At 46.2% G+C, this 144179-nt stretch overlaps 1 protein-coding gene and 1 pseudogene across 1 annotated transcript; both read right to left on the bottom strand.

The window, feature by feature from the left end:
• Nucleotides 1–11494: 11494 nt before the first annotated feature.
• On the bottom strand, nt 11495–19876 carry LOC116987201 (annotated as a pseudogene).
• A 40643-nt stretch (nt 19877–60519) lies between these two features.
• scarf2 (scavenger receptor class F member 2) lies at nt 60520–126722 on the bottom strand. Its single transcript, XM_033043371.1, has 11 exons — nt 125452–126722; nt 124652–124710; nt 124456–124557; nt 119892–120408; nt 101540–101758; nt 99572–99700; nt 84868–84971; nt 80926–81043; nt 72084–72208; nt 63534–63686; nt 60520–62264 (listed from the first exon to the last, which is right to left on the bottom strand). Exons 1-11 carry the CDS (start codon nt 125592–125594, stop codon nt 61009–61011), a joined length of 2925 nt encoding a protein of 974 aa, XP_032899262.1. The 5' UTR covers nt 125595–126722; the 3' UTR covers nt 60520–61008.
• Nucleotides 126723–144179: the final 17457 nt, after the last annotated feature.

Raw genomic sequence — 144179 nt, 5'->3', positions numbered from 1 at the left:
TGAGTGCTCGTATTTTAGCCCTCTGTAATTTTTGATAATGGAAAGGTCCGATTTGTGTGGCTGGAAACACAGCCACTATTATGCCAATTATTCTTGCTACCAGTCTGATGGATGGTTTTGTGATGTCAATGATTTTGCTGCAAGCCTCCATTAAGGCTGTAACCTTTTCTTTCGGCAAAGTCACTGACATGTGAACTGAGTTAAGGGTGTACCCCAGATGATCCATTGTGTTAAATAACATCCGTGGTCACCTCTAATGGGTACTGTATGGTAAGCATCTTTTAAATCGATGCTTGCCATGTAATAAGCTTAGGAAATCAATTGCATAGCAGTAACAAAGGTTTCCATCTAGGAATGAATATATAGTACGAAAGAATTCAAATTAGTCAAATCTATGATGATGCGGCAACCACCATCTTGTTTATGATAAAGATTTTGGACACGAATTCCTGTGATTCGTGTTGGGTTTCCTCCATTACTCCTTTTTATAAGGCCACTGTAGTTCAGCATGCGCTTTTGATTTTTCTTTGCCTGTAAGCACGAACATTCGGTTCGGTACATGCTGAACTGGAGGATTATGTTTTTGTATAAATTCTATGGTATAACCCTATACTTCTGAAAATATAATTGTCGGTAGTTAATTTATTCCATTGTAATTGTAATCTCCCACCAACCTCGTAAGGAACCAGACCCACCTACCTCCATGGTTACTATTGGTAGATTTGTTACTTTTTCGGCATCCTCCGTGGACATTGAGGCGCCGGTGTCTGGATCTGTAGTTGGGTCAATGTTGAGGGTTAGCTCATTCCCCAGGAAGGCCGGTCTGGGCCATGGCCTAAAATGACCGATGTTGAGTGTTCCTGGCCTTTGTGCTTTCACCAGTTTGTCTTGGCCGACTGGTGGTGCATAGGGGTGCCTTTTCTGGCCGAAGTAGTTTTTAGACGTTGCTTTAATGAGCCCCAGGGTTTTACCCTCTTCGTCAAGTTAAAAAAAAAAAATGTTTTGATAAGTTGCCTCCAAATAGTAATATTGGTGGCTTGGAGGTTCCAGGTTTGCATAGGCCTGCAAATTAGGGTCTAAAGCCGGTTGGATGGCACTTTTTCCTAATACTGTTTACTCGTATTGGTAGTTGCAAAATAAAGCCAGTGCATCCTGGTGGTCTTGTGTCATGTCTTTTTTGTTTATTGTGCGGGCGAAAACCGTAATTCCCGCTGTTAGGACTTTCAGAACTTTCTGTAGTTTCAAGTCCCTGGCTCTGATTGAGGCTCCGACATGTTTTCAAATACACTGGTTGACACTGGGAACATTCAGTGTTTTGCAGTACCCTGGTGGTAAGTGTCTTGCTGTGGTGTCCAATAATGCCTGTCCTTATAGTTGGTTGAATGACAAGTAGTCGATACTTGCTGCTATTTTAGGTTCCAGGTTTTGGCCAGTTTGGTCGGGTTGAATAAACTGGGACACCATATCCAATAGGTTTTCTTGCACCCCATGTGCACTAGGGGTATGTTCTGCACCCCTCTTCAGGGTCAGCCCAGAATTGACCCCCTGTACTCCCCTCTGATGAGGGAGAAACACTGTGCAGCCCTACAAGAGGTACTGCTGTAGGACTTACTAGCTGCCCACTGTGACTAGTCTCCATCTCCCGGAGCCTGTCACTTTGGAGTACTTGCTCCAACAGCCGCTCCAACTGGCTCCAATGCTCTCGGGCACTGGCCACTCGCGGCTGCTCCAGTTCCTGCAGCCGCTCCAACCGGCTCCAATGCTCACGTGCACTGGCCGTCGCGGCTGCTCCTGAAGCCGCTCCTGCTCCAGTTCCTGCAGCCGCTCCAACCGGCTCCAATGCTCACGGGCACTGGCCGTCGCGGCTGCTCTTGTTCCCCGCTCCCAGCCGCTCCAACCGGCTCCAATGCTCACGGGCACTGGCCGCTTGCGGCTGCTCCTGAAGCCACTCCAACCGGCCCCAATGCTCACGGGCACTGGCCGCTCGCGGCTATTCAGAGTCGGACTCATCGGAGTCAACGACTCTGTTAGTTTTTTGCTTCGCTCTACCGCCCGGCCGTGGCCGGTGCGGGAGCGAAGTCGAGCACAGCTGTTCCCATTACGGGAGATTGGCGTGCCGTTGGCTGCTGCTGCTGGCTGCCCGCAACTCCGCGGTTCTCCCCCGCCAGCTTTTCGCAGCCTTCGTGGATCTGGTCCATGTCTCCACCTGTAAGGTAAGTGGAAGGAACGCAGAGTCTCCTTACCTGCTGTTCCCGCCTTTCAAATTCTGTCGTTCCCCCTGCTGTGACTCGTTGCAATGCGTGTAGCGATATGACACGCATGCGTCCTGGCGGGGTTCTTCACGTAGTCACTCACGTGACTCCGAAGTAAAATTCCAGAGATTCACCACTCTGTGTGTAAAAAATGTTTTTCTCATCTCAGTCCTAAAAGATTTCCTCTTTATCCTTAAACTGTGACCCCTTGTTCTGGACTTCCCCAACATCGGGAACAATCTTCCTGCATCTAGCCTGTCCAACCCCTTAAGAATTTTGTAAGTTTCTATAAGATCCCCCCTCAATCTTCTAAATTCTAGCGAGTACAAGCCGAGTCTATCCAGTCTTTCTTCATATGAAAGTCCTGACACCCCAGGAATCAGTCTGGTGAACCTTCTCTGTACTCCCTCTATGGCAAGAATGTCCTTCCTCAGATTAGGAAACATGGAAGCCATCTCGAAGTTCGGATACATCTCTGGTCAGATCTTGGTGGGCAGAGGTGGAGGGGGTATGTGACATGTATGTTGTGAGATGTGGAGAGTAACTCCAAACTACACCAGTTGTTAATAAAGGTTCCATGCAATACAGGATGTCTCTGGTCCTGATCAGAGACCAGTACAATTCACACTAATGTACCAACAGGTAAAGTTTAATTTGATGTAAACCTCTGCAAGCCCGCACCTTTAAAAAGTGTAGATTCATTGAATCAAAGAACCATACAGCAGGGAAACAGTCCCTTCGGCCCAACCTGTCAATGTCAACGGAGATGACCCAACTAAGTTAATCCCATTTGCCCGTGCTTGGCTCAAATCCCATTAATGATCTGCTTTTAGCAAGAAGGGCATTGCATGGATTGACCAGGGAACATTATTCCATCTTTACGCTCTCTTCCACGAAGGACCTTCACAAGGCTCCAATGACACAAAGCCAGCTGGAGCCAATGTCCCTGTTCTTGGAGTTGGAAAACTTGTATCATACGGAAATGCTGCACAGTCGAGAATAATGTGGTGTGTTCACATCCCAGTAGAGTCCAACGGACTTCATGAAAATGAATTTAAATGGTTGGCTCATTTATGATACAAAGCCCGCACTGACAATTTTCTGTACACAGTGCATCAAGCGGTTTAACAGTAATGCATCTCCAGACTGATACTGAACATCTGACTCTTACATTATCTTTGATGATACATACTTGTGGTCAGCACAATGCACCTGGCAGTACAGAGTGTCCACATGGAACAGTAAGAGGAGATGATATAAACAATACAGCGATACATCATCCCTGGGTAGTTCACTTTTTCCATGTGTTATGATAGTCCGCATGTTAATGGAGAGGTAAGGAGGGAGTAGTTTATGGTCAACGAGTCATAGACTGTACTACATGGAAACAGGCCCTTCGGCCCTACTTGTCCATGCCGACCAAGCTGGTATTCAGCTAGTTTAGTTTAGTTTAGTTTAGTTTAGTTTAGTTTAGTTTAGTTTAGTTTAGTTTAGTTTAGTTTAGTTTAGTTTAGTTTAGTTTAGTTTAGTTTAGTGACACAAAGTGCTGGAGTAACTTAGCGGGTCAGGCAGCATCTCTGGAGAAAAAGGATGGGTGACTTTTCAGGACAGGACCCTTCTTCAGACTGAATGTGTTTAGTTTAGTTTAGTTTAGTTTACATACGTTTAGAGATACAGCATGGAAACAGGCCCTTCAGCCCACCGAGATCACGCTGACCATCGATCACCAGTTCACACCAGTTCCGTGTTATCCCTCGTTCTCATCCACTCCCTACACACCAGGGGCAATTTACTGGGCCAATTAACCTGCAAACCCGCACGACATTGGGATGTGGGAGGAGACCAGTACACCCGGAAGAAACTCATGCGGTCATAGGGAGAACGTGCAAACTCCACACAATGACACACAGGCAGCAGCCATGGTCAGGATCGAACCTGGATGTCTGGCGATGTGAGGCAGCGGCTCTACCCACTACGCCACTGTCGCCCCAAACTATCTGTCAGGGTATTGAATGGCCTGTTTACCCAGCAACACAGGAGACATTTACCTGAAAGCTTTCTTTCACCCCAAGCCATTCATTACAGCTAATCAACTCCACTGGGGGACAAAAGAAACAATGCTGTGTTCTCTCTCCAGGGACCTGCTTTATTTATTGCAAATATTTAGTCCTATTCACATATTAAATTCTTCTCTGAAATCGCCACGATCAAGCTGGCCACGAGTGCAGAGAGATGCGTATTTAGAAGGCCACAGTGCTCCTTGTATATACGAGGGGTTAACTGATTTCTCACGGCATTCAAGCCAGGGAATCGAAACTGAATTAATGCTGTGTGCCCTCCTCCCACCCCGCTCCTGCAATCTCGCATTGCTCCAAACTTATTGCAATGCCTGCACAGACTAAACCCGGCAAGATTATCAGGTGGCAATTCAGAAGAGTTGCAAGTTGTTAATGGGAATGGGTGTAAAATAAATAGGTTATTGATTGGCACCAAGGTGGAGGCAGCCCCTGTGTTTTCTGCAGTGACCTTGGCTTCCTCGATGTCCCTGCACGAAACACTGCAGTTAACAAACCTATTAGTAGTACAGGAGGCAATGTTCCCTCCAGCTACGTAATACCTGCTGCTGTTGGGGACAATTAGTCTAAGATATTTCCAAGAGTGTATGCGAGTGAGTGATGACTTGTTACAGTGTCAAGGATGAACCGATTTACAAACACACCAGGTTCCTCATGGTGACAAATATATCTAGAATCTCCTCGGCAATGTGCTGCATTGGTGCTGACTGTTTTGCCCATTTCCTTTACACTCCTCTTCAGTAACCTCACTCAATATTTCAGCTGATCAGATTTATCGAAGGTCGCATCATGGAAACAGGCTCCTCGGACGCCCGAGTCAACGCTGACCATCGATCACCCTTTAGACATCAGAGATACAGCGTGGAAACAGGCCATTCGGCCCAGCGAGTCCGTGTCAACCAGCGATCACCCTTTAGTGTTTTAGAAGAGAGATACAGCATGGAAACAACCGTTTCGGCCCACCGATTTCACGCCGTCCAGCGATCATCCCATACACTAGCACTATCCTACACACACTAGTGCCAATTTTACAATTTTTCCCAAAGCCAATTAACCTACAAACCTGTGTTTCTTTGGAGTGTGGTTGGTGAGTGGGCAGAAGCAAGGCAGATGCAGTATAATGTGGATAAATGTGAGGTTATCCACTTTGGTGGCAAGGACAGGAAGGCAGATTATTATCTGAATGGTGTCAGATTAGGAGAAGGGAAGGTGCAACAAGATCAGAGAGTGCTTGTACATCAGTCACTGAAATTAAGCATGCAGGTACAGCAGGCAGTGAAGAAAGCTAATGGCATGTTGGCCTTCATTATGAGAGGATTTGAGTTTAGGAGCAAGGAGGTCCTACTGCAGTTGTACTGGGCCCTGGTGAGACCGCACCTGGAGTATTGTGTGCAATTTTGGTCTCCTAATTTGAGGAAGGACATTATTGCCATTGAGGGTGTGCAGTGTAGGTTCATTAGCTTAATTCCCGGGATGGCGAGACTGACATATGATGAAAGAATTGGTCGACTGGCCTTGTATTCGCTGGAATTTAGAATGAAAGGGGATCTTATAGAAACATATAAAATTGAGGGAGTCCAGAACCAGGGGTTACAATTTAAGAATAAGGGGTAGGCCATTTAGGACTGAGATGAGGAAAAGGTTTTTCACCCAGAGAGTTGTGAATCTGTGGAATTCTGTCATGTGGAATGGCCTACTCCTGCACCTATTTTCTATGTTTCGATGTTTCTTCCCCTTTCTATGGAACCGTAGCACTCAGAGAAAAACCTAGGCTGTCACAGGGAGAATGTAAAGAACAACACCAGTATTGAATGACACTGCTCATTGAAAGAGTTTATTAAAAGACACGTCATGGAAACAGGTCCATCGGCCCACCGACCATCACTAGTGCTATGTTATCCCACTTTCGCTTCCACTCCCTACACGCTCGAAGCAATTTACACAGAGGCCAATTAACCTACAAACCCGCACATCTTCGCGACGTGGGATGAAACCCACGCGATCACAGGTAGAACGTGCAAACTGAGTTGATATTTCAGTCTTACCCTGTGACATTAGCACGTTGTTCTGATCTCACAGACTGTTTTCTGAGAGTTTTTTATTACTGACCTCACACCATCAAGAAACACATCAGCACTTTATTGCTGAGGCAATTGTTCTCCTCTTCTCCAGTTTATTTCTCATTTTCTAACTAACGTGGCAAAGTTTAAAGATGTGCGAAGCAGGTATCTTACACAGCGGGGGTGGTGTGTGCCTGGAACGCGCTGCCAGGAGTGGTGGTGGAGGAAGATACGATAGTGGCATTTAAGAGGCTTTTAGATGGGCACATGCATATGCAGGGAATGGAGGGATATGGATCATGTGTAGGCAGAGGAGATTAGTTTAGCATGGCATCATGTTTGGCACGAACATTGTGGGCTGAAGGGCCTGTTCCTGTGCTGTACTGCTCTACGTTCTATATTCTGCACTCACCCCTCCACCATTCCCGCTATCTTTCCTTTATTAAAATCTGGCCAAGTTGTTCCATCACATTCCCAATACCCCTAACTCGCATTCCCCGTCCCACACCTTCCGTCATGCCCCCTGCTGTATTTTGTACCACAGAGTTAAGTCATTTTCTTCACTGCATCAAGAAAAACACCCTGATGAAGATAGAGGGGACACTGCCGAAGCTGGAATCTTGCACAGAACACAATATGCAGGAGTAACTCAGCATGTCAGACAGCATCTCTGGAGGACAGGGAAAGGCAACGTTTCGAGCCGGTCCTATTCTTTAGACTTTCAGAGCCCCATCTCTCTGCTTCATTGGAGATCCTCAAACTATCTTTAATCGGACTTTACTGGAATTTATCTCGAACTACTGTCAATGTTATTCCCTTTATCCTGTATCTGTAAACAGTGGATGGCCTGATTGTAATCATGTATAGTCTTTCTGCCGACTGGATAGCACGCAACAAAAAAGCTTCTCATTAACCCTTGGTACACGAGACAATACACTAAACTAAACTAAACTAAAGGCGCTATATAAATCCCATCCATTATTATTATTACTCATGATAGACACAAAATGCTGGAGTAACTCAACGGGACAGGCAGCATTTCTGGAGAGATGGAGTGGGTGACGTTTTGGGTCGAGACCTGAAGAAGGGTCTCGACCCGAAACGTCACCCATTCCTTCTCTCCTGAGATGCTGCCTGTCCCGCTGAGTTACTCCAGCATTTTGTGTCTGTCTTCGATTTAAACCAGCATCTGCAGTTCCTTCCTAAACTGAGCTCATGCCCTTCTAAGGTTTTATATATCAGATATTAATTAATTTTACTCTTTTTTTAACACTGTCTTTACTGGAATTAATTAGCCTGTACATAAGGGCTTACAACTGAGGTTCTGGTTGTTGAACAAGGATTAAGTTTGGGGACTGGACCATTAGTAACTAAATTAATTGAATACAAGAGGGGTCATCTTCAGCTGGTCAACCATGGAACAAATTGCCTGCCTGTTGCAGAACCTGATCGATTTCCATTTTCATTTTACACCCATGATCTCCCTCAGACAGACAAGGGGTAATTCGGCGCAGTTCTTTACACGCTGTTTGCGTGTGGCCATCGCAGCTTCTCTTCGAGAAAGTCGAGGAGAATGGGGTTAAGTCAGCTGTGTGACAAAGGCAGGAAGTAACTGGGGAAATCTGGCAGGCATGACGATGGACAGCGAAGGAAATATATCAGGACCTCAAGCAGCACAAACTAAAAATGTTCTGGAGAATTAAAATCCAATACATTCCTGTCTTATGCTGTGGAAAGCAGATGGCAATGAGACAAATTCAATAAAGTAACTGAAAGCATTTGTAAAAGTTATTTACAACCCATAAACTGGCAAAATAACATGGATAGGTTGGAACCACAATCCCTGAAGAGGGGTCTCGATCCAAAACGTCACCCATTCATTCTCTACGGAGATGCTGCCCATCCCCCTGAGTCGCTCCAGCATTTTGTGTCTATCTTCGATGTAAACCAGCATCTGCAGTTCCTTCCTTCACATCCCAATCCTATACTTTAGTTTAGTTTATTGTCATGTGTGCTGAGGTACAGTGAAAAGCATTTTTGTTGCTTGCTATCCAGTCAGCGGAAAGACTACACATGATTACAAAATGTGTGGGAGGGAACTGCAGAAGCTGGTTTACACCGAAGATAGACACAAAATGCTGGCGTAACTCAGCAGGGGAGGCGGCATCTCAGGAGAAAAGGAATGGGTGAAGGAAGATGTCACCTATTCCTTTTCTCCAGAGAAGCTGCCTGACCCGTGGAGTTACTCCAGTATTTTTGTGCCTATACATGGTGACAATCAAGCCGTCAACAATGTACAGATACAGGATAAAGGGAATAACGTTTAGTGCAAGATTGGGAAATATATAGAAAGATTGGGAAAGATGTGATCGGCATTGCCTCACCTAGCGTAGAAAGATCGATCATCTTATAACAAGATTGAAATTATTCACAGTTTTCCTGCCCCTGGGCGGTGTAAATAGAGGCAATCCATGGAAATGTGAATGCATTAAGCTCCTGAAACATCATGGTGAGGGAATCAGCATCACGGCCTTCCTGTCTCACAAATTAGAGTGCCTTAGAGCTGGCGTAGGGCTCCAGGAGATGAGTATCTGAAGGACAATCTTAAGAAAATGTTAATACAGGCACCGAAAGCAACCCAACAGACCCAAGTCTGGAGAAGTCAGTCAACAAATGTTGCGTCGCTGAGAGTAGGGTTAGTCTGCCATCTGGTGTTCAAAGTGTCAACTTTAGTTTAGTTTAGTTCTGAGATACAGCACGGAATCAGGCCCTTCGGCCCATCGAGTCCCTACACACACTAGGGACAATTTACATTTATACCAAGCCATTAACCTACAAACCTCAACGTCTTTGGAGCGTGGGAGGAAACCGAAGATCTCGGAGAAAACCCACGCTGTCACGAGAAGAACGTACAAACTCCCTACAGACAGCACCCATAGTCGGGATCAAAGATATCTTTGGTCGGGATTGAACACGGGTCTCTGGCGCTGTAAGTGCTGTAAGGCATCATCTCTACCGCTGTGCCACCGTGCCGCCCTAATCCCATCTTATTCACTGAACGCAACATAACGTTAGGGGCACTTGGATGGGCACAAGGCGCTGCCAGGGCTGATTGTGGTGCCAGATACAATAGTGGTGTTTAAGAGGCTTTTAGGTAGGAACATGGTTGTGCGGGGAATGAAGGAATATGGATCACTTGCTGGCAGAGGAGATTTGTTTAACTTGACATCGTGTACAGCACGGCGATTGTGGGCCGAAGGGCCTGTTCCTGTACTGTACTATTCCACAGAGTTCAGACGCAAGGAACTGCAGATGCTGGAATCTTGCGTGGAAACAAAGTGCTGGAGTAATCAGTGAGTCAGGCGGTGTCTCTGGAGGACACGGACAGGCGATGCTCCGCGTCAAAGCCCTTCTTCAGAGTCTGAAGATGGGTCCTGACCTTCCATGTCACCTCTCCATGTCCACTAGTATGCTGCCTAGCCTGCTGGGTTACTGCAGTATTTTGTGTTCGGCGCTGTTCTGTTTTATGTTCTAAGATTCACAACTAATTCTAACCTGCGGGGAAATGACATCTTCCACTGCTTGTCTCAGAGAAACATCACTTCTATTGCAAGCCCACGCATTCCCTTTTCTACCAAATTCCTTGCGCTGTACTTTGAAATAAAAGTCAACTTCTGGTGATGAATATTACAGCCCCCAGCTGATGCAAAAGGACATTGTGATGGTGGCATTTAGGAGACATTCGGATCAGCGTTTCCACTTTGAAGGAAATTACCCGAAATTCTGGAAATTCTGGTTGTCTTCGGGTAATGTTAGGGAACTGAATTATTTTCCCAACTGCGCATGTGCGACTGCCGCCACAACTGTGCACACGCGGATACCGGGCCCACTGCGCACGCACGGGGAGACGCAAAGGGGTCCAATGTACTTGTATATTTACGACCATCTGCACCTGTGCAGTTGGGGGAAGTCCGTCAGCCGCGTCACAATTGAAAAGGAGCAGTGGGCCCAATATCCACTCGTGCACAGTTAGGTGCGGCAGTCGCACGTGCGTAGTTGGGGAATGTTTACCGGGACGGGAAATACCATCAAACTCCAGGTAATTTGGAATACTATTTCAGGAAAAAAAAATGGAAGCACTGATTCGGATCGGCATATAGACATGGAAGGATATGGATTATATGCAGGCAGATAAGAGTTGATCTTGGCATCATGAACGCACAGACATTACGGGCCGAAAGGCCTGTTCCTGTGCTGTACTGTTCTCTGTTCTATGTTTTAGTCCTATGTTCAACTCCCACGATGAATGTTTTGGAAAAGAGAAGGTATCGCTTCGCTTTCTCAAACAAAGAGTGGAAAAGTTTTCAGCTTCTCTGGCCAGTTTTGGGAGCAGATTGCTGGTTCATTAGAGCTCTCCTAGACTTCCACACCAGGATTAGGGATGCATGAGTGTCCATTGATAATGAGCTCCATTCATACAAAGGGTGGTGGGCATGTGGAACGTGCAGCCAGAGGAGGTAGTAGTTGAGGCAGGTACTATAGCAGCATTTGGAAAACACTTGGACAGGTATGTGGATAGGAAATGTTTGGAAGGATATGTTCCAAATGCGGGCAGGTGTGACTAGTGCAGATGAGTTGGCATGGGACAAGTTCATAACCTCATAAGTTATTGGAGCAGAAATTGGCCATTCGGCCCATCAAGTCTACGCCGCCTTTCAATCATGGCTGATCTATCTTTTGCTCTCAATCCCATTCTCTTGCCTTCCCCCCCATAACCCCAGACACCTTTACTAATCAAGAATGTGTCAATCTCAATCTTCAAAATATTCAGACAAGGAGAAGACTTCCCCTGTGGATTATTTCCAGCGAATTGTTAAAACCTTTCAGGAGAAGATTGATACACCATTTCCTTTCCAAGGATGGGGAGGATGAATTCGACCACTGACGGGGCAGCGTATTGTAGGACAGTGCCTTGTAGCCTCACCCCTGAGCTGTATCATCTGGATGTACTTTAGCGTCGACCTCTTGGCTATGAATTGATCGATTCACCACACGCAGCCAAAAACTGAGCACCCTCCCTAGACCGAAGTTAAACACATGGATTTTTAATACTGAACAAAGAGCATCAGTGTTGATCCCTCCAAGAAGCAGACACTCTGCTGGAGTCCCGGCAGCCGACTGCTTTTTGGACCCTGACGTCATCCGTGCTTCTTGGACGTGATGTTCCTGGCTCAATTGGAGGACGCCACTAAGACACCAGTTGACCTACAGCTCCTCGCGTGCTGCTTTCAAGGGGAAGTTCCGGAACCTCTCTGGGACCTCTTCCCCCTTGGCTGGCTTCTTGTAGAACCCCAAGGATTCGAGAAGGCCGGAGATCTCATCGGCCGTCATACCCAGGACAGGCAAGCTCTGTGGGAGGAACATCCAGCAGTGGTTGAGGACACAAACTCTACCTGACAACATAGACACCGGGAACACTGCTGAGTTGGATTCACGGGAGGCAGTCTTGGAAGGGGCGATGCTCCTCAAACTGCGGAGCATCCTGGGCAATACAGCTCACCCCCTCCATGACACACTGGTCAACCTGAGGAACACCTTCAGCAACAGACTGGTTCCACCAAGATGCAGGACAGAATGCCACAGGAGATCCTTCTTCTAAAACTGTACAACTCCTCCCACTTCAGTCATGGGGTAGACTGAGACTGATCCCCCCCTATTCTAGTTTCATATCGTATCGTATCAAGTTACTCCAGCCCTTTATATCTTTTGTCTTGTTGATAAATAGTTTAGTTTATTATTGTCCATGGACCCAGTTACGTGCTCTCCAGTCAGTGGAAAGACTATACATGGTTACAATCGAGCCATCCACAGTGTACAGACACAGGGTAAAGGGAATAACGTCTAGTGCAAGATAAAGCCTAGTAAAGTCCAATTAAAGATAGTCCGAGGGTCTCCAATGAGGTAGATGGAAGGCCAGGAGCTCTCTCTAATTAGTGATAAAATGATTTGGTCACCTGAAAGTCGACTGTATTTCTTAAGGAGGCTAAGGTCATTCAACATCTGCCAACCCCTGCTGTGCAGTGCCTACCATTCAGTGGTGGCCAGTGCTCTGTTTTTTGCTGTGGCCTGTTGGGGAGAAGGCGCCCGCATAGCGGACAAAAACAGACTGGACAAGCTGATCAGGAAGGCCGGCTCAGTGGTCGGGGCTGAGCAACTAACGGTCCAGCAGGTGGCAGAGGCCAGAACTCTGAACAAACTGGGTTCAATAATGACCAACCCCACTCACCCACTCCACGCCCTGAAGGTGATCAAGAGCAGCATCTTCAGTCAGAGACTGATTGCACCAATGTGCAAAACTGAGAGATATAGGAAGTCTTGTATACCAGCTGCTATAAGGTTTTACAATGCACAAAAATAACTTTGCACTTTTTTAGTATTCATTCATTGTATTTTAACTTATTAAGTATGGAAGCTATCTGAGGAAATGTGTGGTGTTATGTCTGCCTTGAAGCTGTTGTGGCATTGTAATTTCCTGTAAAGGATTATTAAAGGATCTATCTATCTATCTATCGATAACAGCTTGGAAGAAACTGTACCTGAATCTGGAGGGGTGCGTTTTCATACTTCTGTACCTCTTGCCTGATGGGAGAGGGGAGAAGAGGCGGTGATCGGGATGAGACTGGTCCTTGATTATGCTGGTGGCCTTGCTGTGGTAGATGGAGTCAATGGAAGGGAAGTTGGTTTGCACGGCGGATGTAGACACTAGGAACTATTTTATTTTATTTTAAGGAATTATTCCAGTACCTTCTGTCTTTTTTCTAGTCGACATATGGAATTGATTGGTGAAGATTGGCATCATTTTCAGCGCAGACATTGTGGGCCGAAGGGTCTCTTCTCCTATCAACAACTAGCGGGCAGTCCTGAGCTACTTTCTACCTCATTAGACTATGTTTACTGAACTTTATGTTGCACTAAACATGATTCTCTTTATCCTGTATCTGTACACTGTGGACGGCTCGATTTTAATATAGCCTTTCCGCTGACTGGTTAACACGCAACAAAAGCTTTTCACTGTACCTCGGTACACATGACAATAAACTAAACTACACTAAAAACCAAAGTAAGTGGAACAACAATTGTAGAGCTATCGAAAAAGACGAAGGGAAGGGCACTAATTGGATAGTGTTTTCAACGAGCCAACATGGCTACAAAGGACTGCATTGACTTCCTCGATGTTGCATCAGTAAATAACTCTGTTCTTTGTTAGCTTGGTGATCTGAGGCGTTGAAGAGCATCATCTCGATGTGACACTGTTCCTTTTATCTCTGCGAGGCAGAGGCATAACACACACCGATGGCTGGATACCGACGCCTTGTGTCGGCAAACTATAGATACCACCACAGGGTCTGTGTCACAAGGAGCATGTACAAAACTCCGTACAGACTGCACCCGTGGTCAGGATCGAACTCTGGCGCTGTGAGGCAGCAACTCTACCGCTGCGCCACTAGTTATTCTTTAGTATAGAAATACAGCGCGGAAACAGATCCTTCAGCCCACCGAGTCCGCACCGACCAGCGATCCCCGCACAGTAATACCATCCTACACACACTGGGGACAATTTACAATTTTACCTAAGCCAATTTGCCTACAAACTTGTACATGTTTGGAGTGTGGGAGGAAACTGGAGCACCTGGCGAAAACCCACGCAGGTCACAGGGAGAACATACAAACTCTTGTACAGACAGCACCAGTAGTCAGGATCGAACCTGGGTCTCTGGCGCTGTAAGGTAGCAAATCTACCGCTGCACCGCCATCAACAAAGTTATGCTTTCCCCATTGGGGAATTGATCGCAGGTCCCCCATATGACAGGCAGGGATATAACCGCTATACTATCGTGGAACTGGCATCTAATGAGGACTTGGCACCAATGCCGTGTAAAAGTGCAAAGAGAAACTAACCTTTACAACGTCACCCTTCAGGTTGTAGAAATGCATCTGCGGTTCCTGGTTCTCCTGCAGCTCGTACTTCAGATTGTGACTGGGAGATAGGTTTAAGGAAATCGGCCTTGAGACCCGACACCAGTGAATGTACGAGAAGCTTCCCCTTTGTGCCCGTTCCTTGTGGCCACACCTGACAATCCCGCTAAATCCAGGTCATCCCGCAAAATCCAGGTCAGGCCACAAAACTGGGACGTCGGCCCAACCTGGAGCGGAAGTGAGAGCTCTGACGGGAACAGGGCTGAGGAGAAAGTGGCTGAGGGACTTCATTCTGTGGCACAGTGGGGCAGGTAGAGGTTACAAGTGCATTACCGCAATGGTCTCACGTAGGCACAGAGACATTAGTTGGAACTAAGCCCTTTGACCTACCAAACCCACGTTGACTCAGGCACCTATTTTTACATTAATCCAAACCTAACTCATTTTATTCTCCTTGCATTCCCATCAAAGTAAGACTAGCCCAATATTCCAACTTGGTCAGCATGGACAAGACGGACCAAATGGCCTGTTTCTGTGCTGTACAGCTCTATGACAGATCTATAGAGCGATAGAGTTATATGGCATGGAAACAGGCCCTTCGGCCCAACTTGCCCATGTTGACCAAGGATCCCCATCTACTATAGTCCAACCTGCCTCGTTCTATATTCTTCTAAACCTTTCCTATCCATGTACCTGTCCAAATGTCTATTAAATGTTGCTATAGTACCTGTCTCAACTACCTCCACTGGCGTCTCATTCCATATACCCACCACCTTCTGAGTAAAAACGTTACCCCTCAGGCTTGTACGGAATCTTTCCCCTCTAACTTTAATCCTATGTCCTCTGTTCTGGATTCCCTTATCCTGCGCAAAAGACTCACTATCCCTATTCACCTCATGATTTTATACCCTTGTATAAGATCTCTTCTCAACCTGTGCTCCAAGGAATAAAGTCCTAGCCTCCTCTCCCTAAAGCTCCTGCCAACATTCTCCTAGATCTAAGAGTATGCATACAATTACAATATTCTATCGACCTAAATCGGTAGATAGAATATTATCCCTGATTAGGAAGTATTTAGAGGGTGAGTGGAGAAGATTTACTCTGTACATGTACTCTGCACCTTGCACATCTTTGTAGGTGAATTGGCATCTGTAAATTGCTCTTAGTGTGCAGGGAGTGGATGAGAAAGTGGGATAACATGGAACTGGTGTGAACAAGTGATGGATGGTTGGCATGGACTCGGTGGGCCATAGGGCCCGTTTCCATGTTGTATCTGCAAGCCTTGCAGACCGCTCCTGTACCTCTGTCCTTGCAGAACGCTCCTGTACCTCTGTCCATGCAGACTGCTCCTGTACCTCTGTCCATCGGGACATCTCAAAACACACATCTGCCTTTTAAAATATTGGCCCCGATTGTAATCTGGGAAATAAACTCTCTCGAAAATGGGGAGGAGGGAGTTACGAGCGGCTGTTAAAGGCTTCCATGAATAGTGGGTTCATTAGAACAATGAAGCCAACATTAATCCCTAGCCTTGACTTATCTCTTTAAGTAAAATTGAATATAATGGGTGGTTGTAGCTACATAAAATGCCTATTGATATTACTGAAGTCTTCAGCAATTTATCCTGAGTTTGGACATCTTGTATTTGGAAGAACAGATGCATTGAGAATCACTGTGGTAAATGAGAGAAGGGGCTGACTTTTCATTGCATGTGTGAAGGATACTACAATGCCAAGCGGTCCATGAGGAACTGATAGAGTTCTGGCATCTTCTTAATTGATCATCCGACCAAACTGGGAGCCTGCAAAACAAAATCATAATGGGAGATACTGCAGCATTGGCGGAGGCGGCAGCGGGGGGCCCTACAGCAGCCGGGTGAGCGTGCGGAACGAGTGCGGTCTGCGGCAGCCGCACGGAGCGGCGGTGGAAGGAGCCGACGGCATCGCGCTGGGCCAGGCCGACCCCTACTTCAACAATCCAGTGCCGCCAGGACACCGGGTCTTAAAGTGAGAAAATAAGAAACTGCAGATCTCCTTGGGCTAAGATCGGACTTTTCAGAGACTTGGGAGATGCAAGATGGTGTCTGAATGTGGCGACTCTCTGCGTGCTGTTCCACAAGAGGATCTATTGTACTCATGTGTAGGGTGATTTGACTGGATAGCGTGCAGAACAAACTTTTCAATGTGTCTCTGTGCATGTGACGATAAATAAAACAAACCCAACTGAATGCAAAACTGATGACTTTATCTTTCCCTGCTGTGGGATTGATTAGAGTAACAGATGTTGAAGGATTCTTCTGTTGTACAATTCACCAGAGAGTGGTGGGTACCTGTAACACGCTGCCAGGGTGGTGGTGGAGTGCGGTTGAAGGGACTGTTGGATAGGGACATGGATATGCAGGGAGCAGGGACATATGGATTACGTGCAGGCAGGGAGGTCAGATATTCAGCACGAGCATTGTGGGCCAAAGGGCCTGTTCCTGTGCTGTACAGTTCTGTTTGATGTTTAGGTTTAGGTTTATTATTGTCACGTGTACTGAGGTACAGTGGAAAGATTTGCTATCCAATCAGATCAGATAATACTATACATAAATACAATGAAGCCAAACTCAAGTACATTCAGTAGAGCATAGGGGAAGATGCAGAGTGCAGAATATAGTTCTCAGCACTGTAGCGTACCAGACCCAGAGCCAAAGTCCAATGACCGCAATGGGGTATCGATGAATCGGACAGTATTCTAGCTTATGGAAGGATCATTCAGAAGCCTGATAACAGAGGGGAAGAAGCTGTTCCTGAGTCTGGTGGTACACACGTTCAAACTTCTGTATCTTCTGCCCCACTATATGCTTATGTTCAACATATATCTGTGTTCGATGTTCTATGTCTGTGGTCTATGATTTATGATCTATGTGTTATTATCTATGTTCAATATCCATGCTCTATGTTCTATTATCTATGTTCTATGATGTATGTTCTATTATGTATATTCTATGTTCAATGTTTTCGGGATATAGAATTAATTGGAATAAAAGCGAAATCATGCCAATAACAAAATTCAATTTACATACAATACAACAATCCCCTTTTAAAATAGTTAAAGATAAATTTAAATACTTAGGAATCTATGTAACTAAGACATACACCTCTTTATTTAAACTAAATTTCCCACCCTTACTGAATAAACTACATAAGAATATTCAATACTGGAAAACACTCCCCATTTCTATGCTTGGGAGAATTAATGCTATAAAAATGATTTTTTTACCGCAACTGCTGTACCTACTTCAATTAATTCCGATATATATCCCAAAAACTTTTTTCAAAAAAGTCGATTCCATTGTTACAAGTTTTGTCTGGGATTATAAGAATCATAGAATAAGTAAAAAACATTTATGTAAATCAAAGATAAATGGAGGTCTGGCTTTGCCAAATTTCTTATTTTATTTTTGGGCAGTCCATATTAAAAACATGAATTTTTGGCTGGAAGAAATGGATCAACAACCAGATTGGCTAATGATGGAAAAGGAAGACTGTCTACCTTTTGAAATTGGACCGATCATATTTGCCCCCACAAAACTGCACAAAAAAACCTATAAAGAAAACCCCATAATACATAGTGGAATACGAATTTGGATACAAATAAAAAAAGATTTAAAATTGAATAATATACCACTATGCCTTCCCATTGTAATTAATCCTTTATTCAAATCATCCTTTATGGACAAAGGTTTCACACAATGGAAAAATTATGGAATCAAAAATATAGGACATCTTTATGGGAAAGGTACTTTTCTTTCATTTCAAGAGTTACAACAGAATTATGGACTGCACTCAAATAATTTCTTCAGATATCTACAAATTAGAGATTATGTTAAATCTAATACACAAGTCTACAGGAATAGGGAATCAGAAATTCTTGATGAATGTCTGAAGAAGCATCCTAATACTGAAAAACTAATAGCTTATATTTATAACACCCTACTAAATAACGAGGTACCACCGACCGAACCATATAGATACAAATGGGAAAATGAAATAGGTCATCCTATCACGAAAGATATGTGGGACGAAAGTTTACAACAAATACATCAATGTTCATTAAATGCCAGACATACTTTAATACAATTCAAGGTCTTACATAGACTACACTTCTCTAAAATAAAACTAAATAGAATCTTCCCACAAATCTCTCCTATTTGTGATAAATGTCTACATTTAGAGGCTAATTTAACACATACGTTTGCAAACTGTATAAAACTTAAACATTTCTGGACTGATATTTTTGAAATAACTTCAGAAGTTATTAATACAAAACTGGACCCAGACACAAAATTAATAATACTTGGAATATCAGAACAAAGCTTAACACTCACAACAAACCAAATAAATTTCCTCAACTACAGTATAATAACCGGAAAAAAATTAATATTAAAATTTTGGAAAGGCCCTACAACCCCTACAATTAAAATGTGGATTACGGAAATGTCGGAGACCCTATACTTAGAAAGAATTAGACTTGTCTTAATGGACATACAAGATCTTTTCCATAAAATTTGGGCTCCATTCATTAACTATCTGAAGGGATAGATTGGCATAGCACGAGGACACAACTGAAACTTGAACTCAGGAATAGATGAAAAGCTATACTTTATAACCTACGAACCTATCTCCATTGATGTATTACAGGTAACCCATTCCACTTCCCTTGTTTTTCTGTTGTGTTTTTTTATTTTTTTTTGCTTTCTTTTTTATTTGTAACTTTCTACCCTCTCTTTTTCCCTCTTTCTATAAAAAATAAAAACACTAGAAGCAGAAGTAATTGATAATGGAAAATTTTAATAATGTATGACTGATGTATATGAAAAGTTTTTTTACTATAATATGTAACTACATTTTATAATATGTCTACTTCTAATAAATAAATTAAAAAAAAAAAAAAAATGTTGTATATTCTATGTTCTTTCTATGATCTCTGTTCTATGATCTATGTTCTAGTACGGATGTTTGATGTAGTCAATTCTATGCTCTATGTTATGTTCTATGTTCTATGTTACATGTTCTATGTTCTATGTTCTATGTTATGTTCTATGATCTATGTTCTATGATCTATGTTACATGTTCTATGTTCTATGTTCCATGTTCCATGTTCTATGTTCTATGCTCTATGTCCTATGTTCTATGTTCCTCCCCCTCCCGTGGATGGAGCAGAGACTCACCACCAGTGTAGCTCGGGCTATCTCCACTCCTGGCTGATCCACAGGCCGGTCTTCCCCCTGCCCGTTAGTGTGGGGTAGAGTCAGCAACAGAGCCCACAGGAACAGCGGCCCCAGCATCACAGCCCGACCGAGGCAGGAGAAGGAGGATACATGGCAGAGCCTGGTCTTATAACGGGCTGGGGCAGAGAGAGGCGAGCAGCTGAAGGGGGAGAACGTGTCGGGAAAGCGTTGGTGAATGAGGTCTCGTTGACGGTGAGGTCACACTGTCAACACTGGCCTCAGGGCTGTTGGCCTGCAGCGAGGTGGTTCGATTCGATTCCCCCACACCTGCAACAGGTGGCAGCATAATCTCTTTCTCAGAACAGGCTCGGCGCGCCTCGTCAGCTCTACAAGCCGAACCTGAAGCCAGCTGCTGCAAGCAAGCATAACATGGCTGCAAGCCAGAACAGTGGCCCAAGGGAACGTGTGAGAATCAAATCCCAGAAGAAACCGAGCATTTGTCAGCTAAGGCACAAAATATGACACCAATGAGTAGGAAGGAACTGCAGATGCTGGTTTCAACCAAAGATAGACACAAAAAGCTGGCGTAACTCAGTGGGACCGGCAGCATCGTTCCTCTATAATCTTTGGGCAGCATCTCTGGAGAGAAGGATTGGGTGACGTTTTGGGTCGAGACCTTTCTTTAGACCACATAGGGTGGTTTATTCGCCAATATTTATAGCATAATGGTCTGAATAATTGGTTATAGGTGGCACAGTGGCGCAGCTGGTAGAGCCGATGCCTCGCAGCGCCAGACTACGGGTTCACACCTGACTTCCGGTGTAGCCTGTGTGGAGTTTGCACGTTCTCCCTGTGACCACGTGGGTTTCCTCCGGGTGCTCCGGTTTCATCCCACATCCCAAAGATGTGCGGGTTTGTAGGTTGATTGGCCCTCATTAAATTGCCTCTTGTGTGTAGGGGGTGGATGTGAAAGTGGGATAACATAGAACTAGTGTGAACGGGGGAGATCGATGGTCGGCGGGGGTTCGAGGGGCCGAAGGACCTGTTTTCATGCTGTGTCTCTGAACTGAAGTAAAGCACAGCTGCAGTCCTGCATACACATGTGTGGTAATGGCTACAGGAAGGACATAATGGCACTGGAGACAGTGCAGAGGAGATCCCACAAGATGTAGCCAGGGATGGAACATTGCAATTATGACGTCTGGCTGGAACTTAGAGTCACAGAGCTGTACAGCACAGAAGCAGGCCCTTCGGCCCACCTTGTCCATGCCGACCAAGCTAGCACACTGGGCTAGACCCATTTTCCTGCACTTGCCCTAAAGCCCTCTAAACCCTTCCTATCCTTATATCCGCCCAAAAATCTTTTAAAAGTTATAATTGTATCCGCTTCTATAGCTTCCTCTTGCAGCTCCTTCCAGATACAGACTAGCCTATGATGTTACCTGGGCTTGCAGGCTTATATTATAGGAACAGGTTGGATAGGCTGGGGCTTTGGAGTGCAGGAGGCTGAGGGGTGACCTTATTAGGTGTACAAGATTATGGGGGGCATGGATACAGTGAATGCTCACAGTCGTTTTCCCAGGGGAGAGGTTTCCAAAATCGGAGAGCATTGGCTTAAGGTGAGATGGGAGAGACTTAAGAGGGAATTCAGAGGAAGCATTTCACTCAGAGTGTAGGCAGTATCTGGAATAAGCTGCCAGAGGAAGCTACAGAATGGGCATACAATTACAATACTGAAAAGACATCAAGTCAAGTCAAGTTTATTCGTCACATACACATACGAGATGTGCAGTGAAATGAAAAGTGGCAATGCTCGCGGACTTTGTGCAAAAAGACAAACAAACAAACAACCAAACAAACTATAAACACAATCATAAACACACACATATTCTTTTACATATTAAATATTGTGGGCGGAAGGAAAAACGTTCAGTAAAGTTAGTCCCTGGTGAGATAGGAGTTTACAGTCCGAATGGCCTCTGGGAAGAAACTCCTTCTCAACCTCTCCGTTCTCACAGCATGGCAACGGAGGCGTTTGCCTGACCGTAGCAGCTGGAACAGTCCGTTGCAGGGGTGGAAGGGGTCTCCCATGATTTTATTGGCTCTGGAGTTGCACCTCCTGATGTATAGTTCCTGCAGGGGGGCGAGTGAAGTTCCCATAGTGCGTTCGGCCGAATGCACTACTCTCTGCAGAGCCTTCTTGTCCTGGGCAGAGCAATTCCCAAACCAGATTGTAATATTTCCAGACAAGATGCTTTCCACGTTTGGACAGATATATTTAGCTGCAAGGAACTGCAAATGCTGCTTTACACAAAATGGGACACAGAGTGCTGGAGTAACTCAGCGGGTCAGGCAGCATCTCCTGGGAAACATCGACAGGTGATGTTTGGGGTCGGGACCCTTCTTCACGCTCCTGAAAGACGTTTGCTGATTCTCTGAATGAGCAGTTGGAACTGCAGAATTGACTATGTCCACTGGGTGGTGCTGTCTGCTCACAAACCAAGCAGGATATGTGGCAGGTGTTTAAGAAGGAACTGCAGATGCTGGAAAATCGAAGGTACACAAAAATGCTGGAGAAACTCAGCGGGTGCAGCAGCATCTATGGAGCGAAGGAGATAGGCAACGTTTCGGGCCGAAACGTTGCCTATCTCCTTCGCTCCATAGATGCTGCTGCACCCGCTGAGTTTCTGCAGCATTTTTGTGTACCTAGGATATGAAGGCTTTGGGTGGGCAGAAGATGTCAGTGGGTGGCAAGAACTGCGGGTACTGGTTTACACCGAAGATAGACACAAAATGCTGGAGTAACAAACTCAGCGGGTTGGGCAGCATCTCTGGAAGGAAGGAATGGGTGACGTTGGGGGTTCTGAAGAAGGGTCTCGAACCGAAACCTCACCCATTCCTTCTCTCCAAAGTTGCTGCCCAACCCGCTGAGTTACTCCAGCATTTTGCGGTTACCTTCGGTGCCAGTGGTGGAGTGACTCAACTCACCCCCATCCCTGACAGTGACCCACAACAGTCATTGAGGACACGGCCATGCATTATATGCAGCTGCTTAATTCTTCCATGCAACTGTAGAGACCATATTATTGTACGGGTGTGAGGTGTGGACTCTCACTCGAGCACTGTCCAAGTCTCTCGATGGTACCTACACCCAAATGCTCAGAAATGTTCACAATGTCAGTTGGAGGGACCACATCGCCAACGCCCTGCTCTGTGGGGAGATTGCACCTCTGACCGAGACGATCAGGTGGATAAGGACGAGGCTCGCTGGTGACTGCCACTGCCACCCAGAAATACCGGCAAACAAGGTTGTGCTGTGGGAACCCATCCGTGGAAGACGTGGCCCGGGACGGACAAACAAGACGATGCTGAAGACGTTGATGTGTAGATACAAAAGTGGAGATTGCCAGCTGCATGGAGGACAGAGAGGTGTGATGCGTTCGGCACCGTGCCTGTCGGAAACCAGCACCAATTCACTGGATGTATTCAAGAGAGAGTTGGATTTAGCTCGTAGGACTAATGGAATCAAGGGATAAGGGGAGAAAGCAGGAACAGGGCACTGATTCTGGATGATCAGCCATGATCATATTGAATGGTGGTGCTGGCTTGGAGGGCCGAATGGCCTACTCCTGCACCTATTGTCTATTGAGCACAAGAGGCTGAGGGCTGACGTTATTGAGATGTACAAGACATGGATACAGTGAATACTCAGTCTTTTTTTCCAAGCTAGAGAATTCTAAAACTGGAGGTCACAGGCTTAAGGTGAGAGGGCACGATTTAAAATTGACCTCAGGTGAAACATTTTCACTCAGAAGGTAGTTCAAGTCTGGAATGAGCTGCTAGAGGAAGCTGTGAATAGAAGTATATTTTTAAAGGGGTTTGTGCAGGTATGGATAGGGACTTAGAGGGATGTGGGCCAAATGCAGGCAATTGGGACTAGTGATTGACAGAGATCATCGCTTTGTTAGAGTAAAATAACAATGTTTTAATTAAACGAATGGTAGGGTACTGAGTTTGCACGTTCCTTGTGGGTTTTCTCCGGGTGCTCCGGTTTCCTCCCACGCTTCAAAGACGAGCAGGCTTGTAGGTCATTTGGCTTCTGTAAATTGTCCCTAGTGTGTAGAATAGAACAAGTGTACGGGTGATTGCTGGTCCGCACAGACTCGGTGGATGGAAGGGCCTGTTTCCATGTTGTATCTCGAAACAAAATGAAATGAACGAAATGAAATGAAACTAAACTGAACTAAAGTATGCTAAACTAAACTAAACTAAACTAAACTAAACTAAATCAGAAGTAGAGGTAGAAAATGTGCAGGAAGGAACTGCAGATGCTGGTTTAAACCAAAGATAGACACAAAATGCTGGAGTAACTCAGCGGGACAGGCAGCATCTCTGGAAATGAGTCTTGACCCAAAACGTCACCCGTTCCTTCTCTCCAGGGATGCTGCCTGTCCCGCTGGACTCTAGAGGGAGAAAGTAATTGGCTGGGTGTAATATGGAAATAGCCACCAGATGGCAGAGTGGGGTCATGTTGCCTCTGTCTGGGCTGCGAGAGATGGCCCCCAAACTCCTTCAAAGAAGACATTCCTTGGCCGTTTATTGCCCGTAGCTTGATGTTACATCAGCACAGGGTGGCACACGTCTTTGGAGTGTGGGGGGAAACCAAAGATCTCGGAGGAAACCCACGCAGGTCACGGGAAGAACGTACAAACTCCGTACAGACAGCACCCGTAGTCGGGATCGAACCTGGATCTCTGGCGCTGTGAGGCAGCAACTCTACCGCTGCGCCACCGTGCCGCCCTTCTCATCACTGCACGTCGTACATTGTTCCTGGGGATTAAGTGAAAATTGTTGTGTTTTGTGCAGGGAAGACCTCCAATGTAAATAGTTCTCAGTTTAGGAATGCAGGAAAACCAACCTAACATAAACCACACCATAAAATAACTTGCTCCAGGAAACACAACATCAACTTGTTCCATGATCTAGCCTTCTCTAACGTGCGGGTCGAACCCTTAACAAGGTGTCTGTGTAGCAGAAACTCCTAGTCTCATCCTACCAACAACTAGAGAGCGGTCCTGACCTCCCATCTGCCTCACCTCTAACAAGTGATTAGTTTCATGCCAAGCAGAGTCAAGTTACATATACAGGGAGAGATGGGGCGAGAATCCCTTCCAGGGGAGTATGGGATGTAGAGAGTGGCACAGCTGGCACAGCTGGCAGAGCCGCCACCTCATAGTGCCAGAGATACAGCTACACACACGACTGCGCTGCCATGTGCAAATCTAATTCAATTTTCAAATTCGCAGACGACAACATCATTGTGGGCCAGATATCAAATAATGATGAGACGGAGTACAGGAAGGAGATCGAGAACCTGGTGTCCTGGTGTCGAGACAACCACCTTTCTCTCAATGTCAGGAAGACAAAGGAGATAGTGATCGACTTCAGGAAGTGAAGCGGTACACATAACCCAGTTTGCATTTACAATGCCAAAGTAGAAATGGTTGAAAACTTCAAATTCCTAGGAGTCAATATCACCAACAACTTCTCCTGGACCACCCATATTGAAGCAACGACCAAGAAGGCACACCAACACCTATACTTCCTTAGAAGGCTTAGGAAGTTCGGCCTGTCCCCTACAATTCTCACCAACTTCTACAGGTGCACCATAGAAAGTATTTTTTCAGAATGCATCACAGCTTGATTTGGGAACAGCTCCATCCACGATCACAAGAAATTGCAGTGAATTGTGGACACAGGTCAGACCATCACACACAAACCAAGCCCCCTTTCATTGACTCAATTTATACCTCACGCTGCCTCGGCAAGGCCAGCAGCATAATCAAGGATGAGTCGCACCCTGGCCACGCCCTCTTCTCCTCTCTCCCATCAGGCGAAAGGTATAGAGGTGTGAAAATGCACACCTCCAGATTCAGGGACAGTTTCTTCCCAGCTGTTATCAGGCAACTGAATCATCCTACCACAACCAGAGAGCAGTGCTGAAGTACAATCCACCTCACTGGTGACCCTTGAACTATCCTTGATCGGACTCTGGTGGCTTTACCTTGCACTAAATCTTGTATCTGTACACTGTAAATGGCTCGATTGTAATCATGTATTGTCTTTCCACTGACTGGATAGCACGGTGGCGCAGCGGCAGAGTTGCTGACTTACAGTGCTTGCAGCGCAGGAGACCCAGGTTCGATCCCGACTAAGGGGGCTGTCCGTACGTTCTCCCTGTGACCTGCGTGGGTTTTCTCTGAGAACTTCGGTTTCCTCCCATACGCCAAAGAAGTACAGGTAGGTAGGTAAATTGGCTTGGTAAATGGAAAGATTGTCGCTAGTGTGTGTAGGATAGTGTTAATATGTGGGGGTCACTGGTCGGCGTAGACCAGGTGGTCTGAAGGGCATGTTTCCGTGCTGCATCTCTACACTAAGCTAAACTAAACTAAACTAAGCAAAAAGCTTTTCACTGTACCTCAATACACGTGACAATAAACTAGATTAACACCAGGATAAAAATCAAGCCCAAAGCCAAAGTAGTATCTAAATTGATGCGAAGGACAATAAAATAACCATATACAATAATCAGTTACCAGTTACATGTTACATGTTACATGTTACATGTTACATGTTACATGTTACAGTTACATGTTAACAAGCGCATTAAAAAAAACGTATATCATTGGGGTTATCAAGTGGGGACCTCCTTTCTGTAATTGTAACTGTAAAGGGCCTGTCCCACATTCACGATCTAATTCACGACCTTTTTTACTCGTGGCCATTTTTCATCATGCTAGAAAAACGCCCCGACCTACCTGATGCCACGAGTACCTACGACTAGCATCAAGACCTACCTACGACCTCGTGACGACCATGCTGCGAGTATGAGTCAAGGGCAAACTCGGCAGAGGTCGTGAATTAGGTCGTGAAAGTGGGACAGGCGATTTGATCCTGACCTCAGGTGCTCAGATCAGGGGCTCTACCAGTTGTCACCTCGTTCCCACATTACTTCATTTCCCTCTCTCTCTCTCTGTCTCTCCCTACCTTCACCTCTTTCTCCCAGTCCCCCTCTCTTTCTCTGACCTGCCTTTGTTTTCCTGTGTGTGCCTCTTTTGTTCCTGTCCTGGCTCTTTGTCTGTCCCAGCCCTCACCAGCGCACAGAATAATAACAGCCTCTGCAGGCCGTGAAATCTGTTTTGAATATAAATGTCATCATTAACATTCCTCGAGCAGGAATAGAATCTCCGGTTGCATTGTTACATTTTTATACTCCACAGATATTGCTGGCATGCCATTTCTCTGCGGTGAAACTTGTACACAAAAATAAAACAAGCATATTGCAGATTGGAAAGGGCTGCTCTCTGATATGCATCCAACCTTCTGAAGGATGACATCAGACATTCCAACCAGGAGATCCAGAACAGAAGTTTTGCAAACTCTGAGCTATGAAATTTGTTCCTTAAAACATTTGGCCCAGGGTGGCACAGTGGTACAGTGGTAGAGTTGCTGCCTAAAAGCATCAGGGACCTGGGCTCGATCCTGACTACGGGTGCTGTCTGTACAGAGTTTGCACGTTCTCCGTCTGACCTGCATAGGTTTTCAAGTTCAAGTTCACAATTAGGTTACAGTGAAATTTGAGTTACCATGCAGCCACACAATCAAACAGAACACAATACACTATAGAATTGAACATAAACATCCACCACAGTGGAATCAACATTCTTCACTGTGATGGAAGGCAATAACATTCAATCAATCTTCCTCCTTTGTTCACCCGTGATCGGGGCCTTCAACCCTCCGTAGTCGCCACTACGGACGGCCCGATGTACAAGTCGGGATGGTCGAAACTCCGACGTCGGGACGGATCGGAACACACACTTGGAGTTCTCGAATCGGCCACTTTCTTACCGGAGACCGTGGCTTCACGATGTTATAGTCGCCAGGCCGGCAGGTCGGAGCACTTCTCCTGGCGATCCCCGGCAAGGGACCGCCCCGCCCCGCTCCGCGATATAAAAGTCCCGCCGCGCTTGCCGCTGGAGCTCTGGGCCGGTGTCCGAGAAAGGCCACACCAATCCAGTTGTTAGGCCACGAGGGGGGGGCGAAAATACGACAAAGAGATAAGCTGCATCTCCGTCGAGGTAAGTGACTGAAAACGGATTCCCCTTATTCCCCCACACCACCCCACCCCCCCCCCCCCCCCACACTAAAACATACATTTAGACATAATAAAAAACAAAACAAAATCAAAAGGACGAACACGCTGCTGGCGAGGCTGGCGTCTCCCAACGCCACTCGATGATCCAAGCTGGGTGCTCCGGTTTCCTGCACCGACATACAGGTTTGTAGGCTAATTGGATTGGTAAAATTGTAAATTGTCCCTAGTGTGTGCAGGATAGTGTTAGTGTGCGGGGATCGCTGGTCGGCACAAACTCGCTGGGACAAAGGGCCTATTTCCGCACTGTATTTCTATATCAAATTAAAGTAAACCATGACACCCTGATTTTAAGAATGTTTCTTAAATCCAAACTTTCACCAAATTTCTCGTCATTATCTTAATAACCAAGGCTCACAATCACTTTCCAATCTGCGTCGTTGCCTCATTGCAGACTTTGGACTTATATTCGGGAACTGGTGCGCCACAATGATGGCAACTATATGCTGTACTCTTCCCATTCACCCTACCTATTGTACTTGAGTTCGGCTTGTATAGTATTATCTGATCAATAGGGCAGCTTGCAAAACAAAGCCTTTCGCTGTGCCTCAGCGCACATGACAACAATAAACCTAAACCTATTTTTATCTTCACTCTAACTGTTGTACTTATGTTTGCCTTGGTTGTACGCATGCGCAGTATTCACTGAGGCAGAGACCTAACAGGAAACAGCAGGTATCCATGTCCTCCACAGATGCTGCCTGCCCCGCTGAGTAACTCAACATTTTCTGTTTTTGCTCAAGATTCCAGCATCTTTGGATTTTTATTTCTGTGTATGGTATTATCTGATTTCACTGTATCTCGTCCCACGTAATAATAATAATCATAAACCTAATTCTAAACTGAAATTAAAAATTGTAACTCTCCTGTGAACTGCCTTATTGTTGATATATTAAAGGACAGATATTGCAATTTTCTTTCCAATATGACTGAGATGACAGTTTCCAGACATTCACTGCACGCTTGATTAACCCTCTGTCTCTTTTACTGAGTGTGTGCGATGAATATTGTGGAATATTGTAGAATCTCCTTCAGGATGACATAATTCCTCTCCGTCTCCGGAGGTGGCTCGGTGGCGCAGCGGTAGAGCAGCTGCCTTACAGCAGCAGAGACACGGGTTCGATTCCGACTACGGGTGCTGTCTTTACGGAGTTTGTACATACTCCCTGTGACCGCATGGATTTCCTCCGGGTGCTCCGGTTTCCTCCCACACTCCAACGACGTGCAGGTTTGCGGGTTAATTGGCTTCGGTAAAAATTGTAAATTGTCCTTCATGTGTAGGATAGTGCAAGTGTACGGGGTGATCACTGGTCGGCGCGGACCCGGCTGACCGAAGGGGATGTTTCCACGCTGTGTCTCTAAACTAAATGAAGATAAACACTGTGGTTTCTGTCCTGGGTGTAGAGCCCTCTGTGAGACCAAGTGATGACCCTGCCCAAAGTGGGGCAGGTAGAACTGGGTGGCACAGTCGCGCAGCAGGTCAACCTGCCGCCTCACAGCGCCAGTGACCCACGCAGCCAAGTCCACCACAGGCTCGGCACTATGTTTCCCCACCTGTGTGGGCACAAAGAGCATGGATGAGGTTTACCCCAAGATATGGAGTCATACAGTCACCGAGTCATACAGCACGGAAACAGGCCCTTTGGCCCACTTGCCCATACTGACCAACATGCCCCTTCACTAGTCCCACCTGCCCGCTTTTGGCCTAAATCCCTGAGACGTTTCTCTATCCATGTACCTGTCCAAGTGGCTTTTAATGGTGTTATTGTACCTGCTTCAACTACAATTGAGCAAGTGTTTGCTGTTAGTTTCGTGGGTGGTTACAATGGTTCCAGGTTGCAATGGTTACATTGGAACTCTATCACATACACCGAGGAACAGTGAAATTCAGTTTTGTATATAATTCAGTACAAGTATCACCATACACATGAGGAGATGAGGAGGAATTTCTTTAGTCAGAGGGTGGTGAATCTGTGGAATTCATTGCCACAGAAGGCTGTGGAGGCCAAGTCAATGGATATTTATAAGGCAGAGATACAGTAAATAGATTCTTGATTGGTACGGGTGTCAGGGCTTATGGGGAGAAGGCAGGAAAATGGGGCTGAGAGGGAAAGATACTGTAGATCAGCCATGATGGAATGGCGGAGTTGACTTGATGGGTCGAAGGGCCTAATTCTGCTCCTATTGCTTATGAACTTATGAACATTAGCACTTGGATACATCTCAGATACAGTACGAGTGTATAGCAGAAGTACACTGAGACAGTATACAGAGTCTCCAGTGTTGGCAACATATTCAAGTCCCAGTTTGTAAGTGCAAGGTTCCTGACCTGACTATGAAGGCCCACCCGGGTCCCTGTCTAAATCCCTTTAAATGTTGCTATGGTCGCAAAATACTCCAGAAAGATTCACGTGCGTACACTGCTCACCCACAAATTCACTGGAATTATATTACTTAGTGAAGCTGAGAAGATTTGACAGCATCATGTTCGGCAGAGACATTGTGGGCCGAAGGGCCTGTTCCTGTGCTGTACCGTTCTATATTCAACTGAACATTTTTTAACAGGGATTCTGATGCAGTGAAGCTAGTACAAAGGCCACAGTCAAGATTTTAGGAATACAAGATTGGCTTGGGCTGACTTTATGTACTACACCCCCCCACCCCCCCCCCCCCCCCGGTCTTTGTGTGTGCAGAGCACCCGAGTGTACAGATGGCATTTGTTCAAGCAAAATATTAGCTGTGAATTGGGCCCTTTCTGTGGAGGCGGTTTGCTGATATTAAGCCATCAGGTCAGAAGCTCCAGGCTCCATCAATGTCCGCACATGTTCACTCCAATAACATAGGCCACAGTGTCTGAGGAGACGTTGGGGGAACATGGGTTTAGTTAGGAGATGCTGGCACCATCCCAGACCACAGCCACTTTTGGTTGGGAAATTACAGACATCTTTGTGAACTTAGAACGAGCTATAATGGGGACGACTCTTTATGTTAGGCGGGCTCAATATCACTGCACATCAACACCGAGTCAACTTAACACTCACAAAGAAGTCGGGCTGCAGGTGATGGTAATACTTTAGGAATGGTGTTAACCTCTCTCCTCGCCTAAACCAATTCACTTTTGGAGGAAGTAATTGCTCAACCGCAGTTAGGGATGATAAATTGCAGATCCTGAACCCTTTAAAGCAAAGATGCTGTTCTTCAACGCTTGTGCCTTTAGCTCAAGGTTTTAAATATGGTTGAAAGTAACTTGGATTAGGACTAGGAGGAGGAGGACTCGATTGGAGGCGATGTTCCAGATGATGCCCTGATGAAAAGATAAATGCCACAGATGATGGAAATCTGAAACAGGAAAACGCTGGAAGTACCCAGAGAATCAGTCAGCATTCCGTAGAAAGAGGGAAAGAGGGTTAAGGGCCCGTCCCACTTCCCCAAGTTACTCACAAATGCTCCCGAGTTTTCCCCTTGATTCAAACTCGGAGAATGTCCGTAGGAGTCCGTAGATATATCGTAGCGGCTCGTTATGCCAGCCGTAGGTACTCGGGGCATCAGGTAAGTCGGGACATTTTTCCCAGCGTGACAAAAAAGTCCACGAGTAAAAAGATAGTCGGGAGGAGGAGTTCGTAGATCACAAAAATCTTGATTTTTATCCCTTTCAACTCGGCAGAGGACTCGGGAAAGTGTGACAGGCCCTTTAATACTTCATTTTGGGGTTACGGGGAGAAGGCAGAGGAATGGGGTTAGGAGGGGGGGATAGATCAGCCATGATTGAATGGCGGAGTAGACTTGATGGGCTGAATGGCCTAATTCTGCTCCTATCACTTATGACCTTGTGACCTTATGGTGATGGTTTACCAAAAGTAGGAAAAGCTGGAGGTAAGGAGATACAAGGAACTGCAGATGCTAGAATCTTGAACAAAACACAATTTGCTGGAGGAACTCACTGGGCCTGACAGCATCTGTGAGGGGAATGGATTCGCAACATTTTGGGTCAGGGCCTTTCTTCAGGGGTGGGGGGTGGGCGGAAAGAGCTGGAAAAGAAAGGTTGGGGCAGGATAAAGCATGCCAAGCGATAGATGGATACGGGTGAGGTAGGTTTGATCAGCAGATGGGTAGACAAATGCTGACAGTGGACTAGAGATAAAACAGTGTCAGCTAAAGCCCATTCCTTCTCTCCAGAGATGCTGCCTGTCCTGCTGAGTTACTTCAGCATTTGCAGTTCCTTCATACACATTTCAGCGAAAGATGAACTGACTTTAGGATGCGGAGAAAGAGGAGGTCAAGGGAGGAGAAGGGAAGTTGAGTGGGAGGGTCGAGAGGCAGGGATGTGTGAATGGCAATAAAGAGATAACAGGGCTAGGCACAAGAAGACAGGTACAGTCTCCTCCGTTGTAAAATCTGATGGGATTTGTTATTTAATTTCCCTGCTAAAATAGATCGACATGATTTCGCTGCCTTTTTATTTTGAGTGGGGGCAGGAGGTCTGCCCGGGAATTGAAAGACTAAGAGGTTTGGGTTGAATCCTGACTATGGGTGCTGTCTGTACGGAGTTTGCATGTTATCTGTGTGATCTTCGGGCGCTCATGTCCTGACAGCACCCATAGTCTTCTCAACCGTCTGAATTTTGTAGTCGGCAGGGGAGTACTCTGCATATCGCCAACTTGGACAATTTTACATTTTTATCAAGCCAATTAACCTACAAACCTGTACATCTTTGGAGTGTGGGAGGAAACCAAAGATCTCGGAGAAAACCCACGCAGATCACGGGGAGAGCGTACAAACTCCATACAGACAGCACCCGTAGTCGGGATCGAACCCGGGTCTCTGGAGCTGTGAGGCAGCAACTCTACTGTGCCACCTCCTGCGACCCTCCTGTGCACCGTGCGTGCGTTATCTTCTCCAGATAATGGGGTGAGGTGAAGGGATGAGCGGGGCGAGAGGTGTGGATTGAGGGAGACTACCCAGTCTCAAACATCAGTCAACGTTGGCGGGTACCATTGGCCGTAACTCCTCGCACCGACACCAGAGAGACAAGAATAGAGTTCCCCCGGGTCCTCGCCTTTTCACCCCACCATGGTCCTGTTCCCGTCAACGTTGGGGGGTGAGTCCCACTGCCAGGATAAATGGCATGGCGTTGAGTGATATTTGAGACTGGGTAGAGATATGACTATCCCACGGTCCGAGCACCGGGCACCTAACGATGTGGCCAACTAAAACCTCAATCAGCCATGACAAAAATAAGCCTGGAAGCCAAAGTTTTAGTCTTCAACTCCGCTGGAAGTCTCTCCGTCCCCTGTTTCCTGGCTGCTGACCTCCGACCTGGCTTGGCTGAGCTACAACAGAGGAAGAGGTTTAGTGGAGAAAACAGAACAATCTTGTTTCTCTGTTGGCAGAGAGATCTGAAATTAATTTTAGCTCCAGTGCTCTCTCGATGATACTTTGAGAGTCCAGCTCGGATTTTTTCCATCAGTGGACGGAATGGAGGTGGTGAGCGGAACTAAATGGGGTTAATTTCAGAATAACCCATTGAATTACCTCACTCAGGCAATGGAGGAGGCCCAAGGCAGGAAGGTCAGTATGGGACTGGGAAGAGGTAAAATTGTTAGGAAACCAGGAGATCCGGCAGGACTGAGCGCAAGTGTTCGGCAAAACGGTCACGTTTGGTTTTGCCAATGTACAGGAGGCCGTGGAGGCCAAGTCAATGGATATTTTTAATTAGTGATTATTTTTGATTAGTACGGGTGTCAGGGGTTATGGGGAGTAGGCAGGAGAATGGGCTCAGAAGGGAAAGATAAATCAGCCATGATTGAATGGCGGAGTAGACTTGATGGACCGAATGGCCTAATTCTACTCCTATCCCTTAAGGCCTTACAACATTATGATTTGGCGCTATTTCCGAAGTTCCAAGTTCCGGTCCAAGCACTAGGTCTTACGAACTGATAAGACCACATCAGGAACACTGGATGCAGTAGGTGAGGTCAGAGGAGGTGCACGTGAACCTCCGCCTCACCTGGGAGGACTGCTGCGGTTGCAGGAGAAAGTACCTGGAGAGGGGGGGGGTGGTTTGGGTGGGAATGGATGAGCGAACCAAGGAGTCGTGGAGGGAACGGTCTCTGCGGAAGATGGAAAGGAGTGGGGAAGGGAAGATGTGGCTGGTGGTGGAATCACGTTGGAGGTGACGGTAATGGGGAGGATGATGTGTTGGATGCGGCGGCTGGTGGGGTGAAAAGGTGAGGACCCGGGGGAACTCTATCCTTGTCCCGTCTGGAGGGAGGGGGAGCGAGAGCAGAACCACTGGACACAGGAGATGCAGGTGAGGGATCCACCTACGACAGCTGGGGAGAACCACGCTTACTAAAGTAAGAAAACATCTCAGATGCCCTAGAACGAGGAGCCTCGTCTTGGCAGCAGATGTGGTAGAGACGGAAGAATAAAGATTTGGGGATAGCGTCTTTGCAAGAGTATTGTGGGAGGAGGTGTAGTTCAGATAACTGTGGGAGTCTCTGGGTTTCCAGGGGAAACAGAGAGAAACATAGAAAATAGGTGCAGGAGTAGGTCATTCAGCCCTTCAAGCCAGCACCACCATTCAATATGATTGTGGCAGCTCATCCAGAATCAGTACCCCTTTCCTGATTTCTCCCCATATCCCTTGATTCCATTCGCCCTTAGAGCTATATCTAACTCTCGCTTGAACACAGTGAATTGGCCTCCACTGCCTTCTGTGGCAGAGAATTCCACAGATTAATAAATCACAGGGTGAAAATATTTTTCCTCATCTCAGATGGATGTTGATATTGAGCGAGAGGGGTGGGCAGATGCTCTGTGCTCTGATACCCTGCCCTAAAAAGCTAGACATTGCTTTGTATCAGTGGAGGAGAAAGAGTTGACTGTGCTTGCGTTATGGGAGGTCCTGCCACGAATCCTTGGTACAGCCACGATTAGTGTTTTGGTTCGGGCAAGTAGGTCAAGAGTTGGTTCAAATATGTTCCCAGTATTTGAACTGAGCGTAAATGACATGTAAACAAATCAAAGTGTTTTGATGAAAGTGGGTTGAGAGCCCAAAACACAATTAATAAATGGAAAATGTTTAAAAGAAATTAAGCTCTTCAAGAAAAAGAAAAATCTGCACAATATTAGCAAAACCACTTCAGAGAAATGGTTCGCAGAAGGCATGACATCACTTCCTTCAAATGGATGTTTCTGGCCGGCCTATATCAGCACCCTCCCACCACACGTCAGCTCTTAAAGATTGTGTAACACGCTTCCTGCTAATTTTACTTCGGAGTCACGTGAGTGACTACGTGAAGAAGGGCCGTCCGTCTGCGTGCGCGTCATTACGTCTGAACGCAACGCGCATGACGGACTGGAGAGGCACTGAGTCCTCCCAACCATCAGGATCAGTAGGTAAGGAAAGTTGAACTACTTACCTGCATTCTCTCGGACTTGAAGCTTTTTGTAGTTTCAGAGCCCAGATGTCGAGGAGACGGTCCGCGGGGAAGTCGGCTGCCGAAGACCGCAGCATTCCCAGTAGCGGGCGACGGTCGTGTTCCCGACATTACCGCCGGCAGAACCGGCAGGAAAGACTTGGTGCAGGAGGAGGAGCTCCGTGGTGGTCCTGCGGGACGTAAAAAACACCCGCAAGTCTGACACCCGTTGACTCAGATGAGTCCGGGGAAGAGGGATACCCTCCCTCAACGGAGAGCGTCTGAGGACGACTCTCCCACATGGAGCAACTTATGGAGAAGTTGCTCCAACAATGATCTGCTCCGAAGGAGGGAGCAGTATCAGCACGGGCCTCTACAGCAGACCGTGCCAGGAGCCTCGCACATGGGGAAAACAAAACGGGCCAGGAGTACCTAGGCAAACCCAATTGGAGGGTAGGCCAGGAGGATCCCGGATGGAGAGGATAACCTCCTTCATGGGTAACGTGTTTAAACGTTCAAAACCCACATGGAGCACCTGATGGAGAGGTGCTCCACAATGATATACTCCAAAGGACGGAGTTATCAGCCCGGGAATTATGGAGAACCCGCAGGCAGCGGCACCTGTTTCAGGGCTGCACAAATGTCTCCTGCTCTGAGGAGAGGAGCATCCACGGTCAGTTTCAGTCTGACCCAAAGCAAGAATCTCATTTAGGTCCGCTGGAGGGGCCATGTCAGCGCAGGTATCCTCAGGGGCCTGCGGCAGCACCTGTTTTCAGGGCTGCCTACAAATCTCACTCTCAGTGGAGGGGAGTGTGAGTGATCAGTAGGTAACTGATCTCGAATTTAAAGTATGAACATACTGAAGCACATGCATATGGCCTCAAGAGCCAGCAGTTGGCAGAATATTCGCACAAATGCCGGCAAGGGAACAGCGCTATCAGGGTGACATTGGAGAAACCAGCCGCCGAATCCTCTCTTCAGGTAAGACCAGAAGAAGGAAGCAAAAGCTGTCGGACCAATCAAGGTACAACGACAAGCAAACTTCATCAGTAGGCGACAGACACACCCCACACCTCCATAGGGGATAAGCGGTTCACTGAAGCCGGTGGTAGCTTGAAAGCTGGGCACGGAAATATGATCAGTCGTCTTTCAAGGCAGACTCAGAATTATGGCCAGAATTGTCTTACAAGGCAAGCTCAGTATGATAAGGTTTTCAGACCAAGACCCAAGCAGAGGTCAGGAGAAACATGGAATCCACACTCCCTACCAGTCCTACTCCCAATCAAGGAGAGAAAAGGAACCCGCATCAGGGGCCTTTGGGCTTACCACAAGACCACTGATAGCCATGGAGGTAGGTGGGTCTGGGTTTACCGAAACAAGGGATTGTGGACCAGTTACATGTTGGTAATTTTACTCTTGTGTTTTTGTTCAAAATGACAATAACATGAATTTCAGATCTGGTTTTAAAAAACAGATAACAACATGTGATTATTTTTTACTGCACAACATACATAGGTTCCAAGCAGACTTGGAACTCGGACCGGAGTTGTCTTCGAGGCAGGCCCAGTATTATGGGCAGGATTGCCTTCCAGGACAGGTGACAGATGGAGGATGTCACTTCATCCAGGTTTAACTCATTTGTGCAGTATAGACTTTCAGAACAGTAAAATGTTGTTATGGTCTAACAACTGTTTTGTAGGAGCTTCCTATAAAATGGTCACATGGCATGCATCAACCTCAAAGATGCATACTATTCGGTGTCTATTCACTAAGAACAGGAGAGATTTGAAGTTTAACTGGATGGCATGGCTCTGCCAAATGGGTTGACATCAGCTCCTAGACTATTGACTAAACTACGGAAACCAATTCAGGGTCTACAAAGGTCTCAAAACCACATAGTAATGGCATATTTGGAGGACATTTTCAATTTGGAGTCACCAAGAATTGGCAGAAGCATCAGTCAAAGCAAACCAAAACCCTGTTTGAAAGAATTGGTTACCTCATCCATCCATGTTAAATCAAAATTGACACCTACAAGGGTAATTGATTACCTAGGATTTACTATTAAAAACAGTAAATATGTTGGTGACTTTGCCTAGGGGCAAACAACAAGATTAAGTAAGCCTGCTATGACCTGATAGTCAAATACTAGCCATCTATCAGGCAAACAGCGAATGTAATTGGCAAATAGTAGCCGCATTTCCAGCAGTACGTCACGGGCCTTTGCATTACCAGAATTTACAGCGAGCAAAGGAACGAACACTCAGATTACATGTAGGCCAAATTGGCAAAACTATGGATTACCAGCAGAGGCCATTGTTGATAAACTATGGTGGATAACGAACGAGAGGCAGCTCAAGGGAAATTTTGCTCGAAAGCCATCGGTGGTTCAGACCAATGCTAGCGGCTAAGGATGGGGAGCCACAAACACAGTCTAGAGCTGTGGGGGCAGATGGAATGAGCAGGAGTCTGTAATTCCCCAACACAGGGAATCAATTACCCAGAATTGTTGTGGGCACAATATGGACTCAAGGTTTTCTGTAGCGATATGCAACCTGTGCTTGTTCAAATTCAGATTGATAACACCACTGCGGTGGCATATATCAATCACAAGGGTGGTGTAAAATCTGTATCTTGCGACAGATTGTCGAACCTCATTTGGCACTGGTGTATCGAGAGGAATATTTGGGTTACAGCGGTCTATCTACGAGGTAGATATAACACGGTGATAGATGCTGGATCACGAATGTTTAATAACAACACAGATTGGATGTTGAATCGGGCAGTATTTAACGAAATAACTACACGATTTGGCATACCAGATATTGATCTGTTTGCATCTAGACCAAACCACCAGTTACCCAGATATGTGTCCTGCGAGCTGGATCCAGGAGCTAAGGCAGTGGATGCTTTCTCCCTCAATTGGGGAGGAATGTTTATGTATGCTTTCTGCCAATTTGTCTCACAAACCGATGCTTGACCAAAATCAAGCAAGACAAAGCCACAGGCATATTGGTAGTGCCAGATTGGCCTACTCAAGCCTGGTTCCCAAAAAATTTGGGAATTATAGTCCAGCCAGCTATGGCTGTACCCAAGAGCAGGGACCTCCTAGTGAACCCAGTTACAGGGAGCAATCATCCACTACATGAACGTATTAACTTGTTGGTCTGCAGATTCTGAGGAGGCCATGTCAAGGCATAGGACTGTCCGAACAAATACAACACAGTTCGGATAACGGATGTCTTGGAGTTCCTATCAACTCTGTACCATAACTATAAACAAAGTTATAGTGCAATCTATAGTGCCAGAGGCGCACTTTCCTCCTATCTGATGCTGCAAGCAGGGCACAGGTCGATAGGAACGCACCCCTTTACAACAAAATTCATGAAGGGAATTTACCACTTAATACCTCCAAGGCCAAGCTACACGGACACATGGGATGTGAGCATGGTACTAACCCTACTTTGACAGTGGGGACCGCCTATAACTAACCCAAAGAGTCCAGACACTGCAAAAGTTACAGTTGGACTACATGACCACCAATATGAACAACATAACATTCCTAATCAGGAACCTGATAAACAGAGCAGGCCAGGAATGCCAGGGATGGAGATCCAGTTCTTGGCATATCCAGAGGACCTACGGTTGTGTGTGTGGTAACGTACTAACACCACTATCTGAGAGTTACGGAGAACCTCAGAGGCTCAGAACAATCGGTCCTCATCAGCCATAAAAAACCACACCAGGAGGTATCAAATCAAATCATCTCCAGATGGTCAAAGGAGGTAATGGCGGTAGCAGGAGTGAACATTTATATCGTTAAATCTCACTCCACCAGGGCTGCATCTACGTCGGCAGCAAGAGCTATGGACGTGCCCCTTAACGACATCCTAGTGGCTGCAGGATGGACGAATGAAATAACGGTCCACCGGTTTTTATAACAAACCCATAACCGGACTGGGGGAGTTTGCACGTACCATTTTAAGTTCTGTCCCTTAGTTTCCCCCCAAGGTTGGGAGGGGTAACTTTTTAAAAAGCTTTTCTTTCATTTAAAGCATCAGTTTCTTTACTTAACTACGTAATGTCTGAATGCTTTAATGATTACATGCATCCATGGTCAATCCATTCAGTGTGTGACGCTTGGATTCGTAACCGGCGTAAAATCACAGAGCTTTGAATCATCACGTAGTCACTCACGTGACTCCGAAGAAAAATAGTAAGATTAAACGAGAACTTACCAGTTTGAAGTTTGATCTTGATTTTATGAGGAGTTACGATGAGCGATTACGTGCCCACCGCTCCCACCCTCATATTATCAAGGTCATATGGAAGTTCAAGTTTTTCACAATCTTACTATTCTCAGGTCTTCTTTTTTATCTGTGATTTAACACCGCTGCTTTGAAGATTGACGCGCACGCAGACGGACGGCCCTTCTTCACGTAATCGCTCATCGTAACTCCTCATAAAATCAAGATCAAACTTCAAACTGGTAAGTTCTCGTTTAATCTTACTATTATATTAGTCTTCAGTGCTAATTACATCAGTCCCTTTGAATTCATACATTCAAACACTTTGGTTCCTGGCAGCTTAATGCTAAAGGTTTGGACAGTGCACTGTGTTATGCTTCTGCCTCTGTGATCTTTGTTAGCATGAACGACTAGGGTCGAAGGGCCAGCTTCCGAGCTGTACGATTCTATGACTCCACAGATCAATGCTGCAAAACAAAGCTTTTCACTGCACTTCAGTCCAAGTGACACTAAAATAACATTATTTAATATAAATCAAACAGATTCAACTAACAGGTGGGCAGACTTTGTCATAAATTAATGTTCATAATTGATAGGAGTAGAATTAGGCCATTCGGCCCATCAATCATGGCTGATCTACTGTATCTCTCCCTACTAACCCCATTCTTCTATTTCTCCCCATAACCTCTGACACCCGTACTGATCAAGAATCTATCTATCTCTGCCTTAAATATATCCACTGACTTTGCCTCCACAGCCTTCTGTGGCAAAGAATTCCACAGATTCACCACCCTCTGACTGAAGAAATTGTCAATAGCACCCAGAGACTAGTTTAGTTATTGTTCTCCTTGTTCCTGTCAGATAGTGATGGATGGTCAAGGCTGGAACTGTGAGCACAATTGATTGAATTGATTGAAAAATACAGCATGGAAACAGGCCCTTCGGCCCATCCAGACCATTGATCACCTGTTCACAATTATTCTATGTTGTCCCACTTTCACATCCACTCCCGACACATCAGGGGGCAATTTCCAGATGCCAATGAACCTACAAACCTGCACGTCTTTGGGATGTGGGAGGAAACCGGAGCACCTGGAGGAAACCCACATGGTCACAAGGATAACGTGCGAACACTGCACAGATGGCACCTAAGATCAGGATCAAACCTAGGTTCTCTGGTGCTGTGAGGCAGCGGCTCTACCAGTTGCACCACAGTCTAGGCTGCTGGGGGAGTAGTCTGCTTGTATTCTGTAATCTCTGTGTAATCTAATACCACACAGTGGCATGGTGGCACAGCGATAGAGTTGCTGCCATATAGTCCCAGAGACCCAGGTTCGATCCTGAATACTGGTGCTGTCTATTCGGAATTTGTACGTTCTCCCCGTGACCTGTGTGGGTTTTCACCAGGATCTCTGGTTTCCTCCCACACTCCAAAGACATACAGGTTTGTGGGTTAATTGGCTTGGTATAATTGTAAATTGTCCCCAATGTGTAGGATAGTGTAAATGTGCAGGGATCGCTGGTCAGTACTGACTTGGTGGGCCGAAGGCCCTGTTTCTGCATTGTATCTCTAAACTAAACAAAGGAAAGGAAGATGCCATCAAACTGCAGTGCAGATTGACTTGGAGATATCAGCAAATTCAAGACCACTAAACTCCCCGAACTTAGGGTGTCTATGTTTAGTAAGAATTTCTCTTTTCTTTTCGGGACAATAAAATGTTCTTGACTCTTGACACTCTTTAGATGGAGCAGCTGAATGAATGATTTGCTGGGTTTGCGAACATAATCTACAAGTAGAGTTTTGTTTCATTCAACCAGAAACCCATTCCCACTTGTTAAATTCTTGGCAAACTCACGGTGGATTAATCAGCACTCAAGACTGGAGAGGCATTGCCAAGAATGTGCTGGCTTAATTTGCCTGGCAGTCAATGTCTCCCGAATGTGATTCCAGGGTGCAAGGATATCTTGTCTTGCACATGTCACTACCACGTGTGATATAAATCACATCAAAACGCAGCCTGAGTGTCTGATGTGGGAGGTTGTGTGTAGAAACCACAGTGGAAAGACCACCACAACCTTCCCGTGAGTGTTCAGCTCCTCCCCAGGTTAAACGCCTGACTTATGCACAGTCTGTACACATGAGCGTGTGTTTGGCAGACTGGCGGGACACACTTGCCGGATGCTGAGAGGCAGCACGGTGGCGCAACGGTAGAGTTGCTGCCTTACAGCGCCAGATACCCGGGTTCGATCCTGACCTCGGGTGCTGCCTGTACAGAGTTTTACGTTCTTCCTGTGACCATGTGGGCTTTCTCCGGTTGCTCCGGTTTCCTCCCACACTCCAAAGACGAACAGGTTTGTAGGTTCACAAAAAAGCTGGAGAAACTCAGCGGGTGCAGCAGCATCTATGGAGCGAAGGAAAAAGGCAACGTTTCGGGCCGAAACCCTTCTTCAGATTTGTAGGTTAATTGGCTTCTGTAAATTGTAAATTGTAACTTTACTCTCGAGTGTAGGATAGAGCTAGTGTACGGGGTGATCGCTGATCGGCATGGACTCGGTGGGCTGAAGGGCCTGTGCCCATGCTGTATCTCTAAAGAGTAAAGTCTTCTGCGGGGTGGGAAATCAGTTTGTAGCTACTCTTGCAATTTGTGAGTGGTCCAGTTATGAGCAGCCTGCAGGAGAGGATGCCTACTGTAAACTGGGGAGGTTAGGTACGATGTAACTGGTCATCTCATGGAATAGTGGCCCCTTAGGACTGAAGGATCCTGACTTCAAGTCGACGGCTTCACCATTAACCTTTCCTGCAAGTGAGGTAGCAGGGAGAATGACACGTTCACCCAGAGAGTTGTGAATCTGTGGAATTCTCTGCCACAGAAGGCAGTGGAGGCCAATTCACTGGATGTATTCAAGAGAGAGTTAGATACAGCTCTGAGGTCTAACGGAAACAAGGGATATGGGGCTAACTCAGCAGGACAGGCAGCATCTCTGGAGATAAATCTTATTGTTTACTGCCTTGCAGAAAAAGTTTTGTGTACTGTCTGAGTATGATATTGTGATATTGCTACAATATGTGTCTGTGATATTGCAACAAGTAAGATTGCCATTGTACCTAAACTCACCATACTCACAATAAACTCGCATTGATTGCTCACTGCAGTGTCCATTCAAGGGTTGGCATAGTGGCGCAGATGCAGAGTTGCCACCTTACAGCGTCAGAGACCCAGGTTCGAACCTGACTCCAGTTGCTGTCTGTGCGGAGTTTGCAAGTTCTCCCCGTGAACACATGGGCTTCCTCCGGGTGCTCCAGTTTTCCTCCCACACTCCAAAGATGTGCGGGTTTGCAGGTTAATTGGTCTGTGTAAATGACCCCTAGTGTGTAGGGAGTGGATGCGAAACTGGGATAACATAGATCTAGTGTGAATGGGTGACTGATGTGGGCCGAAGGGCCTGTTTCCACGCTGTGTCTCTAAACTAAACTAAGCCGTCTCAGCCCTTTGTTGTGAAAACCTTGGCTGCCACTAAGGCACGTGTGGGCCTGCAGCCCATCACCCTGAGTGTGTGCTGTCGCAGGCTGAGAGGCTCAAACGATTAGTCCCGCGCATGCAATCACTTATCGAGTGTCCAGGCCTGCTGCTGTTGGGCAGGCAGAGATCAGCACCTGATCCCACACCAGCAGCCTCTCCGAGCTGTTGCCAAGCCTGGCCACGGAGATCAGTGTCGTCATCAGTTCCCATCGTAAATTAAACCTCCCTCTCGTCACTCTGGCCAGTCTGGTTGTGGAAACAAGGAACTGCAGGTGCTGCTTTACACAAAAGGACACAAAGTGCTGGAGTAACTCAGTGGATTACTGGAGAAGGGCCCCGATCTGAAACATCACCCACCCATGTTCTCCAGAGATGCGGCTGGGGCAGCACGGTGGCACAGCGTTAGAGTTGCTGCCACACAGAGCCAGAGACCCCGGGTCAAATCCTGACCATGGGTGCTGTCTGTACGGAGTTTGCACATTCTCCCTGTGACTGCGTGGGTTTTCTCTGGGTGCTCCGGTTTCCTCCCACACTTTGAAGACGTGAAGGTTTGTAGATTAATTGGCTTCTGTAAATTGTCCCTAGTGTGTAGGATAGTGCTAGTGTACGGGTGATGGATGATTGGCCAGCACAGACACCATGGGCCGAAGGGCCTGTTTCCACATCGTATTCAAGAACGTTGGTGGATATGTTGAATGAGCTTCCAGAGGAGGTAGTTGAGGCAGGTACTAGTTTTTAAACAGCATTTAGTTTGGTTTTAGTTCAGAGACAGCATTGAAACAAGCCCTTTGGGCCACCGAGTCCATGCTGGCCAACAATCACCCATACACTAGTTCTATCCTACGCACTAAGAACAAATTACAGAAGCTAAATAACTTACAAACCCGCACATCTTTGGAGTGTGGGATGAAACCGGAGCACCCGGAGAAAACCCATGGGGTCACAGGGAGAATGTGCAAACTGCTTACAGACAGGATCGAACTCAGATCTCTGGTGCTGTGAGACAAGCAACTCTACCAGCTGTACCACAACACGGCCATGTTCATGGATTTAAAAATACTTGCCCAGGTACATGGATAGGAAAGGTTTGGAGGGAGATGGACCAAACACAGGCAAATGGAACTAGAGTAGATGTGGCATCTTGTTTAGCATGGGCAAGTTGGGCCGATGGGGCGGTTTCTGTCCTGCATGACTCTATGACTCGATGACACAAGCAGGATCAAGTGCGCAGATCATAGATTTGGGGCCAAATCACTGTAAGTCTTCAGAAATTCTTGGATATTCTGAGACATTCCCATTGAATTTGCAGATTTACGATTCTGTGAATGCCCAAGTGCATTGACTCTTTCTTGAAAGTGCATGTCAGTGTTGGGTTACAAGACCCAGCTGTCCATCTCTGAAAGGTAACATTGCTGGCTAGTAGGTACTGCTGGGGAATGGGTGAAAAGGGCTCAGCATTGTTGGAAAATACTGTTTGTGAGTTCATAAGTTACAGGAGCAGAATTAAGCCATTCGGCCCTTCTAGTCTATTCCGCCATTCAATCATGGCTGATATATCTTTCCATCTCAACTCCTTCCTCCTGCCTGAACCCCATAACCCCTGACACCCGTAGTAAACAAAGCTAAATGTTGGGCTAGATTGTGATGGGACCATAAATTAGGTTTAAAGTTGTGAATGGTATGTTAGCATTCATAGCAAAAGGATTTGAGTATAGGAGCAGGGAGGTTCTACTGCAGCTGTACAGGGTCTTGGTGAGACCACACCTGGAGTATTGCGTACAGTTTTGGTCTCCAAATCTGAGGAAGGACATTATTGCCATAGAGGGAGTGCAGAGAAGGTTCACCAGACTGATTCCTGGGATGTCAGGACTTTCATATGAAGAAAGACTGGATAGACTCGGCTTATACTCGCTATAATTTAGGAGATTGAGGCGGGATCTTATAGAAACTTACAAAATTCTTAAGGGGTTGGACAGGCTAGATGCAGGAAGATTGTTCCCGATGTTGGGGAAGTCCAGGACAAGGGGTTACAGCTTAAGGATAAGGGGGAAATCCTTTAAGACCGAGATGAGAAAAAAAATTTTCACACACAGAGTGGTGAATCTCTGGAACTCTCTGCCACAGAGGGTAGTTGAGGCCAGTTCATTGGCTATATTTAAGAGGGAGTTAGATGTGGCCCTTGTGGCTAAACAGATCAGGGGGTATGGAGAGAAGGCAGGTACAGGATACTGAGTTGGATGATCAGCCATGATCATATTGAATGGCGGTGCAGGCTCGAAGGGCCGAATGGCCTACTCCTGCACCTAATTTCTATTTATCTATGTATCTATGTAAATGCATCTCTACATGAAACTGTTGGACAGCGAGCTGACAACAGTGTGATGAAGGCACAGATCAAGGGGGTGACCTTCCCGAATAAACAAATATCTGTGGAGCAAAATCTTTCAAGGATTGAAAAATATTTCAAGGAAAGATTAGGAAGTAGTTTGAACTGAAGAGAGTGAGTTCAATGTTTATTCAAACATGGACAGATATAGGGATAGGTTTCGGGGCTACGGGCCAAATGCAGGTGAATGGGACGCCCAGTATGCCAACTTAGTCGGCATAGAGAAGGTGGGCTGAAGGGCGTCAGGAGTTACGGGGAGAAGGCAGGAGAATAGGGTTAGGAGGGAGAGATAGATCAGTCATGATTGAATGGCGGAGTAAACTTGATGGGCCGAATAGCCTAATTCTGCTCCTATCATTTATGACCTTATGAGTTAAGATCCTGTTCACGTGCTGTATTAGTATTGATTTATTATTGTCACTTGTACTGGGATAACGTGGGGAGATTTTGTTGTATTCTATCCAATTAACTGGATTAAAAGAGAGGAAGGGAAGATTTATTTTTAGTTTTTTTTTAATCCAGCAAACATTAGCAGAGAAGGCTCCATGGAGACCTCTTCTTCATGGGCTGTCCTTCAGGGTTTATATTTTATAGGGGCAGAATTAGGCCATTCAGCCCATCAATTCTACTCCACCATTCAATCACAGCTGATCTATCTCTCCTTCTCAACCCCATTCTCCTGCCTTCTCCCTATAACCCCTAACACCCGCACTAATCAAAGCAATATGTTGGAGCGGATTGTGATGGGATCATAAATTAGATTTAAAGTTGTAAATGCTTCTATACAAGAAGCTGTTTGACTTTTTAAGCCAAGAACAGTTGATTTGCTGTGATGAACAATGGCATCTCGGTTGAGAATTTCCAGCACTGATTTTCAGCAGATGGATAGTTAACATGAAAAGGCAGCCACTTTGACACAGGGAGGTGAGGTGTAAGAGTCCGTCTATGCGAGGCTTGTGTTGGGCAGTGTAAACCATCCAGTAACCTGTGGTGATTCACAGCTCTCTCTGTGTCTCTTCCTCACCATATTGCAGTTAGGCAACTTACAACCCAGCGGTATAAATATTGACCTCTCTAACTTCAAGTAACCCTTGCATTCCCTCTCTCTCCATTCCCTCTCCCATCTGAGTTCTGCGACTAGTTAGACTGTCCTCCTGATTAAATTTAACTAATTGTATGCCTCGTTGTCACCTTCTCCTCAGCTAACAATGATCTATTCTACATTTTCCTTGAGCTTTGTCCCCTTTGATCTCTCATTTTCACACCTTACCCTTCCATATGTCTATGTTACCTCCCCCCTGACTGTCAGTCTGAAGAAGGGTCTCGACACGAAACGTCACCCATTCCTTCGCTCCAGAGATGTTGCCTGTCCCGCTGGGTTACTCCAGCATCTTCGATGTAAACCAGCATTTGCAGCCCCTTCCTACATAAATCCTGGGCTAATTTTTGCATTCGCTGATTTGAATCTTTTATACATCACCCATTGCATCTTCAGCCAAATCTGGCCCCTGGAAATTTGATCGGAGTTGGTTAAACTCCCTCAGACCCTGACCTTTCCACGGATTTGAGTCTGTTTATGGAAGCTCTTGTCACGCTGTAAACACTGCGGAGAGGAATAGGAAATGGCTGAAGCTGAATGTCTCCTTATCTCTGATCTAGTCTGAAGCAGAAGTACTTTAAACTGCATCAATAGCTTAGAAAGACCATTTTAACACAAGCACTCCAAATTCCTCCATGCCTAATAGTGGGAGCTCAATATCCACTGACACCACATAAGTTATCCGGCCGATTTAGGCTATTCGGCCCATCAAGTCTACTCACAAGTTCATAAGTTCACAAGTTACAGGAGTAGAATATTCACTGACTTGGCCTCCACAGCCCTCTGTGGCGATGAGTTCCACAGATTAACTACCCTCAGACTAAAGAAGTTCCTCCTCACCTCCTTTCTAAGAGCGCCCTTTAATTCTGAGGCTATGACCTCTGGTCCTAAACCTAGACTCTCCCACCAGTGCAAACATCCATTCCACGTCCACTCTATCTCTGCCTTTCATTATTCTGTAAGTTTCAATGAGGTTCCCCTCAACTTTCTAATCTCCAGCGAGTAGAGACCCAGTGCTATCAAACGCTCATCATATGCTAACCCACTCATTCCTGGAATCCGCCATTCAATCTTGGCTGACCACTCAGAACTCAGCAGCTAGGACAATGGGTTCTCCAAGAAAACCACAAAGTGCTGGAGTAACTCAGCGGGTCAGGCAGCATCTCTGGAGAACATAGATATGTGGCGTCTCGGGCTGGGACCTTTCTTCAGACCTGTTGAGGTGCGGTGTCAGGAAAGATAGATGGAAGCGAGGAGGGGCAGAACAGAGCATGGCCAGTAATAAGTGAACACAAGCAAGGGTTTTTTTTTGAGAGGCAGATTGTTGGTCAAAAGCCAAATAGGAGCGTCTCCAAGAAGCCAATTACAGCTGTTTACGAACAGCTATTGCAATATCAAGCGCACCGTCCTTGATATTCAGAAGTTCATAACTTCATAAGTTACAGGAGCAGAATTAGGTCATTTGGCCCATCAAGTCTACTCCGCCATTCAATCATAGATGATCTATCTTTCTCTCTCAACTCCATTCTCCTGCCTTCTCCCCATAAACCCTACATCCATACTAATCAAGAATCTGTCAATCTCCAACTTATCCAAAAATATCCATGGACTTGACTTCCACAGCCTTCTGTGGCAACGAATTCCACAGATTCACCATCTTTTGACTAAAGAAGTACCTCCTCATCTCCTTTCTAAAGGTACTCATGCAAAGTTCAGAGAACCTGAGAAGAGAGACAGGGTAGGTTAGGAGGTGGAATTAGTAGTGGAGCAACGAGGGTTAGGAATGGTCCAGAATCGATCTGGTTTGCTATAGCATTATGACATTAACCTCCTGGATCCAGTGTGGAGGAAAATCACATCAAATGCTAGAAAACACTGAGCTATGTTTTCATTTTTAACACCCCTCTGCTTATCATACAGTAAAGGAGAGAGGTTGTCTGATATTGAACATTCGGGGTAATGAAAAGATGTCATGCTGTCTAGTTGATGAGGGGAGGGGGGTGCCCTGAGGATTGATGTAATGGGAGACCAAAGGTTGGAGAGGCAGGTGGTCTAGTGATGAGCATCCATAACTGGTCCAATTGGCATTGGCTGTTCCACCAGGTGCATTTGCAATCTAAATAACCATGAGCTATTATTTTTCACAAATCTCGACTTTCATTACCTATCCATCTGCACCTGGGATCAATTCTCTAAATTAAAATGCTCCAATCTCCCATGGCAACATCCTTGGCAATGAAACACAGATTCTGTGTATAAAACTGATAAATAGTGTTCCTTTGACTAGGACGCACAGTGGCACAGCGGTAGAGTTGCTGCCTTGCAGCGTTGGAAACCTGGGTTTGCTCCTGACCACGGGTGCTGTCTGAACGGGGTTTTGTACCTTCTCTCTGTGGCCGCGTGGGTTTCCTCCAGGTGCTCTGGTTTCCTCCCACACTCCAAAGACATTCAAGTTTGTAGATCAATTGGCTTCTGTAAATTGTCTCTAGTGAGTAGGATGTGAAAGTGGCATAGCATAGAAAAGGTGTACAGGTGATCATTGGTTGATGTGGACTTGTGGTCTTAAGGTCCTGTTTCCATACTGTATCTATGAAACTAAATAAACAGGCATTTTTGTCTTGTCGTTTGGTTCAGACCTCACTTGTACTGGCTCAACTGAAAAGGGTTAAAATAAAACCCACAGTATTAGACCTAACTGCAGCTGACTTGACAAGTGCTACTTTAAGAAAAGTAAAAAGAAAACCTTCATTGATTTCATCAATTAATCCAACGGCTTTCAAAGTGCTTCCAAGAGGCCTGTTGGTTGCGTTGGGGACTTTGCGACACCTTCCCCAATGAATCACTTAAACAACACAAGAGCGATAAACAAAATCCTGGAGGAACTCAGCAGGTCAGGTAGTATCTGTAGTCGGAAATGGACCAGCAATGTTTCAGGTCAGGTCACTTCTTCAGACCAATAACATAGTTGAGTCTGTGTCTCTGTGTTGCTTCTATTGTGCATGTATCACCATCAATCACAGGAGGACTAGCAGGAGGACTGGGGACAAGTACAATGCTTGCAGTATAAGACTTTAATGTGTCAGGAATTCAAAGTCAAATATTTTGACAAAAGGATGTTGGGGAGGAGTGATGTCTGAACTATAACGGAGATGAAACAAGATTTGTATCACATAAATCTATTCCGTGTACAGCACTTGGAGATTCAGTAAACATTACAGAGTCAAATGTTTAATGAAGTTTAGAAACAAAAGGCTCAAAGCTGGCTCCCACTGTCATGAAAATTGTTATGTTATCAAAATATTTCATTTCCAATGCTGGCATTGTGTCTTTGTCTCAGCTTGCAATGTGCTGGCATATCCCACACTCTTTCTGTGCGGTTGCCAAAAGCAGGGATGGGTTTCAAAAGACACCGCCAGAGCTTGTAACTGTTGGGAACCCTGCCACAGTTCAGCCCTGCAGTGGACATCCGCTGAGCGTCAGTCAGCCTCTGTGTGTGGACCCAGGTTAAGAGTTGATGAGTTGCTGGCCAGCCATGACCTGGAAGTCATTTTCATTCTGATTCACCACCCATAAGGCCAATTAATTTGATAATTGTCAATTTTACATCCTGCCCTGATATGATATCTGTATGTCAACATCCAGCGATCACAGAACAGGCTCAGCTGTGATTTCCCCTTGGTGTAAAGTCTACATATCTACAGTAGCTATTTCGACAAAACACCACGCTGTGCCCACCATCTGTGGAATGGTTTCTCCACACGAGTCCCCCAACTCGGGCGAGGAAGTGGAAGATCTTTTGTTACAAACATTCCATGCTATATTGTGCACTCTGTATCTTCCCCTTTGCTCTACCTATTATGGAGTTGAGTTTGGCTTGATAGTGTTTATGTATAGTATTACCTGCTTTAATAACATAAGCTGTTCACTGCACCTCAGTACATTTGACGAGAATAAACCTAAACCTTCAGACTCAGATTTGACGGCACGACCCACAGATCCATCTCCTGACCGCTTTTAACTCCCTAGTGCTCTGTGGTCCTATGACTCCAACCCCATTCATCGCCCATATTCTTTGGCCATTCAGCAAAATTGGTCTTGGTTTATTATTGCCACGTGTGCAGAGGTACAGTGAGAAGCATTTGTTTTGTGTGCTACCCAATTAAATCAGATAACACTACACATGAGCACACTCAAGCCATGCACAGTTACAGCAGTGAAAAATGCCACAGCGCAGTATAGTTTTACAGAGAGAAGTTCCTGTATCCGTATTGAGATAGACTTCATATTTTGCTCGGGTAGCTTACAACCCAACGGTATGAACATTTAATTCTCTAATTTTAAGTAATTCATCTTACACTTTCGTCCCCTCTCCCCTCCCTCCCTGCTGCTTGTCCCAGTTCCAGTTTTCCACATTGTTTCTCTTCCCTAGTCAACAATGGACCTACCACGCACCGTCACCCATCAATTTTCTCCAGAGATGCTGCCTGAACCGTTGTGCCATTAGCAATTGGTGTCTATCTTTGGTCTGCACCCTAGCTTATGGGAGGACTGTTCAGTGGTCTGATAACAGTGGGGAAGAAGTTGCTCCTGAGTTGGGTGGTGCGCGCTTTAAACCTTCTGTACCTTCTGTCCAACAGGAGGGGGGGAGAAGAGAGGATGTGGAGAAGAAGGGAGGATAATGTCAACCATGCAGGGATGGGAGAAGATGGGAGCATGGTGTCGGCCGTGCAGGACCTGATGCTTGTAATTTAATATCCAGCTTTATTGTTTCTCTATCATTAATTTCTCACTTAGTGCTCTCTATGCAACCTATCTTTGAAACTACATGTTAGGTTGGCTGTTCAATGGTGCGATGGTTCTTTATTGTCATGTTTGCACAACACAACCTGTATGTTTTTGGAGTGTGGGAGGAAACCGGAGCACCCGGAGTCAACAGGGAAAATGTATAAACTCCATACAGCACCCTTAGTCAGGATCGAACCCGGGTATCTGGCACCAACTCTACCGCTGCGCCACAGTGCCTCCCCAAGGCAGTAGGACTGTTACAGGGAGGGGTACAGGCATCTCAGAGGGTGTTGCTGAGAAGCCTCTGAGTGTATCGGACAAAATCCCAAGGAAGAGAGGAATATCAGAGTGTTGCAGTGAGTGAGGTGGTACAGGGAGAGTGACAGAAGGATTATATTAAAAACAAGTTAGACAAAAGGGCGTCAGCAAGTTTCACAAGGAGGCTGGCAGACCACATTAAAGCGAGTGGCACTGCATGTATTCCAGTGTCATGGTGAGCACTTTAATCTTTATCCGGGAGTGCGGCAGGGAGGAGCGTATAGTTTATTAAACATTTGCTGAAAGGCATGTCCGGCCATCTGAAGTTTCCAGGAAACGTTGTAAAGTTCAGCAGGGCCTGTAACGGCGTGGAGTGCTGCACCTTGAGCTGAGAGAGTCGGGGCTTGCTGGCTGTGGGCCCCACGGCCCTCTCCGTCAGTGCACTGTGGAGGGACAGTTCCACTTGAAGTGCTGTCTGCAACTTTCCCTGCACTATTCACCATCTTCCCCCTCCCTTACACGTTTCCTGTTTCTCAATAACTACCAGATGTGGCTGACTTGGGCTGTGCACGCTGAGAAGCTCATGATCCCGCGTTGCCATGGGTCCCACTTTGGCTCCGTGACAGGTTTGCCTGAGCAGAGCTTTTAGACCAGGTCTGGCACTGGGCTGGGAGCGAAGGCTTCTGAACTGTTTCTCTTGGCACGCCTGACTCAATGACTATTTCATCTTTTGTTTTGTTACTATTTGTACAAGAAGACTCAGTTGTCTGGATTTATTTTTAAATCTAACATTTTTTTAAAAAGGGCGTCAGAGGAAGTTCTGCTCCTGTCTGGAAAAGGGTCCCGACCCGAAACGTCGTCTGTCCATTCCCACCCCAGATGCTGCTTGAATCGCTGAGTTCCTCCAACACTTGTTTTTCTCAAAGTTCCAGTATCTAGTGGGAGCATCTAGGACCAGAGGTCAGCCTCAGAATTAAAGGACGTTCCTTTAGGGGGGAGATGAGGAGGGATTTCATTAGTCAGAAGGTGGTGAATCTGCGGAACCTAATGCCACAGTCGGCCGTGGAGGCCAAGTCAATGGATATTTTTAAGGCAGAGATTGATCGATTCTTGATTAGTACGGGTGTCAGGGGTTATGGGGAGAAGGCAGGAGAATGGTGTTGAGAGGGAAAGATAGGTCAGCCATGATTGAATGGCGGTGTAGACTCGATGGGTTGAATGGCCTAATTCTGCTACTGTCACTTATTCCTGCTGCTCTCCTGTCCTGATCCAGACTCACTATTGCAGCCTCACATATCTACCCTCAGCAATCACCTTCACCGTCATCTTGTACCACAGGGCCTCCAATCAGTATGAAGAAAGTTCCCAACCCAAAATGTCATCTCCCTCCTCAGATGCTGCCTGACCTGCTGAGTTTCTCCAGCACTTTGTTTTTTTTAAACTGTTAAATGTAGATGTAAATCATCCCACTACACTATTCAACCAGGGGAAGAGTCTAGCTACTGTCAAATATTATAATCGACAAAAGAAAGACACAAAGTGCTGGAATAAGTCAGCTGGTCAGGCAGCATCTCTGGAGAACATGCCAATGAAACCAGCCACTCCCATCACCTGTATCCACCTATCACCAGCACCTCAAATTTTGCTTGGGCAGCTCACAACCCAGCAGTATGAATATTGACGTATCTAACTTCAAGTTACCCTTGCTTTCCCTCTCTCTCCGTCCCACCGCCACCCTAGTTTTCCAACTAGTTTCACTGTCCTGATTAATTTTACTGTTTGTATGTCCAGTTGTCACCTTCCCCTCAGCCAACAATGAACCATTCTACATTTCCTTGATCATCGTCTGCTTTGATCTGTCGTCTTCACACTTTACCCTTCCATATCTCTAGTCTATCTGTCCTCTGACTCTCAGCCTGAAGAAGGGCCTTGACCTGAAACGTCACCCATTTCTTCTCTCCAGAAATGCCCCCTGTCCCGCTGAGTTACTCCAGCATTTTGTGTCCATCACTTGCCAGGCTTTGTCCTACCCCCCATCTCTCCTTAGCTGTTCTCCCCCATACCACAACCTGAAGTAGTTTCCCCTAGCTCAAAACACTGTCTGTCCATCTCCCTCCACAGATGCTGCCTGACCGGCTGGGTTCCTCCAGCACTTTGTGTTTTGCTCAAGATTCCAGCATCTGCAGTTCCTTATGTCCCAGACAAATCTCTCCCTGACTACAATCTCAGCCACAGTATACAAAAAAAAATAAAAGAACAAACTTATCCACCAATATGTAGCTAGTTTGTTAAAGAACCAGACATGACCAGGCTGTAATTGAAGGGTTCTTGGTCGGTTTCTACATAAAATAACAGAATTTAGAATGCAAGGCTGTGAGCTAATTGAGAAGTGGGGGTTTCAACGATAGAAGGAACTGGTTACTTGCCTGGTTTTTACATCTCCATCTTATCATTGTCACGAAAATAACCAAATTACTCACCTCCCACCAAATGGTTCATTTCTATGCTGGATTCATTATCTTCATGGCACTCAGTTTTCTTTCAAAATAATTGTGTTTTATAAATAAAACTTCTTGCAAAAGCTGTGCAGCTCTGTCAAGAAACATGCAGAAACGGCAAGCAACAATATGTATGACATCACTGTGTTTGCCTGGCATAAACAAACTCAACTCGCCAGAGAGAGTTCATTTTGGAATGATCATAAGACATAAGAGCAGATTTAGGTCATTCGGCCTATTGAATCTGCTCCACCATTGAATAATGGCTGATCTACCTTCCCCTCTCAACCCCATTCTCCTGCCTTCTCCCCGTAACCTTTGACACCCTTACTAATCAAGAACCTATTAATCTCAGCTTTTAAAATACTCAATGACATGGCCCCCACAGCCGTTTGTGGCAATGAATTCCACAGAGTCACCACCAGATTCTTTAGCCAGAGGGTGATAAATCTGTGGAATTCACTGCCACACACGGCTGCGGAGGCCAGGTCAATGGTTAATTTTAAGGCGGAGATTGACAGATTCTTGATTGGTACGGGTATCAGGGGTTATGGGGAGAAGGCAGGAGAATGGGGTTGAGAGGGAAAGATAGATGAGCCATGATTGAATGGCGGGGTAAACTTGATTGGCTGAATGGCCTAATTCTGCTGCTATAACTTATGAACACCCTCTGGCTGAAGAAATTCCTCCTCATCACCGTTATAAAGGTACGTCCTTTCATTCAGAGGCTGTACTCTTTGATCCTAGACTCTCCCACTACTGGAAACATCCTCTCCACATCTACTCTATCTGGCTCAGCATGACGTTTCTCTAACGATGAGTCTATCCAACTTAAAATTAGTTTTTGGTATGACATTGTTTTTTAATTGTTTTCATGGTTCTCAGAAATGTAAAAAATATTTTTTAAGTTATATTTTGTTTTCTTTTTTTTTTAAATCCCCTTTGTTTCTCTCTCTTAAATCCAATCTTCACATTATTCGTTTTTTCTTCTACTGCCTAACATAGCATTATTCACCCTCTCCAAGTAATTATGGGACAGCACAGTGAATCAGCAATGGTGTTGCTGCCTTGCAGCGTCAGAGACCCAGGTTTAACCCGGGCTCTGGTGAGACCACATCTGGAGTATTGTGTACAGTTTTGGTCTCCTAATTTGAGGAAGGACATCCTTGTGATTGAGGCAGTGCAGCGTAGGTTCACGAGATTGATCCTTGGGATGGCGGGACTGTCATATGAGGAAAGATTGAAAAGACTAGGCTTGTATTCACTGGATGTTTAGAAGGATGAGGGGTGATCTTATAGAAACATATAAAATTTTAAAAGGACTGGACAAGCTAGATATAGGAAAAAATTTCCCAATGTTGGACGAGTCCAGAACCAGGGGCCACAGTCTTAAATAAAGGGGAGGTCATTTAAGACTGAGGTGAGAAAAGACATTTTCACCCAGAGAGTTGTGAGTTTATGGAATTCCCTGCCACGGAGGGCAGTGGAGGCCAAGTTGGATGGATTTAAAAGAGAGTTAGATAGAGCTCTAGGGGCTAGTGGAGTCAAGGGATATGGGGAGAAGGCAGGCACGGGTTATTGATAGGGGATGATCAGCCATGATCACAATGAATGGCAGTGCTGGCTCGAAGGGCCGAATGGCCTCCTCCTGCACCTATTTTCTGTGTTTCTATGTTTCAATCCTGACTACGGGTGCTGTCTGTACTGAGTTTGTACGTTCTCCCTGTGACTGCGTGGGTTTTCTCCGAGGGCTCTGGTTTCCTCCCACACCCTAAAGACATAGGTTAATTGGCTTCAGTAAAAAAAAATGTAAATTGTCACTGGTGTATAGGATAGTACTAGTGTCCAGGTGGTCGGCGCAGACTCGGTGGGCCGAAGGGCCTGTTTCTGCACAGTATCTCTAAAGTCAAAATCTAATCTCTACTATAAGAAAATGCTGAAAATCTGAGGAAAATGCTCATTTACATTTGGAAACACTCAGCAGGTCAGGCAGCATCTGTGAAAAAAGCTGAGTTGGCATTTCAGGTCAAAGACTGGGAAAGGGAGATAAATAGTGTTATGCTGTAGAGAGGGTGAGGGGGAGATGGAAAGACCAAAGGGAATATGTGAATAGGATTGCTCTGGTGATCATGCTAGCCACGTCTGATCCTGATGCCCTGTGCTTGATATTCACCTCAGGAGTCAACCTCAGGAAGTTGTCAGCCAAATGCAGGCAGCTCTGTCGTTGGTCTGACCCCAATGACTTCTACAAACTTCCACAGATGCACCAAAGAAAGCACACTGTCAGGTTGCATCACAGCATGGTTTGGGAAGAGCTCTGCCCGAGTTGGGAGGCACAGTGACACAGCAGTAGAGTTGCTGCCCCACAGCGCCAGAGGCTCAAGTTTGATCCTGACTGCGGATGCTGTCTGTATGGAGTTTGTACGATCTCTCCGTGACCGCGTGGATTTCCTCCGGATGCTCCGGTTACCTCCCACACTCCAAAGACGTGCAGGTTTGTAGGTTAATTGGCTTCTGTAAATTGTAAATTGTCCCTGGTGCGTTGGATAGCGCTATTGTACGGGGTGAACACTGGTCTCTATTCATTGGTCCAAAGGGCCTGTTCCCATGCGGAATCTCCAAAATAAAGTCTATAGTGTAAAGCCCGCAAGAAATTGCAGAGTTGTAGATGCAGCCCAGTCCATCACACAGACAAGACTTCCCACCGCTGACTCCATCTACACTTCATGCTGCCTCTTGAAAGCAGCCAACATTATCAACGGCTTGTCCCACCCCAGTCATTCCTTCTTCTCCTGTGGGTGTTCGGGGAGAAGAGGGGATAACAGGGGTCATTCTTGAGAGTGAGCACCACCAGACTCAGGAACAGCTTCTTTCCCTCTGTGATCAGGCTTCCGAACGGTCCTTCCATAAGCTAGGATACTGTCCGATTCACCTCTACCCCATTGAGGACATGAGACTATGTCTCTGCAACTGATGCACTCCAATGCTGAGAACTATATTCTGCACTCTGTATCTTCCCCTTTGCTCTACCCATCGTACTTGATATCAGCTTGGTTGCATAATATCTGTTCAGATAGCATGCAAAACAAAGCTCTTCACTGCAGCTCAGTGCACGTGCCAATAATAAGGCTAAAGCTAATTGTGCGGTGCAGGCTCGAAGGGCCAAATGGCCTCCTCCTGCACCTATTTTCTATGAGTATCACATCGTGTTATTGGCTAGAGCTGCCCTGGTAAGCTGCAATTACCAGCGGGTGAGTCCCACATATTCTGGACACTTTCCTAATTGCCGGCAGTTTAGAGTGATCACTTTAACTTGCTAATACTGAGAGGGAGAGAGAGAGAAAACGAACAGCAGCCGTGAAATCTGTCGAGACCCCTGTGTGTTTTTATACGTTCCAGAACAGTGCTGGGCATGTCACACAGGCCTTTATCCAAACACTGACTCTAACCCAGCAGAGAAATTGGAGTTTGAGATGCAGTGCTGCTGTCAGATGCAGACAAGAGGCTCATTCAAGGCCCAACAGTCAGGGCTCTGTGAGAGGGGCCTCAGGAAAATACATCAACCAAAAGAGGGGAAGCTGAGAATGGGGATCATGTGGTTTATAATTGATTCCATACGTGTTGAAAATAGTCCTGCTCTGCCCAGCTACTGCCGAGAGGCAGCATCAAAAACCCAATGCTGCTGCAACTGGGGCTGATCGATTGTCTTTGGAGGTGGGTACGCAGACTGACTCGCTCCCTGCCTCGCTCACGCACACAGACGCACAATCACCAGACATATGCACAAGCATGTTCACAGACATATATACATACATACAGATAGATACACGCACATGCACATTCATACACACACACACACATGCATGTTCACACACACTAAGTCGCTCATCAGACATACATACATGCACTTTCACACAACACACACACTAATTCACTCACCAGACATATATGCACATTCACAGGCATTCACGCACACAGATATACACACATACACATACTATCTCCGTCACCAAACATATGCACATGCTTCATCGCAGACATACACACACAAACATACAAACACACACAGATATACACACACATGAACACATCCACACTTTAGCAGCACATGCAAATGTTAAGAATTAGTTCCTCAGGTTAAGCATTATTCAATCTCAGGTCAAGGTCAAGTCCTGCAGCCCAACTTATCCCAACTCGTCCATGCCAACCAAGGTGCTCCATCTAAGCTAGTTTGATTTATCAGCATTTTATCCACATCTGTCTGAACTGCTCTCACTGTCCAAAGACCTGTCCAAATGTGTTTTAACATGATTGTTCCTACTAAACATTCCCTCCCCCCACCACTTCTGAATCTCTTAAATGCTAAATGTATAAAAAATAAAATGCAATGGAATCAAAAGATGCTGGAAATAATTTGTTGGGGGAGCAAACAGGGTTAGTGCCTCAGGTCGGTGAAGTTTAATCATTGTATTTAGCTCAGGTTTCCAACAGCCCTGGAATCGTATATTTCCCAGGTAAGAAGCTTTATCCTCCTGTAGCTGGGGGGACAGGGATGAAGCAGGCGCTGTGGTTTCTGGAGGAGGTACATCTCAGTTGCCTCTCCGCCACATCTACCCCTGGCTCCAACCCATTCCTGGAGTCCAGCCCTTGATAATTCCACACTGAACAGGAAAGATCTGAGAGACCAAGCTGCAAGAGATTACAGATGCCGGATCCTTCAGCAGAACACATAGTGCTGGAGGAACTCCACGAGTCAGGCAGCAACTGTGGAGGGAAATGGATAGATCTATTGGATAGGCCTAATCTAGATTCTTAGATTCTTAGGTTCTTAAGACAATGGAGCAGAATGAGGCCATTTGGCCCATCAAGTCTACTCCGCCATTTAATCATGGCTGACCTATCTTTCCCTCTCAATCCCATTCTCATGTCTTCTCCCCATAACCCCAGATACCCATACTAATTAACAATCTGTCATTTAGAAAATACCCAATGACTTGGCCTCCACAGCCGACAGTGACAATGAATTGCACAGATTCACCACCCACTGACTAAAGAAATTCCTCCTCATTTCATTTCTAAAGGTAAGTCTTTTTATCCTGAGGCTGTGCCCTCTGTTCTTAAGACTCTCCCACTAGTGGAAACATCTTCTCCACATCTACTCTATCCAGGTCTTACGCAGTTCGATAAGTTTCATCCTTCTATACTCCAGCGAGTGCAGGCCCAGTGCCGACAAAAGCCCATGTTATGTTGACCCAATCATTCCTGGGATTTCGAGAGGAAGTCAGGGTGTGAGGGGTGAAACACAACCAGGAGTTAGCGGAAGAAAACATTTTTATTCTTTTTGCTTGGCATTTTTAATAAAACTTGAAATAAAAAAAATATCTTACACAGAGAAATGATTGTATGCAGAGAGAAACTGGGACACAGTGTGTCAAGAGCGGAGAGTGAGAGTGCTGGCAGCAGCACAGTTCGCTGTAGCCAGTTCAAACCCTTCCCTCGCCATTACTGAACGGTGGCGAGTGTTACTGAATGTCACACGCACACAGTGTGCAAAATTGTACATTAGTTCAAACGGTATTTTGACAGGCTATGTTTGCAAGTTGCTCCTGAAAGCTTATCCGGCAGCTGCTGAGAACCTCACTGCTGACTCCATCCTCTGCACTCCAGTGTTCTGCAATGAAATATACGGTATAATGTGAACTGATCCCTCCTGTAACAGCCAGCACTGCTCCCAGGGCTCTCTGTTTCCCAGGATCATTTTCTCCCCATTCCAGAATGGTTTGAGGAATCACTTCCTGCCAACAGTGAGCCTGCCCTGCCAAGGTTAGGTTGTAGTCAGGCTCCCCGGCTTCTCCTCTTCTCCCTGCCACGTCGCACAGGCAAGGTGGCACACCAAGGCACAAAGGCACAGGGAACTGCAGATGCTGGGAATCTTGAGTATAACACAAAGTGCTGGAGGGTCACCTGTCCCGTCCTCCAGAGATGCTGCCTGACCCGCCCAGTTACTCCAGCACTCTAGGTCCTAATGAAAGCAGGTTTTTATCTCCCAGAAGGTACACAAAATTGCTGGGGAAACTCAGCGGGTGCAGCAGCATCTATGGAGCGAAGGAAATAGGCGACGTTTCGGGCCGAAACCCTTCTTCAGACTGAAGGCTGTGGTATCGAGTCTGGGTAAGGGTATGGTCGTACAGTTGGAGGGTAGGGGGGATCACAGAAGGTGTGCAGTTAGAGAGGAGGTTGTGAAACTGTCTCCGGAGAGAGGAGGAGAACTTCTTCAAAGTAGGCATACCTTGAGGAGATATCGCAGTGGAGTAGACAAAGTGTTCAAAAGGGAACTGCAGATGCTGGAATATCGAAGGTACACAAAATTGCTGGGGAAACTCAGCGGGTGCAGCAGCATCTATGGAGCGAAGGAAATAGGCGACGTTTCGGGCCGAAACCCTTCTTCAGACTGAGTTTCCCCAGCAATTTTGTGTACCTTCGATATTCCAGCATCTGCAGTTCCCTTTTATCTCCCAGGCTTGGACCCTTAAACCATTCATTTTGTTTTGGTCACTGGAGAACTGTAAAAGAGTAAAATACAAAAGCCGACACAGAATAAAATAACACAAGGAGTTGACATGCTCCTTTGGGGGACAAAGCTTCACTAATGCAAAATTGACAGACGATTATAATGTCACAAAAAGTCGTCCAGACGAAGGAAGATTCGCTCTAAAGAAAAAAGCATCTCACTCTACCATTGCTGATCAACAGTCTCCAATAAGGTCATGGGAAAGATTCTTTGGTCAGTGTCATTTCATTCACTTTGGCACCTTTGGTTAACGTTCGACCTTCAGGGTGTGGGGAAAACTAAGGGGAAGACACATTCAGGTACATATATTAGAAGTTAAGTCATTTAGCTTTCACTCCCGTTTGGACCGCCGCTGTTTCCTGCCACAGCCGCGCAGCTCCTTGGGTGTAAGCCCTGCTTTTACACTTTGGCGAGACACGGTCGGTCAGTTATGACTCCCTCACGGCCAGTTCTGGGGGGGAAGGGGCGGGAGACTTTACGTGGGACTCCAACGTGGAGTCTTTGCCGCGTTTCCTGGGAGGTTTTTGAATGGGCGTCCGTTTGGGCGTCTGCTGCTCACCCGCTTTCTCCTGCATGACTTGGGGAGAGCAGTTGACACTGTGTCGCTCGGGCAAGCTGCAGCGATCCAGGGCAGACAGGCTGGCACTGCCACCCGCTGCCTGCTGCCGCTCCGGAGACGGGCTGATCATCTTCTGGAGGTTGCTGGTGGTGGGGATGACCGCCCGCGGGCTGTTGGCACCGAAGGAGCGCTTGGCTTTCTGCGGGGGTGTGGGTTTCTCCCGCTGCTGCTGGTGGTGCTGATGCTGGTGAGCCGGGCTCAGCCCGTTCTGCCTGGCGCTGCCCTCCGTCTTGTTCAGGCTCTGGGTCTTCTCCTTGAGCTGAGCCGCCAACATGGTGACCGCCTCTGGGGAGAGGTGTGGGTGAACCACCTCCGGCCGCCCCTTGGCCCTCGGCGGGCTCCTCTGAGACTCTCTCCCCTCGCAGGGCTTCTTGTCGCCGGGGAGAGGAGGAGGAGGAGGTCCGCCTCTCTTGGACGGGCTCTGCACGCCACCGTTGAGATTGGGAAGCTGCTCTGGGCTGGTTCTGCTCCTCTGAGCCCTGCTGCTGGGCTCCTGTTCCCGGGGCCGCTCTTGCCCTCTGTCCTTCCGTCTCAGCTTGACCTCCGCCGACTCTCTCCTCTTATCCTCTGGCCGGCCGCAGACAACGGCCGAGGACTCGCTCAGGTTCCTCCTCCTGCCTTCAGGAGGGACGTGGTGGACCTCGGCGTGAGGGACTGCCTTCTCCAGAGTCGGAGACCTCGGGTTGGGTTGGCCGGCGCTGAACTTGCCGTGGATCCAGGATAACTTGGGCTTGGTGGAAGGGTCGGGAGGGGGAGGCTTGGTCCGCTCGGGGGACGGCTGTTTGCCGCACATGTTGGTGTTGTCCCGGCTGCTGCTGGTGTTGGTGCTGATGTCGCTGTCCTTGGACTGTTTGGACAGCCGGGCCACCCTGGCGTAAACCGCCCCGCCGCTGGTGGATCCAGAGCCGTTGCTGGAGGCTTCGCTGTCGGACAGTTTCAGCAGCAGCATGTCGCCGGGATCGCCCTTCAAACATGTGTACTCTCCGGCATCCTCCTCGCTGATCGGGGCGGCCGCTTTCTCCATGGCGGTCACCTTCTCACGCACGCCGATCTCCACCATGCTCTCTGTAAAACGGGGACAAAGCTTCACGTCAGAGTGGCCACACCGAGAACGGCACATGTTTGCATAAGATCATTAGTCACAGGAGCAGAATTAGGCCATTGGGCCCATCGAATGTGTAGGAAAGAACTGCAGATGCTGGTTTAAATCAAAGGTAGACACAAAATGCTGGAGTAACTCAGCGGGACAGGAAGCATCTCCGGATAGAAGGGATGGGTTTGCCTGACCTGCTGAGTTACTCCAGCATTTTGTGTCTACCTTCGGCCCATCGAATGACCACTCCGCCATTCAACCATGACTGATGTATCTCTCCCTCTCAACCCCAGTCTCCCACCTACTCCCCACAGTCCCTGTACGGTGGCGCAGTGGTGGAGTCGCTGCCTTACAGCACCCCGGTTCGATCCTGACTATGGGTGCTGTCTGTACGGAGTTTGTAGTTCTCTCCGTGACCGTTTAGGTTTTCTCCGGGCGCTCGGTTTCCTCCCATACTCCAAAGTGTGGCTTCAATTAAAAAAAAAACATTGTCCAGATGCCTTTTAAATGCTGATATGTTACCTGCCTCAACTACTTCCTCCAGCATCTCGTTCCATATAAAAAAACAAAGTGCTGGAGGAACAGTGCTTCAAGGCAGCATCAGTGGAGGGAATGGACAGGGGATGTTTCAGGTAGGGACTCTTCTTCAGTGATGGACTGGGGGGGGGGGGGGGGGGGGGGGGGGGGGGGGGGAGAAGCTGGAAGGAGCCATGGGGCTGGGGCAAAGTCTGTCGAGTGATAGGTGGATACAGGTGAGTGAGGGGGGGGGGGGGGAACGGCAGAGGGGCGGAGTTTGTGACAAAGGCTGGAGGTGAAAAGGAGACAAAAGGGTGTCAGAGTAAGAAGGGTAGTGAAATGTAAAGCTAGTGGGATGGGGAAAGAGGAGCTAAATCCCTGTTCTATGTGCTTAATAATAAAGATTCCCCTTCATTCAGCAGTTGACCACAAGCGTATAAATGGTTCGCCCAGAAGAGAAAGGCAACTTTAATCGGGTTTTGTATTCACACTCAACCACACACACAGCCACTTACTTTCACACACACTCACACGTACATACATATACACACACAAATGCACATGCACACACACTCACATATACAATCGGACATTCATTCACACCAGCACACACATACGCACGCTTGCACATACATTCACACACTCATGCATACACACCCACTCCCACTTACACTCACACACACACAGTCACATTCACATACTTACACGCACATCGCTGTACTCACCCTCGTGAGGTACACAGTACACGGGGCCATCGTCTGCTGTGTCGAATGAAGAGAAGGAGCCGTGGGAAGACCAAGAGGGGGAAGGCTGATCCATCATGGAAGGCGGTTCAATGAAGCTACAGTTTAGGGTGTTTTCCATGTCGTGATGGGCCACTGTAAAGACATCACAAGACCAGCAATGAGAATGGTCAACCAACAAAGTGCATGGAGCCCACATCACCTGCTCAGCCGTCAATGACGTGACTGCCAGGACTGTTTCGGGCACAGAACCACTCCAGTCCCTCACCCCTTGCTCCCCCACACCCGTCTCCATCTCCATCCTAAGTATTCATCGTGAGTTATCCTTGACTGGACTGCCAGGGTGATTACTCCTGAGTTCAAGAATGTTTAATTGTCATATGTGCTAACACCAGGATGATAATGCTATTCTGACTTGCAGCAGCATAACAGGCTCGTAAATGCAACGCACATAGGTAATACGTAACAATCAAAAAGTCAATGAGTTAATAATCACAAAATTAATCCAAAAAATAACCCTGTCTTTAGTGCAACCAAACACAGTCCACAGCTAAGGTTAGTGTAGTGTAGTTTTCAAGAGCCTGATGATTGTTGGGATGAAGCTGTTCTTGAACCTGGTGTCATAGTTTTCAGGATCCTGTACCTTCTTCCCAATAGTGAAATGAGAGTGTGGCCTGGGTGGTGTGGGTCTCTGATGGTAATGGCTGACAATTTGAGGCCGCAGTTGGTAGAGATCCCTTCAATAGTGGGGAGCAGTACCTGTGTTGGACTGGGCAGTGTCTACCACACTCTTAGACTTCAGAGGTACAGTATGCAAATAGGCTCTTCAGTCCACCGAGTCTGCACACACCAGCGATCACCCCCTTACACTAATACTATTCTACACATTACGGACAATTTACAATTTTACTGACAGCACTTAACCTATAGACCTGAATGTATTTGCAGCATGGGAGGAAACCAGAGCACCCGAAGAACGCCCATGCGGTCACAGGGAGAACGTAAAACTCCGTACAGGCAGCACCCGTAGTCAGGATTGAACCCGGGTCTCTGGCACTGTAAAGCAGCAATTCTACCGCAGCGCCACCGTGCTGCCCCATCTGCACCCTCCTTTGTTCCTGGGCACTCGTGTTGCAGAACCAGGCTATGATGAACCCAGACACAAACTGCCTTCGAAATTTCATAGCAAAAGGATTTGAGTATAGGAGCAGGGAGGTTCTACTGCAGTTGTACAGGGTCTTGGTGAGACCACACCTGGAGTATTGCGTACAGTTTTGGTCTCCAAATCTGAGGAAGGACATTATTGCCCTAGAGGGAGTGCAGAGAAGGTTCACCAGACTGATTCCTGGGATGTCAGGACTGTCTTATGAAGAAAGACTGGATAGACTTGGTTTATACTCTCTAGAATTTAGGAGATTGAGAGGGGATCTTATAGAAACTTATAAAATTCTTAAGGGGTTGGACAGGCTAATTGCAGGAAGATTGCTCCCGATGTTGGGGAAGTACCTGTGCCGGTGCAGAGGGGGGAAGGTTGGGTGGGAGGAGTGGGTCTCCCTGTCGGTCTGCTCCTGGGCCTGGCCAAGATGGCCATTCGCGGGTCCAGGCAGCGGGCAGTCGATGGCCGCACACCGGTCGCCTGCCTGCCCCTTTTCCGGGGTTACGTCCGAGCTCGCGTGTCCCTAGAAAAGGAACACGCGGTGTCCATGGGGACTGTGGAGGCCTTCTGTGCACGCTGGTCACCACAGGAGGTTGAATATATTATCGATAAGAATGTTAATATTTTAATTTGATAATTTTGTTTAAGTGTTAAGAGGGAACACGTGGTGTCCATGGGGACTTTGGAGGCTTTCCATGGATACTGGTCGCCGTTGAAGGTTGAGTGTTTTGTTGATAAATGGAACACTCGACCTTCAACGGCCATTCGTGGGTCCAGTTGACGTTGATGTTATTAATTTGACGATCATTTGTTTGTAAACTGTCAGCATAGGCAGTCTTTGATTGTGTTAATACTCTATGTTTATGTTTATTTTTTGAATAAAAGTAGTTTCATAATAAAAAATAAATAAAAAAAAAGATGTTGGGGAAGTCCAGGACAAGGGGTCACAGCTTAAGGATAAGGGGGAAATCCTTTAAAACCGAGATGAGAAGAACTTTTTTCACACAGAGAGTGGTGAATCTCTGGAACTCTCTGCCACAGAGGGTAGTCGAGGCCAGTTCATTGGCTATATTTAAGAGGGAGTTAGATGTGGCCCTTGTGGCTAAGGGGATCAGAGGGTATGGAGAGAAGGCAGGTACGGGATACTGAGTTGGATGATCAGCCATGATCATATTGAATGGCGGTGCGGGCTCGAAGGGCCGAATGGCCTACTCCTGCACCTAATTTCTATGTTTCTATGACACCGTGTTTACTGAGCTCTCCTGTTTCAAGTAAAACAGCCGAAAACGTTCTATGTCTCTGTGGCACAGCTTCCTGATTAGAATAAATCCCCCTTCGCCCCAACCTTGTCCCTACATTGCCCCATGCAGTCTACGCCATCGTCATGCTGAGAAACTGAAAGGCATTTTGCATTGTGAGGTCGGGGGATGCTAACTGAGCTGTTTACTAACATGGATGTGACACCATGGCGATGCCTCAGGAACATGTGAAGAATTCCTATCCTTTGGAGTTTGTGTGGCGCCCAGCTTTGATGTGGGCTCTTTCAATAGCTGATGCGCCAGCTGCCGGTGATTATGGTGGATCTGCTAATCATTGCTTCCACATCCACCTCCCTATTATGTGCCAAGGGACGCAGGAAAAAAAATAATGTTTCAGGCAAGCTGCCAGGCAGCCGAGACAAAATCCAACCTTGTTTCACTGTGAGCAGAGAGACTAACAGGAGCTTTGGAGCTGCTAACAGGACATTGAACATAGAAAATTACATACATAAAGTGCTGGAGTAACTCAGCGGGTCAGACTGCATCTCTGGACGTGGGTAGGAGATGTTTTGGGTCGAGAGCCTTCAAGTCCCGACCCGAAATACCACATATCCCTGTTCTTCAAAGATGCTGTCTGACCCACTGAGTTACTCCAGCACTTTGTGTTTCTTTTTAAACCAGCATCTGCAGTTCCTTGTTTCTTCATAGAAATTAATAGCACACTAACAGCCCATAATGTCAGACTAAAACTAAAAGATAAATTTTAAAGTTCAGTGTTGAATGCAACCCACAAATATCAGTAAACATTGGACATAGAATAGTACAGCACAGGGACAGGCCCACAATGTCCATGTTAATGTGAAGATAAACTAATCTCATCTGTCTGCAGGTGATCTAAGTATTCCTCCATTCCCTGCATATCCATGTGCCTATCTAAAAGCCTCTTAAATGCCTCCACCACCACCTCTGGCAGCGCGTTCCAGGCACTCACTCCCCTCTGTATAAAATAATCTTGCCTTAAAACTATAATAATAATAATAATGGATGGGATTTATATAGCGCCTTTCTAATACTCAAGGCGCTTTACATCGCTTTATTCATTCACTCCTCAGTCATACTCGGTGGTGGTGAGCTACTTCTGTAGCCACAGCTGCCCTGGGGCAGACTGACGGAAGCGTGGCTGCCAATCTGCGCCTACGGCCCCTCCGACCACCACCAATCACTCACACACATTCACACACAGGCAAAGGTGGGTGAAGTGTCTTGCCCAAGGACACAACGACAGTATGCACTCCAAGCGGGATTCGAACCGGCTACCTTCCGATCGCCAGCCGAACACTTAGCCCATTGTGCCATCTGTCGTCCCACTATGCCCTCTAGTCTTTGACATTTCCACCCTGGGAAAAATGTTTAGTTTAGTTTACTTTAGAGATACTGCATGGCAACTGGTCCTTCGGCCCACCGAGTCCACAATTGAAATTTATACCAAGCCAATTAACCTACACACCTGTACGTCTTTGGAGTGTGAGACGAAACCGAAGATCTCGGAGAAAATCCACGCAGGTCACGGGGAGAAGGTAAAACTCCGTACAGACAGCACCCGTAGTCAGGATTGAACCCGTGTCTCTGGCGCTGTAAGGCAGTAGCTCTACCCCTACGCCACCATGCCGCCCCTATGTTCTGAATGTCTACCCTATCTATGCCTGTCATAATTTGACATAGTTCTATCAGGTAACCAGCCCCTCAACCTCCAGCATTCTAGAAAAAGCAATCAATGATTGTCCAAACTCCCCGTGTAGCTAATTCCCTCGAATCCAGAATAAACGGTGGACCAGACACAGCAATAAAGTCATCACTCAGTTTATGTGAGCCCAATGATTGGTATCTTGTTTGCTGATGACCAGTTACTGGGTTAATCATGTTTACTTTAGTGTATCTAGTTTAGTTCATTATTGTCACGTGTACCGAGGCGCAGTGAAAACCTTTTTGTTGTGCGATCTCCAGTCAGCAAAAAGACCCCACATGATTACAATCAAGCCATCCACAGTGTACAGATACAGGATGAAGGGAATAATGTTTAGTGCAAGATAAAGTCTGATTAAAGATAGTTCAAAGGTTTCCAATGAAGTAGATGGGAGGTTAGAACCACAGTCTAGCTACAGAGTTGTTTGTTGTCAGGAATCCACTGCCATGAGGGATGATAGAAACATAAATGTTCATGGTGTTTAGAAAGATGAATTGGATAAACAGTCAAGAAAGATTATTTGACATAATTATGGGGAGAAAGCAAGGGAATGGGACGGATGGAACTGCCCAACTAAAAACCGATACTAGCTTAATGGGCCGAATGGCCTTGAATTGGGCTATAACATTTCAATGTTCCAATATTTGTATACATCCCTAGAAGATTGAGGAGTTTGGGTATGTCAAAGAATACTCTATCGAGGTTCTAAAGGTATGCAGTGGTGAGATACTGACTGGTTGCATCAGTGCCTGGTTCAGCACTCGAATGCCCAGGAATGAAGTAGATTACAGAGAGTGGTGGACACTGCCCGGTCCAGCATAGGTACTGACCTTCCCTCCATTGAAGGGATCTATAAGAGGCGCTGCTTCAATAATCCAGCCAACATCGTCAGAGACCCACACCACGACCCACACCACCATGGCCTCGCTGCTGCCATCAGAAAGTAGGTACAGGGGCCTGAAAACCATGACCATTTGGGAACAGCTTCTTCCCAACAACCATCTTCAGTTTTATTTTTATCAGTTTTTGAATACTGCACAGAAACAGGCCCTTTGGCCCACCGAGTCCACACTGACCAGCGATCCCCGCACATTAACACTATCCGACACACACCAGGGACAATTTTTTACACATACACCAAGCCAATTAACCTACATACCTGAACGTGTTGGAGGAAACCGAAGACCGCAGAGAAAACCCACGAAGGTCACAGGGAGAACGTACAAACTCCGTAGAGACAGCACCTGTAGTCGGGATCGAACCCGGGTCTCCAGCGCTGTAAGGCAGCAACTCTACCGCTGCACCACCGTGGCCGCCCTAAACTCTTGAACACTGCACAACATTAACCACTACCTCAGCAACTATGACCTTCGATGGACAGTGCTTCTGGTTGTACCACAGTTCTTCAGTTTTGTACGGTTACCGAATATTACTTATTAATTTATTGTATTATTGGTTGTTATATATTTATCTGTGTGCTATTTCATTCATGGGCCTGCAATTCTTCTGCAAGTAAGAATTTCATTGTTTCAGTGTGTCGGTACATATAACAATTAACAACTCTTGACTCTTAAAAATAGACCAATTGAATTGTTGATCACCAGTAATTGTTGATGGAACAGTGACAAATAATACACTATTGTGTTTTACTTTCTGTAAGCTTCATGGAATGCAGCCCAGTTTATTTTAACACACAATCCACACATCATTCTCCAGCTCCAGTTTCTTAGGGATACAATTGCAAACATATTGTGGTTCTGCTTTCTATCCACAGAAATAAATATTTCAATTGATACTGTTTCCAACCTCATTTATAAAATGTGGGAAAAAATCTCAGTGCTTCTTGTTCTCAGTCGTGCGTGGCCAATGTGCAACTTTCAGAGTAATAAGCTGTTACATAAAAGATTAATAGGAAAATAAAAGCATCTATTAAATGTTTCAAAAGTCCCAAAACATTAGGTCATACATCGGCAAGAATCTCCTCCTGATTATCCCTGCCAGCCCTCTCTCAGATGACGAATCAGTGCTTCTCCACATTTAATCACACGTGGAAGTAGCATTGAAAGTAGGAAGACCATCAATGTTGCCGAGAGACACAAGAGAGGCTAAAATCTGGAGCAAAAAACAAACTGCTAGAGGAGACAAAATGTGTAGGAAGTAAATGCAGATGCTGGTTTACACTGAAGATAGACACAAAAAGCTGGAGTAACTCAGCGGGTCAGGCAGAATCTCTGGAGAAAAGGAACAGGTGACGTTTCGGGTCTAGACCCTCCTTCAGACTGAGAGTCAGGTGAGAGGGAAACTAGAGGTATGAAAAGGTACAGAGCAAATCAGAGGTGACTCAGGAAATGTGGAGCCCACAATGGTCCAATTTTGGCTGTGGAAGAGGTGATAATGAAAGGAAACCAACAGTGAAACTAGCAGAACGATGAGAATGGGGGAGGGATGGAGAGAGAAAGGGAACTGCTGGAGGAACTAGTTGGGTCAAACAGCATCTGTTGGCGGGGGAAAGGAATTCTTGATGATTCGGATCAAGCCTGCACTGGGACAAAAGATAGACACAAAGTGCTGCAGTAACTCAGCGGCTCAGGCAGTATCTCTGGAGAACATGGATAAGTGAAATTTCAGGTCGGGACCCTTCTTCATATTTTCAATATTGGGATGTCCTGTTGAAGGGTCTCGACTCGAAGTCTCGATCGTTCCTTTCTCCCTCCACGGATGCTTGATTAGTACAGGTGACAGAGGTTGTGGGAATATGGCAGCAGGAGAATGGGGTTAGGACGGAGAGATAGATCAGCCATGATTGAATGGCGGAGTGGACTTGATGGGCTGAATGGCCTAATTCTCCTACTATTATGAACTTATGCTGCTTGACCCGCTGAGTTGCCCCAGCATTGGAGACTTAGCTCACCAACTTCTGTTCGGCCTAAGTGTCCAGGGGGTCAGATTGCGTCAGGGAGGAAAAGTTAGCGATAAATTCACTGGCTCAGCTCTATAAATAACAATACCACTAAGCTGCTGTGCTCTCTTCAATGCCCTGTTCCCTAGCCATAACCCAAGTGGACTTGACAGTGCATGTCTATCGGGCTGGCCACGGAAAGGTTCAAACATCATCTCGCTTGGGCTAGTTTGGAACAGCCACAGTCAGGAGGTTTCTAGATGGGAGTTTTAAACTTTATACCATGACTTGACATCCACCTCAAAGTTTTCCAAGGGTGAGTTTGATTTGCATAACGTGCAGCTTTGTATATTTAAACAAAACTGCAAGAATGTTTACTTTTCATTTGGTTCCTGGGAGAGTTTAGATTAAAAATATTTAACGCAGCAGTTTCCAATAAAATAACCCAGGGCTATGGAACTAAAAAAAGGCTGCTTTAAAATTGGAACCAATGGAAAGTGAACATGAAGTACATCTGATTTCTGGCATGTTCAATAATTGGTCCATTCCTGATCGCAATTCAGTGCCGTACATTAGCAAGATATTCACGTTGGAGTAAATTTTAACACAAAAACAATTTGTACTTATTATGTCCTCCAAAACTGGTAGAATGTTCAAATTACTTAACCGGGTACGATCAAAAAATAGATATATGAGGGCAGATACAGTAGTCATACAGGACGGAAACAGGCCCTTCGGCCCCACTCATCCATACCATCCAAGATTGCCCCATCTAAGCTGGTCCCATTTGCCCGCATGTGGCCCGTGTCTCTCGAAACCTTAGTAGACTCAAAATGCTGGACTAACTCGGCGGGGCAGGGAGCATCTCTAGAGAAAATGGATAGATGACGTTTCAAGTCTGAAGAAGGGTCTTGACCCGAAACGCACCTATATATTTTCTCCAGGCAGCACAGTGGCGCAGTGGTAGAGTTGCATCCTCACAGCACCAGAGACCCGGGTTTGATCTTGACTACGGGTGCTGTATAAACGGAGTTTGTACATTCTCTCTGTGACAACGTGAGCTTTCTCCGGGTGCTCCGGTTTCCTCCCACACTCCAAAGGCGTACAAATTTGTAGGTTAATTGGTTTCGATAATAATATAAATTGTTGCTAGTGTGTAAGATAGTGCTAGCTTGATAGTCCAGGGTCATCCCTGGTCACTGATGACTCGGTGGGCCAAAGGGCCTGTTTCCTTGCTATATCTCTAAAGTCACGTCTAAAGTAAACTCCAGACATGTGTGACCAGCTGAGTTACTCCAGCATTTTCTGTCTCTCCTTCTCAACCTTTCTTGCCCATGTACTTATTGAAATGTCTTTTAAAAATTGTTATTGTGCTCACTTCAACCAGCTCATTCCACAGATCTACCAACGTTCTTGAATGAAACATACATTTGTGCAAACTAAATGTCATTGTGTTTGCAAACAAACTGCTCACCTACAACCTTGGGGAATTTCTGCCGTTTAATGGGAATTCTTGGCAGCTTGGTGCTGATCTGACTGATGGTGCCACGTAGACGCCGCCGTGCCTGCTTGCCTCTGATAGTGGTGACCTGGTTCGAACTGGAATGGGGGTAAAGCATAGTGTTAGTTAATGACAACCACTCTGCAAATCTCTTCCTGCAGGGGGGGGGGGCTGCATCTCAGGTGTTCCAGTTCACTGTGCACTGTCCAGCCGCATGCACTGCTCATAGAGTCATAGAGTGTGGAAACAGGCCCTTCCGCCCAACATGCCCATGCCGACCACACAAAAACGAATCTTCTCAGCAGCACTTCTAAAAGTCAATGATATAGTCATAGAGTCATACAGCATGTAATAGACCATTTGGCCCAACATGCCCACTCCGACCAACATGCCCCATCTACACTTATCCCACCTGCCTGCGTTTGGCCCATATCCCAATCATCCGATCCTATCCATGTACCTGTGTAAATGTTTCTGAACCATAGTGATAGTGACATTAATGTCATCCATAGGTCTGTGCCCAGAAATGTATTCCCTGTTGGTACTGCAAACGTCACTGAAGAATAGTTTTACATTTTTAGGTTTACTTTTTAATTTTAGTTTTAGGCCTTTTTTCCTGCTGCACCTAAACCCAAATTTCACCCGTTTCAGGACATGTGACACCAAAACACTCTTTGACTCTCTCGAACCTAGACAGATACAGCATGGAAACAGGCCTCACCACGCACCAAGTCCACGCCGACCATCGATCATCCCTTCACACTAGTTATCCTACTTTCCCATCCACTCCCTGCACAACTGCGGGCAATTTACCAAGATCCAATTAACCTACAAATCCGCATGTGTTTGGGATGTGGGAGGAAAGCAGAGTGCCTAGAGGAAACCCATGCAGTCACAGGGTGTGCGTGCAAACGCCCCACAGAAAGCAGCCGAGGTCAGGATCGAACCTTGGTCTCTGGTGCTGTGAGGCAGCGGCTCTACCTGCTGCGCCGCTGTGACTCAACACGCTACACCATCCATCTGAAGTTCAGCTTCATTAGCTTCAGCAGAACAGATTTCAAAGGCTCTGCCAGTTCCATCCAGACCCGTTAGTCAACATTGCCCAGCCTTTCGTTCTCCGTTATATTGCAAATGTAGGGGGAGAAAATTGTCTTTGGTCTTTTCTTTTTGCTGTCAAAATGGACGGATGACTCTCCCACCTTATTCTAGTCCACACATCCAATTTATCTTAATTTCTTTCCAGCTTCCTTGTGCCCTCTTCATAGTTTAGTAAGAACAGCAAATTTAGCAACCAAACCATTTATAACTTAATCATGGAAAACTTGCAAAGAGTTTTGGCCTCAGCACCATCCATGTGGTATGCAACCCTGTGGTGTGTGGTCTTGCTAACCTCATGAATCCTATTTATGCTTACAGTTTGCTAACCAGCCAACCTTCTATACATGTCAGACACAAGTCTGAAGAAGAGTTCAGTCATACAATGTTGGCTATCCACGTCCTCCAGAGATGCTGCCTGTCCCGCTGAGTTACTCCTGCACTTTGTGTAATTTTTTCTGTGACTACCACTTTCTAAAGGTTTACACTATGAGCTTTTACTTTCAACAATAATCCCTGATCTGGCACCTTATCGTACGGCTTCCAGAGATCACAGGAGAGTACATCTACCCGTTCCCCTTCATAACACAAAGTGTTGGATGAACTCAGCGGGTCAGGCAGCCTTTGTGGAGGGAATTGCAGTTTATCATTCGATATTCAATGCTCCCCAAATTGACACATCCAAAGGCTTGGATAGAGTGGATGTGGGGAGGATGTTTCCACCCAGTGGGAGAGTCTAGGACTAGATGTCATAGCCTCAGAAGTAAAGGACTTCCTTGAGGAAGGTGATGAGAAGGAATTTCTTTAGTCATAGGGTGGTAAATCTGTGGAATTCTTAGCCGCAGAAGACTATGGAAGCCAAGTCAATGAATATTTTTACGGCAGAGATAGATAGATTCATGATTGGTGTCAGAAGTTAAAGGGAGAAGTCAGGACAATGGGTTAGGAGGGAGAGATAGATCAGCTATGATCGAATGGCGGAGCAGACTTGATGGGTCGAATGGCCTAATTCTGCTCCTAGCTCTTATGACTTTATGATATATCTAAAATATAGAAACATAGAAACATAAAAAATAGGTGCAGGAGTAGGCCATTCGGCCCCTCGAGCCAGCACCGCCATTCAATATGATCAGGGCATTTCATGCAGAATCAGTACCCCATTCCTACTTTCCCCTCATATGCCTTGATTCCATTAGCCCTAAGAGCTATATCCAACTCTCTCTTGAATATATCCAGTGAATTGGCCTCCACTGCCTTCTATGGCAGAGAATTCCACAGATTCACAACTCTCTTGGTGAAAATGTGTTTCCTCATCTCAGTCCTAAATGGTCTACCCCTCATTCGTAAACTGTGAGCCCTGGTTCTAGACTTCCCCTACATCGGGAACATTTTTCCTGCATCTAGCCTGTCCAATCCTTTAATAATTTAATATATTTCTATAAGATCCCCTCTCATCCTTTAAAATTCCAGTGAATATAAGCCCAGTCAATCCATTCTTTCATCATATGTCAGCCCCGCCATCCCAGGAATAAACCTGGTGAACCTCAATAGCAAGAATATCCTTCCTCAAACTAGGAGACCACAACTGCACTCAATACTCCAGATGCAGCCTTATCAGGGCCCTGTACAACTGCAGTATGACCTCCTTGCTCTTATACTCAAATCCTCTTGCTATGTAGGCCAACTGCCATTTGCTTTCTTCACTGTCTGCTGTACATGCACGCTTACTAACCAATAACCTTCGGTTTAGTTTACGGGATAAATGGTTTAGAGGAGATCTGAGGTATATCGACCCGAAACGTTACCCAGTCCTTCTCTCCAGAGATGCTGCCTGACCCGCTGAGTTACTTCAGCTATTTGTGTCTATCCTCCCCAGATGTTGCCTGGCCCACTGAGTTCCTCCAGCACATTGTGTTTGATCTAGATTGCAACATTTGCGGTTTTGTGTGTCACCAGTTCCCCTTTATTCACGGCATGTGTTTTCTCTTCAAAGAACATTTATAAATTGATTTTCCTTTCATGAAACCCTGTTGAATTTACAAGAATATTTTGAATTTTTCTCCGTTCCTCATTTAGTATTTTCTTCAAACATTTTCCTATAAAAGATGTTCAGCTAACTGGCCAACAGTTTTCTGTTTTCTGTTTCCCTGCCCTTTTAAGTAAAACAGTTACATCTGCTATTTTCAAATCTAATAGAAACTTCCCGAATCTAAACCTTTGTTTTCCAGCGATGCAGCATAAAAACTGGCTCTTCGACCCACTGAGTCCACACCGACCACCGGCCATAGTTCTATGTTATCCCACTTTCTCATGACCGCATTAACTATCTCAATTGGCCGCTTCTTTTGAGACTCTGGGACATAGACCATCAGCCTGAAGGTTCATAAATTGTACAGGACTACAATCCTGGCCGTAGAGTCATACAACACAGAAACAGGCCCTTCAGCCCAGTTAGTCCATGCCGACAAAGATTTCCCATCTACACTAGTCCTACCTGCCCACGTTTGGTCCATATCCCTTTAAACCATTCCTATCCAAGTACTTGTCGAAAAGTCTTTTAAGCATTGTTCTTGTACCTGATAGTATTTTTTCCAAATTCCTCCCTTTTTCCGAATTCTCCATTGTTAATTCCCCACTCTCTTTAGTAACAGTAAGCCCTTTTTAAAAAATATATTTTCTATATGAAATATATATACGTGTGTATACACACGCACTCACACACACACATATATATATATATTTATATATCAGTTCGTGCATTTCTAGCTCGTTGTAAATAAAACTCATTCTTCTTCCTTTATTAATCTATGAGGCAACATTTGTTGTTCTTATTGTTCAATTGAACCTTCTGATCTGACATGCATCTTTCTGCAATTATGTTTTTCAATAAGTTTGATACTCTCATTGACCACATTTGGTGGAATTCCCCATGGTATTTTTCTCCTTCATTGGATATATCTTTTCTCTGTATTCTGAAAGATTCCCTTTAAGTTTATCGCTACATCTCAAATCATTGATCTTGTAACCTAATTTCCCAGTTCACGCTAGCTGTTTCTACTTTCATGCTTTCACGATTTCCCTGATTTAAGTTTCAGCTACAAGCCTTGTATTTATGCTTCTCTCCCTCAAAAGGAATGTAAACTTTAACCATATTTTGATTGCTAATACTTAAGGAAGCCTTCATTCAGTGGTCATTAATTATAATTCTGTCTCCTTGTACCATACCAGATCTAGTGTTGCATGCTTTTTCATTGACAAAAATGTGCAGTTATAACAAACTATCCTTTAAACATTCTTTTAACTCTTCATCTAGAACTCTTTATCTCGGCTATTTCTGCTATTTCCCCCAGACATTGTGGCTACAACACTCCGGCCAGACATGGTCCTGTGGTCCAAAGCAGCCAAGTTAGCATACGTCGTGGAATTGACAGTGCCATGGGAAGATGGTGTTGAAGAAGCTTATGAGAGGAAAAAGACCAAGTACTCTAAACTGTCAACTGAAGCTGCCCAGAATGGCTGGAAAACCAACATTTTCCCTGTAGAAGTGGGATGCTGGGGATTCGTTGCTGAATTTACGACCAGTCTATTGAAGGAAATGGGGGTGAAGGGTCACTCCAACAAGCAATCAAGTCATAGTCAAATTCTGCAGGAAAAAGCTGCAATTGGCTTTGGATTAAAAGGAAAGACAACAATTGGACTGCAAGATTCCGGATCAGGTAATCTGCCCAACCGAGTCCTTCACTGTCCACCGTGCTGACAGAACAGAAGCATCTGGGAAATCCAAGGGTGGAGGAGTCTGCTTCATGACCAATAACAACTGGTGCAACCCTGGAAATATCAAGATGCTTTCCCGTTCCTGCTCGCCGGACCTGGAGCACCTGACGATCTCATGCCGCCCATTCTACCTTCCCCGGGAGTTCGGCTCAGTGATCGTCACAGCCGTCTACATTCCACCGCAGGCGGACACCGACGTGGCACTATCGGCCCTACACGATGTGCTATGTCGACATCAAAACAAGTACCTGGATTCGGCTATGGTGGTGGCTGGAGATTTTAATAAATCAAATCTCAAGAAGGTCATGCCGAACTTCTACCAACACGTCACGTGTGCCACCAGGGGGGAGAGACCACTTTGGACCACTGCTACACACCGTTCAGGAAAGGCTACAAGGCCGTTTCACTCCCTCCCCTAGGAAAATCTGACCACGCTGCCATTTTCCTGTTGCCGGAGTATAAACAGAGGATAGTTCGGGAAGCGGTAGAGACGAGGGACATAAAGCGGTGGTCCGACCAGTCAGAGGCCATGCTGCAAGATGCACTGAGTGATGTCGACTGGAATATGTTCGAAGCAAGTTCCAGTGACGTCAGTGAGTTCGCGGAAGCAGTCACGGACTTCATCGCAGCAGTAACCGACAACATCATCCCCACGGTAAGGGTAAGGACCTTTCCGAACCAAAAACCCTGGGTAGACAGGTCTGTTCGTGTGGCCTTGAATGCTCGCACCGCTGCCTACAACTCGGGCCTGGCATCAGTCTACAAGGCAGAGTCCTACCGACTGCGAAGGGCGGTGAAGGACGCAAAGAGGAGGTACAGAGACAAGATGGAGTTACAGATGGAGCAGCAGGACACCAGAAGCCTGTGGCAGGGGCTACGGATTGTAACCAACTACCGGAGCACCCCTCCCTCATCCGCAAGTGCCGGCACCTCCCTAGCTGATGACCTGAACTCCTTTTACGCTCGTTTCGAGAGGGGCAACACCACCCCAGGTCTGCCGACTATCGACAATACCGCCAGCGGGCTGGCTACCGAAGCTGAAGGGAGGAATGTGCACACATTCTCGCTGTCCGAGCACGACGTGAGGAAAGCTCTGACACGGGTGAACACGAGAAAAGCTGCAGGCCCCGATGGCATCTCGGGGCGAGTACTCAAGTCCTGTGCTATGCAGCTAGCTCCAGTGCTCACTACATTATTCAACCTCTCCCTGGACAAGTCCGTGTTCCCTGCCTGCTTCAAAAAATCCATCATTGTACCGGTACCAAAAAATGCCTCCCCAGCCTGTCTGAATGACTACCTTACCTCGGTAGTCATGAAATGCTTTGAGAGGCTGGTGAAGAAACACATCTGCGCCTTCCTCCCTCGGAACATGGACCCGTTGCAGTTCGCATACCGTCCGAACAGATCCACGGACGATGCGGTCTCCCAGGTCTTGCACACCGCTCTCTCCCATCTGGACAGCCAGAAGGGGGGCTACGTGAGGATGCTGTTCATAGACTACAGTTCAGCCTTCAACACGATAGTCCCCACCAGACTGGCCGGGAAGCTAATGGAATTGGGGCTCAACACCTCCCTGTGTGCCTGGGTCCTGGACTTTCTCACCGCCAGGCCCCAGGTAGTCAAGATGGGAGGGAATACATCTAAGTCCCTCACCCTGAGCACAGGATCGCCCCAGGGTTGCGTCCTCAGCCCCCTATTGTCCTCCCTGTACACACATGACTGTGTGGCTAGGTTCAGCTCCAACTCAATAATTAAGTTTGCTGATGACACTGTGGTGGTGGGCCTGATCTCAGACAATGACGAGAAGGCCTACCGGGAGGAGGTGGCTGGTCTAGCACTCTGGTGCCAGGATAACAGCCTCCTCTTGAACATCAAAAAAACGAAGGAGCTGATCATGGACTTTAGGAGGGCACATCATCTGAGGACGTACACTCCATTGAGGATAAATGGGGATCCTGTGGATAGGGTGAACTGTCTTAAATATCTGGGAGTCCACATCTCCGAGGATATGACATGGGCATCACACGCCTCAGCACTCGTGAGTAAGGCAAGGCAGCGCCTTTACCACCTCAGGCAATTGAGGAAATTCAGAGTGTCTCTGAGGATCCTCCAGTGCTTCTACGCAGCGGCGGTGGAAAGCATCTTGTCCGGGAACATTACCATCTGGTTTGGGAATTGCTCTGCCAAGGACAAGAAGGCTCTGCAGAGAGTAGTGCGTTCGGCCGAACGCACTATGGGAACTTCACTTGCCCCCCTGCAGGAACTATACATCAGGAGGTGCAACTCCAGAGCCAACAATATCATGAGAGACCCCTTCCACCCCTGCAACGGACTGTTCCAGCTGCTACGGTCAGGCAAACGCCTCCGTTGCCATGCGGTGAGAACGGAGAGGTTGAGAAGGAGTTTCTTCCCAGAGGCCATTCGGTCTGTAAACGCCTATCTCACCAGGGACTAACTCTACTGAACGTTTTTCCTTCCATTATTTATTATGTAAAAGAATATGTGTGTTTATGATTGTGTTTATACTTTGTTTGGTTGTTTGGTTGTTTGTCTTTTTGCACAAAAGTCCGCGAGCATTGCCACTTTCATTTCACTGCACATCTCGTATGTGTATGTGACAAATAAACTTGACTTGACTTGACTTGAAGATGAAGACAGGAGGGTACAGAACTAAGGGGGGGGTGTACCTGGAATGCCAGGTATTACCGTTGAGCCGTCTGGATGGAGACGTTGTGGACATATCAATGAAATGTCAGAGAAGGAGGGTGCCCACCTAAAGACCCTGATGACGTACCTACCCTACCTTTCACCACTCCAATCCCACTGCTAATATCAAGAGTGCCAAATTACTACAGGGATTGAAACATCAAGTCCTATTAGCTCTACTGCTCATCTGATTTTTCTTGCCGATATGGAGATTAAAATCCTCCAACATTATAGTTACCCCTTCATCACAAGCTCCCATTATTTTCTCCACTATACTCTGTCCTACCATCTGTTTATCATTCGGGGCTTTATATACCGATCACAAAGTGACTTCTTGCCTTTATTATCTGTTATCTTCCACAAATTGCCTCTTATTTCCTGGCTTCTGAAAATGTTATGATCCCTGTCTATTAAACACAGACCATCCTTAATTAGCAGAGCCACTCGTTATCTTTTCCTACCTTCCTGTACTTCCAAAGTATAAAGTCCTTTCAACACCTTTAAGTCCCAATCAATATCATCCTGCTGTTATTTTGGACCAGAGTATGAAGTGAGAAATATCAATGATCTTCAGGAAGGTCATTTTTGAGGCAGCCAGTGGCACAGCAGTAGAGTTGCTGCCTTACAGCACTCCAGACCCTGGTTTGATCCTGACTGTGGGTGCTGTCTGTACGGAGCTTGTACGTTCTCCCTGTGACCACGTGGGTTTTCTCCGGGTGCTCCGGCTTCCTCCCACACTCAAAAGACATACAGGTTTGTAGCTTAATTGGCTTCAATGAAATGATAACCCTTCCCTAGTGTGTAGGATAGTGTTAGCGTACGGGGTGATCGTTGGTCGGCATGGACTCAGTGGGCCGAAGGGCCTGTTTCCATGCTGTATCTCTAAAGTATAAAGTAAAGTCTAAAGTTGTGACCTGTTACAACAGATGGAGCAGACAAGCATCTCATCAGGTGACACCAAACTCAAGCAATGGTGATCGTCTGACTTTTTCAAGAGAGAGTTAGATTTAGCTCTTAGGACTAATGGAATCAAGGGATAGGGGGAGAAAGACGAAACAGGGTACTGATTTTGGATGATCAGCCATGATCATATTGAATGGCGGTGCTGGCTCGAAGGGCTGAATGGCTTACCCCTGCAACAATTTTCTATGTTTCTATGTTTCCTTATTAAAAGAGCTGAGAGGTTGGGAGCGTGTTTGTCTGAGAATTGACCCCTCTACCCGCGTGGTGGAGTACTCACTCATTTCCTTGATTCTTCTTGTGACAGAGGCAGTAGCAGCACGAGAACAGCAGGAGCAGGAGTAACAGGAACAGTATCAGACAGCCGGCTGCGATCACTCCAACTCGCCCATTGGAACCTGCGTCGAGAGGAAGAGAGGTGAGCAGCCCAAGAAACAGACAAACCTGCATCCTCTCCATGAGACATAGGAGCACAATTAGGCCATTCGGCCCATCGAGTCTGCTCTGCCATTCTCTCATGGCGGATCTATTTTCCCTCTCAGCCCCATTCTCCTGCCTGCTCTCCATTGCCTTTGACGCCTTTCCTAATCAAGAATCTACTTTATTAAGCATAACAGGGCAGCAGATTGGCGCAGTGGTAGAGTTTTATCCCTTACAGTGCCAGAGACCCGGGTTCGATCCTCACTACCTCAGCTGTCTTAATGGAGTTTGCACATTCTCCTGTGGGTTTTCTCCGGGTGCTCCGGTTTCCTCCCACACTCCAAAGATGTACAGGTCTGTAGGTTACTTGACCTCTGTAAATAGTCCCTGGTGTGAAGGATGGAACGAGTGTACGGATGATTGCAGGTCGGCATGGACTCGGTGGGCAGAAGGGCTGTTTCCAAATTGGATTCCAGGATGGATCAACAAGTTACAATGAAGATAGACACAAAAAGCTGGAGTAACGCAGTGGGACAGGCAGCAGCTCTGGAGAGAAGGAATGGGTGAAGTTTCAGGCCGAGACCCTTCTTCAGACTCGAAACGTCACCCATTCTTTCTCTCCAGAGATGCTGCCTGCCCCGCTGAGTTACTCCAGCATTTTGTGTCTATCTTCAGTTTAAACCATTATCTGCAGTTCCTTCCTACAAGTTACGTTGAAGGACGTGGATATTTGAAACTGATTTTTATATTGAATTTTTCCATTATGAAATACACAGTATATCAGTGTCGAACCGAAAAATACAAAGTTGATGGAATGCTACAGAGACATGAACAAACTTTACATCAGTTTTACAAAGAAATGAGGAATATCAGCACATGCTACTTAAAAATGAGGATTACATTCATTTATCATCGGCTGGGAACGAGGAATGTACCAGATTGATGGACTGAGAGGTTCATACTTGATTAGAGTGTAATGCGCAGTTCTGGTCGTCCCATTACAGGAAAGATATGGAGGCTTTGGAGAGGTTGCAGAAGAAGTTTACTGCCTGAATTAGGTGGTATTAGCTACAAGGAGTGGTTGGACAAACCTCAATGCCGGAGGTTGAGGGGAGACCTGATAGAAGTACGTACAATTATGAGGGGCAGAGATACAGCAGGTAGGACTTATTTCTCTCCCTAGAATAGAAATGTCAAAGACTAGAGTGCGTAGCTTTAAGGTAAGAGGGGCAAAGCTTAAAGGAGATGTGCCACCCTAATGTTGTACACAGTGGGTGGTGGGTGTCTGGAATGTGCTGTCAGGGGTGATGTTTTTTTTTTTTTTTTTTTTTTTTTCCTACTTGTATTTTAATGTTGCTTTTTTTACCTGCACTTTTTTTTTTAAACTCTTCGTACTGTTTTTACAGGAACTGGATTGTTTTTATTTATGCGTGAAATGTTTAAGTTTTTATGTGCGATGTATTCCCTGAGAAACGTCTTCTCATTTTGCACTGTACAATTGTTGCTTTGCATGATATTTTCTATGCACCTAATTTCTATGTTTCTATGTTTCTATGTTTCTATGATGACAATAAAAGGATGATAATGATAATGATAATGATAAATACTGTAGTTTGAGATCTTCCCTCAAACTCTCGCGTCCCAGAGATAACAATCCTGATTTGTCCAACCTCTCCATGCAACTAATATCACCTAACCCCTGGGGTCAAGGAAAGAGCGTTCAGGTCGCAGCCCTGTTTCCACCAATCTTTCCACCACCACACACAAGCACAAGAAGCGACAAGACAGACACCATTGTATGCAGATGCCGAGAAGTGTGGTCGACTCTGGCTGAACAACTTCTAATCTTGTGTGTGGACTCGATACGAAGAAGACCTAAACCCCGTGTACAAACCTTACCCCACACATCTCCATTAAACTTACCCCGTACATCTCTGTGCCCTCTAATCTTTGACATTTCCACCCAGGAAAAAAGATTTTGACTGCCGATAAACTCATATCCCTCTCATCATTTTATCTTCTTCTATCTGGCCTTCCCTCAGCCTCCGATGCTCCAGAGAAAACAAGCCAGGTTTTGGCCATGACCTTAATGAGTGGCAAAACAAGCTTTCAAACTTAATCCTGCTCTTATTTCACATGTTTTTAAGAGATAAAGTGATACGATCTTGCTAAGAAGTCTCAGCAATAATTGTGTCAGGAACGCACAACACTTATCCAGAGATTTGCTTCCATTGAAGGGGCACACAGCCATGTCATGTGGGCATTATTGTACTTGGTCATCTGCTCAGACAAATATAGAGTCTGGCAGGGCTCCCATGTGATTGCTCTTTCATACACAGGCGCCAGAGTATCCAAACTGAGGGAAAACCCGGACAAAAGCTCCATTCACAAAGTGTCCTTAATCTGTCATCTAGCTGCATGATCCCGGGGGCAACATCCTCAGCCCAAGCTGCAACCTTCAGCCGCTTCATCAATGAACATCTTTCTTTCAGAGGATCGGTTCAAAAATAACCCTGCAGAGTTTTGCTCCATTCACAATTCCGCTACTATTAAGCCGCATAGCCTGTCCCACTCCAGTTCTCAGCCGAGCTTCAACTTTGAGAGAAGATAGACACTAAAAGCTGGAGTAACAGGGGGCCAGGCAGCATCTCTGGGGAGGATTGGGTGACGTGTCGGGTCGAGACCCTTCTCAGACTGACTCCCAGTTCAGCTTTGAGAGAGTGAATCTGGAGGTGCGAAGATTATGCATCTATCTTTCTTTGTTTTCCTCTGGATTTCCAGCTTGAAGAATACCTCGTACCGTGACAGACAGGGTTGCACTAACAATCATCCCATTGTTATCTGGCCAAGGAGCTCGGAGCTTTATCCCAAACCCCCAGGCACATTAGATGCCTTCACTGCCAAAGCTCCCCCTTTTCCTCTCTGTTTGATGGCAAATTAAAATGGGTGGAAGATCCTCCATCAAAGTTCAGCTCATACACCGAGCAACCATGCCATCTCCCAACTGAGTGAATGATCTCAGCTTTCAGGAGCAACCATAGAACATACAGTACCGGAACAGGCCCTTCAGCCCACAATGTCTGTGCTGAACCTGATGCCGACCAACTCTGACCTGCCTGCATATAATCTGTATCCCTCCACTCCCTACACATCTATGTGCCTATCCAGTAGTCTCTTAAATGTAAATGCAAATATGGTGCCAAGACCAAGGGCGGCACGGTGGCACAGCGGTAGAGTTGCTGCCTTACAGTGCTAGAGACCCAGGTTCGATCCTGACCATGGGTGCTTGTCTGTATGAGTTTGTACGTTCTCCCTGTGATCTGCATGGGCTTTCTCCGAGATGTACGGTCTCCTCCCACACTCCAAAGACATACAGGTTTGTAGGCCTATTGGCTTGGTATGAATGTAAATTGTCCCTAGTGTGTAGGACAGTGTTAATCTGTGGGTGATTGCTGGTCTGTGCGGTCTCGGTAGGACGAAGGGACTGTTACCGTGCTGTATCTCTAAACTGAACTAAACTAAGACCTGGTGTTTTTGATTTTAACAGCAGATCCGGTTACTCCGGAATTAACAATATCTGACTCCATTCATTTGTTACAAGAATGATGAGCTTCAATAAATGGCCCTTAGTTTGGAGTTCATCCAAGCCCAGGGGTCGTTATAAAATAAGCATTTCACTGCTATATTCAATCTGACCAATGGTTTGCTTCACTGACACTGGAATTCCTTCCCCGTCCAGTGGGGAAATAATTGCCAAAGCTTTAAAATAACCATTCTTTCCCCAAAACCTTTTGACTCTTACCAAGAATGCAGGTGCCGTAGACTGGGTCACAGTTGGCCTCGATGCAGGGGCATGGGTGGACACAGTTGGCTCCGTAGAGTCCCGAGGGACAAGTCATGTTGCAGCTGGTGAAGGAAAGGGAGAGGTCAACGTTGGAGAAACGGCTTTTAGTTTAGTTTTAGTGATACAGCGTGGAAACAGGCCCTTCGGCCCACCGGGTCTGCGCCAACGAGAGATCCCCCTGCACTAGTTCTATCCTCCAGATTAGGGACAATTTACCGAAGCCATGTTATTTGTATAGCACATTTAAAAACAACTCTCGTTGACCAAAGTGCTTTACATTAGTCCAGGTACTAACTTGCTACAAACAGTGGTACATAGATCAACAATACATACATAAATACATACAGCGCTCCCTCAGAAGATCTCAAGAAAGGCTTGAGAGTAGAAATAACCTGCAAACCTTAGTTAGGCACAAAATGCGAGATTAACACAACGGGTCAGGCAGCATCTCTGCAGAGGAGGAAGAGGAGATATTTCAGAAATCCCACATATTCCTGTTCTCCAGAGATGCATCTGACCCTCGGAGTTAATCCAGTAGTTAGTATCTATCTTCATTATAAACCAGCATCTGTAGATCCAACCTACAAACCTGCATGTCTTTGGAATGTGGGAGGAAACTGGAGCACCCACATGTTCACTGGGAAAACCGTACAGATTCCATACAGACAGCACCCGTAGTCAGGATTGAACCCAGATCTCTGGCGCTGTAACCCTCCAGCCTGCGCAACCTATCCCTATAGCTCAGGCCCTCAAGTTCTGGCAACATCCTCGTAAATCTCCAGCTTAATGGCATATTCCCTGCAGCAGGCTGACCAAAACTGAACAAAAGCCAACTGTAATTCCAAGTACTGGGGACTATCAGACTCCATGGAGGGAACTTTGAGTGAAACAGAATTGGACTGCTGGCTCACCATCACTACATTACATAACGTCTGCATTCTCTTCACCTTTAAGAGAAAGAGAAACAGAGGCAACGGTTCCGAAAGACTCCCGGACTGATGCTACCTGACCCACTGAGCATTTCCAACAATTTCTGTTTCATTTCAGATTGTCGTCACCAATTTATTTTTTTCATTTACATTCCCAGAGTTAAGAATGTTTAATTGGCATGTGTGCCTGCCACGGAACTATTAAATTCTTACTTGCTGCAGCTTTACATGCCTGCAAAAAGCAATAACATGCAGATACATATGGAGTAATATGTAAAATAGGCAATATGTAGGGAATACATAGGGAAAAGACAAGGTGGATGCACAGGGTCTTTCACCCAGGGTAGAAGGAATCAAGGACCAGAGGACATAGGTTTAAGATAAGAGGGGAAAGATTTAATAGGAACCTGAGGGACAATTTTTTCACTCAGAGGGTGGTGGATATATGGAATGAGCTGCCAGAGGAGGTCTTTGAGGCAGGTACTTCAACAGCATTTAAAGGACACTTGGACATACATGGATAGGAAAGGTTTAGAGGGATATGAGTTTAGAAGAATGAGGGGGGACCTCATTGAAACATACAAAGAGAATGTTTTCACTGGTGGGAGAGTCTAGGACTAGAGGCCATAGACTTAGAATTAAAGGACGTTCTTTTAGGAAGCTGAGGAGAAAATTATTTCGTCAGAGGGTGGTGAATATGTGGAATTCTTTGCCACAGAAGGCTGTAGAGGCCAAGCCAGTGGATATTTTTTAAGGCAGAGATAGATTTTTGATTAGTACAGGTGATAGAGGTTATGGGGAGAAGGCAGGAGAATGGGCTTAGAAGGAAGAAATAGATCAGCCATGATTGAATGGCGGAGTAGACTTGATGGGCTGAATGGCCCAATTCTACTCCTATCACTAATGACCTTATGAGACAGGTGTGGGGAAATGGGGCGAATGTAGGTGGGTCATCTTGGTCAGAAGATAGATACAAAGTGCTGGAGTAACTCAGCGGGTCAGGCAGCATCGCTGGAGAAAAGGAATAGGTGATGTTTTGAGATGGAACCCTGCAGACACTTTTTCAGGCTTAATCTTGGTCGGTTTGGGCGAGTTGGGCTGAAGGGCCTATTTCCATCCTGTATGACTAATCAATAACACAATCAATTAATAACCATGAAATGAAGTAACCATAATTGTGCAAAACCAAAGTCTGTCATGCACCCGGAGATAGTCAATAGAAGATCAAGTTTGCTGAGGCAGTGTTGCACAATTTTTAAGAGTTTGGTGGTTGTTGTTCTCATCACTAACATCAGCAGGTTTGGATAGACACAAAAAGCTGGAGTAACTCAGCGGGACAGGCAGCATCTCTGGAGAGAAGGAATGGGTGATGTTTCGGGTCGAGACCCTTCTTCAGACTAGTCAGGGATAAGGGAAACGAGAGATATAGACAATGATGTAGAGAAATAAAGAACAATGAATGAAATATATGCAAAAGGGTAACAATAATAAAGGAAGCAGGCCATTGTTAGCTGTTTGTTGGGTGAAAACGAGGAGCTAGTGCGACTTGGGTGGGGGAGGGACAGAGAGAGAGGGAATGCCGAGGCTACCTGTTGTTAGAGAAATCGATATTCATATCTCTGGGCTGTAAGCTGCCCAAGCAAAATATGAGATGGCGTTCCTCCAATTTGCATTTAGCCTCACTCTGACAATGAAGGTGACTGAAGACGGAAAGGATAGAGTGGGAATGGGAAGGAGAATTAAAGTGTTTAGCAACCGGGACAATCAGGTAGGTTCAGGCGGACTGAGCGCAGATGTACAGCAAAACGATCGGCCAGCCTACGTTTGGTCTCGCTGATGTATAAAAGTTCACATCTTGAACAATGGATACAATGGATGAGGTTGGAGGAGGTGCAAGTGAACCTCTGCTTCACCTGGAAGGACTGTCGGGGTCTACTCATAACTCTTGGTATGTGTAGGAAGGAACTGCAGGTACTGGTTTACACCGAGGATAGACGCAGAGTGCTGGAGTAGCTCAGCGGGACGGGCAGCATCTCTGTAGGGAAGGAATGGGTGATGTTTCAGGTTGAGACCCTTCTTCAGACTCTGACTGATATATGAATATGGAGGGTTTAGAGGGATATAGGCCAAATACTGGTAAAAAGGGGTTAGCCTAGTGTGCTAACTCGGTTGGCGTTGTTAATGTGGCTCTATGACTCCATGAAAGCAGCATTGTTCTCCTTCAGTTCGCCTACTGCCACAACAGGTCCGCAGCTGATGTCATCTCCTAATGCCCCTGTCCCACTTAGGAAACCTGAACGGAAACGTCTGGAGACTTTGCGCCCCACCCAAGGTTTCCGTGCAGTTCCCGGAGGTTTTTGTCAGTCTCCCTACCTACTTTTACTACCTGCAACCTCCGGCAACCACCTGCAACCTCCGGGAACCGCACGGAAACCTTGGGTGGGGCGCAGAGTCTCCAGAGGTTTCCGTTCAGGTTTCCTAAGTGGGACAGGGGCATTACACTCATCCCTGGAACACCTGGATAAGAATATCACCTATGAAAGATTCCTATTCATCAACAGCAGCTCTGCTTCCAATTCCATCATCCCAACCAAGCTCAGCTAGGTCGGCATGGACAAGTTGGGCTGATGGGCCTGTTTCTGTGTCTAGGGAAGAACTGCAGATGCTGGTTTACACTGAAGATCAGACACAAAATGCTGCAGTAGCTCAGCGGGCAGGCAGCATCTCTGGGGAATTTAGGGGGACGTTTCAGGTCGAGACCATTCTTTAGACTGGAGTCTGAAGAAGGGCCTGTTTCTGTGCCGCAGAGCTCCATGACCCTAAAAGGCCACTGCCCGAACACCCTTAATCGGAGCTACTGCACGGAGTGTGGGCTTTTGCTGCACTGTCTGGCAAGGCTAAAAAGAATTCAAGCTGTTCTCTCCAAGTTGCAGCAAGTTGACTCCAACAGCAGCCATCCTCCACTGAAACCTCACAGCCACTTTTGCAGCCAATTGTTCTGTGAAAGGTTACGATGGAATCATTCAGTTTGCCCAGCTGGAAGCAACATTTCGGCCGATGCCAAGGAATGCTGGAGAGGAGAGGGAGACAGGGAGGGGTCGAGGCAAGTAGCATTCTAAAACACCAGATCCATTTATGTTAATGTCAAAACAAATTCCTGTCAGGCGGCACTTTTTTTTTTCCACTGGAGTTTCGAAGATCTTTCCACTTTGTGCATTTTGCAAATCCCAGCATGACTGAGCGTTGACCACAAGGGTAAAGGAATATGTATTTTGGTCTGCGACTGCAAAATAAACAATCCTTCAGACGCAGCCCCCAGTGCTCCCCCTCCACATCCTTCCCTCTCATCCCCCATTTAAAAAAATCCTCAAGACTCAAAGAGTGTAGAGCAGGTGAGGAAGCGGCTGGATTCAGGCAAGATTCCAGCTGGATTATTTCGTGCAACATCCGTTCAAAATCTCCTTGAAGACTCAGACAGCCCTTGCATGCCAAAGCTAAATTAGACATACAAACACAGTATTTACCCTGCGCCACTAACCCCCCCCCCCCCCTCCATCCACCCCATCTCTGGCCCCAGATGCTCAGAGTGAAACAATGTGCTGGTACACTGACTCCACACTCCAGCACTTTCCAATCGACCTAACGCTCTGATACAGAGCCAGCTTTAACATCTCTGCTTCTGGCTCCTTCATTAAACAAAACCACATGAAAGGCTGCAGATCTGCAGTGTTGAGCTACATTTAACTCAGCGTTGAGGTGGTGGGTTAGGGGCATTGTCTCAATGTTAGATTCAGAGCTACTCTTCTGACATTCAGGTCAAGTGTCAGCCTTCCTTTAGTGATAGCTCACTCCCCTTGGAGTCAGAAGGTCACGGGTTCAATTTTACTCAAGGGTTTCAAACCGTTTCAAACTGAGTTGACACATCAGTATAATGAACAATGCAGCTAATTGCTGTGCTGCCAAACTTACAGGCAATGCTATCCATGGTGCAGGTAGTGAGAGGAACATCAACCAGAGGTTACCTATACGCAAACTTCAATTCTGTCTATTGAGAGGGCGGTGGAGGCAGGTTCTCTGGATGCTTTCAAGAGAGAGCTAGATAGGGCTCTTAAAAATAGCAGAGTCAGGGGATATGGGGAGAAGGCAGGAACGGGGTACTGATTGAGGATGATCAGCCATGATCACATTGAATGGAGGTGCTGGCTCGAAGGGCCGAATGGCCTACTCCTGCACCTATTGTCTATTGTCTATTATTGGATCTATAGAGCGTGCTGCCTCAAAAAGACGGCCAACATCATCAAAGACCCACACCACCCTGGCCACGTTCTCGTTTCATTTCTACCCTCGGGAAGACGTTACAGGAGCCTGAAAACCGTCACCTCCAGGTTCGAGAACTGTTCTCCCCTCTTGTACACCGCACAACACTAACTAAACTATGAGCTTCTATGGAGGATAGACACAAAATGCTGGAGTAACTCCGCGGAACAGGCAGCATTTCTGCATAGAAGGAAGGGGTGGCATTTCGGGAGGAGACCCTTCTTCAGACTGAAAAAGGGTCTCGACCCGAAACGTCACCCGTTCCTTCTATCCAGAGATACTGCCTGTCCTGTTGAGTTACTCCAATATTTTGTGTCTATCTTTGGTGAAAAGAACCCCCAGTGCCCTGAACAAACCTTGTCCCTCATTCATCCCTCCCAGAAAGATCTTGACCTACCAACTACCCGCTCAAAATCAATTCAATGTCTCACTCACTTTCCACTGACTGGTTAACACGCAAGAAAAACTTCTCGCTGTACCTCAGTACACGTAACAACAGACTAAACGGAACTGCGTGATGATGCACAAGATAAAGTGTTGCAATACATAGCAAGTCAGTCAGCATCTAAAGAGAGGACTCAGAGTGGAGGGAAACACATACAGATTATAGTGGCAGAGTGGCAATGCAAGATACCAACAACCTTGTAGGGCCAGGTCGACCCCTACATCGCCGACCAAGTGCTGCCACCAGGACAACGGCCCTTTAAGCCCAAGATAACACTCGATTATTTTTTTAAACTTTGATTCTTAAAATCTACAAGATGCCTCTGGAAATGTGGAAACAATTTGCCTCAGAAGAAACCTATTATTTTTAACACGACAATCATTGCACTCTTATACTTATGCAGGATTAGTTTAGTTTAGTTTATTGTCACGTGTACCGAGGTACAGTGAAAAGCTTTTGTTGCCTGCTAACCAGTCAGCAGAAAGACAATATATGATTACAATCCAGTCATTTACAGTGTATAGATATATGATAAGGGAATGACGTTTAGTGCAAGGTGAAGCCAACAAGGTCCAATCAAGGATAGTCCGAGCCGAGGGTCACCAATGAGGTAGATAGTAGTTCAGCACTGCGCTCTGGTTGTGGTAGGATGATTCAGTTGCCTGATTACAGCTGGGAAGAAACTGTCCCTGAATCTGGAGGTGGAGGAGATTATATTATGCGCCTATGTCTGGTATTATTTTACTGGATTGTATGCAAAACAAAGCATTTCACTGTATCTAGGTACACGTGCCAATGAAGTAACTATCGAATCTGCCAAAATTACTCTGTGTATTCACCCTATCTATTCCCCTCTGCAAGCAGATTCGGTTTTGGTTCAGATTTCGAACTTTGCCAAAAAATCTTTTGGTCTTTTTCTGTTCCTTTTTCCACTGTGCAGGAAGCACTTTGGGAATATGCGAAATGTGCTGAAAAGCATGCGGTCTCGAACGCTCTCGTTTGCTTTATTCGTGCCAGCGAGAGTTAACTCCGAGCTGCCTATCCAACAACAGTGAGTAATGAGTAACATCTGATAACACCAATATGATGTTCTGAGGGATCGCCGGAGCGGAGGGATAGGGAGAGATGATGGGAAAGTGAGTAGACATAGAATCATAGACTCAGAGTCATCGAGTGATACAGCGTGGCAACAGGCCCTTCGGCCCAACTTGCCCACACCGGCCAACATGTCCCAGCTACACTCGACCCACCTGCCTGCGTTTGGTCCATATTACTCCAAACCTGTCCTATCCATGTACCTGTTTAACTGTATTTTAAAAGTTGGGATAGTACCTGCCTCAACTACCTCCTCTGGCAGCTTGTTCGATACATCATATAACCATATAACCATATAACAATTACAGCACGGAAACAGGCCATCTCGGCCCTACAAGTCCGCGCCGAACAATTTTTTTCCCTTAGTCCCACCTGCCTGCACTCATACCATAACCCTCCATTCCCTTCTCATCCATATGCCTATCCAATTTATTCTTAAATGATACCAACGAACCTGCCGCCACCACTTCCACTGGAAGCTCATTCCACACCGCTACCACTCTCTGAGTAAAGAAGTTCCCCCTCATGTTACCCCTAAACTTCTGTCCCTTAATTCTGAAGTCATGTCCTCTTGTTTGAATCTTCCCTATTCTCAAAGGGAAAAGCTTGATCACATCAACTCTGTCTATCCCTCTCATCATTTTAAAGACCTCTATCAAGTCCCCCCTTAACCTTCTGCGCTCCAGAGAATAAAGACCTAACTTATTCAACCTATCTCTGTAACTTAGTTGTTGAAACCCAGGCAACATTCTAGTAAATCTCCTCTGTACTCTCTCTATTTTGTTGACATCCTTCCTATAATTGGGCGACCAAAATTGTACACCATACTCCAGATTTGGTCTCACCAATGCCTTGTACAATTTTAACATTACATCCCAGCTTCTATACATCCACCACCCTTTGTGTGAAAAAGTTACCCCTTAGATTCCTATTAAATCTTTTCCCCCTTCACCGTGAATATGGAATACATGCAGCTATTCCCCTCATGTTTTAATTAATTGCACTGGAGATGGGAGGAGGGGTTGAGTTGAAGGGAGATTTTCTCTTACTGCAGGACAGGATACAGGTGGCAAATTTATGGTTAAATTGGGACGTAATTACAACAGTTTGGAAGCTCAACAAAGAGCCATTGAGATGGAGTCTGCCGCCAGCAAAAGAATGTCAATGATTTCAGGACAGGATGGGCTAGGGTAAGGATGGGAAGCATGAAATGTAGAAGCTAAACATCCTTGTGGATTAACTTATGGAAGAAGTTCCCTTCCTCCCACTGCCTCTACATTTCACTCCTCCTCTTCTCTCCTTATCTGACTCCCTTTTGACTCCTTGTCACCTCCAGCCTCCACCACCTGTCTGCTATAAAAAACATTCACAGAATGGCCTCCTCCTGTATCTGAAATACTGCTCTGGAAGCTTTCAAAAAATATTTTAGTTGTGGTGGGAAGGAAGTTTGATTTTGGTTTAGAGGTGCGGCATGAAAACAGGCCCACCGAGATCACACCGACCATCGATCACCTGCTCACACAGGTTCTATGATATCACACTTTCTCATCTGCTCCCTACTAACAAGAGGCCGATTAACCGACAGATCCGCACGGCTTTGGGACATGGGAGAAAACCGAATCACCCGGAGGAATCTCATGAGCCACAGGGAGAACATGCAAACTCCTCACATACAGTACCCGAGGATTGAACCCAGGTGTCTAGTACTGTGGGGAAACAACTCTACCACCGTGCTGCCATTTTATCTGACTCTCTTTTCTCATATTTACACCTCTAGCCTTCACTGCCTCTCCAACATTAAAACATTAACAGAACGTCCTCGTCCTGTATCTGAAAGAAATCTCTGGAGGCCTTCAAAGGTACGTTAATGGTGGAGGTGGATGGGGGATCCCTTTGTATCCAGAGCAATCTTTATCCTATTGACCTCTGTAAATTGGAAACTTCTCAGATCTTCCAGGTCCTACTCTTGTCGGTAACTGACACCGCTCTTTCACGTTTGGGCCACAGCAGTTACTTTGCCCGAATGAGATGAGGAGGAATTTCTTTAGCCAGAGAGTGGTAAATCTGTGGAACTCAAGAAGGGGGCTGAGAATGCATCCTTGAGGAGCACCAGTGTTGAGGATTATCGTAGAGAATGATTTGGCCCCTATGCTCACTGATTTTGGTCTGTTGGTCAGGAAGTCAAGAATCCAGTTGCAGAGATGAGTGCTGACTCCAAGTCCCGCAAATTTGTATGATGAGCTTGGATGGTATAATGGAGTTGTAGTCTAGGAATAGAAGTCTGACATCTCGCTTATCCAGGCGCTCCAGATATGAGTGTAGGGCCAGGGCGATGGCATCGTCTGTGGACCTGTTGTGGTGGTAGGTGAACTGCAGTGGGTCAAGGCCGTCTGATAGACTGGATTTAATGCTTTCCATAACTAGCTTTTCAAAGTATTTCATGATGGCAATTGTCAAGGCCACTGAACAGTAATCGTTTAGGCATGATGTCTTGCTCTTCTTTGGCACCTGGATGATGGTGGGCTTCTTGAAGCAGTTGTGCACCTCAGAATAGAGAATAAAAATGTCTGTGAATACTCCCGCTGGCGGGTCCGTGCAGCTACTAAGGGCACAACCAAGAACTCCACCTGGGCCAGTTGCTTTCCATGGGTTCGCCTTCAGGAAGACCAATCTCACCTCAGTAACAGTGACCCAGGGAAGGGGCACACTGGAGTCTGAAGGGCCAAGTGTCACCGCCCTGTTGGCCTTCTGCTCGATGCGAGCACAGAAAGAATTCAGTTCATCAGATAAGTCTGCACTATCACCAATGATGTGGCGTGACCTTGCTTTGCAGCCAGTTGTAGTAATCAATCCATGCCACATTTTGTATGGGTCCGAGTGATTATATTGGGACTCTTGCCGGAAAGCTGGAACTTCGGCATCGGGTGAACAGTCCTCAGCGGCTTGGAATATCTGGAGTAGACTCGATGGGCAGAATGGCTTAATTCTACTCCTATAACTTGTGAACTTGTGAACATTATCTGTCAGAGGGGACACTTATTTTTGGTTTCAATGGCCCAGGCAGGAGATCAGTGCAAAAATCATTAGATGGGACTGATTATGCAGGCACACACAGCTATGCTTCCTGCAAAGGAGAGATGAGAATGGCAGGGCTTTAAATATCAGCGCTCTCTTGACGCTGGGACCTGCTCACGGCAGTCCTAGAAGCCGAGGGTCAGGAAATATTCAGCAGCCAGTTCCTCGGGACCGACGGGCTGGAGGTCTCGTTGAATCCGACAGCGTTGTGGAACGCTGATTGTTATTCATTTCAGCCAGTCTGGCAGCCGCTGAATCAGATTGTCATTCACTGCAGGAAGAGCGCAGGTCCACACAAAACCCCAGGAAAAACACGCTCGCTCCATTAATTTCACAGCCTCGTCCTTTGGGTCTGAAGGTTGAACGCTGGAGGCCGAGGAGAGACTTGTCAGAAGTTTATAACATTCTGACAGGCACAAAATGCTGGAGTAACTCAGCGGCTCAGGCAGCGTCACTGGAGATCATGGATAGGTGACGTTTCAAATCGGGACCCTTCAGCGTGGACAGAGACTTTTCTCCAGCATGGAAGTGTCAAAGACTTGAGACCATAGCTTTAAGGTGGGACGGGGCAAAGTTTAATAAAGATGTGCGGGCAAGTTATTTTTTTCAACAGAGAGTGGTGGGGGCCTGGGACCTGCTGCCAAAGGTGGTGCTGGAGGCAAATACGAGAGTGGCGTTTAAGAGAATTTCAGATTGGCGCATTGATATGCAGGGAATGGAGGGAGATGGATCACATGCAAGAAGTGATTAGTTTAACTTTTGTCGTTGTGGGCCGAAGGGCCTGTTTCTGAGTTGCACTGTTCTATGTTCGAAGCAAAATATATTTCAGAATGTTACAACCAGCATTTGATTTTTTTTAAAGTCACTCTGTCAGATTTCTTTGCTCTCAAATGAGAAAACAGACAGATATTCCAAAAGCAAGCGTGTGTGTAAAATCCCCAAATCTCCGGGAATTCAACAGCTTTGGCCCATTATCTTGACTTCAAAGCTATTCACTCTGCAGCCTTTAAACTTCTTAGGTTAGAAATTGGATCCATGTTTTCATATGCAGCGGAGGAGCTGCTGCTTCACCGCACCAGAGACCCGGGCTCGATCCTGACTACAGGTGCGGCTTGTATGGAGTTTGTACCTTCTCCCGGTGACCGCATTAGTTTTCTCCGGGTGACAATAGACAATAGGTACAGGAGTAGGCCATTCGGCCCTTCGAGCCAGCACCACCATTCAATATGATCATGGCTGATCATCCCAATCATCCCAATTCCTGCCTCCTCCCCATATCCCCTGACTCCGCTATCTTTAAGAGCCCTATCTAGCTCTCTCTTGAAAGTATCCAGAGAACCGGCCTCCACCGCCATCTGAGGCAGAGAATTCCACAGACTCACAACTCTCTGTGTGAAAAAGTGTTTCCTCATCTCCGTTCTAAATGGTTTACCCCTTATTCTTAAACTGTGGCCCCTGGTTCTGGACTTCCCCAACATCAGGAACATATTTCCTGCCTCTAGCATGTCCAAACCCTAATAATCTTATACGTTTCAATAAATCCCCTCTCAACCTCTTAAATTCCAGAGTATACAAGCCCAGCCGCTCCATTCTCTCAGCATATGACAGTCCCGCCATCCCGGGAATTAACCTGGTAAAGCTACGCTGCACTCCCTCAATAGCAAAAAGTTCCTTCAAATTAGGGGACCAAAACTGCACACGTACTCCAAGTGCACCGATTTCCTCCCACATTCCAAAGACGTACAGGTTTGTAGGTTAATTGGCTGCATAATAATTGTAAAATTGTCCCTGGTGTGTAATATGTGCTAATGTACTGGGTGATCAATGGTCAGCGTGGATTCGGTGGGCCGAAGGGCCTATTTCTACACTATATCTCTAAAGTCTAAACTCACAAGCTATTACAGGCACCTGATATTTGTAACTGAACCTCCTCCCTTCAAAGGACTAGTTGAAGTGGAACCTCTCTGTAATTCCAAGATGTGTCCTAATCTACTGATTAGTGGACAGGGATCGCTGGCTGTTAATGCCACATTGGACTCTGAGAGAACATGGATGTGGATGTCATGATATAGTGCGATGGTTTAATGTACAGTACAAACATCTCATGGAGTCATAGAACAGAGTAATATCCCCTTCTGCCTAATGACTCCATGCAGACCACTTTATTAAAGGTATAGTCATACAGCACGGAAACACACCTGTCGGCCCAACTATCCATACTGACCAAGATGGCATATCTAGGTTAGTCCCATTTTCACATTATTCCACTAAATCTTTCCTATCCATATTACTGTCTTTTAAACGTTCTTATTGAACCTCCCTCAACTACTTTTTCTGGCAGCTCATTCCATATATCCAATATGTCAAAAAATTGCTCCTTAGGCTCCTATTGAATGTTTCCCCTCTCAACTTAAACCTACACCCTCTAGTTCTTGATTCCCCTCCCCTGGGGAAAAGACTCGCTGGGCCGAAGGGCCTGATGCTCTGCTGTATTACTCTCTGTTCACACAGAGGAAACCCTCGCGGTCACAGGGAGCACTGGTGGAGTTCGCCTGAACTCCACACAGACAGCTCCAGAGGTCAGGATTGAACCCGGGTCTCAGGCGCTGTGAGGCAGCAGCTCTACCAGCTCCGCCACTGTGTTGCCCCTTGTTCTCCCCACTTCCCCATCAACTGTCTGCACATTCAACCACTATCCTTCGCATCTGGGACCGCTTCGAGTGACCCAACCCATCCGTCTCTGAAGGAAACCCATGCGGGTCACAGGGAGAACATGCAAACTCCACACAGACAGCCACCAGTTGTCAGATTTGAACCAGGATGCTGGAGTTGTGGATGCTGCAACTCTACCAGCTGAAGATAGACACAGCGGGTCAGGCAGCATCTGTGGAGAAAAGGAATAGGTAACATTTCAGCTCAAGACCCTTCATCCCGGATATCAAATGTCATGAGATGAAGGGTCTCGACACGTCACCTATTCCCTATTCTCCAGAGATGCTGCCTGACCCGCTGAGTTACTCCAGCATATTGTTTTTTATCTCCGGTGTAAACCAGCATTTGCAGTTCCTTCCCACACAACTCCACGAGCTGCACCACCATGCCATCCTGTCATGGGCACTTCATTGCAAATGACCTCAGCAGCCAGAGGAGCTCGAACAAGATCACCTTTGCAAAGTGGCTGCTGCAAAGTCACGACATCAAGAAAAGGCAAGGCTTAAGATGTAATTTGAGCCGGGTCTGAGATTATTCAGAAGGTTGTTGCTGTTGTTTTAAGTGCTGGTCCTCGATGAAAGCTAAAGTAAATCTTTCATTTATGCAACAACAGGCCAACATCTGGTAATACTTTCCTCCCAGCCCAATCATCTGCAGCATGTGTACCTGGGCCCCACTGGGGCTAATATTATTCAGCGTGGACAAGTTTTGTCTGGCATTCTCAAATATCTGCAAATTTGTCATCCATTCAGCAACCAAACTTAGAGTTCAATGTCACAACAAGGGATGTACCAGCAGTGATCTAATAGCATCAATCTCAAAACCCCTGGTGCTATTGTTGTGACTGTGTACACTCACACATCTAAAAATGTTACATGCCACTATCTTGTTTTCCAACCAGGTTACATGCGTGTTTTATTAAGCATGTGTAACGGCACCTTTTTCTCTTCAAAACAAATTTTGTCTTTTTCCTCCAAGAACAGGAATATTGATCATGCCTCAGAGAAGCAGAGAAGGTTATTGGCTGCAACCTTCCCTCCATTGATGAACTGTACACTGCAAGGGACAGGAAGCAAGATCATCTCTGACCCCTCTCACCCTGGCCACAAACTCTTTGAATCACTTCCCTCTGGAAGGCGACTCCGGACTGTCAAAGCTGCCACAGCCAGACATAAAAACAGTTTTTATCCACTAGTAGTTGCTCTAATCAAAATTCTACGCCAAAAATCTGTAGCCTCCCTTTGATCTGGTATTTTGTTGGTTCACATGCTTGATCAATGGTGTTTTGTCATTAATGTTTTATTATTATTAATGTTTAGTATTTTCGGAGTCATTCGTAACTGTCACTGTATGTCATGTTGTTACTTGTGGGCGGAGCACCAAGGCAAATTCCTTGTATGTGAATACTTGGCCAATAAACTTACTTACTTACTTACTTACTTACTTACTCTTGTTATACATCAGGTATGTCCTGGAGAGCAGGGAACACACATGCAAATGCCCAGTTATTTAGCACTGTCCGTCCTGGAATCTCACGGAAGGCATTGAACATTTGTAAATAGCTATTGACCACATGCTAACACTTTGTCTGATGTCACAGGATGGCAAGGTGGCACACCAGTAGAGTTGCTGCCTTACAGCGCCAGAGAGCAGGGTTCAATCTTGACTACGGGTGCTGTCTGTACGGAATTTGTACCTTCTTCCTGTAACTGCGTGGGTTTTCCCCAGGTGCACCGGTTTCCTCCCACACGCCAAAAATGTACAGGTTTGTAGGTTGATTGGCTTTGGTAAAATTGTAAATTGTCCCTCGCGTGTAGGATAGTGCTAGTGTACGGTGATCGCGGGTTGGTGCGGACTAGATGGGCAGAAGGGCCTGTTTTGCGCTGTATCGCCAGACACATCAAGGAGTACATAAAGTCACAGTGTCATATAACATGGAAACAGGCCCTTCGGCCCAGCTCACCCGTGCTGACCAAGATGCCCCATCTATGCCCGTCCACTATTGCCACATTTGGCGTACTGTATATCCCCCTAAACCTGTCCTACCCACGTCAATACAGGGTGTTGCTCACTGTCGTGCAGTACTTACGAGAGGCCATGGAAACCTTTGTGGCAAATGCATTCTCCTGTTACAAAGTGGCAGGTCCCATTGAAGCAATCCATGCAGACTGAGTTGCAGTTCTCCCCGTAGGTACCATTCTGGCACTTCACCTCGCACCTGACAACAGAAAGAAATCATTCACAACCAAAGCAAAAGTAAGAACACAATGAATTTTAAATAATCTCCAGAAATGCTCCAGCAATCAATCAGCAGAATCATCTTCCAGTGATAAGCAATCATGAACATTCAGATGACTCCTTTAATCATTTTCTGATTTGTGGTCTGATGGGCCCGTTCCCGTGCTGCACTGTTCTATGTTCTATGTCATTCTAATGTTCTACAGTGATTTCTGATTTATCTGTATTAATGTATTAATCTGATTGCTACCTAATATTTAGTTTTTGGTCATTACTGATACCAAATTGACTACAAAATGGCAAATGAAAGGGCATGTTGTACTGGGTGTTAATTTGGAATGGAGTTGGTGCTTGTGATGGTTATACTGGCCAGGAATATGCAGAGATGATCCTTATCCAGAAATGCTCTTTGTCGGCATAGTCGAGTTGGGCCGAAGGGCCTTTTTCCCTATGACTCTAAGTGCACTAAGTTACATCTGTGAAGGTCGTACAGACCAGGCTCCCCACCATTGACTCCATCTACACTTCACGCTGTCTCAGAAAAGCAGCCAACGTAATCAAAGACTTGTCCCACCTCATTCCCTCTTCTCCCTACTCCCATCTGGCAGAAGGTACAGAAGCTTGAAAGCACGCACCACCAGACTCAGGAACAGCTTGTTCCCCTCTGTTATTTGGCTTCTGAATGGTGCTTCCATGAGCTAGGATACTGTCATATTCACCTCTACCCCATTGTGGATATTGGACTTTGTCTCTGGAACTGATGCGCTACAATGCTGAGAACTATATTCTATATCTTGTACTCTTTGCTCTACCTATTGTACAAGTTTGACTTGATTATTTTTATGTATAGAATTATCTGAATATTATTAGTGTATTATACATTACATATTGTCCTATATATGGACATTATAGTACGAGTCTGATGAAGGGTTCCGACCTGAAACGTCACCTATTACTTTTCTCCAGAGATGCAGCCTGACCCGTTGAGTTACTCCATTATTATGTGTGGTGCTTGGATAACATGCAGAACAAAGCTGTTCACTGTACCTCGGTACACATGATAATAATAAACCTAATCCTAAGGTACAGGCTTGAAGGCGGATGGCGGTCAATGAAGTGGATGAGATAAACCATATACAAATCAAGCTTGCACTCCTGAAACCAACGTCCTAGTTTGCAGGGAGAAAGGATCACCAAGCTAGCCAGAGAAACTGCGAGGGGGTCAATTGGTATTGGTTTATTATTGTCATCTACACTGAGATACAGTGAAAAGCTTCTGTTTGCGTGCTCTATCTCAGTGTACATGACAATAATACATGACATATACTGTGTATGTGTCGGAAGGAACTACAGATGCTTGTTTACACTGAAGATACAGACAAAATGCTGGAGTAACAGCGGGACAGGCAGCATCTCAGGAGAGAAGGAGTGGGCGACGCTTCGGGTCGAGACCCTTCTTCAGATATATACTGTATCCCAGTATACATAACAATCGTAAACCAATACCGATTAATTCCTTGCAGTCAAATAAAATCATACTATATGCGAGTACAATCAACCCATACACATGTACAACAGGTTGTGCAAAGAGAAAATTACCAGAGCACAGAATATGATGTTGCCACGTTACAATTACAGAGAAAACATCCAAGGTGTGTAATGTGGTCGGTCCACCTGCCCAACCGATCAAGATGCTGCTGCAATTTTTGACAACGATCTTCGCTATCTACAACACCACCCACTTTTGTGTCATCCGCAAACTTGCTAACCGTTGCCAAGCATGGTGTTCATTCACCCTGACCCCCGGCTTAACACTTACTGTGCTCCGATCCAGCCCGGGTTACAGTGCTGGCACCTCCCAGTGATGTGGTTACAGGAGTGCCCATCCTTGCAACGGGGGCACTGCTGCCCGCACCCGTCCCCGTAGAAACCGGTCGAACATATCTTATCACATCTGGTTCCGTTCCATCCCGGCTGGCAGGCCCGGCAGCGGCCATCAACGATAGTACACAGGTGGCGATCCTTGCACTGGCCGCACCTAATGGACGTAACGCAAAAGAAAATTCAGCAGATGTGTCAGTTAAACCGCGGCTTTTATAATCCATAGAGCCAAGTGGAGGCTGTTCATGTCATTAATCAGCCTGGTTGGCTTTGCTTAGTCTGCTAATTCAACATGGACGCTTGCCAATTGATTTTCAATGGACTGGCTTAAGTCATCGTTTCTGAGCTTCTATTTTCAGCCCTCTTTCCTGCCCCGTCGGAAACCTGTCACCGTTTCCTGCTAACGCCAGTCAGCTGGGCAAAGATCCGAGCCGCTCCTGAAGCCAGGACTTTCAGTTTCCCATCCTCAACCATGTTACCACCTGGTCTCCAGTGTTTTAACGCATGCACCTGCAATGGGTCAGGTGAATACATCACTGTACCATAAGCCTGATGCTCTGGAGCAAGTACAGGAATGCCCCAAAGGCAAAGTGTTGCGGATAATGGGAATATGATATATAAATAGAAAATGTTGGAACATTGGGCGGCATGGTGGTGCAGTGGTAGAGCTGCTGCCTTACAGCACCAGAGACCCGGGTTTGATCCTGACCACAGGTGCTGTCTGTGTGGAGTTTGTACGTTTTCCCTGTGACCATGTGTATTTTCTCTGGGTGCTCCAGTTTCCTCCCATACTCCAAAGACATGCTGGTTTGTAGGTTAATTGGCTTTGGTAAAATTGTGAATTGTCCCGAGTGCGTTGAATAGTGTTAGTATATCGGGTGGTTGCTGGTTGGCGCGGACTTGGTGGGCTGAAGGGCCTGTTTCTACACTATATCTGTGACACTGTTCTGAAATATTAGTTCCATTTCTTTCTCCACAGATGCTGCCCAGTTTGTGATATATGCCAAGTAGTGTAATACCTCAGATAGAATTGATTCTTAAATGTGCCTAGGCAACTAATAATAATAATAATAATGGATGGGATTTATATAGCGCCTTTCTAATACTCAAGGCGCTTTACATCGCATTATTCATTCACTCCTCAGTCACACTCGGTGGTGGTAAGCTACTTCTGTAGCCACAGCTGCCCTGGGGCAGACTGACGGAAGCGTGGCTGCCAATCTGCGCCTACGGCCCCTCCGACCACCACCAATCACTCACACACTTTCACACACAGGCAAAGGTGGGTGAAGTGTCTTGCCCAAGGACACAACTAATGTACCCACTATGCAAGGATGTAAATAAACTCTGACACCAGAAACCCTTATATTGTGAATATATCTTTTAGTTTAGTTTAGTTTAGTTTAGTTTAGTTTAGTTTAGTTTAGTTTAGTTTAGTTTAGTTTAGTTCAGAGATACAGCATGGAAACAGGCACTTCGGCCCGACCTCTCCCCCTCCATAACATTCCCCCCAAACCATCAGGATCAACAACACATACAGCTGTATCAACGCTTCAGAAACACCAACCTCTTCAAGAACACCAGCACAGGCACACTAACATATGTAGGAATGCCAATTGCTTACAGGAACGCCAAGGTTTCTCATAATCCTGCCCCAAAGAAATGCCTCCACAAACACCCACATTTGCAGGAATAGTATCTTCAAGAATTAAGCAGCTCTCAGGAATACTTTCACCCAGAGAAACACTATTGCTTCCAGCAATGTTGGAGACTGAGGAAATTCCGCATGCCTCCAGTGACCCTTACAAACATCCACAGATACACCAGAGAAAGCATACTGTCAGGTTGCGACACAGCTTGGTTTAGAAACAGCCCTATCCAAAGCTTGAATGCACACATCATCAGAGTCAGGAACAGCTTCTTCCCCGCTGTTCTCTGGCTACTGAACATGCCTTCCATAAGCTAGGGTACTGTCCAATTCACCTCTACTCCATTGCGGACATTGGACTTTGTCTATAGTACTGATGTGCTACAATGCTGGGAACTATATACTGCACATCCGTATCTTCCCGTTTGTTCTATCTAATGTACATAAGTTTGACGATTGTATTTATGTATGTTATATCCGATATGTTTGGATATCATGCAAAACAAAGCTTTCACTGTACCTCAGTGCACTTGACAATAATAAACCTAAATCTAAATATACAAGGAGTATAGACAGGAATGTTAACCATCATTCACAGTGTCATCACCAGCCCTCTTGCTGTTTTAGTTTAGTTTAAGAGATGCATCGCGGAAACAGGCTTGTCGGCCCACCGAGTCTGCACCGACCAGCGATCCCCGCACATTAAATCCGGGCGTCCGGCCGCGGGCGGCGCTGGATTTGGAGCGCCGCGGAGCCTGGGATCGAGTTCGCCGGGGTCGGAGCTCCAACCGGCGCGGCCTGAGGACTTCGAGTGCCCCAGTCTCCGGGGAGGAGGCAGCCGCTCCAGACTTTCCAAGCCGCTGAGGAATGTTTCACCCGACCCCTGAAAATTATCGGACTGGCTGCAAGGCCACAAATGGGCCCCGACCTCGGGTGTTTCACAGAGGAAGAGGACTTAACTTTCTGGTGCCTTTCCCCACAGTGGAAATTTTTGATTCTGCTGTGGGGGGACGTTTGTGTTGAACTCTATAATGTGTTGTCTCCATTTTTAATTTTTTTTTAACCTTTTTCTATGGTTTGTATGGAAACTTATTATTTATTTTATGTAAAGCACTTTGGTGTCAATGCGAGTTGACTTAAAACATGCTATATAAATAAAACTTACTTACTTACTACCCTACACACACTAGGGACAATTTTACATTTATACCAAGCCAATTAACCTACAAACCTGTACGTCATTGGAGTGTGGGAGGAAACCGAAGATCTCGGAGAAAACCCACGCAGGTCACGGGGATAACGTACAAACTCTGTACAGACAAGCACTTGTAGTCAGGATCGAACCCAGGTCTCCAGCGCTGTAAGGCAGTAGCTCTACCACTGGGCCACCATGCCACACTTAAAGGAGGGCACCAACAACATCACCACGACATTCAGCGGTGCAACATTCATAGAAACATAGAAAATAGGTGCAGGAGTCGGCCATTCAGCCCTTTGAGCCAGCACCGCCATTCAATATGAGATGGCTGATCATCCAAAATCAGTACCCCGTTCCTGCTTTCTCCCCATATCCCTTGATTCCATGAGCCCTAAGAGCTATATCTAACTCTCTCTTGAATACATCCAGTGAATTGGCCTTCATTGCCTACAATTCCACAGATTCACAACTCTCTTTCCTACCAACAAGCACAACAAGAACCCCGGCAACCTCAGTAAAACCAACATTAATGCTACTTAAAAGCCCACACCAGTTCCAGGTTGGGCAATAAACTCACACACACCTTTGAATGCAGCTGGGAGAACTGATAAACTATTTATTTTAAAAAGGACACAGTGACTTTATAAATGGAGACAGAGAATACAAAACAAGCAAGTCATGGTATGTTATTGTTAATGTGAGGCTCAGCCTCAGGGACATAGGAAAAGGAAATGATCATTAAGGCTTTAAGCTTTTGATACCATTCACAAAGAATACAGGCGATCGGTGGACAAACCCCAGGTTAAAGTGTTTAGTCCAATCCTGTATACCACATTTTATAAACAACCTCAAGGGTATAGAGAAATAGATCGGGTAGACGTACAATGTCCCTTGGCCAGAATTGGGGAGTCAAGAACTTGAGGGCACAGGTTTAAGGTGAGTGGGGAAAGATTTAATAGGAACCTGAGGGGTAACTTTTTTTACACAAAGGGTGGTGGGTGTATGGAACAAGCTGCTGGAGGAGGTGGTTGAAGCAGGGACTATCGCAATGTTTAAGAACCATTTGGACAGGTACGTGGATAGAACAGGTTTAGAGGGATATGGGCCAAACACAGGCAGCGGTGTGGGCAGGTTGGGCCGAATGGCCTGTTTCCACACTGTATGGCTCTGTGACTATGGGAGTGCAGAGGTGATTTAAAGATAGGTACTAGCAGTAGGGGAGCTCAGTTCTCTGAGGGAGTCTGCAGCAGGTGGAACTGCGTAGTTTAGGGAGGGAAGGTCCAGGAAGATCTGATAGTCTAATTTATTTCAGAATGGCGGTGTAGTATGGATACGCCTACCAAGTCCACGCTGACCATCAATCACCCGTTCACACAAGTTCTATGCTATCCCTCTTTCTCATCCACTCGCTACATTTGGCGCAATGGGCTAAGTGTTCGGCTGGCAACCGGAAGGTAGCCGGTTCGAATCCCGCTTGGAGTGCATACTGTCGTTGTGTCCTTGGGCAAGACACTTCACCCACCTTTGCCTGTGTGTGAATGTGTGTGAATGTGTGTGAGTGATTGGTGGTGGTCGGAGGGGCCGTAGGCGCAGATTGGCAGCCACGCTTCCGTCAGTCTGCCCCAGGGCAGCTGTGGCTACAGAAGTAGCTTACCACCACCGAGTGTGACTGAGGAGTGAATGAATAATGCGATGTAAAGCGCCTTGAGTATTAGAAAGGCGCTATATAGATCCCATCCATTATTATTATTATTACATTAGGGGGCAATTTACAGAGACAAATTAAGCTACAAACCCGCACATCTTTGTGATGTGGATGGAAACGTGGGTTTCCTCCGGGTGCTCCAGTTTCCTCCTGCATTCCAAAGACGTGTGGGTTTGCATATTAAATGGCTTCTGTAAATCGTCCCCTGTGTGTAGGATAGTGCTAGAGTACAGGTGATCGTTGGTTGGCACAGACTCGGTGGGCCGAAGGGCCTGTTTCCACGCTGTACCTCCAAAGTTAAAAAACGAAATAATCCCAGCAACAACAAGGCTCCACGAATGGCAAGCGCAGTCCTCGCATCAGCGGGAGTGGAAAGACAAAACTTGCAGCCAAAACCACTGGTAACATTTGAATCATCGAGATGATAAATACTTTGCTTTCATAGCCCTTTGGGATGGTGCCATTTTTCCCTACGTGTACTTCAGAAGGCCATGGTAGGCTTCCTACTTGAATCCCAGTTGTCCACACAAAGAGGCCACTGTCACAATAAAGTCCAGCGTGGAATGCCAAGGTGACACAGAGGGACAGTAGGATAACAGAGAACGAGTGTGGACAGATGTCGGATGGGCAGTGTGGATTCGGTGGCCCACAGAGCCTATATCCTTGCTGTATCTCTAATCTAAACTAAACTAAACTAAACTTGATCACAACCCACACCATTCCCACTTACGACAGTAAATTTTGTTTTTTACAAGGGCAGCACGATAGCACAGCGGAGGAGTTGCTGCCTTGTGGCACCAGAGACCCAGATTCGATCCTGACCATGGGTGCTGGCTGTATGGAGTTTATACGTTCTCCCTGTGACGGCATGGGTTTTCGCCAGGTGCTCTGGTTTCCTCCCACATTCCAAAGGCGTACAGTTTTGTAGATTACTTGGCCTCTCAGAGTTGTCCCTAGTGTGTGTAGGATAGTTCAAGTGTATGAGGATCGCTGGTTGGTGTGGACTTTGTGGACCAAAGGGAGGGCCTATTTCTGTGCTGTATCTCTAAATTAAAAAAAGCAGCAACATTCCTACCAACAATAATGCCTGCTCCTACACCTTTATTCATAGGTGAATGTGTGGAATTCATTGCCGCAGAAGGATATTTTTAAGGCAGACATTCTTGATCAGTACAGGTGTCAGGGGTTATGTGCAGAAGGCAGGAGAATGGGGTTGAGAGGTAAAGATAGATCAGCCATGATTGAATGGCAGTGTGGACTTGATGGGCCGAATGGCCAAATTCTGCTCCTATAATTTATGAACATGAACCTCCACCTGTAACAATGTTCTGCCTACAGTAACATGGTCTAGACCAGTATCTCCCCTACAGGGACACCCATGGCGATGTATTCCAGCATCAGGAAGGTGGGTGACAATGAAAGGCAACCACCAACAAGACATCCACTCTGGGTTCTCACTGCCCAAGATCCATGGAGAGCCACACAGCTACCTCATTATCACATCCATTCAACGATGTGTAGGAAGGAACTGCAGATGCTGGTTTAAACCGAAGATAGACACAAAAAGCTGGAGTAACTCAACGTGTCAGAGAGCATCTATGGGGAAAAGGAATAGGTGATGTTTCGGGACAAGACCCTTCTTCTGTCTGAAGAAGGGTCTCGACCCGAAACGTCACCTATTCCTTTTCTCCACAGATACTGTCTGACCCGCTGAGTTACTCCAGCTTTTTGTGTCCATCCAGCAATCCCTGGCCATCTCTCACACTTGGAGAAGCTAGTTGGCTCAGCAAGAACTGCTTTCAGCTGTGATTCAGTTCCACATTCAACACTGCGGCTTGAGAGAGCAAAGAAAATAGCTTTATCCTTTGGTTTCTTAAGCCTCGTGAAATTAAACGTACGTCATCGAGATCGAGGCTCAGAGTTCAAAACATATCCTCACTTAAACCTACATCTGCATTCCTCGCACAATATTAAGTCCTCACAGAGCTCCATTTAATACAGTAAACAGCTTCATCCCCTGAGCCCTTCCTCATAACTTCAGAGCCCAAGTTAAGAACTGTGGTTCATTTATGTCTTTTGACTTCTGCTCAGCATGCACAGCGGAAAGTATTCAAGAAAAATTATCCTGTGCAACAAATGCCTGCTCTGAGCGTTGGTGAGGCCGCATTTGGAGTATGTGCTCAGGTTTGGTCACCCTGCTATAGGAAGGATGTCATTAAGCTGGAAAGAGTGAAGAGAAGATTTACGAGGATGTTGCCAGGACTCGAGGGCATAAGCTACAGGGAGAGGTTGGACGGACTAAAACTTTACCCCTTGGAATTCATGACTTCTCATTGCAATTGGCAATCTGCATGCACAGACCCTAGATCTCTCAGAAACGCTATGAGGAACAGCTTTCATTAAGTATCATGGGGTGGTGGAACAATTGCAGGAAAGACTGCAGAGAAGGTTTATGAGGATGTTGCCAGGAATCGAGGGATGGAGCTATATAGGGAGAGGTTAAGCAGGCTAGGACATTCTTCCTTGGAGCACAGGAGGATGAGGAATGATCTTATAGAGGGGTATAAAATCATGAGGGGAATAGATAGGGAGCACAGAGTGATTTACCCTGAGTAGGGGAAGCAAAAACCAGTGGACATAGGTTTAAGGTGAGAGGGGAAAGATTTAATACGAACCCGAGGGGCAAAATTTTCACTCAGAGGGTGTTGGGTGTATGAACAAACAGCCAGAGGAAGTAGTTGAGGCAGGTACTACTGTATAAGAACATTTAGAAGGCATTTGGACAGGTAAATGGATAGGAAATATTTAGAGGGTTGTGGGCAAAACGGGGGCAGTTGGGACTAGTGTAGATGGGGCATCTTGGTTAGCATGGGGACATTGGGCAGAAGGGCCTGTTTCCGTGCTGTATAACTCTATGACTCTGGGATGCCAACCTGCCAGATATACTATTGGGAAGTGGAAATACCTTTATGTTGAACACTGCACAACACTGCACAACATTGACCACTACCTCAGCAATGATGATCTTCAATACACTGCGTCTTTGATTGCTTTATGGACGTTGGTTAACCACTATGATGGTTACCCCCTTAATATTACCACTATTAGTTTATTGTATTATTGATTATTATATGTTTAGTTTCAGTCTCAATTTTAGAAATACAGCATGGAAACAGGCTCTTCAGCCCACCTTCCACACCGACCATCGATCACCCGTTTGCACTAGTTCTATTTTATCCCACTTTCTCATCCACTCCCTACACAGTGGGGGGCAATTTACAGAGGGCCGATTAACCTACAAACTCACACGTCTTTGGGATGTGGGAGGACCTGGTGGAAACCCACGCAGTCAGAGGGAGAACGTGCAAACTCCACACAGACATTGCCCGAGGTCAGGATCGAATCCTGTGAGGGAGCGGTTCTACCAGCTTCCCCACTGTGCCGCCGTATGCGTTATTGCATTTACAGGCCTGTTAAGCTGCAGTAAGAATTTGTGGAGGAAGGAACTGCAGATGCTGGTTAAGACATAAAAAGCTGGAGTAACTCAGAGGGTCAGATGGTATCTCTTGAGAAAAGGAATAGGTGACGTTTTGGGTTGAGACCCATCTATAGACTGAGAGTCAGTGGAAAGGGAAACGAGAGATATAGATGGTGATGTAGAGAGATATAGATCAAATGAATGAAAGATATGCAAAAAAGCAACCAAGATAAAGGGAAGAGGCCATTGTTAGCTGTGAGCTATAATAATAAGAATTTAATTGTTCCATTGCCTGTACACATGACAATTAAACTCTCTTGATTCGAGATACCTGACGTTTTTGCGTGGGGATAGTAATGAGTTGTCAAACAAACAAACATTGTGGCAAACTGCCCCCCCCCCCCCCCCCCCATGCCTGGCAGTGCCCACTGTGGTAGGGTAGGAGAGTGGAGGGCACCACGCAAACAGCTGGCCTCATTGAATTAACCCCCTCCCATCAGGCAAGAAGTACAGAAGTCTGAAAACGCACACCTCCAGATTCAGGGACAGTTTCTTCCAAAGATATACACAAAATGCTGGAGTAACTCAACAGGGCAGGCAGCAACTTTGGAGAGAAGGAATGGGTGACGTTTCGGGCCGAGACCGTTCTACAGACTCACCTGAAACGTCACCCATTCCTTCTCTCCAGAGTTATTGCCTGTCCTGCTGGGTTACTCCAGCATTTTGTGTCTATCTTCAGTGCAAACCAGCATCTGCAGTTCCTTCCTACACAGTTTCTTCCCAGCTGTTATCAGGCAACTGAACCATCCTGTCACTGGAGTTGCTCGGACTGTCTTGAATCAGACTTTACTGGACTTTATCTTGCACTAAAGTTATTCCCTTTATCCTGTATATGTACACTGTGGGCAGCTTGATTGTAATCATGTATAGTCTTTCCGCTGACTAGATAGCACGCAACAAAAAAGCTTTTCACTGTACCCCGGTACACGTGACAATAATAAACTAAACTAAACTAAACTAATAATCCGATCGGCTGCCCACAAACTGCAGCTCACTGCCTGTTTTGATCTAATCTTCCTGTTGTCTAGACTGCTCTGCAGATTGTTTTACATCTTTCTTTGCCTTATTTTCGGGATCTTATTTGAAAGGTTCCACATGTTTTCGCTTTAAAGTGTTCCCAGCTGTGTCACGTGCCTGCTCCCAGCTTGCTCCCACTCTCTCAGCTCAGGAACACTGTCAGACAGTCATGCAATCTGTGTAGGATCATTTCAGCCTCTCATTTCCAATCAGTGCCCACAATCCGACATCTCTAACTTCAAGTAACCCTTGCTTTCCCTTTCTCACCATCCCTCCCTCCCCCTTACCCAGTTCTCCGACCAGTCTGACTGTCCTCGATTACATTTTATTTCTTTTTGCTTTGTTGTCACCTTGTCCTAGCTAACAATGATCTATTCGACATTTTCCTTGAGCCTCATCCCCTTGTTCTCAGTCTTGTTCTCGCACAATACACTTCCTTACCTCTGTGTCTCCCTCTCCCCTGATTTTCAACCTGAAGAAGGGGCTCGACCCAAAACGTCACCCATTCCTTCTACCAAAGATGCGGCCTGTCCAGCTGAGTTACTCCAGCATTTTGTGTCTGACTTGGGTGTAAACCAGCATCTACAGTTCCTTCCTGCCACAATCTGCAAGTCCACTGGTCCAGTTTCACATGAGGTTCTGTACTTTAACCCAGATATAGTTTTTAGAGCCACAGTGTGGAAACAGGCCCTTCGGCCCACCGAGTCCATGCCAAACATCGATCACCCATACACTAATTCTACCCTACACACTAGAGACAGTTGACAGAAGCCAATAAAACCTACAAACCTGTACCTTTGGAGAATGTGCAAACTCCACACAGACAACACCCGAGGTCAGGATCGAACTCAGATCCCTGGCGCTGTTAAGGTGGCAACTCCACCGCTGCCCCACTGTTTCACTCAGTTAAAGAGTATGACCTTGGTTTACAATTTCCTCCGCTCCACCCCTGACCCGGGAATAACTCTTCCTGATGTGACACATTCCAAAGTGCCAACAGCCACGTAGCTCTGCGTTTCTGGTTGGTGCCGTTCAATTGCAGAGAACATGATGATTGAACCAAATCGATCATCATAACATCCACATTCAGGCACTTTCCAAACGGAGTCAGTGATAGTCATTACAAGCTGGATTCCTGACATATTGCTCACCATCACTGATCCCAACTTTAGTTTAGGGACACATCATGGAAACAGGACCATTCAGCTCACCTAGCCCACCAACACCCAGAGGGAACCCACGCAGTCACAGGGAGAATGTGCAAACTCCACACAGACAGCACCCGAGGTCAGGATCGAACCCGGGTCTCCGGCGCTGTGAGGAAGCAGGCGGTGGAGGACAAGTGATTGGGTATTTTTAAAGCGGATATAGATAATTTCTCAATTGGTAAGAATGTCAATGGTTACAGGGCGAAGGCAGGATAATGAGGTTGAGAGGGGAAAATAGATCAGCCACAATTGAATAGCAGAGTAGACTGTATGGGCCAAATGGCCTAATTCTACACCTACTCATATATCTTATGGTCTCATGGGTTTAAATGGGGCCAGCTTCGATGGGGCATCTTGGTTGGCAGAGACAGGTTGGGCTGAAGGGCCTGTAGTCATCCTGTATATCTCAATGACTCTATGACTCGTACTCTAAATTTATCTTCCTTTCACCTCCTGAGGCTGTGAGCTTACAGACTGTCCCGGCACCAGCAGAGATCAGCTACTGTTGGAATGTTCCATGAACCAGTTCAGCACCTCTTTGGGCATCTTGAACAATTGACTCACCTCGGCAGAGTGACATTTTAACTGGGTGTTCAGAGTTGCTGCCTGACCCGCTGGGTTTCTCCAGCGCTCAGTGCTTTGTTCTGAGTAAATAATTCACCCCTGGAACAAACTCTCTGTTCAGAGTCTTGGAGCGATGGATATGTTTTTAATACAATAACATTCTTTTGAGTAGACATTCCATGTGCTAAAACTATTTGCAGTTTCAACATAAGAAATATAAGCAGAAATAGGCCACTTGGTCTCGAGTTCTTCCGCTGCTATTCTGCCAGTTTAGACTGGTCTTTTATCTCAGTGCTACTTTCCTGCACCAACCACACATTGTATAGGGCAGCACGGTGGTACAACGATAGAGTAGCAGCATTACAGCTCCAGAGATCGGATTCGATCCTGACTACGGGTGCTGTCTGTACGAAGACTGTACATTCTCCTTGTGACCATGTGGGCTTTCTCCAAGGGCTCCAGTTTCCTCCCACACACCAGAGAGTGTATAGATTAATTGGCTTCTGTAAATTGTCCCTAGTGTGTATGATAGTGCTGGTGTTCGAGGTGATCGTTGGTTAGCATGGACTCAGTGGGCTGAAGGGCCAGTTTCCACACTGTATCTCCAAAAGTACTAAAAAACTACTGCTTAATTAATTCAATATCCAAATATCTAAATACCTCTAACATGGATTTTGATACGAGAAATAATTGACAAACCTGCGGAGCAAGGGGAGCGTGAAAACTCCTCACAGACAGAGCAGGGGTGGGGATTGAACCTGGCTCATGGGAGCTGTGAGGCTGCAGCTCCACCAGTTACACCACTGTGATATCAATACCAAGAGTAATTTCTGCAAAACTAAATAAGTAGAAACAAGGAACAGCAGATGCCGGTGTACTGAGGAAAGGCACAACATGCTGGAGTAGCTCAGCAGTTCAGCACAGTAGTGCAGTGCAGCAGTGGTGTTGCTGTCTTACTGTGCCAGGGGCCCAGGTTCTATCCTGACTACAGGTGCTGTCTGTGCTGTGTTTGTACATTCTTCATGTGACCACGTGGGTGCTCCGGCTTCCTCCCACACTCCGAAGATGTACAGGTGTGTAAGTTCAATGGCTTTGATAAAAATTATAAATTGTCCCTGGTGTGTGTAGGATCCTGCTAGTCTACTGGGATCACTGGTCAGCGCGGACTTGGTGGGCCGAAGGGCCTGCTTCCACGCAGTATCTCTAAACTAAACTAAACCAATCTAAACTAAGGTCAGGCAGCATCCCTAGAGAACATGAACAGGTGACATTTTGATTTGGGATAGTCCTGACCCAAAACATCACCTATCCATGTTCTCCAGGGATGCTGCCTGACCCGCTGAGTTACTCCAGCTCTTTCAGACTAGCTTTAATCGGACTTTACTGGACTTTGTCTTGCACTAAACGTTTTTCCCTTTAACATGTATCTGTACAATCTGGACAGCTTGATTTCAATCATGTATAGTCTTTCCACTGACTGGATAGCACACAACAACAAAAAACTTTTCACCAAACCACAGTACATGCGACAAAAAACTAAACGAACTAACTAACTATGTACTCTCTCACACAAACACACCCGATCAAAGATAGTCCGATTTTCTCCAATGAGGTGGATAGTAGTTCAGGTCTGCTCTCTAGTTGTGGTTGGATGTTTCATGCTCCTCCCAATAATTAATTTTAGTGTTAATGCTGGCTCATTTGTTGCTGCTGCTGCCACTAGATCAGTTGATCAAAGCTTCCAGTGACTGGCAAGAACACAAGAACAGGAGCAGGAGAAGACCACCAGGCCCCTCAAACCTGCTCACCATTATGTCATAGCTGATCTCTCCCAAGCTTCAATTCCTCTTCTCTGCCTCGGCAAGGCCACCAGCATAATCAAAGACGAGTCTCACCCCGGTCACTCCCTCTTCTCCCCTCTCCCATTAGGCAAGAGGTACAGAAGTGTGAAAACGCACACCTCCAGATTCAGTGCCAGCTGTTCATGCTAACCAGTCAGTGGACAGTTCAGTTGCCAGGATCAGGCAACTGAACTGTCATCTCACCAGTTAGAGAGCAGTCCTGATCTTCCATCTACATCATTGGAGACCCTAGGACTATCTTTAATCTGACTTTACTGTACTAAAGGTTATTCCCTTTATCCTGTATCTGTACACTGTTAGTGGTTTGATTGTAATCATGCACAGTTGTTTCACTGACTGGACAGCACGCAAACAAAAGCTTTTCACTGTACCTCGGCACACGTGACTACAATAAACTAAACTATACTATCAGAGCTCTACTACTACGCCACAAAGCCCTCAATCCCCCAATCCTAGAAAAAGTTTGGTCTACATCCACTTTAAAAACTTCTAATGAGTTAGCCCCCAAGCTATGCAAGTGACCCATCCTTATTCCTATGGGAATGCTACACCAATGAAGGTATTGCCTCAGCCAAGCCATTGGGGTGGAAGATTGCAACCTTCACGTGGTCCGCCCTGTTTCAACTAATGCAATCAACTCGACATGCACTAACGGAAGATCAAATAGAACAAGTTGTCCAACAACTTTAGGCTGTGCACGCCACACGAAAGAAGAAGAAGAAGAAGCCAAGCCATTAAACTGAAGCCCATCTTGTCCACCTTAGTCCACCCATCTGCCGGTCAAAATCCCCCTCACCTGTATCCACCTATCACTTGCCAGGCTTTATCCCAGCCCCACCTCTCTTTTCCAGCTTTCTTTCCATCTTAAGATCATAAGTGAGAAGAGTAGAATGAGGTCATTTTGGCCATCATCTACTCCGCCATTCAATCATGGCTGATCTATCTCTCCATCCTAACCCCATTCTCCTGCCTTCTCCCCATAACTTCTGACACCCGTACTAATCAAGAATCTATCTATCTCTGCCTAAAATATAGCCACTGACTTTGCCTCCACAGCCTTCTGTGGCAAAGAATTCCACAGATTCTCCATCCTCTGACAAAATAAGTTCCTCCTCAACTTTCTAAAAGAACATCCTTTAATTCTGAGGCTAGGACCTCTATTCCTAGACTCTCCCACTAGTGGAAACATCCTCTCCACTCTATCCAAGCCTTTCACTATTCTGTATGATTCAATGAGGTCCCCCTTCATTCTTTTAAACTCCAGCGAATATAGGCCCAGTGTCGTCAAATGCTTATTATATGTTACACCAATGAAGATGCTGTCCCTCAGCCAAGCCACTCAACTGAAACCCCATTCTACAATCCGTCGAAGAAGGGTGAAAACCAGAAACATCACCTATCCAAGTCCTCCAGAGGTGCTGCCTGGCCCGCTGAGTTACTCCAGCACTTTGCGTTTTGTTTTTGTAAACCAGCGCTTGCAGTTCTTTGCGCCTCCATTAAACCGAATTCTGAATACCCCCCCTTCTGGGATGGTGGGAGACCCCCCAGCATCATTTCCAAGAAGCGCAGGGAGATTCAACAGAGTGTTCTGGCCTTTATTGATCCCTGAACCTCTATCACTAAAAATTGGATTATCTAGTCAATGTTATTGCCATTATTGCAGCACCTTGCTGTTTGTTTACTAAAGTAACTAGATTTACACTGGATTTGCTCTGTTTACAGATCCAGCGTGGAAACAGGCCCTTCAGCCCTCCGAGTCCGCCCCGACCAATGATCACCGCGTACACACGTTCTATCCTACACACTAGTGACAATGTACAGAAGCCAATTAACCTACAAACCTTTGGTGTGTGGGAGGAAACGTCTTTGGAATGTGGGAGAAAACCAGATCACCCAGAGAAAACCCACGCGGTCATAGGGAGAACGTGCAAAGTCCTTACAGACAGCACCCGTGGTCAGGATCGAACAGAGATCTCAGGTGCTGTAAGGCAGTGACTCTACCACTGAGCCACTGTGCCGCCCATTGGACTGTCTTCGGTTGCACTACATACTTGGAGGGGGTGGGTTTCCACTAATTTTGTGGTTATGCACAGTGACTTTTTGATTGTTATATGTCATCTCTGTGTGGAGTTTGCACGTCCTCCCTGTGACCATGTGGGTTTTCTCTGAGTGCTCGGATTCCTCCTACATCTCAAAGACGTGTGGGTTTGTAGGTTATAATTAGGTGGCCCTCTGTAAATTGCTCTTAGTGTGTAGGGAGTGGATGTGAAAGTTGTCTGTTACCATGTCCAAAGAAACAAACTGATGTCATTCAGTCAACATCAGGCCTACAGGCTTAGATGCACTTCCTCTAATTCTACTTATAACACACTGAATGCTTGCAAGGCTACACAAATGCTAATTAACCCCTTATCTTCCAAGAGGGAAGTGCATGGAAAGTAGGGTGTCATTGGTTTGAATTGGCAGCAAAACAATGCACCTCATTATTGGAGATTAGAACCAACTTGATCTTTTGTGTAGGAACTGCAGAAGCCTTTTGAAGCCTTGACTGAAGCATCTTTAGTCTGAAGAACGGTCTCAACCCGAAACCCATTCCTTCTACCCAGAGATGCTGCCTATCCCGCTTTGCTCTATCATTTTGTGTCTATCTTCGTTATAAACCAGCATCTGCAGTTCCTTCCTCCACACTTGCCAATCTTACCACTTTAACCATTTCAGTAATTAATACAATCACAGAGGAAGTGAAACCGAACACTACTGTATCTGTGGCATCTTTTCCCAATGAAAACCATATCCACATTGATATAATGGTGTGCCATTTCCTATGATGTCTATGTGGTATTATCAAGTGATAATCTCATTATTGGCAATATTTCTTCCTCCTAATATCCATACTCTTTCAAGGTACTATCAATGGCGTCAAGTTGGGAAAAGGGGAAGTACAACGGGATCTGGGGGTCCTTGTACATCAGTCTATGAAAGTAAGCATGCAGGTACAGCAGGCAGTGAAGAAAGCGAATGGCATGTTGGCCTGTATAACAAGAGGAATCGAATATAGGAGCAAAGAGGTCCTTCTGCAGTTGTACAGAGCCCTAGTGAGACCACACCTGGAGTATTGTGTGCAGCTTTGGTCCCCTAAATTGAGGAAGGACATTCTTGCTATTGAGGGAGTGCAGCGTAGGTTTACAAGTTTCATTCCCGGGATGGCAGGTCTGTCATATGCTGAGAGAATGGAGCAGCTGGGCTTGTACACTCTGGAGTTTAGAAGAATGAGAGGGGATCTCATTGAAACATATAAGATTGTTAAGGGCTTGGACACACTAGAGGCAGGAAACATGTTCCCGATGTTGGGGGAGTCCAGAGCCAGGGGCCACAGTTTAAGAATAAGGAGTAAGCCATTTAGAATGGAGACGAGGAAACACTTTTTCTCACAGAGAGTGGTGAATCTGTGGAATTCTCTGCCTCAGAGGGCGGTGGAGGCAGGTTCTCTGGATGCTTTCAAGAGAGAGCTAAATAGGGCTCTTAAAAATGGCGGAGTCAGGGGATATGGGGAGAAGGCAGGAACGGGGTACTGATAGGGGATGATCAGCCATGAACTCATTGAATGGCGGTGCTGGCTCGAAGGGCCAAATGGCCTACTCCTGTACCTAATGTCTATTGTCTATTGTCTGTTGATTTGCCAAAGGAATTGGTGTTAGCTTTGTTAGTATTTACAATCAATTATCACCAATGGCAGGAACGTTCATTGTTCGAAATAACAGGTCAGTTATTTTACACAGCGATTAGTGTAGGAAGGAATGGCAGATGCTGGTTTACACCAAAGATAGGCTCAAAAAGCTGGAATAAATCAGTGGAACAGGCAGCCTCTCTGGAGAGAAGGAATGGGTGACGTGTTGGACCCTCCTTCAGACTCCATTTGTTTCAGGTTTTGTGTCAGATTTATGAACCCATGACCAAGATTGCAACATTTAACAGTGTTAGCTTCAGTGAACCCCCTTCCATCAAAATCATGGGGGTCACCATAAACTAAATTGAACTAAATTGAAATTGAACCAACTACAGGTCCTGTGGATGCACAGAGTCTTTGGCCCAGAATAGGGGAATCGAGAACCAAAGGACTTAGATTTAAGTTGCAGGGTGAAAGATTTAATAGGAAGCTGAGGGATAACAGGTGTTAGGTCTATGGAGTGAGCTGTCGGAAGAGATAGTTGAGGCAGGTGCTATCACAACGTTTAAGAAACATTTAGACAGGTACAGGGAGAGGACAGGTTTAGAGGAACGCAGGGCAAATGCAGACAGGTGGGACTAGTGTAAATGGGACATTTTGCAGGTATGGGCAAGTAGGACCGAAGGACCTCTTTCCACACTGTAAGACTCTATGACTCTAACTGCAGATGCTAGTTTACAAAAGAAGGCAGAGTGCTGGAGTAACTCAGCGGGTCAGGCAGCATCTCTGGAGAACATGGATCGGGGACATTTCAGATCAGGACCCTACTTCAGTCTGAAGCATGGAACATTTTCTGTAGCAATTGCAGCATGGATACAGGCCCTTCAGCCCACCGAGTCTACGCTGGCCATTGATCACCCATTCACCATACTTCTATGTTACCCCACTTTCACATGCACTCCTTACATACTAGGAGCAATTTACAGAGACCAATCATCCTACAAATCGGCAAGTTTTTGGGATGTGGAAGGAAACCGGAGCACCCGGAGGAAACACACACAGTCACAGGGAGAACGTGCAAACTCTGCACAGACAACACCCTTAGTCAGGATCGAACCCGGGTCTCTGGCGCTGTGAGGTTGCAGCTCTACAAGCTGCGCCACCATGCTATCCAATTTGGTTAGTCCCATTTGCCTACATCTGGTCCAAAGCTCTAAACCATACCTATCTATATATATATGCCCACATGTCTTTAAAATTAATAATTGATCCGCTTCTATAGCTTGTGTTAGGATTGAACCCGGGTCTCAGGCGTTGTGTGTCTGCAGCTCTACCAGCTTTAGTTTTAGGTTTAGTTTAGAGATACAGTGCAGAAACAGGCCCTTCGGCCCATCGAGTCCATGATGATCATCGATCCCCATACACCAGCACTATCCAACACATTAGAGAGAATTTACAATTTTTACCAAAGCCAATTAACGTACAAACCTGTACATCTTTGGAGTGTGGTAGGAAACTGGAGCACCCTGAGAAAACCCATGCGGTCACGGGGAGAACGTATAAACTCCATACAGACAGCACCCGTGACCAGGATCGAACCTGGGTCTCTGGCTGTGTAGACAGCAACTTTACCGCTGCACTACTGTGTGCCGTTTGCTCTTAAATGTAATGACCTTTCACTTGGTAGCAAGCACCAGAATCAACAAAATCAATGCATATTATTAAGGTAGAGATGATAGATTCTTGATTGGTACGGGAGTCAGGGGTTATGGGGAGAAAGCAGGAAAGTGGGGTTAGGAGGGAAAGATAGATCAGCCAAGATGGGCCGAATGGCATAATTCAGCTCGTATCACTTATGACCTTATGAACACTGTCGCACCTACCTCCTTCTGCACCCATGGCCATAGGATCCGGCGGGGCAGGGTTCCGAACAGTACTTGCCCCTGTAGCCTGGATAGCAGCCGCAGGATCCATTGATGGGGTTGCACTTCCCGTGGGTGCACTGGCACCGCTCGCACCTTGGTCCCCAGAACCTCTCCTTGCACTGGCACCTCCCCTGTATCTGGTCGCACGGCGAGTTGTTGCAGGGGCACTGGCTGTAGCACGACCGACCCCACCAACCGGGCTGGCAGATGCACTTGCCCGTCTTCGGGTCGCACTGGGAGTTGGTGCTGCAGTAGCAGATGTTGGAGCAGGTGGTTCCCCAGCGGTGGGGGTCACACTTGCACTTGCCCGTGTCCTGGTCGCATTTCCCGTTGTGGCAAGGGCACATTTTGTTGCAGGTGGGTCCCCAGCGGTTGGGGTTGCAGGTGCATTTGCCCGTCGCGTCTGCACAGCGGCCATTTGGGTGACACAGGCACATCTCCTTGCAGTCTGGTCCCCAAAATCGTTCAGGACACTCTGGAAAGATGGGAGGAGGGGAAATAATTCACTTAAAGGGTGCCATTGACCTGTGTTCATCAGATGTCTTGTGAGGATTGTGATGCCTGCATTCTGGTAGCCAATGTATAAACATGGACTGTACCCCTAGGCTAGTCAACCATCTGATTCACCTCCATAAATCAGGTTCCTCTCCGATTCGCCTCTGTAAACTAGGACTCTGTCCAATTCACCTTCACAAACAGATATTGTCCAATTCAGCTTAATAAACTAGGGTACTGTCCAATTCACCTCCGTAGGACAGGGTATCATCCAATTAACTCTATAAGCTTGGGTACTGTACAATTCACCTTTACCCTATCTTGGACATTAGATGTTGTTTCTGGAACTGTTGTGCTGCAATGCAGAGAGCTACACTCTGCACTCTGTATATTCCACTTTCTTCTGCCTGTTGTACTTCAGTTCGATTTGATTGTGTTTATGTCTAGTATTATCGGATTTGATTAGAAAGCATGCAAGACAAAGATTTTCACTCTACCTTGGTACACGTGACAATAATAAACCTAAACCCGTACGTTAGACAGAGACCTGACGAATCCCATTCATGTCTTTGAATCTCAGCTCTTGCAAAGCAGTTCACCTGTGGCAATGTTCCACCACGCATTGAGCGCCGCAGACGTTCTTATCTCCATTACTTAACTCCATTACTCCCCCACCCTAGTCGTCCCACTCTTTCCACTGTCCGCATCCTTGTATCCATTCATTATTACCTCTTCCCCAGCCAATAATGGGCCTTAATAGGCTCCACCCTTCCTTGGTCATCTGTTTATTCCTGATTTATTCTGGCCTTTTCCTACCTCCAGTCCCCCCCCCCCCCCCCCCCCCCCCCCCTCCCACCCCCACTTTTAGTTTGAAGAAGGGTCCCAACCCAAAACATCACCTGTTCCTTTCCCCAGAGATGCTGCCTGACCCGCTGTTGCTCCAGCACTTTGTGTCTATCTTCGATGTACATCAGCATCTGCAGTTCCTTCCTGCACAAAACCTATCAATCAGGTTTTATTTGTGTCTCCACATTCATTTGGGAGAGAGCTGTCATGAAAAAAAAACCTTTTTGGCATAAAAAAATGCTTTGTGATATTTCTCCTGAAATCCTAGCTTGAATTTAAAGATTATAGCCCTCATCCTGAAGCTGTGTAACTAGACATGCTTGGAACACGGTATACAATATCCTTACTGTCAAGAACCAACTGTCGATCATTCCTCATCTATCACATCTGGTTAATTCATAGCAACAATCATGTTACTCGTGTTCAGGTTATTTTCTCTATCCCCCTGCGCGTTTCTAAATCCACATGTAGATAATCAATAAAAGCGGCTCTGGTGTGAAATGTTGAGAACTAACTCATCGCATCTTCCTTGCCTGACAAACTCCTGTTTATTCACACTCTGTTCCAGCACTTCAGCTCAACACTTTCATTATTACATCCCCATTCTGATGCTGGACACTAAATGCTGGAGTAACTCGCTGGGACAGGCAGCATCTCTGGAGAGAAGGAATGGGTGATGTTTCAGGTCGAGACCCTTCTTCAGATAGGCTCCTTCTTTGGCGTAAACCAGCATCTGCAGTTCCTTCCTATCCATCCTGATGATGCTGACTCTATATTGAGGCAGCATCATCACAGTGCCGGCCTTTGTATAATCATCTACCTTTCAATAGTCCTCCCTCACATGTATCCACCTATCACTCACCAGGCTTTGTCCTGCCCCACCTCTTTTCCAGCTTCCCTTCCCCCCCCCCCCCCCCCCCCCCCCCACTACAATGTCTGAAGAAAAGTCCCCGCCCGAAAATGTCACCTACTCCTTTTCAGCAGAGATGCTGTGCTGCAATTGTCCCTAGTGTGTAGGATAGAACTAGTGTAAGGGGTGATCGTTCGTTGGCGTGGACTCGGTGGGCTGAGGGGCTTGTTTCTATGCTGTATCTCTAAAGTCTGCTGCCTGACCCACTGAGTTTAGTTTAGAGATACAGTGCGGAAACAGGCCCTTCGGCCCAACGGGTCCGCGCTGACCAGGGATCCTCATATATTAACACTATCCTACACTTACTAGGGACAGTTTTTACATTTACCAAGCCAATTAACCCACATATCTGTACGGCCTTGGAATGTGGGAGGAAACCGTAGATCTTGGAGAAAATCCACGCAGGTCACGGGGAGAACGTACAAACTCCGTACAGACAGCACCCGTAGTCCGGAACAAACCCGGGTCTCCGGCGCTGCATTCACTGTAATGCGGCAACTCTACCGCTGCGCCACCGTTACACCAGCATTTTGTGTTTATCTCTGGTATAAACCAGCATCTGCAGTTCCTTCCTACACGCAACTTCCTGTCCTCCATGTTAACTCGACTGTATCATTTCCTTCCACCGCACAATAATTGGCACTTACTGGCACTAACTTTCATTTATGACTTGGTGCCAACCCCTGAGTGGGGTATCATTCCTCCTGGAAAATAAATCTAGCTGTATCTGCTCTGTTGTACTCTTACTGATCAGGTGCCAATGGTGCTAAGTCACCAGCGCTCATCACCATTTGGATAGGAAAGGTATAGAGGGCTATGGGCCAAATGCAGGCAAATGGGACTAGCCCAGTATGCCAACTTGGTTAGCTTGGATAAGGTGGGCAGAAGGGCCTGTTTCTGGGCCTACAGCTCTAGAACGAAGTCATTTCCATATCTTTGATGGGGAAATGCCTTGGGGATCCCTGAATTATAACTTTGTGGCCCCTAATATATAACCCTGACCATTCTATTAAGGTACCCTTCAGCTGATGTGACATCACAATATTTTATCTCCTATATACCAAATTTGCATCAATCACAAGCTTACAGTTGTTCTAATGGTTTCTGCTAATTATTTAACACAATGTATTTAATTTATTTACACAACTAGATTCTGCAATATTTATTATCTCGTCTGGGCATATCCAATGATTTCCTCCTTGATAGCACAACAACATCAAGAACATAGAAAAGTACAGGCCCTTCGGCCCACATTGTCCATGGCAAACACAATGCCAAGTTAAACTAACTGTTTCCTGCACGTGATCCATATCCCTCCACTCGTTCCATATCCATGTGTTTATCTCAAGTTTTTTTTAAATGCCACTATCTTATCTGCCTGCACCACCAACCCTGGCAGTATGCTCCAGGCACCCACCACCCACAGTGTAAAAAAACATGCCTCGCACATCTCCTTGAATCCACCTTCAAGCTATGCCCTCTAGTCTTTGACATTTCCACCCTTGGGGAGGAAAACCTCTGACGTTATCTACGCCTTTCACAACTTTATAGACTTCCATCAGGGATCCTCGCAACCTCCGGCGTTCCAGAGAAAACAATCCAAGTTTGCCCAACCTCTCCTTGTAGCTCATACTCTCCAATCCAAGCAGCATTCTGGTAAACCCTTAGTTTCTGCAACTTGTCCACCAGATTGCAAATTGTCACATTAATGTTGCTAAATCATGAGATGGCAACTTTAAAGATGGTGAGAGTGGCTTTAGATAATAGGATGGAAGCAAGATGGCATCATTACATTTACATCATCCGAGAAGGTTATTTGTATCTAGCAGGGTGCAGAGTCATTGCATCAAACTCTACCACATAAACCAGAGTTAGGATAGATCAATTGGTAAGGGGAGGGAGTGTGTACTCCCTACCTGCTTCCACTACCTGCAACCTCCGGCAACCACCTGCAACCTCCGGAAACCTTGGGTGGGGCGCAAAGTCTCCAGAGGTTTCCGTTCAGGTTTCCTAAGTGGGACAGGGGGTAGGGATCCTTCATTATACAACTGTATGGATTTAATGGAGATACACTGAACCGCAGATGTTGGTTTACCAAGAAAGACACAAAGTGCTGGGCTAAGTGAAGACTGGTCTTCGCAGTCTTACAGAGACGTCGCCTATCCTTGAACTCCAGAGATGCTGCCTGACCCCACTGAGTTACTCCAGCACAGACTTGGGGGGTGGATTTTTATTTGCCCGGTTCACAACAACGGCTCGGGTTTGACTCACTGGTGTCGCAGTTGGCTCCAAAATATCCATGTCTACAGCGGCACTGGTTGGGTCTGACACAGATTTCTTTCGTTTTGCAGGTGAAGTTGCCCTGACAGAGAGCTGGAGGGAGAGGGAGAAAGAGAACAGACAATCAAGTCACTGGGGACAGGTTAACAACTGGAGGGAAGCGAAGAAGCGTCGGAAAATTACTGACCTATAGGGCATTCTTGATGCTGTTGCTTCCACCCAGGGCAACACATAGGGGCAGAAGATCTTTGAGGAGGGGGGAGGAGGGGGAGAACCAAGAACAGAAATGTATTGTCATTATTCACAAAGCTTTATTAGCACCAACAGTTTCCTATTCCCATTGTAAATTGTGACCCATCCATCCTCCGCCGCTATGAAACAACTCCACGGCCATGAAACTTCTGCCCCCTCCGTTACTTGATTTCCAAGACATTTCAGACCACACCCCGGGTCCCGTGGTTTGCAGCCATTTCATTAATGACCCGACTCTCGGGTCAAACGTTGAGGGCCAGACTCCTTTCATCCCAGTACCGGAGTTTGAAAGGGGGGGTTCACACCTCGACATCCCCCCGCCCATTAATCACACCCCCTCCCAGTATTCTTTTTTTTTTTTAACACTTGCGCATCCCGGCCCCCTTATAGCAGGGAAACTAAAATATTAAAACAAACACTAAGAAGAGGAGAAGAACTCATCTCCAGATGTGGTCGAGATGGTTTTCAGATGGGAAGAGTTTTACGTGCAAGCAAAAGTTACATTGGAATAACGTAGATGGCGGATTGGCTGAACCAACATCTGTCTGAAAGGTTGGGACAGTCCAGATGTTATTCGGGGGGGGGGGGGAGGGCAACGCTGTACCAGAGTGTTGCCCCTCCTCAGAGTATTTCCAGCGGAGGATACCAGGGTCGAGAAATATCTACCCCCTCACCTCACACCCCACCCCAGCCCAGCCCATCACACCCCGTTCGCCAATCACCCCAACATCTTACCCTTGTGTCCTGCATACATTCCTACCGCTAGGACTGAGTTCCTGGCCACGGATCAGGGCCGTTATAGACAGGAGGGCAGCCCAAACGCAGCCGCCCGTTCCCTTCTGCATTGTCCGGATAGTTGGTCTCAGTATCCCTCGCATGGCCGGAGAAGCGGAGGGGGTGGCTAGGGGTGGGGGAGTAGGGGGAGAGAGAGAAAGAGGGGGGATGGGGGGTGGAGAGAGAGAGAGAGAGGGGGAGAGAGAGAGAGGAGGGAGCCTCAGCCGTCAGCCATCCGCCACCCCCTCTCACTGTAGAAACACACTGCCCGTTGTCATCCTGCCGTGGGGAGCTGGCAACCCCTCGATCCAGCCACTCTCACTCTGCAGGCATCATTCCGGGTGTGTAATCCCAGAGAAACCCCTCTTCCAAACCACTCCACGGCGAGAGAATAAGCAGTAGACAGACTTGTGGTTTCCAGCCTACCAAGTCCTCTCCATTCTTGCAATCCTTGTTCAACAACAACAACACAAATGAGTTGCCTCAATCCCAGCTTCCAACGTGTCCGGTCTTTTTTGTTTTCTTGCTGGGAGAAAGTGTTGTTTAAATTATCCCGGTGGCGTCTGTTCTCCGCGATCGCTGCTGCATCCTCCAGCCGGTAAATAATCCTCGCCGCACTCCCAGAAGTGTTCCAGTGTTGTCCACTACTTTTTTCCCCTTTTCCCTCTCTTTCCTCCCTCCCCTCCTCTCTTCGCGTGTGTGAAAGAGAGTGAAAAAGAGAGTTTTGGCAGCGATTAACAGCAGTCGGGAGAGTTACTCCACCAGAGCGCGCACAAGGAGGTAAATTCCTGATTCGATACCGTATAATAATTCGATACAAGCTCCTCGCTCGGAACTTGAAGAGCGAGAGAGACCGTGGATCAGTCGCTTGTAGGCTCCCACGCACGGCCGACGAAAGAGTTACCCTTCCCCTCACTGCCCGACTTTTATAAACTCCTGTCGGCGTGACCTCCCCATTTCCTGAATTCAGCACAACTCCCAGAGGTGTTGTGGAATTGGCTGCTCTCTGCACTGAGCACAGACCAAAAGATCTTTGCTACAGACCCAGGAGCTCACGAAACGTTACCGTTCGCTGCCGAAAGCAGAAGCCGAGAGCCGTCAAGCGCGGTCCGAGCAGTCAGGGAATGTTAAAAAAAGATCCCAGAAAACGGAAAAAAAACAACCCATCTGGGATAACGTTCAAGGAAACCAAATAAACAGCGAGTCTGACAAGTTACAGAGTACCCAGACAAAGAACTGCGGATGCTGGTTTATACCAGGGGCTGGTGTAAACTCAGCGGGCCACTTGGTATAGAGCAGCATCTGCAGTTCCTTGTTTCCACTTTCCTCTCCCTGTACCTACCCACATATCATTGCTGGTGGAACCATAGTCCTCCAGCACCACCGGAGAACATTTACGAGGATGAAGATAGACAAAAGTGCTGGAGAAACTCAGCGGGTCAGGCAGCATCTATGGAGTGAAGGAAATAGGAAGGAAATATTTCCTTCGCTCCATAGATGCTGCCTCATCCGCTGAGTTTCTCCAGCACTTTTGTCTACCTTCGAATTTCCAGCATCTGCAGTTCCTTCTTAAACATTTACGAGGATGATGTAGGTTTACCAGGATGTTGCCAGGACTAGAGGGTCTGAGCTATAGGGTGAGGTTGAGTAGGCTGGGTCTCTATTCCTTGGAGGGCTGGAGGATGATGAGTGGTGATCTTGTAGAGGTGTATAAAATCATGAGAAGAATAGATCGGGTAGATGCACAGAGGCTCTTGACTAGAGTAGGGGAATCGAGGACCAGAGGACATAGGTTCAAAGTGAAGGGGAAAATATTTATTAGGAATCTGAGTTAGGAAACAGTTAGACAGGTACATGGATAGGACAGGTTTGGAGGGATATGGACCAAACGCAAGCAGGTGGGACTAGTGTAGCTGGGACATTGTTGGCCGGTGTGGGCAAGTTGGGTTGAAGAGCCTGTTTCCACACTGTATCACTCTATGACTCTAACTTGGATAGATGACGTTTTGGATCATGACCCTTCTTCTGACCTGTTAATGTTAATACTGTTTGCCGATCCTGGTTTATTTTGGCCTTTTCTTACCTCCAGTTCCCTCCCCTCTACTTGCAGTCTGAAGAAGGGTCCCGACCTGAAATGGCAACCATCACTTTTTCTCCAGAGATGCTGCCTGACCCGTCGAGTTGTGCCTTTCTTCAATGTTAATACATGCATGTACTCAGGAACACATGCATGACATGCACACGCACACAGCTGGAATCTGATGTTTTTTGGGGCCTTTACTGTTATTTCGTCTCGTATACGATGGAACATTTTCACACACAGGCTCCCCACTGCATTCAGATTTGTCCATAACGTGTCTGGAAACTGGTGTCGGTGGGTGGAATTCTCATCGCTTCCACGTCAACGTACAGAGTGGATGCGGAATATATGTTATCACTAGTGGGAGAGTTTGGGACCAGAGGGCACAGCCTCAGGATAAAAGGACGCACCATTAGGAAGGAGATAATAATAATAATAATGGATGGGATTTATATAGCGCCTTTCTAGTACTCAAGGCACTTTACATCGCATTATTCATTCAGTCACACTCGGTGGTGGTAAGCTACTTCTGTAGCCACAGCTGCCCTGGGGCAGACTGACGGAAGCGTGGCTGCCAATCTGCGCCTACGGCCCCTCCGACCACCACCAATCACTCACACACAGGCAAAGGTGGGTGAAGTGTCTTGCCCAAGGACACAACGACAGTATGCACTCCAAGCGGGATTCGAACCGGCTACCTTCCGGTTGCCAGCCGAACACTTAGCCCATTGTGCCATCTGTCGTCCCAAATGATGAGGATGAGTTGCTTTAGTCAGAGGGTGGAGAATCTGTGAAATGCATTGCCACAGACGGCAGTGGAGGCCAAGTCATTGGGTATTGTTAAAACGGAGTTTGACAGGTTCTTCATTAGTATGGGTGTCAAAGGTTACGGGGAGAAGGCAAGAGAATGAGTTTGAGAGGGAAAGATGGATCAGCCATGATTGAATGGCAGACTCGATGGGCCGAGTGGCTTAATTCTGCTCCTTTGACTTATGAACTGAATTCAGTTCAGTTTAGTTTATTGTCACGTGTACCAAGGTACAGTGAAAAGTGTTTTGTTTGAGTTCTATCCATTCAGCAGAAAGACAATACATGATTAAAATTGAGCCATTTACAGTGATAAGGCATAACGTTTAGTGCAAGGTAAACCCAGTAAAGTCCGATCAAGGATAGTCCGAGGGTCATCAAAGAGGTAGATAGTAGTTCAGCACTGCTCTCTGGTTGGGGTTAGGATGATTCAGTTGCCTGCTAACAGCTGGGAAGTAACTGTCCCTGAATCCGGCAGCAAATATGGCGACTGTGCGTTTGTGGGTTGTGCAAACGAATTGCACTGTGCTGTCCATACATGGCATTAAAGAACCATTGATCCATTGAGGATAGCAGCTAGATCCAGCATTGATGAAACCTCACTCATTCCCACGAGCGAGGCGGCTACTGAGGGGTAAGAAGGAACTGCAGATGCTGGTATAGATCGAAGATAGACACAAAATGCTGGAGCAACTCAGCGGGACAGGCAGCATCTCTGGAGAGAAGGAACGGGTGACGTTTCGGGTCAAGACTGAAGACGTCTGAAGAAGAGACTGGACCTGAAACGTCACCCATTCCTTCGCTCCAGAGATGTTGCCTGTCCCGCTGAGCTACTCCAGCATGTTGTGTCTATCTGCGACTACTGAGAAGACTGACTGCTTTTCCAGCAAGGAACAGGAAAGAAACCGGTGGTGAGTCGAGGCAGTGAATGGAAGTCAAGTGTGCGGACAGTCCTTCCAGGGCCGAACTCCCGAAGGGCTATGGCTTCCTCCTCTGGTGAACGGAAGGGAGCACCGGTCTCTCTCATCTGACTGTAAACTCCGCTCTGATCCTGTGGTGCTGGCAGAGGAAGTGCAGCTTTAAACAATATCATTAATTAGGCGAAGATAATATTTTCATAAACTGATCTGTTGAGCTGCAGGCAGGATGTATAAAGGCAGGCAGAGGTTTCTGCTCTCACAGTCAGTGAGGTATCCAATGTGGTTTAGCTAAGTTTAGAGATACAGCCTGGAAACAATCCCTTCGGCCCATCGCGTCCGTGCCGACCACCGATCACCCGTTCATACTATCCCACTTTCCTATCCACTCCCTACACACTAGCGGCAATTTAGCCTACAAACCTGCTGGTCTTCGGAATGTGTATGAAGAAGAAGGTTTCCTACCCAAAATGTCACCTATTCCTTTTCTCCCGACTTGCTGTCTGACCCGCTGAGTTACTCCAGCATTTTGTGTCCATCCTTGTCTTTGGAATGTGGGAGGAAACCGGAACACTCAGAGGAAACCCACGAGATCACAGGGAAAATGTCCAAACTCCGTGCAGACTGTGCACCTGGTGCTCCGGATTCCTCCTACACTCCAAAGACGTGCGGGTTTGTAGGTTAATTGGCTACGGTGAATTGTAAACTGTATATTGTAAAATGCCGCTGGTGTGTAGGATAGTGCTAGTGTATGGGGTGATCACTGGTCGGCGTGGACTCAATGAGCCGAAGGGCCTGTTTCCTCGCTGTATCTCTAAAGTCTTAAGTAGAGGAATGCTGCCTGGATTAGATGGCAATCGCTATACGATGAGCACTTACAAGGAAATGCAGATGGTGGTTTACAAAACAAAACACAGGAAGTGCCAGAGTAACTCAGCAAGTCAGCCAGCATCTCTGGAGAACTGGTTGGACAAACCTGGATTGCTTTCTCTGGAATATTGGAAGTTGAGGGGAGACCTGATAGAAGGATATAAAGGTATAGATAGGGTAGATAGTCAGAATCTTTTATCCCAGGATGGAAGTGTCAAAGACTCGAAGGCATAGATTTAAGTTAGAGGGGCAAGGTTTAAAGTAGATGTGTGGGGCAAGTATTTAACATAGAAGGTGGTGGGTGCCTGGAATGTACTGCCAGTGTTAGTGGTGCAGGCAGGTACAATAACTGTGTTTAAATTAAATTAAATTAAATTTCTTTATTTATATAGCACATTTTTAGTCAACTTGCATTGACCCCAAAGTGCTTCACATAATTACATCCACACACACAGGCAAAGGTGGGTGAAGTGTCTTGCCCAAGGACACACACAGGCAAAGGTGGGTGAAGTGTCTTGCCCAAGGACACAACGACAGTATGCACTCCAAGCGGGATTCGAACCAGCTACCTTCCGGTTGCCAGCCGAACACTTAGCCCATTGTGCCATCTGTAAGAGGTTTTGAGATAGGTGCATAGTGACACTGAGGACAGAAGTGACGGGGGTGGAGCAAGGCTAGCAGGAGAGGGAACCAGGGTCTGGCCTTCAAGGTCGGCTGCGGGAGGCACCCCCAGGGCACAACAGTGAACGGGCGAGGAGAGGGATGTCACACACAAGGAAGGCGTTGGCTGGAGGCCTGCAGCAGCCTGGGGCTCGCCTGGATCGGGTACCGACCGTAAGAACTAGAGCATGAACTGCACTTTCAAAATTACGCTCAAACATGGGGCCTCTTGAATTCAGGAACAGTAGATTATTTCTGTACACTTTGCTAATCGGGGATGTGCTTAGGTATGGCAATACTCTACTGGACTGTTTGTAAGAAACTAATTTCACTGTGCGTTTGGGACATTAAAAGCACCATTGAACCATTGATATGCACGGAATTGAGGGATTATAGATCACGTGCAGGCAGAGGAGATTAGTTTAATTTGGCATCATGATCAGCACAGACATTGTGGGCTGAAGGGCCTGTTCCTGTGATGTACTGTTCTGTGTTCAGTAAAAAGGTGGGTGAGAGGAGTGGGACAAGCACTGGAAAGCAATAGATGGATACAACCCCATTAACCATCAGGCTGTTGAAGCACACCACAACCTTAAGTCAACTGATCTACTGTGACCTATATTTAAATGACACTATTTTTAAAAATCAATATAAACTTTATTCAGAGTAAGAAATATATACAAAACAAGAACTGTGCAAAAAATCTTTAGACAATCTCAGGAGCTACGCATACATTCATTTGCGTCGTATCGTAGTGTTCACAGATATTTTACTCGACACCCTTGCCACTTAATTGGCCCCCTGGGGTGATATTCCTTCCCCTGTTTGAGGGGTGTCTCATCCGCACCCTGCCTCCCAATGTCCAGCAGCGGAAGGATGCCAGACTGTGGTCCTAACCCACAGAGCCTTGGCATTGGCTGTTCCGAGCTTCAGTGCATCCCTCAGCACGTACTCTTGCCGGCAACATTCCTCAACGGACATCTCGCTCTGCTGGGACGTCAACAATATTCGGGCTGACCAAAGAGCGTCTTTCACCGAGTTGATGACCTTCCAACAGCACCTGATGTCCATCTCCGAATGTGTCCCTGGGAACAGTCCGTAAATCCGAGAATCCTCTGTCACAGAGCTGTTCGGGATAAACCCGTGACAGGGTCTCCTGCATACTTTTCCAGATTCTCTTGGCAAATCCACACTCTGAGAGGGGGTGGGCAATGGTCACCTCTCCCTAGCAACTGTCCCGTGGGCAGCATGCACTGGTGGTGAGGTTCTGACGGTGCAGGAAGGATCTGACTGGCAGGTCTCAGGTGGCACCATGTACTTTGGTTTTGCCGTGCACTCTTATGGTCTGGTTACCTGGTATAACTGGTAGCTCTTCTTAAATGTGTAGGAAGGAACTGCAGATGCTGGTTTGAACCGAAGATAGACACAAAAAGCTGGAGTAACTCAGCGGGACAGGCAGCATCTCTGGAGAGAAGGAATGGGTGACGTTTCTGCTGAAGGAGAGTCACGACTCGAAACATCACCCATTGCTTCTCTCCACAGATGCTGCCTGTCCCGCTGAGTTACTCCAGCTTTTTGCCTCTCAACTCTTTTAAAATCTTCCCCCTCCCACCTCAAACCTATGTCCTCTAATTCTTGACTCACTTTCCCTGGGGAAAAAAAAGATCCAGGATATTTTTTCCTGCAGTTTTTAAAAATGCATTTTTTTCCCTGAAATAAATAACTTTGTTTATTGTGGAATAAACTGTTTACATTTAAATCATGTGGCCCACCCGCCTCAAGTTCATTGGCAGATGCTCGCAACTCAATTGGGTTGATTAGTTCAATAAGAATTGCCTGAGTTTGACCAATTGACACTAAGTTGGCTACCATGAAGATTGTGCAGCCAATGTAAACTGTGAATTGACAAATGCAATGTGGTTGGCTTTTTATCTCCGCTAGTTGCTTTTACAGAGAGTTTAATAGATAATGTGAGTGGTGGGAACAGGGAGGGAACTAGGTTAGTTTAGAGATACAGCATTGAAACAGACCCTTCAGTCCATCGAGTCCGCGCTGACCATTGATCACCCGTTCACACCAGTTCTGTTTTCTCATCCACTCCCTACACACCAGGGGTGGGGGAATTTACAGAGGGCCAATTACCCCACAAACCCGCACGTCTTTGGGATGTGGGAGGAAACCGGAGCACCCAGTGGAAACCCACGCGGTCACAGGAGGAACGTGAAAAACTCCACACAGGCAGCAACCAAGGTCAGGATGGAACTCGGGCCTCTGGTGCTGTGAGGCAGCTGCCCCACCTGCTGCACCACTGTGCCGCCCACAGGGAGACAAGAATAAAAATTGTCGTTAATCTTGCAGACAGAATTAGGACTACATCAGTTTGAACATTTGGGGGCAGGACTGTAATTAAAGTCAGAAGTTGAATGCTATCAGTGTTACAGCTAAAACTGGGGCTTGGAATCAGAATTGAGGTGTCTGCTTAACTTACATTCTTGGATTATGGTTGCTGATATAATCAGACTAAGAGCCTCCAAAAATTAAGGTTTTGGAGCAAACCTTTCCTGTACAGGATCTGATGTAGGTTTAACTGTAGGTTTATTATTGTCACGTGTGCCGAGGTACAGCTTTGTTTTGCATGATATCCAAACAGATCATGTAATACTGTACATAAATACAATCAAATCAAACTCAAGTACGATAGGTAGAGCAAAGGGGAAGGTGCAGCGTGCAGAATATACTTTTCAGCATTGTAGTGCAGCAGTTCCAGAGACGAAGTCCGATGTCCACAATGGGGTAGAGGTGAATCGCACAGTATCCTAGCTTATGGAAGAACCATTCAGAAGCCTGATGACTGCAGAAGGGTCTTGACCCGAAACGTATCCTATTCCCAGATGCTGCCTGACCTTCTCAGCATTTCTAGTATGTTGCATTTATTAATGAAAACCATTGAAAAGCACTTAAAGAAAGAACACAAAATGCTGGATCAACTTAGCTGGACAGGCAGCATCTCTTGAGCGAAGGAATGGGTGACGTTTTGTGTCGAGAAGTCTGAAGAATGCAAAATCTGAGTTATTCCCGTTACTCCTTCCTACACAGAGGAGAAGATGCTGTTGCTGAGTCTGGTAGATGAGGAGAACTTATTGGAATTCCTGAGGGAAAAGTTAAAGGTTGAATTGGATGGAATGGGATGGGATTGGATTGGATTGGATTGGTGTGGTCTAGTCTGGTTTAGTTTAGTTTAGTTTAGTTTAGTTTAGTTTAGTTTAGTTTAGTTTAGTTTAATATAGTGACTCCAGCTCTAATGAATTTGACAAAAAACCCTTTCATCATTTGCCAAGAAAGGTCAGGTCCTGTCATCCACTCCCTTTCAAGCACCCACTTTCCCTTCTGCCACCTGCTCCCTCTGTCCCATACGCACACACACACACACACACATATCCCTCCACTCTCTGTCATGAGCCAGGGTAATTAGATGCAACCTATACTGCTCCACACTGCTCATAGCACAGTCATCTGTGACACTCATCCTGTCGCAGCTGAGATGACACATTCACCCTGACATTAAAAAAAATTTCAAAGTAGACTTTATTCAAGTAAATAATGATATACAATACTGGAACCGTGTAAAAAAATTAATCCGACATTCTCGGAGGCTCTACATACGTTCTAATCTGTTTACCCAAATGGCACAATTTTACCGCACACCCTTGCCACTCATGTGGCCCACTGGCGTGATATCCCTTCCCTTATTTTGAGGGGTGTCTCCACCACTCCCTGCCACCCCCATGTCCAGCAGCAGAAGGACCCTAGACTGTGGTCCTCCCCCACAGAGCCTTGGCGTTTGTTGGCTGCACCGAGCTTCAGTGCGTCCCTCAGCACGTACTCCTGCAGTCTAGAGCGGGCCAGTCGGCAATATTCCCCGATGGACATCTCGCTCTGGCATATTGATTAGACCTAGCTATCCCACACTTACAGAGCATTTGCTCTGTCACATAGCGTAGTGGAGCTGTACATCTCAGACACGTGCCATTGGTCACTACTGACCAAGTTAGCATACGGGGCTGTGTGGGAAGGAACTGCAGATGCTGGTTTAAACCGAAGGTAGACACAAAAAGCTGGAGTAACTCAGTGGGTCAGCCACTTCATCAGAAGGGTCTTGTCCCGAAACGTCACCTATTCCTTCTCTCCAGAGATGCTGTCTGGCACACTGAGTTACTCCAGTTCCTTTAGCATATTAGCTGGTCTCATTTGCCTGCATTTGGCCCAATTCCCTTGAAACCCTTCCCAACAATATACATGTTGCTCCCCACTCTCTCCCCCCACCCTAGTCATCCTACAAGTTCCACTGTTCACATCCTCGTATCCTCGTATACCTGTCGTTAGCACATCTTCCCCAGCCAACAATGGACCATTGTAGGCTCCATCCTTCCAAAGGTCATCTGTTGCCGGCCCTGTTTTGTTCTGCCCTTCTCTGTCTTTCAGTCTGAAGAAGGGTTTTAACTTGAAACTATTCCTTTTCTCCAAGAATGCTGCCTGACCCGCCGAGTTAATCCAGCATTTTGTGTCTATCTTCAGTTAAAACAAGCATCTGCAGTTCCTTCCTATACCTATCCAAATGTATTTTAAACGCCATAAGTGTGTACGCTTCCATAGCTTCCTCTGGCAGCTCATTCTAGATAAGGCTTATTGTCTGCGTGAAAAATGTTGCCCCTAAAGTCCCTCTTAAATCTCTCCCCTTTCACCTTTAGCCAAATGCCCTCTAGTTTTTCAATCCTCTGCCCTCGGAAAAAAGACTGTAAGCGTTCACTTTATCCATGCCCCTCATGATCTTGTACACCTCGATGAGTTCACCCCTACGCTCCAAATAAAAAATGTCTAAAACTATCCCAACTCATTTGGGTCTGTCTCAAAGGCTGACGACGCCTCCAACTCATGCATCCCCTCTGCACTGTTGAACTGTGTGGAACAGTGTGTGAGATGTAATGGTGGCGCCGCAGTAGAGTTACTGCCTTACACCGCCAGAGACAGTTTGTTTGTATTTATTTTGTTGATCTAACTGTAACATTTCTGGTATCTTTGCATCCCTGGCCAAGTAAGGTGGAATTCAGACAGTGTTCCTTTACTAGCTTAGACCCCTGCTGGTAATCTTATTTACAGACATGAACTGGGAACATGACATTGCTTTCTCTAATGCTTGTTATCCCACGAGGTTGGTTAATCCCATGAGGAGAGTGTTCAGATTTTAGACCCATACCTTAGTTTCTATCAAGTTGTGCAATGACAGCAGAGGTTTAGAGGAGATGTGGGCTAATGTTCGGCATGTCCCCAGCAACCCTCACAACCATCTACACATGCGCTGTAGAAAGCATTTTATTGGGATGCATGACGGCACGGTTTGGGAACAGCTCCACCCAAGACCGCAAGTAATTGCAGAGAATTGTGGAAGCAGCCCAGACCATCACACAAACAAACCTCCCTTCCATTGACTCCATCCACATTTCGCGCTGCCTCGGCAAGGCCACCAGCATAATCAAGGACGGGTCTCGCCCCGTACAACCCCTCATCTACCCTCTCCCATCAGGCAAGAGATACAGAAGTGTGAAAATGCACACCTCCAGGTTCAGGGACAGTTTCTTCCCAGCTGTTATCAGGCATCTGAACCATGCTATCAACAACTAGAGAGTGGTCCTGAACTACCATTTACCTCATTGGAGACCCACGGCCTTTACTGGACTTTATCCTGCACGAAATGTCATTCCCATTATCCTGTGGACACACTGTGGACAGCTTGATTGTAATCATGTATTGTCTTTCCGCTGACTGGATAGCACGCAACAATAAGTTTTTTACTGTATCTTGGCACAAATGACGATGAACTAAGCTAAACTAAACGCCGACAAGTGGGACCAGTATAGATGGGGCATCTTGTTTGGCATGGGCAAGTTGGGCTGAAGGGCCTGTTTCCATACTGTTTGATTGTATGACTCTACAAAGCCAAGTGGACTGTTTTCTTTTCAGGCCCATGGTTAATGCAGCAGGTTAGCTCATGTGCACTCATCAATCTACATATCTAAACATTTGCAGGTACTATTGCAATGTTTAAGAGACATTTGGACAGGTATATGGATAGGATAGGTTTAAAAGGATATGGGCCAAGCGCGGGGAGGTGGGACTAGTGCAGATGGGACATGTTGGTCGGCATGGGCTGCGTTTCCATGCAGTATGACTCTAAGACTCTACGATAATGACCATGTTGGTCTCTTCCCAAAATTGTGGGCTCGGTGTGAGACCTTGTCAGATGCATCGCATGGACAGTGTTTGAAGTGCCTTGATATTTAATTTAATTAAACTGCAATGATACTAAAATGCTCCATTGTGCCAGCATCTTTCCCGATTGCTCCTCCAGTAAGTATGGACCTCTGCTCTATGATCTTTGGTATGGACTAACATAAACCAGCTCAGAACAATGGCAAACAGCCCCACCATGAGACCGCAGTGCAGACTGCAGGTTCAAACAGCGCAAAGGGTGACCAGCAGAGGGCAGTCAGAGAACACATGGCAGCTCTGGGCAGCAACTCCAGTTATTGCTACATCATAGCAACAAGTCCCAGGACCTGAGTTAGACACCAGTGATAAAAGGAGGAATATGCACACTCCATACAGATAGCATCGAAGGGTTAATGTGTTAAGTTACTCCAGTACTGGTTTCAAACTGCAATGTTTACAGGCCTGATATTCTGCTGCAAGTAAGAAAGTTACTGTTCCGTTGTCGGTATATAACAATTAAACATTCTTGACTCTTGACTCAGTCTGTGAAGAGGCCCTATGTAAACGTACATAGAATTTGAGTAACACATAGCTCCTGCGTATATTTTGCAATAGATTTCATATTTTTAATTTAGTCTGTGGGGTGTGGACATCATTGGCTTTGATTGTCCATTGCTTTTTACTTTGGACTTTAGAGATATAGCGCGGAAACAGGCCCTTCAGCCCACCGAGTCCATGCCGACCAATGATCACCCTGTACACTAGCACTCTATCCTGCACAGTAGGGACAAATTACAATTCACCAAAGGCAATTAACCTACAAACCTGTAAGTCTTTAGGATGTAGGTGGTAACCAGAGAAAACCCACACAGTCATGGGGAGAATGTACAAACTCTAGACAGACAGTACCTGTAGTCAGGATTGAACCCGGGTCTCTGGCGCTGTAAGGCAGCAACTCTACCGCTGTACCACCGTGCTGCCCTTGATTATATTGGCTCTTTTCCATTAGCTTAAAGTGCAGATGGAGTTACTGGTAGGATGTCTTGTCTGTTGTGATGGACTGGGCTACATCCACAACTCTCTGTAGCTTCTCGCTGTCTTGCGCAGAGCTGTTCCCAAACCAAGTTGTCATGCAACGTGACGGCCTGCCTTCTAATGTGCATCTGAAGAAGTTTGTAAGAGAGCATTAACTCTGCACAAAACAGGTCAGCTGTCTTTCTGTATGCAGATGTAAAATTCTCAGACATGGTCTGACGCATGATTTAATAACTCAGTCTTGTCACAAGTGACAATCTCACGTCCTCATAAGATCATAAGGTCATAAGCGATAGGAGAAGAATTAGGCCATTCGGCCCATCAAGTCTGCTCCGCCACTCAATCATGGCTGTTCTATCCCTCCCTCCCAACCCCATTCTCCTGCCTTCTACCCGTAACCTCTGAAAGTCTTCACTTCCCTCTTCCAGTCTCATCCTATCTGGAGCAAGTAGTTTCAGCAACGTCACGTTTCTGGCCCAGTCGCTCAATTATTAATCACGTTCCATATTGCAGAGATGGCAGCACACTCCCATGTTCCCATTGAATTCATTACTTTGGGGATTATTTTGAAGTCATCATCTTTTTTTATTAATTGTCTCATTTTTGGACTTTAACCATATGCGTTTAATTATCAGGTAAATGCGAATTATTTGATAAGAGGCACCGAAGTAGCAGGCTCGATGGCCTGAATGACCTAATTCTGCTCCTATGACTTAGGAAAATAGATTAAGTCACACACAACAATGCCTCAAGCTCCAAGATAGTGTGTCATGATTCGTTTGTGTAGGTCAAATGCATGCAAATGTTGTCAACAACTATGACTTAAGGGTGCAGCTACGCACCTGACTTTTGACTCTTATTGAAATGAACTTGGAGAAAATGTTTTGCTGAATTTCTTTTACCTGCCTTCAGCAAACATAATGTTATTAAGATTTTACTTGGGCAGCTTACAACCCAGTGGTATGAATATCGAATTCTGTAACTTTAAGTAACTCTTGCTTTCCTTCTCTCACCATCCCTTCCCCATCCTAGTTCTCCGATCAGTCTGACTGTCCCCCTTCATTAAATTTTACCTTTGCATGCTTCCTTGTCACCTTCCCCTTGCTAACAATGATCTATTCTACATTTTTATTGATCCACTTCCCCTTTGATGTCTTGCTTTCACACCTTGTCCTTATTTATCTCTGTGTCTCCCTCTCCCCTGACTCTCAGTCTGAAGAAGGGTCCCAACCCGAAATATCACCCATTCCTCCTATCCAGATATGCTGTCTGAGCCACTGAGTTACTCCAGTATTTTGCATCTATCTTTAATGTTATTCCAAGCCTGTCTAGTCACCGACATAATGATGCTTGACAGCAGTTGAAACAAGGAACTGCAGAGGCTGGTTTGCAAAAAGGGACACAAAGTGCTAGAGTAACAGCGGGTCAGCTCTGGAGAACATGGATAGGTGACCACTTGGGTCGGGGTCCTTCTTCAGACTTAACCCTTGTGAAAGCGCAAACTACACAAGGTGCTGGAGTAACTCAATGGGTCAGGCAGCACCTCTGGAGAACATGGAGCCTTCTTCAGACTGATTGTAGTAGAAATGAACAAGTACCCCAGCTTATGGAAGGAATATTCAGAAGCCAGGTAACCGACGGAAGAAAGCTGACGGTGATGTTTTGGGTTGGGACCCATCTTCAGTTGATGCAATGTGCTTGTCAGTGGCGGTTTTAGCTTTTAGTTTTATAGACATAGTATGGAAACAGGCTGTTTAGCCCACCGAGTCCACGCAGACCAGTGATCACCCATACACTAGTTCTATCCAACACACTAAGGACAATTGACGGAAGCCAATTAGCCTACAAACCCATGTGGTCACAGGAAGAATGCACAAACTCTGTACAGACAGCACCCAAGGTCAGGATCGAACCCAGATCTCTAATGCAACAAGGCAGCAGCTCTACCGCAGTGCCACTGTGCCACCCAGCTTGTGTGAAGTTGTGCGTCTAGTCTTCGATGTATTGCAAGGCCACAATGTTTGCCTTCATCAAGCATTATAGTCCAGTGACTCCCCGACTGTAGCTACATCGATCTGCACTCCGGTCTTGGGCACCACCACAGCCCTGTGTACTACCCCTATACTGGATACCACTTCTATCCAGATACCATGGTGAAGGTCATTTTGATGCACACACAAATATATTCTATAGAACATCCTGAAAGTGTTCGCTGGGATACTATTCTTTCCTTAGAGATCCTATTAGCAATTCTTTCCTTTGAAAAGGTAAGAGGACAAAAAAGCTGGAAACATTAAGCAGGTCAGCTGTGCAGCGGTAGAGATGTTGCCCATACAGCACCAGGGACCTGGGTTCATCCCTGACTTAAGGCGCTGTCTGTTTCTATGTTCTCCCTGTGACCACATGGGTTTTCTCCAGGTGCTCCGGTTTCCTACCACACTCCAAAGACGTACAGGTCTGAAGTTTAATTGGCCTCAGCGAAAGTAAGTAAGTAAGTAAGTTTATTGGCCAAGTATTCACATACAAGGAATTTGCCTTGGTGCTCCACCCACAAGTAACAACATGACATGCAGTGACAGTTACGAATGACTCAGGAAACACTAAACATTAATAATAATAAAACATCAATGATAAAACACCATTGATCAAGCATGGTAAATTGGTGAATTGTCCCTAGTGTGTAGGATAGTGTTAGTGTACGGGGTGACCGCTGGTCGGCATGGACTCAGTGGGCCGAAGGGCCTGTTTCCGCGCTGTATCACTAACGTCTAACGTTGCTCGACAGCTCGAAAACTACGATTCACCAAAGCTACAGTTGATCTCTTTTACCTTGGATTTGATATTAAAGTAAATCTTATCTCAACAAGACCAGCATGAAAAGTAAATACTTCTTCAGAAATTGAGTGGAAAATATTCATTGACAAGGTCAGAATATCTTGGAAATGCAAAACAATAGTGCAAACAAAGAAATGAAGGTGTACAGAATGCAATAGTTTATGCATAATCTCAGTTGAAGCATAAATTCCTCCAGTACTCTTTTCTTAATTGTTTGTATCGTATAGATAATTATTGCTAGGTATAAGTTATTTTTAACTTTCAACTGTCCACCAAACTTCTCCCTCTAATCCACAATTCAGAATCCAAATTCCTCTAATTAAACAGGGAAAGTTTCAAAGGGTATTGGCCAAATGGTGCTAGTATAGATGGCCATCTTGGTTGTCATGGATGAGTTGGGCTGAAAGGCCTGTCACAAACATTGCCTTTATTCTACACCCCCCCCCCCAAATCCCACTCCATCTTCCCTCTGAATGAAGACGCCTTGTATCTCATTCCTTCCCAGTTCTGATGAATGGTTGCAGACTCAAAATATTGACTGCTTCTCTTTCCGCAGATGCTGCCTGACTTGCTGAGTTGTTCCTTTATTTGTCTCATAAATAATCTCACAATAATCCTACATGTTCAATACGGCATTCTGCACACTGTAATTTCTTGAGATATGTTAACTCAGAAGAACATTGTAACCTTCTGAGTTAATATATCTCAAGCGATCTGTGAAGATATATTCAGTTTTCCTGCATCGGACTAACATTGAGATAAGACTTTGTTTTAAATCAATGTCGGTTAGTGTGATTTTTAAAATAATAGATAAAAATAAAGTACTTTCCAGGAACTCTGGCAAGAACTTTAGTATCTAATCTCATATGTTGACAGCCGGTGTTGTAACTAATGAACAGATACCTCTCCTTTAATAAGTTTCGTGGTTATCTCTGATTGTTTTCAGCCTGTTTTTTTTGTTTTTCTGTTAATGTACAAATTGCTCACTTTGAGCATTTTATATCCCCAGATCTTGCTTGCACATTGCACTGCATTCCTCCGGTCTGGTCTTCCACTTCAGTCTGTGACGACAGCACCCGAGGAAGATATCATCACCTGTATCCTATTGTTCTTTGTTCTGTAGCATTTGTGGGCAGCGCAAGTAGAGTTGCTGCCTTACAGCGCCAGAGACCTGGATTTGATCCTGACTACGAGTGCTGTTTGTGTGGAGTTTGCACGTTCGCCCTGTGACCTCGAGTGTTTTCTCCAGTTTCCTCCCACTTTCCACAGACGTACAGATTTGTAGGTTAACAGGCCTCTCTACATTGCCCCTGTGTAGGATAGAACCAGTGTCGGGGTGGCTTTTGGTCGGCGCAGGCTTGGTAGACCGAAACTAAACTAAACTAAACATGCAGGCAGAAATTAGTTCTACTTAGCATCATGTTTGGCATGGACTTTGTGGGCCGATGGTTCTGCTCCTTTGCTGTACTGCTCTTTGTTCTATCAGTAAGAGAAAACAACAAGTAATTTGTTAAGTAGAAACAAAGGGGTGGAAGATTGCAACCTTCATGTGGTCTGCCCTGTTTCGACGAATGCAATCAACCTGGCGTGCACAATCAAATAGAACAAATTGTCCTACAACTTTAGGCTGTGCACGACATTCGCAAGAAGAAGAAGAAGAAACAAAGAACTGCAATGCTGAATGATACCAAAGATAGACACAAAATACTGGAGTAACACAGCGGGTCAGGCAGCATCTCTGGAGAAAAAGGACAGGTGGCGTTTTCGATCAGGATCCTTTTTACCGACTCGAAATGTCACCCATTCTTTTCTCCAGAGATGCTGCCTGGCCCGCTGAGTGGGTCCAGCACTTTGTGTCTATCTTTAGTAATTTGTTCCGTTTTCCATTTCTTTGGGTGGCTTGAGGTCCACCAATGAATCCCAAATGTTGCACCGTGCAAAGCCACAAGCTTGGAGACAGCTGGGAATTGTATGCTAAAGTTTGCATGATTCTGGCAAACAACCATTTCACAAGCCATTGAGTACTGTACCTTAAGCTGGCTGCAACACATTTACATAGACAACACATAATATAAATATAAGCTAAACCTAATATAATGCTTTGCATTCAGACAGGTCCTGATCACCCTTTTAGCATTTAAAGGATGCAGAGATTAATGTCTGTGGCACAGTTGGTAGAGCTGCTGCCTCACAGCTCCAGTGACCTAGGTTCAAGCCAGACCTTCAGTGCCCTGTGTGTGGAGTTTGCACGTTCTCCCTATGTAGGTTTTCTCCGGGTATTCTGATTTCCTCCCATATCTCAAAAATGGGCCGGTGGGTTGCTGTAGATTATACAAAGTGCTGGGTTAACTCAGAGGTCAGGCAGCATCAGACGAAAGGTCCCATCCCGTCTTGAAACGTCACCTATCCATCTTCTCCAGAGATGCGGCATGACCCGCTGAGTTACTCCGGAGGTTGTATCTTATTTTGGTAAACCAGCATCTACAGTTCCTTCTATCGACACTGTAAATTGCCCCTCATGCGCAGCTGAATGCCACAAAGAGTGGTTGGTGGGAACGTGGGGAGAATAAATGTGATTAGTATAGAGTACCACGGTACAATGTACATGGGTGCTTGAATTTTGGCTTGGATTCGATGGGCCGAAGGGCTTGTATTCGCTGCACGTTCATCATTCAAGAACGCTGTTCATCTCATCTGCTATTCACAAACACTTCACGGAGGCAGCAGAATCCATTTACTGAACTGCACCCAGGTTTGATCATCCAATATCATCCCTGCCAAATAGGCAGTTGTGAGCACAAATAACAGGTTCTGTGCCAAAGGACACCTGCTATTCTGGTCTCCTGGGCAACAAACACAACTCATTCTGCTGCCGATGTGTAGCTCTTCTTCCCAAAGACTGACTCTCCCATTTGGAAATTATTCTGCTACTTAGTTTGCCAAGGCATTCTTCCATCTGGAACCAAATCATCCCACATATAATATTGTGTCAAGTGAGAGTTAATATGATTTCCACTAAAGGCAGGTTATGGCATTCCACAGGCTATGTTACCACCATGCCTCACCTGGGTACGCATCGCGACTGTGCGATGGGTTCAAGCTTACTGAAGCCGCCAGATCTAATCTACAGACACTGCCTTAGATCATAAGATCATAAGTGATAGGAGCAGAATTAGGCCATTCGGCCCACCAAGTCTACTCCCTCATTCAATCATGGC

The sequence above is a fragment of the Amblyraja radiata genome, chromosome 25 (assembly GCF_010909765.2).
Source record: "Amblyraja radiata isolate CabotCenter1 chromosome 25, sAmbRad1.1.pri, whole genome shotgun sequence".
NCBI lineage: Eukaryota > Metazoa > Chordata > Chondrichthyes > Rajiformes > Rajidae > Amblyraja > Amblyraja radiata.
The sequence above is the reverse complement of the archived record's forward strand: the minus strand, read 5'-3'. Positions and strand labels throughout refer to the sequence as shown.

Excerpts from the sequence above, each read along its gene's own strand:
- scarf2 (XM_033043371.1), bottom strand. The coding sequence starts at position 125,594 with ATGCGAGGGATACTGAGACCAACTATCCGGACAATGCAGAAGGGAACG. Across the intron at positions 124,711-125,451 it reads AATGTATGCAGGACACAAGG|ATCTTCTGCCCCTATGTGTT; the intron begins GTAAGATGTTGG and ends CCCTCCTCAAAG. Across the intron at positions 84,972-99,571 it reads AAAGGTTTCCATGGCCTCTC|CTGCAACATGACTTGTCCCT; the intron begins GTAAGTACTGCA and ends TTCCTTCACCAG.